The following is a 132,851-nucleotide window of genomic DNA, read 5'->3' as shown; positions in this document are numbered from 1 at the left end:
TGTTAGTGTAGCATCTAATGTTGAAAGTGCGGGGAACCCATACTACCTTTATAGATGTTACAGGAAAACAGCATATCGTGTTAGTAGGGCAAGGCAAACAATAAGGATCATGAGGAAGATTTATTCAATATAATAAACAGTATATAGCAAATATTGAGTATATATGGGCAAAAATAGAAAAATCTCACCAGCAAACCGTCGCGTGAAATACAATTGCGTCATTTGAATTTCCATCAGTGCATATAACATCCAATAATTAACTAAATTTTTTCTTCTGATATCCATGTGTATTATTTAAATTTGTTACGGCCGAAGTTTTAATTGTACAATAGGGGGTACTTGATGGGCTAAAACGAAACAAATAATTAATATAACATATTAGGCTTACCTGCTACCAAGGCCGGGTGGCTCAGCCTTCTGCGCAAAATCTCAGTTTTGAGGTCTGGCATCTGGGAACCACGCTGCATCGCACCCCCTAGCTTAGCTATTCAATAGAGTATTACCGGGTATGACCGCGTGGAGGCGCTAGGTACGAGCTCGGGCTGGCAAAAGCTATATTGGTCGCTTTCTCGTTTGCCTTCCCCATTTCATACCCAGTAATCGAACATTTGAAAGCAATTCATAAACTTTCAAATGTTGGTCCTTAGTTGCGCGAGCCCCCATGAAATCCGCCTGTTAGTTCTCTACGAAACTTTGTGCCATCAGTGCAGCCAGTGTAATGGAAACTGGGAGAGTACCTTGTACGCGGCCTTAACAAGCGCCGTTTTTCTGTCTACCGCTTGTTTGCATTCCTAATCAAACCAATCATTTTGCATACTCCGGAGCTCTTTATCTAGTGCTCTCCGATGTCTGAGCGTATTAGGCCCCAACCGTCTTCGAGGATTGAAGCACCTAACTTTTCAGAAGAAGGTAGTGTCTTATCCAGTATTCACGCGTAGCTCTCGGCAGATTGCGGGCTATCTAGCTGCCGAGGAGAATGGCTTTGACTTATTCGATTGACAATTTGGAACAAGTCAGAGTCAATATCCGCGTCCCGTAGAATTAGTGTTAAAGAAGAACCGGTCATCAATGAGAACGTGGTCAATCTGGTTTATCATACGTTATTCAGGGGATCATCAGGTGGTTTTGTGGATATGTTTGCGTGGGAAAAACGTGCTTCGGACCACCAGACCTCAGGAAGCTACGAAGTTTATACATCGTTGGCCGTTATCATTCGTGTTTGTGTGTAGACTGTCAATACATTTCTTCTCTGCCGACATACGCGTTCATATCCCCGAAGACAACCTTCATGAGTTTTCCTCCGATGTTTGTTATAAAACATAGCACATTTAACACATTAACATAATTTTACTTCTACCAGCAGCATAGATCTCGGGTGGCTCTTACCGTATCAAGAATGCTACCACACTCAAGTCGGCTTCAACCTGGTCGTGCTATCTTGCACGTTGGGAACCTCTATTCCTGGTGCCGGAGGAATTCTCGAAAAGAACGGACTTCGCTGCACAATCGTTCGACATCCTTGCGAAGTGGCCGACCCATCATAGTCTTGCAACTTTCGCCAGGTGTACGATGGGAATCTCTTCAAGCAGTGACTGCAGCTCATGGCTCATACACCTACACCTTTCTCCACTTTCCGTTTGTACTCCTCCAAAAATAGCCCACAAAACCTTTCGTTCGTACAGCAAGTGGACGTATATCTTTAGTAAGCCAAGGTATTCCACTTCTGTTGGGTACTCTTCCCACTGCGTACAGTATTTTGAACTATTGTGGTATGCCCCGTTTATTACCGTTAGTGTACCCTTCAAGCTGACCTATCACTTATTTAGGAAATAGGGTAATAGCTGGAGCGAGACAGGTGCCAATCAGAGGTGACTTGGTTTATGAACCTTGTTACCCTGATCGGCGTCGCAGCTCCCCTTTTTGAGATATTGTAGTCTGCGTGCTATTTGTGCTGCACAATTGCAGAGCTAGTGTCCCGAGGTTAAATATCATCTTGTACGAAACCGAGTTTCCGAACATGATATTTACTGGGACAATGTCCTGCCACACGACCGGTAAACGTGCTGAGAACTTTCTTGAGATTCAGCCACTTTTGAGTAACCTTAATACTCGACGTTATAGATTTTCAGATTGTTTGAGCGATTGTACGGCGATCCAATTGGCCATGACTGTTCGGCTCTCCCATTGTTTCAGCTCACTCTTCAGAATTGGAGCCACCTCGTCTGTCGACTCACTACGAATCGGCGTGTTGAGAATAGACGAGGAACAGGGCTAGGGTTCCTCTCCTATTCTCCTCTGCACCTCCTTCGTTTCTTTGTTTTTTGGCAGAGAGAGCATGCTCGGTAAGAAATGGTCCACTACATCAGTGACCGGCTTGGTGCAGCAAGGGCAAATTACTGTGGAGGGCGCCGGTGGTACTGGTACAGGCTCCATTGCGGTAGAGAATTTATATCACCCCTTCAACCATTCATCCCTCGGCACGGGTCGCGTCACACCTTGGATTAGGGGTTTATCTATTCCCCAAGTAGCACTTGTAACTAATCATAAAAATAAAAAAATACAAAAAGGTTGCACAGCAGTTACATTTAGGATACTTGTAACGAGTTCGGTTACATAAAATTAAAAATAGTTACTTTTTAGTTTTCTAGTGACAAAAATCTCAAAAAGTTACCAGGTAGTTACCAAATGACCAAATTGAAACCTTTTTTTCGAACTGTCAACAACTTGGTCGTCGCAAAACAGTCACCTTTCAGTTACGAGTTACCAAATAGTTATCAAGTGACACAAATGAAACCTTTTTCCAAACTGTCATCAACGTGCTGGTCGCAAAACAGTTAATTTTCCGTTACGAGCGGTTACGAAGTCAAAAAAAGTCGGCTAGTAACATTTTCGCAACAATTTGTTCACTGTTCCTTGTAAACACAACGGATTAAGGAAAAACTAGACCTGAAGAATATTGCTAATGGTAAAGATAGACAATTGGTACACGGGTTGTGAGATGCTCTTGTAAATGCGTTTATTTACTTAACTGATGGTACTTGGAATCTTCTCCGCCCAGACATTGGTATTAAGTAAACAAATGATGATTATTCTCAAACGTCAAAACGATCAAGTTACATCGAAACGAAACCGGCAATGAAAATAGGTTACAGTGTAACTTAGAAATGACGACATAAGAAATAAGTGACTACAACAGATTTAATATTGGTTACCGTATAACCGATACCGTAACCAGGTCGAAGGCTAAGGTTACGTACAACTAGAATGTAACTGAAATGTAACCTTCTATGATTAACACTGGTGGTAACTGTTTTATTCAAACTGAAACTATTCTTTGATATTAAATTAACACTTTCTTTTCACAACAATCACTAAAAAATACCTTTTCCCGAACAATGTGAACAATGAACAATGGCTGCTTAAAATCATTTCATGCAATATGCCGAAAACGATACAAAACTTCAAGGACGACGGTGTAGTAGTTAGAACCAAAGGCAAAATGGCTATGAATTTTACTGTGATAGAAGTGATAGCGAAAACAACTTGATTTTTAATGGTTTCTAGGTGAATGCTCCACTAATTCATTATTGCTAAGAATAAATTTAAAAAATCAAAGCATTAAAATTTAAATTTTTATATTTGATTTACAAAACATCAATTTTTCAAAGAAGTAAGTAACGAAAAGCTATATTAAATAAGAGCGCGTGAATGTTTCAAAGCTAGAATCATGCATTTCACCATAAATTTGAAACTGCATTAAAATTTGTGTTGAAATAATAATTTATACACTCTTCTATATTCAACAGTTAAATTTACTGCTTGACGTTGACAGCCATAGATTGAAATAATAAACCTGCTACATTTTCGCTATGCAATAAAAGTTACAAGATAACTAATTTGCCACCAATTGAAAGTCAATTTACAGTTTATGTGTAACTTCAATAGTAACCATTTTGTAACTATACATGTTACATATTGGTTATTGAGTAACTGTTAATGCAACCAGATTTAGTTACATAAGTTGCGCTATTTCGGTTACACAACTGTTATATTTTAGGTTACTGTAACCGAAGTTTTACATTTAAATTTGTCGCATATCAGCCGCTGCGACTCAATTGTGACAACGTGTGCTACTTGGGTCAAGTCTTTACGTAATAGCCATGGATAATGGCTATTTAAATCATCCTCCTTTTAGGGGCTTTGGACCCTCTGTTTTGATTCTAAGTAGTCATACCTTCTACAGAGAACCGTCATTGTAGGCAGAGAGTTCACACTCAGCATTTGCATGAGTGCCTCCTTCCCTGTCCGTATACGACCCTAGTTTCCACCAGTTGTCCGATTTCCACTAAGAAACGTATCCCGATGGTACCACGAGGAGGTAGGGATAGGAGTTGCTGAATAAGAGGCTGTGGACCTCCATGAAATCTATTTTACAGCTGCATGTATAAAATAGACTGCGTGCTTTTGGAACGCATTATTCAACCATTTACCACCCCAAGGTATAGTCTCAAGTCTGTAGAGAACTATCATCAGGTTGTACATCGTCAACTATGTGCGACGCTATGCTCCTAGATCATACCATCTCACGAAAGGTAAAAACAGGCTCGACTTCCAACTTGAATGCGCCATTGAATCACCTTACTAGTATTACTGTCGGCGATGACCGGAGATCCCAAATATAAAAACACATCAACCATTTCCAGTTTATCACCGTCAATAGTCACTGTCCGTGGAACGCGAACATTGGAGCCTCTTTCTACCATACATTTGGTTTGCGATACATTGATTAGTAACCCAATCATCCTACTTAGCCTCTGTTTTTAGTCTAGCGTAGATTGCCTCCGCCGTCCCAAGGTTTCTAGTAATGATATCGAAGATGTCTGCGAAGACTATCTACTTTGGCCGAAGATCGTTCTTCTCGTTTCGATGCTCTCCCGCCGGATCACACCTTCAATAGCAATGTTGAATAACATGCAGGACGGTCCATATCCGCATCGCAACCCTCTGCGCAATTCTAAGAAACTCGAGAGCGCCCCCGAAATTCGCACGTAGTACATCACCCGTTTCAGGATAGCTTTAATCAGCCGCGAAAAGTTTCTCCGGAAAACCGTTCTTTTGCATTATCTGCCATAGCTGTTCGCGCTCGATTGTATCTTATGCTGTCCTGAAGTCCACGAAAATATGGTGCGTATGCACGTTGTACTCCAGATATTTCTGAAGGATTTCTGGAGAGATGAAGGATTTGATCCGTAGTAGCACGGGCCCCACAACGCCCGCCTGATGCTGCCCTACATCGAGTTGTTTCATATCGAGGTTGTTTTATGTCGAAATTGTCTTATATCGAGGAATCCTTGTATTATCTACAATTTTGCTATATGTAATAAAGTTTTTATATCTTTTGTAGTTACGGTGCTACAACGCTGCTACCTCATTGCTACCAGCATTGTAGCACACAGTAAAAAAGGTTTTGATATCGTGGTTTACCACAACGGGTCAACCTACTTCTCAAGGGTTAACCTCAAACCGTTACCAAGGGTTGCATTGCTCTGGGACCACTTCTTGAAGACGAGTTCGTTTCGTCTTTGTTCGTTTTTGTGCAGGGTTTTAGCTACTGAATTCAGAACCCGTGTTTTATAACACAATCAAAATTCACCGGTCACAGAAATAAGATTCACAATGTTTGTACATAGATGACACGGGCTGCTAAAACTGAAAAATCGTGATGGTCCCACCCTGATAGTGGCCCTGTCCCGACTCTAACTACGTTACCCTACCTTTGTGTTACATCATTTTTCAAGTACTTTCCGTAGTCGGATCGTAACAACATTAGTATCAACACAATCAGAAAAGTCTGTATCGAAACCTGAAATAAAACAATTTAGATTTTTGTTTTAAAATATTTAGTCCTCAGCCGATCTGAGTTCATTACATTGACATCAGCATTAGGTATAACAAGTGAATACGAGTACAAATATGTACTTAACCTTTAGAAGCATCTTTGTCGTCATAAATTAACAAGAAAGCAAAACTTTCCTTTTTCATTATCAATCCCGATCCAAGCACAATAGTTTTGTTATCAGTTTCCTCGTCAGTCATTATTCATTATGCATTTCTTTCTTATTCGTTTGTCCTTCTTATTTCAACTGGCTCTCTGTCCAGTAGAATGCAAGTTTCTAGTGCGTTGGCAACATTTGTGCCTAACACGTGGAAACTTCATCGGTCGAACATGTCTTTTCTCCGAATACTACCAACTTGGCGTCTCCCTTCATTGATGCATTCTTCGTAGTTGTCAGTCGGTCATTCGGTAAGGTTTTTTATAGTGTTGGTATACTTTCCATTTTTCGAAAGCTCCGCGGAAGCTTTTCCCAACACTGAATCACTTTCTAGGAATGGGCGTGCGCACTGGAAGAACTTTTGGGCTATGCGCCGATGGAAGTGTGGCGTAGATGGAAAACGAAGCACAGGACCACTGTCTTAGACGAACGGCAACCAACGAGGCCAGCAGACACGTATCCTTTCGATCGAAAATCTGCTTTCAGTGAAAAGGAATACCAAGAAAATAAGTATCTGAGAGAAGAAGAAACGAGAAAAGTTTTTCGATCTGAATATTCCACAATAAAAGTTTTAAAAAGTAAGGATTACAAGAGTAAAGTTTTGCATTTGGTGTTAACTTCTCAATATTGAAGTTTGGGGTAACGATTATTTGTTCAAAAGGGGTAGAAATTGCGACAATATTCATCGGACTGCGGATAAGTAAAATGGTGTAATAGTGTATTGCCGATGAAAAAATATTTATGAAGGGCCTGTGTTGCAGTGGTGAAAAAGAGTCCCCGTAACTTCACTGTGATTGATTTTCAGCCAGAACTAACAAATTTTGAGTTAATAATTTACATATGAGTGTGCAACGTCAACTGCAGTAACTTATTTATGATAACTATATTTAGTGATGTCATAGGATCTCAAACGTCCAAAGCAGGTCTGAGATTTAAATACCCGAGTGTGACGTGAATCAGAGGCAGATGAGCTTGATTCTTCTTTTGTTCGGTATATTTATGAAAAAAAATAGACTGGTTCGTTCGCCATACCTAACCAAATGCATTTAGTTTAATGCATACGAGCTGTTCGGTCCATCTACATATGACTTAATAATGGTTATTCGGGAATTTTACTTACATTTTACTATGACCGTAGCAGAATCGAAATTATCTTGGTTTTAGTTTATAAAACAAATGCTCTGAAGATATTTAGTCGTCTATTACGGAGAAATTTCTGTGGTGTTATTGCCAAAAATATAAAATATATATTTGAAAAATAATTTTCACAAAATCGAGCTGTTAATGCAAAACTGCCTCGCCTCCTGTATTACTTTTCCTTAAAATCATCAAGAACAGAATCCCACAAGGAAAGAACCTATTGAAGAACCAAAGGGTAAGGACTAAATTTTACGTGTCTTGACAATTTGTAATTTTTGATAGCCGTTGTGACAAATTATGAACCATTATGAAGACATACGCCAGTTGAAATTCTGAAATATTAGTTCTTAAAATTTTTTGGATCTTCATGGATAAATGACTGTTTACGAAAATACCTGAACATACAATTTTCGGAATAAACTCACAAGATTAAAACACACAGTTTAAAACATAAATAATTTATTATCGTTACTCAATTGGGTTTCATAAAAAATTGACAAGCAAAGCAAACAGTTAGCGTTACATTCCGTTTTCGGAATTTGGCCTTCTGTTCCAATTGTTGTTAGTGAACAGGTCAATTGCTGGGTTAGTTCTACAATCCTAATGATTCTAATAGACTCTCCCAAACCAAATTTTTTTAAAACCAATTGCTCTCATGTGTCCAAGATTATCATTTTTTCTTATTGTTAATTTTGTAAGAGCTCTCTCTTTACACCAGAACCCCATGACGCCTGACAGTTAGGGAAATTTGCTCTCTTTGGCCGTAGTTAATTGCATCATTTTTGAACTTTACCTTGGTATAACTTTCGAAGTGTACAGAAATAATGAGATTTTTTTGAATGAGCAAAAAATATTAAGCGTTTTAGGCAACTTTACTCAAAGTTTAAACGAGACTGACAACCAAATCTGTTCTTGCTTTTCATATATACATTATTATTTTCCATGCAAAAACCTACTAAAGGAGAGATAAAATCAAAAGAAACTTCCACTTCTGTTTCAAGCCTTTTTGCCGCCCTCTAGAATGTCCCTCTAGAGCCCAGGCTTGATATGCTCTTTTCACTTCGATTTTGCTCTTTTGATTATTCCACCTCAGTCAAGCAGAATTTGAAACAGTAGTGTATGAACTATGGAGTATTTGTAGAGCTAGTAATTATTTACAATTTTGTTGAAGGAAGTAAAGTTTAACTTTAATATTTACGCAACTGTAGGGTTGCAATGGCGTTGATAGCAAAAAGAGCGCTGTTTTTGCTACCAAAGGGGTAGCAGCAATATAGCGTCATAAATACAAAAGACATAGCAATGCTTAGTTCAGCAATATTGTAGACAATAACTAACTGTATGTATGCCTCATACATTTTTTTTAATTCTGCTTGGCTGATGCGGAACAATCAAAAACGCAAAATCGAAGCGAAAACAGCGTACCAAGCCTGGTGGGGGTCACTCTGGCCACGCTACGGCACTGACTGGGGTACATGTAATATTTTCTTTTTTATATTGATATCAATCATTACAGATGAAGCAGATCAGCTGTCCAGTATTTATTTGTCTGTCCGTCCCTTTAATAATTTTAAGATAAACGATGTGGTGCTTGGTGTTCCATTTTTTGGGACCGAATATGCAAAGTAGGGTATTGTCGTTATCGTCGGGCCACTGTTATGGTCGGGCCATCACGATTTTACAGTTTTAGTAACTCATGATATCTATGATACAACCATTGTAAAACTTCTTACTGTGATAGCTAACTTTTCACAATATTGTGAGTTTCAATCACGTATTCAAAACACCCGTACTGAATTCAGTGACTAAATCATACAAAAAAGTTTTCCAGGTGCAATGAACTTTTCTTCAAGAAATGATTCAGGAAATGCAATTATCGAAGTAAATTTTAAAAATGTATGAAGTGTGTTGTGCTGCACACGAAGACTATAGAAAAATCCCTTCCAGTAAGGTGTTTGGGAAGGCTAAGGTGAAATAGTAGAAAAGCGCTATTTGTAAAGGTCGGGCCACTTGAGTAGTCATGGTTGGGCCACCATAATTTCAAGCGCAATAATCGCTAGTGAATGTCAGTCACGTAAAATGTGATGAAATAAAACACAATTAATACGATAAAAACCTAGATTTTTGTTGTTTTTTTCATTGTAGTTGTACACTTCGGAAAAGGCGATTGTAGGAATATTAATTTTGCAAGATCGCCAAATTTCGCTAAAATGCAATTAAAAATAGAGTATGTGTACCTATATGAACCGTTGTTCACGGAATTCATTCTTTTCATGTCTCTATACAGAATTTCAATACGTATGTCTTAGATTTTCTGCGGTGACCCAACCTGTACAACATGGCCCGACTATGGCAACATTTTTTATCTTCACGAAAATGCCTATAACTTTTTAGTTTTTCAAGCAATCAGTTCAAAACTTTCCGGAAATATACCTTATTCTTGGACCTTTGCAACGATGTATTTAGATTTCCAAAATTCCTTACGAAATGAAAGTTACGGGCGACTTTCAAAACGTGGCCCAACCACGGCGACACTCCCCTACTGTTTCCAATGTAGGCAATTTTCCTCCGTGGTAGAAAACTCTAAAAAATGGCGGATTTTTTTTTGTATGCCAGAATGGCATTGGGTTAAAAAAAAATGGCGGATAAACTATGTGTTACCACATAGAAAATTTTATTTTTGTTTTCTCATTTTTCAATTTAAAATAAACGGATAAAAATTTCACGATTACTTATTTTGTTGTTCCTGAGTTATGACCGACAAAACCGATTTTCCTAAACATTAGATACCTACCAAGCATTGTAAAGTAAATATTTTTGCATGACAATGTAAAATAATTTTCCGAACTCCATACTGTAGCTCAAAACTGTACGATAATTTTGCGTTTTACTGAAATAAAATTAAATTGGCATTGAGAAGAAAATGATATTAAAAATAAGAATAAATAGACAACATAATAAGGGGGGTCGCAGAGAACATTGAGAGTTTAATTATCAAAACACTTGGGCGCAAAGTGAGTTAGGGTCCCACTTAGCAATTGAACTACGCAATATATTTTTGGTCTCACATCGAAGTTTCGCAGTATCATCCAGTCTACAATTCTTCCTCACCAAACGCTTCTCCACCTTTAATAAACAATGATTTACGTTGGACCGCGACAGAATCAAAGATAAGCAGAGGTTGGAAAACTCGCAAAATGAATAGATACGCCGAGCATCGGCAAACGGTTTTTATCATGATAAAACAGCTACGCGAGTGGTTCAATTCGCCTATAACAATGAGCAACATACACTCACGCTTTGTAGCATCGCTGAATATACGAATATCGTATATTCAACGAATATCGTAATTCAACGCAAAAGTGCGATTTACCGTCTTCTGCTGCTTGTTAAGCCACTAACACTACTTTAAACTATTCCCTTTTCGTGGTAATATTATTTTGAATACTTTCCGGCGTCCCCGGGCATTCTATATCCGATAAATCGAACACACTCAATGTTCAATATTCAATTTTTGAACGAATTCTGATGTTCACATTGAGGTTCTGTTCGTGATAAAATTCAAAGCTGATGCGTGCAGTATCGGCGAGGCAGGCGAATAGTGTATGCTCATGAGGGATGTTCATCGATTCAAATGATCACTTTTTTGCGAATTCTGCAACCACTGAAGATAAGTCTGCAGAATCAAAATCTGGAATAAAAAAATTATGTTTTTTTTTTTCAAAAAAAATAGTTGTTTATGTCCCCTTAAACACAGAATAATCTGTGCATGTGGTAACCCCGGATTATATAACATTAGCCCGAATACCACTACACACTTAAACGATTCGGTAAAATTTACCGAAATCTAAACAGCTGAACGTTCGGTAAAATTTTTTATTGCACCAAACATTACTAATGATCTGTAAACGTCGATTGGCACTATCGAAATTTTTACCGAACGTTCAGCTGTTTAGATTTCGGTAAAATTTTACCGAATTCGGTGCTTTTTGTTAAGTGTGTAGCCCGAATGTAACACATGCCCGAATGTAACAGTAGCCCGAATGTAACATAAGCCCGAATGTAACACAAGCCCGAATGCAGTACGAGCCCGAATGTAATACCAGCACGAGTGTAACACAAGCCCGAATGTAACATTAGGAGCTCCGTAACCGAAAGGTTGCAGAATCGGCTGGCTGCGAAGTCTGTTAAAAACTGTATAAAAACAGAAGGTGTACGGAGTGTAGCACCCAAACTTTGCTTTCGGATCAGTGTTGCGAAGCCCACACTCGTGTGGTCTAATATCCTCATAGAAGCGTACTCATTCTTTCAGACACTCCTTCTTATTTATTCATGCACTGCAACGAATTTTTGCGAGTGTGTGTTTAACTAACAGCTACGCCCCATGAGTAGAATCGAGGGCGAAGATGACGAAGAAAAGAAAAAGTATTGCAAAATTTGTATCACAGTTCTTCATTGGCTTCACGGGCAGCTGATTGATCATGAGTTTTTCGACTCGCGAATAAGCTACGCAGAAAGACGATGTGAGACTGTGCGTCCGCGAGTGTGTGGGTAGCAGAATATCTGCACACAGCAAGGTTTCTTTTATAAGCGTAAGTGTAAGCGTTGAATGCTATGCTTCTCATACTCTCTCGCGTGTGAGTAGGCATCATTGATTTCTCGCTCAATTTGCAACATTGCTTTTGGTTTTATTGAATCCTAAGAGTACTCAAGAACAAGACACACAAAAATAGTAATTTAACTGCTGTTATTAATTGTTATGTAAACTTTATTTGAAAACTAGCCACGCTCTAACATAACTTATAAATACTGAACAAAAGACTGCCGCCTATTCAGTTTGAAAGTCGCAAAAAGCGGCTTCACCGCTTTATATTTTCCACAAGTTAATTCGATGCGAGAACTAGGGAAAACTAACTAGAGGTCAGTAGACCTAGGAAAACGAAACGACCTAGACAGATGCGATTTCTGCCGGGGGGGGGGGGGGGGTTGGTTCACCGCGAACACTCGCCGTTGCCTACGACCGGCTCGCCCTGAATCATCTAGGAAACGTTTGCTACTAACCTGGTAAAATGGTCCCATATCTTACCATAAGCCTAACTCATATCTCGCTTAACCAAAATCAAAAATTCAAAAATTGCTGAGCTCGAAAATTAGCTAACTCTAGTCAAGTGATTGAAATATTACAGTGTAATAACGATAAAGCAGAAATAATTCGTTACTATATGGAGTTAATATCAACTTAATTTTTATTATTGGTGACAAATTATATTAAAGTTATAATAAGTAAATTGTAAACACCGCTTGTTGAGAGCAAAAGCTAAAAAAGCGCTTTTGCCGCTTTTTATTTTCTTAAAAAAAGCAAAGCCGATTTATACCATCTTTATACATTATCCTTCTTTATCGACAGACTTCGCAGCCGGCTATTAGAACACCGGAAAATTACGGGGCCAGTGCACCGATCATATTGACTCTATCTAGCAAGCACCGACTAGGCGAGATTCGAACATACGACGACTGGCTTGTTAGACCAGCATCGTACCTCGAAGCTAACTGGGCGGCTTTATTTTATAAAGGTAACTTAATGCGAGGACTAGGGAAAAATAACTAGAGGTCAACTAGATCTAGGAAAACGAATAGCCCTAGACGCCTAGATAGATGTGATTTCTGCGGGGCTTTCCGTGTTCTAGTGTTACATTCGGGCTAATGTGACATTCGGGCTACTGTTACATTCGGGCTAGTGCCCTTCGGGCATGTGGTATTCGGGCTAGCGTTATAAAACCCCAATTCATACCTTTTTATTGAATAGGCATTCCGACAAAATTCGTCTTTTCATGTTGAGTCTTTCAAGACTCAGCCAAATAGGGGTTCAGTCATTCGTGATTGGGCCAATTACAAATTCAGCCATTCCAATTGCGACTATTTGTTATTCGGCCATTTAATGCTAGCTTCTATAATTTCATTACTTTCATCTACTACCTAAGTAACATTTTTGTTGCATAATAGCTTATCAAGCACTTATACCACAGGAATTAGCTGTATACTAGTTTAATAAGCTATTATACAGCAAAAATGTTACTTAGGTATTTTTTCGTCTATTGTTACCTGTCGTTAAAAAATCGTATCGATCGCCTTTCAAAGACAATTCTATGAAAAAAGTTTTAAGCAATTTTTTCTTTTCAGAGTATTTTAGACCCATATTTTTTGGCGTTTGAGGTGCTCCTTTATGAGTCAAAGTGGTTCCAAAAATTATCATTTTCCAACCTTTATTTCTTTAGAAATTCATAATTCGTGAAGTTCAAAACTGATTTAAAATATTTTGATACCATACAAAAAGTATTTAAACGAACATTTTAAGAAATACATCTACTGTATTGAAGCCCAAAGTTTTGTATGGGTTTAAAAACATTGACAATATATTTTTTTAGAGTGGTTTCAACCCAAAGGGTCATTCACCACTGAAAATATTTGTTTTTTGATGTTTTCGTGGGGTAAAGACAATGGAGGTTTTTATGTTCTACAATTTTTGGAAAGTTTTTCTTTTTGCAAAACATATCAAAAATTCTGTAAGGCATAATTTTTGTTTCTGTATTATAAAATCTCGGTAATGCAATAAAGACGCATTTCCTTTCAACTTCATCGAATTCTTGTATGTATGTATATGTATGTATGAGGGTAGCCACCATCACCTTAAAGATTTCCCATTCTATGCAAATAGAATTACTGCAGAATCGAATTTATCTACCCAGCAACTTTCATGCCAATGCTGTTCGTGAACGACTAAAAGGGCTTGAGTGCTCCGTCCAGCATAGACTTCCAGTTTCTAGATACATAACTTCGCCGTGCAAACTTATCTTGCGTGATGATTTGTGTACTAGAAGGGCGCGTCAAAATCCTCTCCGACCTTATATGACATAGGCTGGTTACCACATCCCTCATCCAGGATTCGATTCATTCGATACCCTGATGCTCCTTCCCCTTTACGATAATGATGCTATATGGTAATGTTATAAAAAATGTGCTATATGAATATACATTATATAAAGATATATGGACAAAAATAGAACAATCTCACCAGCAGTTCTTCGAAAGGAATAGAGTTGCATCACAAACTATACAGACAACACGCGAACGATTTTTCCAGGTACCAGAAGGGACGTGAGAAAGTCACTCACGGTCCCTTCACAAACATTCATTTGTCTCACTTTTGAATGGAGACATTAGTTCATTATCAGGTTCTATAGCAACGCAAAACACCATCTAAAACAAAAACAGTCCCGAATTTTTTCACCCGTTTACGTTAAATTTTACTGAATACAGAATTTGATCTAAGTTATTGGCAGCCGTGGAGCTATGTGTCGTGCCAGATGCTGGAATATCGCTGGCGGAATAGTGGAAAGCTCCCCAAAATTTGAAACGGTTAGATCAACAGTGAACAGGTCATTGCCGCCTACATCAATCGCTGCCGCCAGGTTAATCCTATTTTAAATGCAATCGTGCAAGACCGCTTCCAGCAAACTCTAGAAGGCGGCAGACGAATAGATCAGGAAATTGGGTGGTGAAGCAGCTCTAATAAGCTCAGCCGCATCGCTGATGGGGGTTACTACGGATATAGCAGAATTTTCTCGACTACTTGCCGATATGCTGAAGATCTTCTGTTCCTCTTACAAGCAATGAGAGACCCCGAGGGAACCACCTACCTTAGGCACAGAGGTGAACCTCACGAGCTGAAATATTACTACATAGAAAACATCATCCAAGCTTAAAACGTTGGTCAGACGTTTCTGGTTCAACAGGTTCAACAGTGTTCATTACCACTATAGTTTGTGGTTGCATCATTCGAGTATCCATGAGTGCTTCCATTATTAATTCAATTTTTTCTTCTGGTATCCATGAGCATTATTTAAACTTTTTTTTGGCCAGAGTTTTTACTGTACAGTAGGAGGTGCTTCATGAGCTAAAACAAAATAAATAATTAAAATCACTTATATTAAGCTTACCTACTAACAAGTTCGTGTGGCTCAGCCGTCATCCAAACTCGCAGATCTTTGAGATCACGCTTCCTCATTTGCCTTCCCCATTTCATACACTTTCAACAATATTGAATTCTTCGCCAGAAACATCAATTTCGATGCAGTTAAAAGCGGTACACCATGCGCCTCCCTTGCAGTAAATCACACCGAACCAAGTCGCAAAATTTAAAAAAATAAATTAATGACAGCAAACAACCAAGAATTTTCTAAGCTGCATTTAACTCTAATCAGACTACATAAATGTTGCAAACAGACAGACGATTGATAGCTATAAACCATGCAGAGAAGTAAACTTTTCACGCGTTTTTGTCGAAATCAGAGTTTTGTTACTTGGTTCGGTCTGACTTAACATCGACCATTTGTTTCAAAAGTTATATCCCAGAAATGAAAGATTACACCTTCCAGAATTTCAAGCGCCAAAAAAGAAATGTGGGTCTAAAATTTTTCGAAAAGGAACAAGGGTTAAACATTTGAACAAAATCGAAACGCGAAATTTAAAACTATTAACGGGTTTTCACTGACGTAGACGTAAGCGAGGTGAATCAATTCTAGTTATGATTTTGAAAATTGCTTGTTGCATGACAATAAAAAGGTATTATGTTTGTTGCTATAAATAAGTCCCCATCGAAAAGGTAATATGTTTGTTGATATAAATAAGTTAATAAATTATACAATTTACAACAATACAATATAATTCGACAGAGTTGGAGTCTAAAATTGGTTTCTTTTTGGTTTTATAAAGCATTTTGTATATGCATTTTGACAACCTGCATGTCAATATCTGCCATAGTTGCTATTCATTTATAATAAACAATGAGGACATGCTGATGATCCCTTGTTAATTAGATACCTTAAAAATTACTGGTAGTTCTCTCGCAAAGTCTGGTGCTATGATGTTGTATGCTACAAACTCTAACATAGAACATATAGCACATTATTGTTCTAAAATATATTTACGGTTTAGAATTTTTGTTACATTTCTAAATGTTTGCAGCATCTGGTGCCTGAACTGTTAGATCTTTAAAGAACTATCGTTTTTTTGGAAATTAGTTTGCAAGGATTTCGGTAAAGTTATTTCAATAATACAAATTGCCTATGGCGCTAAGATGAGTAAAATCTATTCACAACGTGATTCAAACCGAGTCGATTGTGAATTCAGATTTAAGTAACATCTCAGTGGTTAGGTAAATACAACGATTTTATGAATTTCTTTAAAACCTGCACACGTCCACTATGATGAGTGAACATATTGTCACATTCGTTATCACATCACATACACTAAACTTTCTTTTTTTCTCTGTCTTTCTCGATCCTTTCTGAATACACTGAACACTGTTTTCGTTTTGTAACAAAACCCCTTGTTATAAGGATGAGCGCTGAACCAGGAAAAGAGTAAGTTCCATTCAGTTTTCATCAGTCAGCATTCACTATTCTCAGATTTTTGTATTTGCTATACTTTTCGATTTTTGATTCATGCTAATATTCCCAACAAATAAAGTTTGAAAGTCATTGACATGTTGCTTGTTCGTTTTGTAATCACATGATTAGAAAACGCATCCAGAATTATAAAAAATATCAAAGGACAAGCCGTCAAAGACATTCCAAAAGCCTTACACCAATGACCAATTTTCACTGCCAAGGTGAGAAAATCATTCTTTCAGTACTCAGCCGGTATAGTGAACCCTTTCGAAGAATAATACCACAAAAATGAGAAAAATCATTATTACAACAAAGTGTCATAGTTAGCAAGTTCACTAAAGCGGGCGTGTATTGTATTTGTTGGGCATTCTACATAAGTGAGAACTTCAACCACTAAAATTTATTGTAAACTTAGTCATATATATTAAATTTCATAGTTGTTTGTTCTAAGATTGTAAAAAATAAAACAATTCATAAAATTTAGCTTGCTCAAAATGCACCCCAACGTTTTCTTTCCAAAAGGATTTTGTTTTCAATCCGTTTTTGACACTATTTGCTATTGTGTTTTCTTTTTTAATTCTTATGTCATCAAAAACAAATGAATTGCACAACAGTGGAGCTCCAGATGGTCTTGCGCCTCCAGCAGGGGAACCGAATGCTGATGGAATCGTCGGAGGACCTCGAACTCCTCAGCAGATTGCTGCACAGCGACGATTGCAGCAGACTCAGTGCCAGGTCGATGAGGTGAGTTCGAAATGAAAGAAAAGTATTGAAATGTTCAATAGTTTTAAAACTAGTAACACCTGCCAACTGTACAGTTGTTTAATGTTATATATGTCACTTTCACGCTATAAAATAATCTTTATCTAAAAAAACGATTTTGCCTGTAGAAAAATAATTAGAATTTTTTTTTTTTGGTATATAATAATAACACTGCCATTATATTTGATTCTTCGCTTCTTGCCCCACTTACCTCTTTCAGGTCGTGGATATCATGAAAACCAACGTAGAAAAGGTACTAGAACGAGATCAGAAATTGTCGGAACTAGACGACCGTGCTGATGCTTTGCAACAAGGAGCCTCACAATTTGAGCAACAAGCTGGCAAGCTAAAAAATAAATTCTGGCTGCAAAATCTTAAGGTTCGTAATATTGTGGATCCCACGTCGCCCAACCGATTTGTGAATTGAATTATGCATGATTTCTAAAAACCAATTTTTTCCAGATGATGATAATTATGGGAGTTATTGGATTGGCCGTACTTGGACTGCTCGTGTGTGAGTATATTTCGAAACTCATTGCTTATGTTTTGTCAATTTTGTATGAAAAATCCAACATTTCTCCCCAAAAAGTTTATCGAAAATTATATGAAAAAGAAATGGTTCATACTAATTTGGAAGATGGTAAAACTGATACTTGTATTTGGTTTTTCCCTCTTCAGTGAAATTTATGCCAGCTGAGCAACCACAGCAGCCGATGATGATGGCACCACAGATTCCGATGCAACAGATGCCAATGCAGGTACAAGGCGGTCAGGGCGCAGCGGCAGCTCCAGCAGGGCTTGTACAAGACGTTGCATCGTTAGTATCCAGTTCGCGCCGGCTTGTGAATTAATAGAACGGAGCCAATTGCCCCCGCGGGGTTCACAGTTGTTTAGATAAAAAGTAAATGCAAATAACTACAACTACAGAACAATTTTAATTAAAACATAAACATGTAATGCTCTAGAACAGAAAACAATTTTTCCTTCATGATATTACAAATATTTACAAACAATAAAATATCAAGTTAAAACTAGCAGCTTTTCAACGTTTTAAGCGGTGACACCAAGTTTGAATGATTAATTTTGAGTGGAAATAATTATTTAGTTGAAATTTGCATCTATATATAGCACAAAGTTAAGTAAGACACTTTAAACATGTTATTTTCGACAATTATTCTATGTCACCTTGTTACATGATATCATACATAAGACATTGGCCAACACAAACCTCGGTTGTATAATTATTGAATCATCAAGCAACAGTATGTTTACAGTAGTATCAGTAATTTTAAAGCCACAGTTTGACTATTGCTGCAAACATAACAAGAGCTGACGGTAAACGGTTATGCATCAATAAGAAAACAAACATCAAAATGGCATGTTTTTTGTTGATGAGGTAAAGAAATAGTAAAAAGCCAATTAGTGCTAACAAAATACTGTAAAATTTCAACGAAATAAGCAAACACAATTTCCATACTATAACACGTTGCTTTGTTTGTTGAGGAACAGTATAAAGAATATACTTAAAAATCGTAAAAATGTTCTAGATTTGAAGTTCATGGAAACACAACTCTACCATAGGATACATTAAATAAAAAAATGCAAGAAAATTACGAAGATATTAGTGCGATGTACTCATTAGCGAATGAATCCAAGGTTCAATTTGGTAGTTCTAGTTTGTTTGACAAATTCAGCACTTTCATACAGTGTACAATAAAAAAATATTAACAGAACTATGGGCACTAACAAATAGCACTCAAAACGCTTCTTAGCATACCATCTTGGTGAACGATGTGATTTTTTATTGGATTTCAAATTGGAGCGGGATGATTTTCCGAACATATAAAATTACAATACCGAATCAATTGGATTGATCCAACACGAACCATACCGAAAATAATAACAATCCCTTTGAAACATTAGAAAGTATTTTTGCCATCGAATTGGCACAGGACAACGGAACATTTTGTTAATTGAACAATATTGGTCTGATTTCAACGTATAAACATTTTCTAATCTATTGAAATGCATGTATGTGAACACTACTAGGTTAACTGAGGAGTAACAAGTTTTTTTCGCTGAAATAAAACCATTTTATACGTTAAATGAACTGTTTTTCTAAGTGTTAGGAGTTTTGTTCAGCTACTTCGAGTCATGTTTTGGATAGTTAGAGAATGTTTGTATCATAAATATGCTTGGGTTTAGGCAGTTGATCGTGTACGTCGACTGCAAGCAAATCACTGGAACTTCTCGGATAACCTAATAGTAAATTCTAGTTCTATGAATCATAATAAAAGAACACAATTAATGATATTATTTTATTACTATTTGATATCACACATAACCGCCTCAGCCAAAGAGATTTAGCAAAAGTTGTGTGTGGAACAATTGTAGAGTTAATTATAATCTACAATAATGCTGTACTAAGCATCATTTACCTCTTATACCTAGAATTTTTTTGTTCTACCTAGGTTCTAGCAAGGTTAGGACTTACTGGAGTACTACTTTTTTGTGTGTTGGTATTTCGCTTTGAACGAAACGAGTAACTGGAACACGTAGTCTGCCCCATCTACAAAAAGGGCGACCGGCTAGACTGCTGTAACTATCGCGGCATCACGCCGGTCAACGCCGCCTACAAGGTGCTCTCTCAGATTTCATAGCGTCGTCTATCCCCAATAGCAAGAGATCTCGTAGGGCAGTATCAGGCGGGCTTTATGGGGGCCCGTGTTACTACGGATCAAATTTTTTCTCTCCGACAAATCCTCCAGAAATGTCGAGAGTACAACGTGCCCACGCTTCATATTTTCGTGGATTTCAGAGCAGCATATGATACCGTTGAACGCGAACAGCTATGGCAGATAATGCACGAGTACGATTTTCCGGGTTGATCAAAGCTACTCTGGAACGAGTGATGTGCTACGTGCGCGTTTCAGGGACACTCCCAAATCCTTTCGAATCGCGCAGGGGGTTACGGCAAGGGGATGGATTGTCCTGTATGTTATTCAACATCGCTATTGAAGGTGTGATCCGGCGAGCGGGCATCGAAACGAGAGGAACAATCTTCAGCAAGAGTAGCCAACTCCTAGCCTTTGCAGACGACCTCGACATCATTACTAGGAACCGTGGGACGGCGGAGGCAATCTACGCCAGACTAAAAACGGAGCCTAGGAAGATAGGGTTACAAATTAATGCGTCGAAAACCACATATATGGTAGGAAGAGGCTTCCGAGAAAGTAACGTTTGCCTCCCACGGACAGTGACTATTGACGGCGATGAACTGGAAGTGGTTGATGAGTTCGTATATTTGGGATCTCTGGTCATCGCCGACAATAATACGAGTAAGGAGATCTAACGACGCATTCAAGCTGGAAATCGAGCCAACTTTTCCCTTCGCAAGACATTTCGATCTAGGAGTATACGCTGCCACACAAAGCTGACGATGTAAAAAACGCTAATAAGACCGGTAGTCCTCTACGGACTTGAGACAGTAACTTTGCTTACAGAAGACTTACGTGCACTTGCCGTTTTTGTATGAAACGTGTTGCGGGCTATTTTTGGCGGAGTACAAACGGAAAGCGGAGAGCGGAGACGTCCCAACAAACATTTTTGTTGAAGAACAGCTTATTAAGCGATTGTTGCCCGCTAATTGGCTATACAATGGTTGAATAAGCGATTATTCAAAAAAAATGTTTGTTAGGGTATGAATCACGAGCTACAGGCACTGCTTGCAGAGATTCCCATCGTACACCTGGCGAAAGTTGGGAGCTTCGAACAATTGGACACTCAGCTCCTTTGAACCTATGAAGTCTTCAGGTCCGGATGGCATACTACCCATCTTTTTACAAAAAGCGGACGAGATTATAATGTCCGAGCTCATCAACCTCTTTTGTGCAAGCTTTACGTCAGGACATGTCCCGGTGGCGTACATACCTAAGGCTTCAACGCTTCTCAAGTTGATGGAAAACATCATGAATAATTACATCCGCAATGAGTTCTTAAAAAACTTCTCACTGTATGGCAATCAACATGCTTACCAACGCGGTAAATCTACCGAAACCGTACTTCACTGCCTAGTGACGCTGATTGAAAAGTCGTTCCAATACCAAGAGACGGCGCTTTGTGCTTTTCTTGACATTAAAGGCGCTTTCTCCTTAATAAAGGAACTGATCAGCCGACAATGAGGTGGATTCAAGCAATGCTGTCAAGCAGGGAAATCACAGCCTCATTGGGAGATACGTCGGTCACAACAATCTCAGCGATCAAAGGATGTCCTCAAGGAGGAGTTCTCTCCCCCTTGCTTTGGTCATTGGTGGTTGACGCACTCTTGCACAAGCTACCACAGCATGGTTGTGAGGTGATTGCGTTTGCCGACGACGTAGTAGGGTATTGTCGTTATCGTCGGGCCACTGTTATGGTCGGGCCATCACGATTTTACAGTTTTAGTAACTCATGATATCTATGATACAATCATTGTAAAACTTCTTACTGTGATAGCTAACTTTTCACAATATTGTGAGTTTCAATCACGTATTCGAAACACCCGTACTGAATTCAGTGACTAAATCTTACAAAAAAAGTTTTCCAGGTGCAATGAACTTTTCTTCAAGAAATGATTCATGAAATGCAATTATCGAGGTAAATTTTAAAAATGTATGAAGTGTGTTGTGCTGCACACGCAGACTATAGAAAAATCCCTTCCAGTAAGGTGTTTGGGAAGGCTAAGGTGAAATACTAGAAAAGCGCTATTTGTAAAGGTCGGGCCACTTGAGTAGTCATGGTTGGGCCACCATAATTTCAAACACAGAAGCGCAATAATCGCTAGAGAATGTCAGTCACGTAAAATGTGATGAAATAAAACACAATTAATACAATAAAAACCTAGATTTTTGTTGTTTTTTTCATTGTAGTTGTACACTTCGGAAAAGGCGATTGAAGCAATATTGATTTTACAAGATCGCCGAAATTTCGCAAAAATGCAATTAAAAATAGGGTATGTGTACCTATATGAACCGTTGTTCACGGAATTCATTCTTTTCATGTCTCTATATAGAATTTCAATACGTATGTCTTAGATTTTCTGCGGTGACCCAACCTGTACAACATGGCCCGACTATGGCAACATTTTTTATCTTAACGAAAATGCCTATAACTTTTTAGTTTTTCAAGCAATCAGTTCAAAACTTTCCGGAAATATACCTTATTCTTAGACCTTTGCAACGATGTATTTAGATTTCCAAAATTCCTTTTGAAACGAAAGTTATGGGCGACTTCCAAAACGTGGCCCAACCACGACGACACTCCCCTACTTATTGTCAGAGGTAAATTAACGCAGTGCTGTCTAGTCGTATGCAAGGAGCTCTAAGCATCACTATTTTGTGGTGTTTACGTAAGGGGCTTAATATAAACCCCTCCAAGACAGTCATGATACCATTTATTAGGCGAAGGAGACATACTCTTCAGCAATAAAGTTAAACATCTGGATATTATCCTGGATCATAAACTGAACTGGACTGCTCACCTAGATTATTTTTTTGTCGGAATGTTTGACCACTGCGACCATTATTTTGATCTATTGTGGTATTTACCTAGACTATGCTGTCAAGAAAGCAACTACAGCCATCTGGGTATGCAGTTCACTGTTTGGCAAACCGTGGGGACTGAAACCTCAACTAGCCCTTTGGTCATACACTACCATTGCACGGTCTAGACTAACTTATGCCGCTCTTGTATGATGACCAAAGGTGAATGAGGTGACAGCGCAGGCCTGGCATGTTTGTCAGAGACCAGCGCTATGCGCACAACACCAACTGCAGCCATGGAGGCAATGTTATGCTTGCTGCCTTTACACCCTCATGTGAAGAAGGAAGCCGAACTTGGTGCAAAGGCCGAAGGTTGCAAAGGTGTCGTAACATACTTAATAGGGACCAAATTGGTCACCTTCGCGTACTAAGGGAGTTCAAACTATCACCCCTAGTAACGAGAATGTCTGACTGGATGGAGGCCAAACATGGATGTTCCGTACAGTGTAATTGATACAGATCGCACTGTATGGAGCAATGGCGGGCCTGTTCTTTCATCTGGTACCGTCTGCTTTTTTACAGATGGATCAAAAATTGGGATCTACACACGTTGCGGAGTCTACGGACACGGAATAAAGAAAGCTTTTCCACTGGGCAAATGGCCCACCGTTTTCCAAGCGGAAGTATATGCAATATACATCTTTGCCAAGATATGTCTAAAACGAAAGTATAGGGATGCGATAATCGAAATGTTTACAGTCAGGCTGCACTACTGGCTCTCAAGTCCATTAAATGTGCATCCAAATTAGTTTAGGAGTGCAGCACAACTTTAAGGAAGCTTTCCCACGAGAACAAAGTTTCATTATTCTGGGTGCCTGGACACTGCGGAATCGAGGACAATAAGCTTGCGGACAGCCTACCGAGACAAGAATCTGCTCATCAGTTCATTGGTCCCGAACCGTTTCTGGGCACCTTCATATCAGCTGTCAAAAGCAAATTACTGACCTGCGAAAAGCTAAAAATAGCAGCCAGTTGGTATCAACCGCAGGGTTGTAGACAAGCTAAACAGTTTATCTGCCCAGACCCTGCAGTAGTTAAAAAATACATACCTTATCGTGTAGTGAACTGCGCCCAATCACGGGACTGCTCACCGGACATTGTGTCACTCTTTACCATTTAAAGAGAATTGGCAAGGTCTTAGCCAACATTAACCGCTGTTGTAATTTAGAACTAGAAAGTTCAGCGCACTTGCTCTGCTCCTGTGTAGCTCTTGCGTCTTTCAGGTACAGCTTCTTTGAAAACTCCCTGTTAACTCCATACTCTGTATGGAAACTCCATCCCAAGAAGGTTATTGGTTTTATTACCCATGTAGTACCTAATTGAGGCACAGTCTCACAATCTAGCTCAACTCCATCAATGAGTATGAGAAATTCGTAAACTGTGTCCCCTATTGCTGGCCAGCTACAAAAGACAATCTTAGTAACTGTCGCAGTGACTGAACCCAGTGCCCTTCTGGTATACAAAAAAAATATTTCCAGAAATGAAACATTGTTCATATATTTCGGACTGCCGAAAAGATTCAGATTACTCAGATTTTGTTTTCAATTTTATTACATAATATTACCACTTTTTGATAATAACGAAACTTTAGATTATAGAAAAAAAAGTGCATTAAGGATTCTAACACTACTTACTTTAGCAGCCGAGAAGCGGGATGGCTCTTGCCGTATCAAGAATTCCTCTCTATCGTACTCGGTCCTGGGCTGCTCGTCGCCAATTCGTTGCGCGTCTCGAAACACGCTAGTCGGCTTGAACCTGGTTGAGCCATCTAGCACGTTGGGCCCCTCTATCCTAGATGCCGGTGGGGTTATTGAAGAGAACGGATTTCACGGCACAGTCGTCCGCCATCCTTGCGACGTGGCCGGCCCACCGTAGTCTTCAAACTTTCGCCTCGTGTACGATGGAAATCTCTCCAAGCAGTGCCTTTAGCTCGTGATTCTTACACCTCCGCCACTCGCCGCTTTCCGTTTGTACTCCGCCAAAAATAGTCCGCAACACCTTTCGTTCAAATACGGCCAGTGCACGTATGTCTTCCGTAAGCAAAGTTACTGTCTCAAGTCCGTAGAGGACTACCGGTCTGATTAGTGTTTTGTACATCGTCAGCTTTGTGCGGCGGTGTATGCTCCTAAATCGAAGCGTCTTGCGGAGGGAAAAGTAGGCTCGATTTCCAGCTTAAATGCGTCGTAGAATGGTACTAGCACACGTCATTGATTTCTGGGATGTCAAAGGAAACTGCCTTTGCTCAAAACAAAAGGATGGTTAAAATTACTAAATCGCAAACGTGTGTGGGAGACGCAGAAAATAATCACGCTAATAATTTTCGCGTGGGAGTCTAAAAAGATGGAATCTCCGCAATAGTAGAAAGGTGGTGATTCTTGTGAGCAGCTGAAAACTGTAAATCTTTTCACAATAATTTTAAATTCATCATAGGTATTTCTTATCAAAACTGAAGTGATCATTTCCCCCTGGACCTGATAAAATTCCGGCCGCAATTTTTTGTCGCTGCGCATTAGAGTTATCTGTACCACTTTGTTGTATTTTCAACTATTTCCTTACACAAGGCAAATTTCTTAGTATGGGGAAACGATTCTTTATGGCTCCCGTTCATAAGAGTGGCAATTGTCGGAATGTTAGGAACTACAGAGTTATTACCAGCTTGTCTGCAGTTTCCAAACTTTTTGAAATTAATGTTGACATTCCAATTCTCAACCTTACCAAGAGTTATATAGCAGCTTACCAGCACGAGTTCATGCTAGGCCGATTGGTTTTCACCAACCTACTCGATTTCAGCTCCATTTTCATCAAGCAACTTGAAGAAAAATACGTTTTTGGCTGAAACGATCATCGCGTGCTTCTATGGAAACTGTTAGAATCTATTGTTTCATCTGTGTTTACAAAAAAAATCTGGAGTTCCACAGGGAAGCAATATTGGACCCTTGCAGTTCATATAATTCTTCAACAATGTTGTTACGCTACTAGAAGCCGAATGCACACTTATCTTATCTACGCTGACGATTTTAAATTGTTCCTCACCGTACGTTCTATGGACGATTGTCGTCGGCTCTAAGGATTGTTAGATGCCTTTGTGAACTGATGCATGTTCAACTACTTGATAGTAAGTACAGCAACACGCGAGTTAATTACGTTCCATCGCTCCCAGAACCCTATCATCTTTAATTACAATATAAATGGAAATACTCTCCGGATGGTAGATTAAGTCAGCGACCTTGGCATCTTACTCGTCTCTAAAGTTATGTTTAACGCTCAGCCTTATGTTTATTTGCAATGCATTCTGACAGCTAGGATTTATCGCTAACATCGGAAGAGATATTAAGAACTCACTGCCTGAAATCCTTATACTGTGCCATTAGTCCGTGCTTTGCTTGCAAACACCTGTGTAATTTTGCAACCACATCAGCTCATCTGGATTCTAAGAATTGAACGCATCTAAAGACGATTTATCCGTATCGCCCTTAGAGGTTTGCCTTGAAAAGACCCAGAGAATCTTCCTCCTTATCGTGAACATTGTCTTCTGCTTATTTTGGATACATAGGAACGGCGCTAAAAAGTTCGGCGAGCAACGCTTGTAGCAAAAATTATAGCGTTTTTGCACACGGAATTCAACCAAACCACGTTTGAGTACCACGAACCAATGACAGCATATACATCCGAATATTCCCTCTGATTGAAAAACTGTTCAAGTTGGAAGACCCTACTCAAATTTTTGTTCAAAGAATGCAGTGCTATTTTGCTATTTCCGGAACGTCACCAATGACTGCTAGTTAACCGTCAAGAGAAATACGGACAATACTTTCGGATATCCCATGTACAAACCGCAAAATAGGCGTCACAATGAGCCTTTCCTTGCTTTTGCATTTTTTGTTCTGATGGCTGTAGTTTCTATCCTGGGTTATCGAACGATACCGAATTTCACCACATTCACATCTCTCTCTATACCCTTATTTTATCTAACACCTTCCAGTTGGTACTTTCCAGCACTTGCGCAGAAAGCACGGAGCTTCGGGCAAAACCTCCGCACGTACCACCCACCATAGCGCAGTGACAAACACATGCAACTTCATTCACTAACTGGTTGTATGCTTCGTGCTTCGATACCTGTCAGTCGTTCGTTTTTATGAAACTGCTTTTCCGAACCACCCTTCCAACCGCCGAGGCCGATTGATCAGAATTGAAGTCCAGACCGACTGGAAAATGCGAATGAGCTTTCGTTGCGCTTCTGGAAGTGTACTGTGACGAGGAAACGAAACCAGAGTGTGTCCCTTTTCGCAAACGATCATTGACAAACCTAGAAGACGGACACGTACCACTTTCGATCCGAAACGGACAACCAGTGGAAGAACAGGATAATAAGGAGAAGTCTTTATCAGAACAACGACGACTGCGGAAAAGCGAAAAAAATCTCTATTATTCGCAGCTCAATTGTGAAAATTTTGCCAGCATATAACGTAACACGTAAGGATTACCAGTGTAATATGTTTTCGACTATCGCTACTGAGTTAAAATGATTTTCATTGAATTTTCATTAGTATATCTGATTTTTAAATGGTGAATTTGGAATTGATGTAACGAGTGATATCATCGAATGATAGTTACATTTATGTCGCGATGAAAATAGGAATAAAATGTGAATTTTCGATTTGATTAAAAATTTACTACTCAATGTCGTAGGTGTAAAAAGTGCTGCCTCTGAGAGTGTGCAAGTGATGTGGAAAGGAAAAACAAAAGCTCTTCCATTACCGATTTTGCAAAATAGTAAAAAACCTTGAAAAATTGCTGTTTTAAATGTGCAAATGAGTTATATCGAGTTTTGATAGGTGAAAAATTAAATTTTCAGCCTCCACAACTGGATTACACCAAAGCGGAACCGAGGAAAGACAGAGCGGTAGAAAAGCAAGGTAGCGAAAATTAGCTGCACAATCGCAACCAAGGATTACGGCTTTTCGTACATCTGCTCCAGTTAAAACACATACAGCGAAATGTAAGTCAAGTAGAACAATTTCTTATCACAGTTGAAAGAGCCTCTTTCCATGCAATCTGCTTTTGCGCTTTGTTTGCCCTCCCACACTCAACAAAATGGTTTCATTCATTCATTCGACAGGAGTGCAATAGAATATGGAACATTGCATTTATCAAAATCCAAAGACTAACATTTAGGAGGGGTAAATTAATTATTTTCGTTTGTGTAACAAAGCCTAATTTCCAACATTTTCACATTGCTTACGCTTTCCTTCATTTCTCATATTCGTTGGTACTCATTATCTCGTTTTCCGTGAATTGAAAATGTGTTAGTGGGTCCCGAAGAGAAAAAAGGGATTTTCTCACTCGGCTCTAGGTGTGATTTGCCACTCTCACGTGTTCCATTCGAAAACAAATGTCACTGCGAACTCGTAGGCTCACGTTCTTGAGAGGGCATCTGCGTCGTGATGCTTGGTTAGAGCAAACTGCTCTTAAACTAATCTCAAGCAACACAATACGATAAGCCTTTAACTGAAAGTACTGAATGCGAAAATTTGTTACACCACCGAGATGTTTACATTTCAATCACACCGAAACGGATATTAGCATTCACGGTTAGGAGGCACTCTCAAATTGTTTTACATGTTTATTATCTTGAGTATATTTCTTATCTTGTGGCACTCAACTTTTTTTAATGCAGACATCTTTAACAGTACCTAAACGTATAGAATTAATTCTAAAGTCACTACTTTTCGCGTTTTTTGAAAAAGCAAAAAATGGTTTTATTTGAAAAAGCAAAAAAATGGTTTTTTAAATTAAAGTACTAATGTGCTTTTCAATAGTTTGATAGTTTATTTATAGATCACATTATGATCGGACAACTAAGTTTTAAATTAATTTTTTTCGATTATTTAAATTTATGGTCAACATTTTTGAATGTGGCTGGTGGCTCCCATTAAAAAATACGCTGGAGAAATAAATCTAAAAAAATTGAAACTTAGTAATGCAGTTCTGCTGGGTTACAGGCAACATATGTACATTTTTTTATTATTAATTTTTATACATCATTCACTCAAATGCATAACAAAATGCTTATCACATACTCTACACCCATAAGCGTAGGTAAGAAAGGTAACAGGTTGTACATAGCATGTCGCGTCAATCGAGCATTTCTTATAATTAAACCGCAACAGAGAGCAGCTCAGCGAATGACACAGAACAAACTCTAATCTATAAACTTTTTGTCTGTTTTCTACCTTCTTACTCTGTCCCTTGTTTTTCCGAATACACCGAACACTGTTTTCTGTTCGTAAAACAATACACGCGCACCCAAGAAGAGCGCCGATCCTGCGGCCGAGTAAGTGTCCAGCCATTGTGGTCGCCAGTGATTAACAGAGAGTGCCATATTATTAAACGTTAGTAACATTGTTGTATTAATTTCTCTTTAATTACTTTCTACTGCAACTTTTTGAATGCATGCGCTACCTTTTGATTTCTATTCACTAAAAAGTTACTCTAGTTCTTCAGTATCGATACATCAGTTAACACGTTACAGTTTTGTTGTTGCAATTAACAGTCCTATTGTTTACCATGGATTAAACTGTTTACGGAAGAAACAGCTCGCATTTTTTTTCTTCTAAATTTGTATTATAACATATAATTTGTTTGTTTATACATTTCTAGAATTGGTTTTGCGAAGCATACAACTTATTGTTGTAGTCTTACAGTTGATAAATAATACTCAAACCCACTTTTCAACCACACCGTAAATACTCATGTAGTATTCATGTAGACACTGCTCACTTGCAACAATTAGATTAGTAGCTTTAAGTGAAAATGCTATTTTTAATTTAATGTTTCAGCTGTTTTTGATAATTGAAAATCAACCACGGAGACTACGGAAACGTTAAACTGAGTGCACACTGTTTACATTGTTATTTATATGATCAAACTATATTTTTTTGAAGTTAAATGATTAACACAAGAAAATTATTTGATTTGGATTCTTATTTTTCAAATGCCAACTGTCGGACTTAAGCTTCACACCTTCAATTAGACTTTGTAGCACTACCATCCACTTTATTTGATGCAAAATGTTAACTTGCCCTAAACTGTTGCTTATTTCCAACTGTTTTCGGAGTTTTCATGAGTCCATTTAATCCAATATTTTTTAATTGGTCACACCTTGAGCGAATTTGGAGAGTTTTATCTTTGGATACGACATGCACGTTGTAAGCAGTATACCATTGCTGAAAAATTTTCCCCTAGTAATAGGTAGCAAGATCTGGCCAAAACAGCATGGAGCAGCTGTGTTTCTATTGGTCACTCTTCTAGTGATTGCTGAGGAATCCTAGTTTCGACAAAATGAGGCAACATTTCGTGTACGTACACAAAATTATGGGTGTTCAAGTTTCGTGAATTTAGCACGATTTGAAAAATATTCTACCAATTTAGAAACTGGAAGCCAAATCATATATTTTCCATATTTTCTAGTCTTTCACTTCGAAACGAAATAAAGAATGATCATTTATGTAATAATATAATCAGTGTGCACGTAATCATATTTGACCATTTTATCCTATATTCGCCGGAAGCTGCTTTTCTAGACATAGACAAAGCAGACGCCAGTTGCCAAACATCAAGGTTTGCTTTCGAAATGGTTTTCTAATTTACATTGTCTAATTTTCACAGAATCTAATCTATCTAATCCAATTTTACACGCTGTCCATCAGAGTTCTAAAATCTGATGGATTTGCTGCTAGAGCAGATGTGCCTCGAGAATCGATGTTAGGACAAATTTTTATAAGGTACCCCTGGGCAAATGGGACCTAAAATTGCGTTGTTAGGGTTTATTCGACTGTGTAATCTACATCTATGATTAATTTGAAATTCTTGCAGCACAAAAACACTCTTCAATGGTATCACTTTGAAGGTTTAATTACAAAAGTGGACTATCGGTTGAAGTAAATCATGGCGGTTTTCAAAATCATGGCGATTGATCCCTCTTGCCCTATTCGAATTTGATTAAAATCCATAGCACAACACAAACTTGTGTAAGTCAACATATAGCAGCGCTAAAGCATTGAAAAAAGCACCCAAGGACAATATTTCTCCTAATGGTTCATGCAAAAGCGTCGTAACAAAAACTACTATTAAAGCGCACTCAACAAACATTTTTGATGAATAACAGCTTGTCAAACGCTTGTTACTTAAGAATTAGCTGTACAATGGTTGAACAAGCTACTATTCAAAATCATTGTTTGTTGGGCAACGGGCCGACTAATTATTATTATTACAACCAATTTGTGAGCAATTATGCAGTAACGTAGAATTGTAACGCAATGTAGCTGTATATAACTATTGAGGGACGTGGTTTATGATTAACCATTCTTTAATAGCTCGAAAATACGATTATGATCTTTTTGTTCTATCATGCGCAATGCAATAGAGCTAATAGTAAAACTATCATGAGAAATAGTTACGCTATAACAGCCATAACGCTATATTGTCTCAATTCCTGCTGCAGATTAGCTTCATTATATCAACTTTACCTTCCCGGATTCAATTAACATCATTTATGTGTCACCAGAATGCGACCAAATTGTTTGCTCCCTCATGAGCCATGTTAATGGATTTGTTTTTTGGCTCCTCTTGGTTTAGTCCGTTTTGGTTTTATTTTAAAGCTTTACCGATATGAACATTATATAATTGAACTGAATATGATCGGTACTACATCTAAAAAATATATTAGGATAGAAAGTTTTGTGCTGAAACATGTTATTTTTAAAAGGTTCCACTAGCGCCGGCGGCTCTGAAGTGCCGCCTCCACATCTCATCCACATTCACATCCCATATATTTAATGCCATTTGTCAAATTATACAAGTAGTTTTCATAAGTAATTTGTTAATACACTAATTATGTTTATCAGAAAAGCATGTACCTTTACCAAAGCCTACGAATAAAATATCATTTATGGAAAGGTGTGTCTAACTTACAACGCAAATTGAAAATGACGCTCAAATTCAAAGTTCGATAATTTTAAGATATGCGTTGGAGTTGTATTTTTCATTTCTAGGAAGGTTCAGATGGCGAAAATGAGGTTGAAGCGAGTCCTAAAAGTAGTATTTAAACGGAGATAGTGCAAGTGAATCATAAGTTATACATAAAAGTGTATGCCAATGGAGAAGCGTGGTACTCTGCAATATGCTAAAGAAAACTGAATAATGGTGTAAAATGAATAAGATACAGATTAACATTGTGCATTCTGCGGGTTTACGGCGCAATTGGCCGGAAACTTAGCCATTGCCCATGCAAAGATGGATGTCGGCACGTTCTTTAGATCTCTCGTGGCTTTCGCGATCAAATGCTTCCCTGTTTTGGCCATGAAATTAGTGGATAGGATCCACCGTTTCTTCTATCGGCTCAGCTTTCGGTTACGGCTGGAGGACGTTGAGATGGTTGATAATACAACGTTTAACTTCAGCCGGTCCATCTACTCCAGTGATTTCTAAGCATAATGGGCCGAGGCTAAGTCCAGCCAAAAACCACACCTTCCTTCGCGTTTTTGAAGAAGGCAACAACTTCCGGCAGGCACTTCGTGCTGTCATATCTCCTCGTTCACCGTAAGCCCCGAAGGAAAGAACAGCGGTTTTGACATTCCTTTCTCGCTAATCTTCAGCCACAGAAAGACCTTCTTCGGGAACTTTCTATTAGAGATATATTTGACGTGATCGCTTACCTCCTTGATGGATAACGTAAAGTACCCGGTCCGGTGCCAATCGTTGCCGTCCAGTGTCAAGTAGGTCTCGCCATACATTATGACACGATGTAGTGTTTCGCCTTCCCAGGTAACCAATAAGCATTAAAATAAGCAGTAAATCAGTCGATTATTAGCATCCCTGGCGTTTTATTCTGCAGGTTGTTGTTTATCAGCTTTTTGACTGCATAACTGTTGTAAATTGGCATCCACAATTCTATTTTAAATTCTTCTTGTTGGTAACTAGCTGCAAATAAGCATTGTCAGCACTATAAGAGGGCTAGCAGTAAAGTAGCCGCATATTTTGCCAAAATAGCATTTAAGTAGCATTTAAGGCAACTTAAATGCTTTTTGGCTTGCTTTTAAATTGCATTGGAAATGCTTATTGGTTACCTGGGTTCTGCCGCTCCTTCTGAGTGATTGTTTGCTACTCAGACACGGCCGGCCTCAACTGACGCTTTTGCATAATAATGTTAATTTTAGCCAGGCACTTTTTCACCGTTTTGCCGGTTACTGCGCCCAAGGCGCGAAATGATGAGGCCACCCTACGCTCGATCTTCAGTTTCTGTTACACTTTACGGTTAGAGAGCACCATCTGGCGGCCGGAACCAGGCTTTCGTTAGACGCTCCCGCGTTACACCAGAAGGGAAAGGATACTGTAAACGCCTGATCGGCTATATCTGGCGGACACAAAGTGCCTCACGATATCCAATAATTCTTCGCTCGGGGGAGGATTGACAACACGAACAAAATATCGAGCGTAGTTGCTTGACAGTTTTTGCCAAGGTTGCTATGATTGGCGATGCATAGGTGAATTCACTATCAGTAGGCTGCGTAATCACGAACATTTTTCAATGCATACATTGATGACAATGTTTATCCAGCAGAGGTGGGCACCGCTAATCAGCTAACCGCTAACATTTTAGCTAGCGAGTAGCACGTTCGCAAAGTTTTAAATGTGCTAACGCTTCTATTAGCCTTCGATAAATATAAGCACTACTAAATAAACTACCAGCCAGTAATTTTTGGAAATAATATTTGGAAATAGTACAACTAGCCATGAATGAACTATATTTGCTCGCGTCGCGAACAGCAGCGAGCAATTTTATCAATTTGCAAGAAATCGCCATCTTATTTTTGGTATTATTTTCAAAAATTAGCGGCTAGTAGTTTATTTAGTGGCACTTGAACTTTTCGGAAGCTAATGAAAGCGCTAACACATTCAAAACCTAGCAAACGCACTACTCGCTGGCAAAAAGGTTAGCGGTTAGCTGATTAGCGGTGCCCACCTCTGTTATCCAGCTTTCCACGAGCGATAACGATGGCTATTGGGCACAATCGTTTGTCATTCATTGCAGGTGCGTCCTGAAGGACTATGGAAATATCCATGATTGTTCACTGTTCAAGCGTGAAAATGTAAAAATGCCGGCTTTAGAGTTGGGATTCCTCGGTTAATTTTATTAATAAAATTTTTCCCGAAATGCACATATATTAAAAGCAAAGTTTAACGTACACAACATTATTATCAATTATTAACAATATGGAATACAAAAGAAGCCGTGAGAAAACTTCGATCAACTTCTCGGTACAATAGAGTAAGCAAGCATTTAATTATTTTAATTTCGCTTTGCAATACTATGCGTCCCCATGGAAACACGTTTCTATTGATGAAATTTAAACCACAATCACAATCTTTGTGCAACTTGGTAGAAAGCTTCAGAACAATAATTAGCATTTATTTACTGGAATGTGTAAATCGGTCTTTGAGAAACTTCAGTTTATTATTTTTTTCAAGTTTATTTTCAAGTTAGTTTTTCTCAGAAAGGTTTGCCAGGCTGCGTCTATATGAGTACCGTGGACCCCCGCTGGAATGACCTTCCTTAATCTGAACATTTTTAATCTGAACCCCATTGGTATGAATGCGTTCACATTAAAAACTGATCAAGCGTCATACACAATTGACGGTTCAATTGACCGGGCAAATTGAAAAAAAAACCCGATTTAATCCACCTAGTGGCGAAAGGAACCTTTGTTATACGGTCTTACTTGCTATTTGAGATAGAAATCGACACGCCTTCGGAACATAATTCATCTATTGGTTATCGTTGCGTAGTGCGTTGATTTACATAAAATTTTTGAAAATTGAATAAGTTTACAAAATTTTAACAAAATAGGAACACTTTTAAATTTTGATAGATGAAATTGCCGAGTAGGGATAAGTAAGTTGTTATTAATCTGAGTAAGTGCAAATAAAAGTAAGTTGTAAGTGGAAATCTTATCCTTTAGCATATACATTGTCTAGTAAAGGTCTAGTTTATAGGTTTTTAAACTATGCATATTTTCCTGTAATGCCATTCTATTTGACTCACATCAATAGAGTTTTCTTGAATAATTTTGATCAATTTTTATTAACTCACGCTGTTATATTTTATACAACACGTGTAGGTTTTTCAACGCCATATTGTTATAAAGTTACAAATCGTTATTTAACTAACGTATATTCTTCAACAAACTTATTGTGAGCAAAATATCATAATAATTCAATGCATTAATAATTTAAATTGTTGGGAAAATTTATGCAGCAAAACTATCAGCAAATGTAAAATGTTTAAAATGTATCCGTCTGCTGGTAGTCGAGTAATGCGGAGTCAAAATTAGGGTATTTTTTATAATCAAAGTTCCACAGATCCTAAACAAGCAAACATAAAGGTATAGTATTTTCAACGAAGTTGTGTATTTTTACTATTTGTACAATTTTGTAGTACATAAAATAGTCATACAACAATTACAAAAAGAGCAAAAATAGAAAAAATGATTTTACAAATTCATGTACAATAAATAAGATATTTCTATTCGCTGCAGAGATAGAAGGTTACTGTCTTTAGCAAAATTTCTTGTAATAATATGCTCTATAACTTTGCAGAACGCATCAATGTATTATATTGACACTGAAGAAAAATAATTTTTTTATTTCACTTTTAGGGGGATTAATCAAAATTTAAATTCCACCAGACGATAGAGCTTTCAATTTCAAGAAACTCTTCCAAAGGTTCGATAAACCTAAAATCAAGTTTTCCCAGTCAAAACTCTAGTGCACACGTTTTCTTTGGTTTGGGGCTATTGTAACACGGTTACAAAAGTTGGCGCGATTGTTCGAGGGTTAATATCTTTTGACCGGTAAAACCAATTCTTATGCAATTTTGCATATATATTCGTACTGTCAAAACCTCTCGTTTGATATTAAAATAATTGAAATTAGGTAAATTATCTTGGTTAAAATCATTATAAATTATTGTTAATTTTGGTGTGGTGCATACGGTTGCTCATAACTTTCAAATTAAAAGTCCAATCAAAAAACCATTCAATAGTGATCTATTAGGATATATTATCTTTCAAATGAGACTAGTAGCGCATAAATCGGTTTGGCCATCTCTAAGAAACAGGCGATAATTATTACCTTGTCAAAACAGGTTTTTTAAGCATAACTTTTAAACTACTTGTTTGTTTTCAATTAAAAATTCCTGAACAATTTAGCTTTAATCAGGGCTTTCATTTGATAGTAAGATCGTTGAAATCGGTCATGTAGTTCCGGAGAAACCCGTGTCACGTATTTTTCACGTTTTTGCTTATAACTTTTAAACGAAACGTCGTATCACGAAACAACTCAATAGTGATCTACTAGACAATAACACCTTTCAAACAAAAGTAATAGCGAACCATTCGGTTCAGCCATCTCTGAGAAACAGGCGATAGAAAAAATCATTACATACATACACACACACACACACAGACATTGCTCAAATCGTCGAACCCTATCGATTGGTATATGTGACTTGGCCCTCCGGGCCTCGGATCAATTTCGTGTTTTTCGACCAATTTTTAAACCTTTGTTATAGTATAACAAAGGTAAAAAGCAAAAAAAGACTTAATACGTTTCCTCTTGCTCAGCAGCTTTGGCAATATAGCTCATATGCAACTTATTTCTCTCCTGCACTCAAAATAGACCATTTTAGTTGATACTGTCGAGCCAGTTTCCTCTTCTACAATCTAGATCAGTGATGGCCAAACTGCCACAACAAAAATTACGCTCTATATGTCAAGTAATGATTTCTTTAATTCGTTAAGCCAGTTTCACATCAATCTCCCTAATTCCCCGTAAGTTCGACCAATTGATTTGATTTTGGGCATTGACGATTTTGGGAACATCATAGAAAACATGTCTCCCCAGCAGAAACAATTCTACTATATGAATAAAGTTGGAAAAACTTGTGCAAAGACTAAGTGTGTCGCAAACACTACACGAAGTAATCTGTACTTTTCAAAATCTACAAAATGCATCTGCAAAATGTAAACAAACTGAGTGAGGGTATTTTCTGCTGGACTAGCATAGGGAAAGCAACCCCCACTCGGTTTGTTTACATTTTGCAGATTGGCCCTTTTGAAAATTTGGTGCTGAATTGGTCTTATCTCACTCGAATTCGTCTCACGCGCTAATTTTTCATTATTTCACATAACAATTGTAAACCACTTTCTACGTTCACCGTTTGAAAACAAAAAAAGTAAAAAAATAAAACAAAATATACGCCTTAGACATTCCAGACTATCAGGAATCTTAGTCATACCTACTACTGTCATTATTATTCGTATGTTTTTGTTTGTAATAACAAGCTACTATTATAGACCAACGAAATCAAACTTCTTACAATTTAGTACGCAAGAGCATATTGAAAAGGCATTTAATTTTATAAAGAAATGATTTAGTGCAGTTAAAAATTAGGCGAAAAATTAGCATTAGTATACTGAAAATCTGATCACTCAAATTAATAGCATAATAAGAATTCTCAGCATAATATCATGTTAAACTTGTCTATTACTGATAACCAGAGATAAATTTCAATTAGTCAATATAGAATCTGATTTCTTCGAACAATCGAAAACTACTAAGCGCCTCCTCATCACATTAAGTTATTTTCATCATCTCCAGAATCGTAATTATCGTGATTATCGTAAATGCAGCATTTATCCACAGTAGATATATAATGCTGCACTAGGGTTAAATCTATTGGTTTGCCGATATGGCCTATTATTCTTGTCTGTTCGATATGGGAACGGATCGGCAACCTATTCTTCTTTTTCAATCCCGTACAAAGTTTACCCGAACACGAACTAGTGTTGTGCATACTTTTTTTATTTTAATTTTCCGACATTCTCTCATTTCTCTTAATCTTTGATTTTGATACGTTTCAATAAATAAATAGGTCAGCAGATGGACTTGCACCGGGCGGCGCCGGGGAGCCAGGAGCGGATGGAATTGTCGGCGGACCGAGGACTCCCCAGCAAATTGCGGCACAGAAACGACTGCAGCAGACGCAGGCACAAGTCGATGAGGTTGGTAAAAAATATTGGCCAGCTTTTTTGGGTTTTTTAAAGATTTCGTTATCGATATCTAGGTGGTGGATATTATGAAAACAAACGTAGAAAAAGTACTGGAGAGAGATCAAAAACTTTCCGAGCTGGATGACCGAGCCGATGCACTGCAGCAGGGGGCTTCACAGTTTGAACAGCAAGCCGGCAAACTGAAGAGGAAATTCTGGCTTCAAAATCTTAAAGTGAGTAGAGCTAATTGTTAGTTGGTTAGTTTAGTGCCAAATAATGTACCTACGTAACTATTGATATCAAATAATATTTTTTATTGTCGTAACCATTGCATTGGGCCATTGGTTTGAAATATTGAAGGAGTTATTGTCTAAAATACTACAGTACTAACGCAGTACCACTCTTATATAACTTACCATGGCAAGAGGCTTCCTTGTTAGTAAATGCAGAATTCAGCAGGAAGGATGTTTTTTTTTTTTTTTTTTTTTTTTTTTTTTTTTTTTTTTTTTTTTTTTTTCTATGATGGCCCCGACCTTTCTTGGTCATTGCCTCCACCCCATACGCATCTTTGGAGTGGGAGGGACGGTTTATCTCTCGGATATTTGAAACTGATTTCTTCACATTTTCCACATCTTTGTTTATCTAATCAGTGTGACTTGTTGCATCACTCTCCCGCGTATGTCCATCATAGTATTAGTTCTTTTGACTACTAATTGGCTAAAGACTGCCGATACTGTTTTGCATGTCTTGCCTTTGCAAGCAACATAGTAAGCTCTCCTATCCAAGCAATTCTACCTTAGTAGACATCAGACTACACGAATCAATTTAATTTCAGCATCACGACGTGTTCATATGCATGTGTTGTCTTTAATTTAAAACTGACTTTTTACTGCCACAATTGCCCTTCGCTTAAACTGCGTTATATTTCTTGCAGACTTCACGTCCAACGGTAAACTGTTATATATTTGAAGACCTTTGTAAAAAAGCGACCTCTGAGTCGTATGTTTCAAAAATCGAGGTAATCTGAAATCAGAAGCTCCTCTAGTATTGTGTCTATGTACATCTCTGCCAAACTGGACTTCATGTGTTAGATACTCAGGCAAAATCCCTAGTTTCATTTTTTGTACGAACATTACGCTATTATAGATTATTCGTTGTTTCACTGACATCCATTGGAGCATATCCAACATAAGAGTTGTTGGTGTCAGCCGTTCACATCTAAGTAATGTTCTCATAATCTTATTTTGCAACCTTTGAAGCCTTTGCACCTGAGTATCTGACGCCAACAATAGCACCGTTGCGCAATAATCAAAATGGGGTAATATGACTGATTTTACATATGTTAGCTTGGACCAGAACGTTAAATATCTGCTTATTCGACACAATACTCCATACTTTATAGCTATGTTTTTTACGGAAATTGTTTCTAAAGCGAGCAAGCAACTTGGGTTCATTGCAAAAATAGGCCGGGATTTCAAAGATCCTCATTGTTTGAAAGCTTTGTACTGCTCCCTTGTACGTCCTCTACTTGAAAACGCATGCGTGGTCTGGACTCCACACCAGCTTTCATGGAACTTGCGCATCGAGCGTGTGCAGAGAAGATTTCTACGCCTGGCATTGAGGGACTTACCCTGGCGAGATCCAAATAACCTTCCGCCTTATCCGGATCGCTGTCGTCTGCTTGGATTGGATACCCTTGAACGGCGTCGCAAACTTCAACAAGTATTACTCGTGGCCAAAGTGCTGAACGGCGACATTGACTCGCCGAAGCTCCTGTCCATGATGAACTTCCGTGCATCGCAACGTGTATTAAGACCATCTTCCATGCTAGTAAACGATTTTCACCGTACAAACTTCGGCTTTTTCGAACCCGTAGCGTTCAGTGTGAGGTTATTCACTACTATTGAGCATCTGTTCGAGTTCGGCGAACCTTCGCACTTGTTTAAAAGCAAAATTACTAGGTCCAGTGCAATTTGATTGTTATGTTAGTTCATTAAGACAAATTTTGTCAGATGATATAAAATAAAAATAAATAAATAAATAAATAAATAAATTACGTAATCCACGTGTTCTGAAAAATTGAGCTTTTCGTCTACCTGCACTCCGAGATACTTGGTAACTTTCACTCTCTCAATTACGTTTCCATCTATTCTGAGTTCCACATTATCAGCATATTTCCTATTTCCTATTATCATCCATTTAGTTTTCGATAAATTTAAACTCAGTTTTTTCAGTTTCAGATACTCAGCGATTTGTTTCAGATCGTTTTCAGCTTCTTTAATCGCTGTTTCTAAGCAGTCACTTGTCCAATAGATTGTGGCATCATCAGCAAATAGTTTTAACTTTCCGCTTCCGCCCAAATAGCGTTTCAAGTCATTGATGTAAAGAATAAAGAGTAGCGGTCCTAAAACACTTCCTTGTGGTACTCCTAAGTTATTCTCGCGCGAATCGGAGACAGTGTTACCGTATTTAGTCCTTTGACATCTATTAGAGAGATAACTATTGAACCAATTCCATACCGTCTCACGAATTCCTATGTTATACAAAACATGAAGCAGTTGTGATCTATCAACTGTTTCGAATGCCCTTTTAAAATCCAGAAAAACAGCCACAGTATATTTTCCCCTTTCAATATTAGACTTCCAATTATGTAGTATCAAGTTTATAGCTGTCTCCGTGGAATGATTTGTCCTAAATCCTGACTGCTCTGGTATAATAATATCTTGTGAATTTATGAAAGTCATTAATTGTCCTTTGACAACGATTTCAAGAGTTTTTTCTTGGAGCTCTAACATATTAATAGGTCTGTATTCTGTTGCATTCTTTGTGTTACTAATTTTCGGGATTGGAACTATAGTTGATTCTTTCCATGATCTTGGGATGTGGAACGGCCTGAGAATTAACCCATGCTAAAGTCACTTAACATCGAATGGCCTGATTCTAGTAAGATTCGAACCCACGACCACTTGATCAGGCAGACTCGGTAACCTTGCGGCTACAGGCCCCCGTAGAATTATGCATTAATTTATCAATTGCATTTACGGTGCTATGATGCAGATATCCCAAGCAACATTGAGGGTTTGATCACACTCTTATGAAGTCTTCATGACCAAAACTGGTCACAAATACCATCATAAGAGAGCAATAATTGTCGAATTGTTGCTTGGGATTTTCCCATTGCATCCCTTTTCATTTTGTTCCTGTCGACTCGTAATTGACGAGAATCGAATAACATTCTACCGACCTGTCCACACTCAAAATAATTTTTACGTATAAAAAGTTAAGTGAATATTTTCCATCCAACTTTTCAAAACAGTTGACACGTAAACTGATGCGTTTACGTGAAAATCAGATTTTTTCAATAACAGTCAACTGAAATACATAATGGGTTCTCAAAGATAAAGCTACAATTTTCATGGTTTATTCGCGTCCTGCACTCCACCGTAGTTGGTGTACAACTTCTTCCTTGCAAAGACATTAAAAGCGCGCTGGTCCTCGGCGAGGATAACCTGTGTCTCGTGGCCGTAGAGGATTAACAGTGCTTTGTAGATAGATGTAGATATGCGGTGAATTGTAGTTTAATTTGACCGGAACATCTCTCGGAACCCAAAATAGGCACGATTTTTGCCATAATGCTCCATGCCATAATTCATTGTATGTGCAGAGCAGATACAGATCACAAAGATTCCATGCTCGTGCAGTGTGGTTTCAGTTGCCTCTACATCTGGTAATGATACTAAAGGAGATTGTTAATTAGATGACTAGTGTAGTAGCACTTTCTTGGCCCGTTTGTTTTATGGAAATGAACTTTTTTACCGCTCCATTCGTACGTTTACTTCAGCGTTTATTTCATTCGGAATACATTCTGATGTTGTTCCTTCAAACTTGCCATTTGCACGTAGAGTAGTGCAACTCGTGGAACACCATTCTTTTGCATTCTTTTATCACGACTAGTGAGGAAAGCTTTGGCAAAGTGTGCAGTGGGCGGAGGAAGTAGATGTCGGATGTAACTTGGAGGATGATCGATGAGTGGAGAGGCGAAAGCCGGCAATGAGCGAAGACGATCCAGAGCGGCTAAGACAGGTGCCCATCAACGATGCGCCGAACTGGAGAGTGCTGTAAACAAGCTTGAAGGCAGGACAAGGGAGCCTAGACTAACTACCTAGCCGACAACAACAACAACAACAAGGAGAAACCGCTGTCGCCAATGGTGATATTCGTTTGCTGTACGATAGTTCTACCCCCTTAGTGGCACCAGGATGAATGCTAAAAAGCTGAGCTGGTCAGTTACTGACTGACCATATAGAGCAGCTTAAGCGATGGACTGACCATTTGGAATAACTTTTCGAGTTTCAAATATCAGCGACCAGTAAAACTAGCAACGCATGACGCAAACGTCGCATTAATTGCTTAACCTCTGATACGCCATCACTAGATGAAACTCAGGAGCCATCAAAAGTATTAAATCCAACAAAGCGTCAGGCCAGGGATAGGCTGTAATTCAGCCAAAATGTTCAAAGTTGATCCATCTTTGTCAGCTCAGACGATGCATCAACTATACAACAGTAAATCGCAACTTTTCTGGTGGACTGGATAATGTACATGGACCGGGGCATAACGTATGCATTGAAAATAAGACTTTTTTCGGATGGTGATAAAAAAATCTAAGATAGCTAATTGAGTTTGATAAATTTCCCATGGAAGGTAATTATATTAGCTTACTCGCAAAAAAAATTCTAGGCCTTTGCGAGCGGCCTTTTGGTAGTAAATCTCATCGAGGCTCAGTACGAGGTGTTGTCGTGCGAAGTGTTACATAATGGCGTCTTGCCCGACTCTATAAGAGTTGCTGCTGGTGTGAGACAGGGCTACATATTATCACGGCTGCTGTTCCCATCATTATAGCTGAGACACTAGTTGGAGCTATTGAGAGCAAACCAAATCGAGGATTACCTTGGAATCCTGTCACCATAGAGCAGATAAAGCCACACGGATCAAGAAGGCCAGGGGTATCTTTGCACGTTTGCGAAACATTTGGAGCTCAAACCAAATCACTCTACATATCAAAATCCGAATTTCCTACTCAGATGTTAAATCCTGATTATTCTACACCTGCTAAACGTAGTCCGTCTCAGCGGACACAACCCAAAAACTGCAGCGCTTCGAGAAAACGAGCGAACGAGATATGTAGAGAAGGACTCGACTGAAGAAGACTCGAAAAAGAGGCAAAGGCTTATGGTGACGCAGCTTAGCCAACGACATCCGGGCTGTTAACGAAAGCCTGTCCTAGCGATAAATGAAAGCCATAATGAGTAACCGTCGGCAGTGATTTCATCGCATTGTTCTGCCCGACCGGCAGACATGGACCAATAAATAAGTACATAAGATGTGAAAGTCTTCTGCGAAGCCATAAAGAAGTACTGACTTTTAGCAAATCGTGCCATTCGTGTATCGTGTCTGCCCCCGCTCTTCTGAACACACCTTCTAGCGCAATATTTAATCAGAAGGTTCGAAAGCCCATCACTTTGTGTAACCCTCTTTAAGATTCAAATGGACTCAAGAGTGTTCACGATACTCATCTTAGAAACGTTCCTGGTCCGTCGTTGCTTTGACCATTGCATCAGTCGCGATTAGAAAAACTTCCGTGCATTCTTTGCGCGGGGCAGTTTTTCCATCGCTTAGATCGAACTTTCAGAATGCGTTTCTTCCTGCAGAAGATCAAGCTTTGCCACGTCAGCAACTGAGCAAAGCCGGAAGTGTATCGGACACGCCTTGAGGAAAGGAGCGAACGAGATCTGCGGAGCAGCAATCGATTGAAATCCGCTAGGACTACATAGAAGAGGTAGACCCAGAGCCTCATGGCGACGCAGCTCAAGCATTTCTATGCTGCACTAATTGTTTACGTTCGCCGTAACGACACTACTCAGGCCCTTGCGACTTACAAGGTACTGCGTGTGAACGCTGTTCGTCTGTCAGCGTGTAAGCCGCGATTCTCAGCGCGGGGTTTCTGGGGACCGTCCCTTCATCATTTGTAGAACCATCGTTTCAAAAAATATTAATATATGCCTGACCTCATTTCAAGATCATGATTAAAATCACGAGGTTTGGTCTATTTTCACAGGAACGGGGCCTTCCCCCGAAACCCTGCGCTGTAAGTCGCATGGGCCTGCGTAGTGTCGTCGTCCCGCCAGTAAACACAAAGTTAGATTAAACTTCCTGGTCGGTGGTTTCACCCCAAGTAACAATTTGGGTTTTATTACACTCTTATGATGGCATTCAAGACCGAAATTGGTCTGGAAGACCACCATTAGAGTACAATAAAACTCAGATTGTTGCTTGGGTACAGTAGGTGGAGGAAGAGGCACAATTTGTGTCTAAAAATAGCCCAACCCAAGTCGCTTCATTAATAAGGGGGGTTGTGCAGTCTCCGTTTGTCCAGCGCCTTTGTGGTTCCTAGGTACACGGGTACCAGCGAGCCGCATGCTCTGGCGAGTGTTGTGGGTTCGATTCCGGTTATAATCTCAAATTATAGCTTGGTTCGACCCATGCACCTTCCAGCATTGGACAAAAGGTAGGAGTCACAACGACAACTTGTTAAGCGTAGCTACCTATTACCTCCCCCCCTCCACTCTTTCCCATCCATTCCCAAAAAATCCTTCTTCATTACTTTCCCTTACAGTCCCTTCATCAAGTGTAGAACCACCGTTTCAAAAAATATTAAGAATTAGGTGCTTTATGAAACTTTATGAAAGAAAATACACATTTATCGCCTAACTTTTGACAAATACTAAAAAATTAATATGGTATCTTACTCTTTTATAGATGATGATAATAATGGGTGTAATCGGCCTCGTTATACTTGCAATCATTGTAGGTAAGTAAAACATCATCCTCTTCTGGTTTGAGTCTTCAATGTACCAAGCGTTTGTTAGTACATTCAGCAAACGAACACAAACAGGATAAAACAAACGTTATCGTCGCGATACTTTTCACTTATACTCCGCAACATACTGAACATTATACATTACATTATTGATTTTCCAGCTACTTTCTAGAGTCCACTAAAGAGATTTTTAGATTCTACCCGTAAGCTAGATCATTTACGATGCTTTCTTTACTCAATAAATATGTGCAATAAATTTTCCCGGTCAGCACTGAGTATAATTTTGCTGCTATGTAACAAAGGGGCAACGAATGGTGCAATATTAACTTTAAATTATGTAAAACATTGCGTGAGACGTAACGAATTTTCTTCTTGCATATTTTCCATAGTTTACTTCAATATTAAGCTAATATGTTGTTAACATCATCAGGAATTAAAGTACAAATGTTACAAAACCGTTGTTGACCGGGTAAAGTTTATTCACATATTTGGTGGTACACAAAAATCAAAGAAAAGCATTCATAAGACCTTTAACAAGTAGAAATAATCGCACTAATAGATATATTCCTACAAACCCTTTTTATTCGTAGCTAACTTCATGTAGACGGCTAGCTCATTTCCGATTAAAAGAAAACCAAATAAATGAAAACGCAGGAGATACGATAGACAACAGGAAAAAATACAATAAATACTTAGGAGCTAGATATCAATTAAATGAAAAACTCGACAAATCTGCAACTAGCCAAACTAGGAACTAAGTTATCATGTTTATCTTCTCATCACGAATCATACATTTTGGAGTGGATCGGGAAAGCTAAGCTTTCAGACATTTAACCATAGTTTTCGAGCAGGGACACAGTGTTGTGAACAATATGAATCGCGCTCTATTTGTAATGCTTCGCTTTAAATCTAAAGATAAACGGTAGGATGAACAGAGCATCGAAGTATGAAATGTAATTTTTGACCAATATTTATAGGATTCCCAATCAGGTTCGACTTTTTTTTAATAATCAGCCTTTTTAAATCTTTGCAATTGTTTTTCATATTTTTATTTATCTCTTTTTAATTTATAAAATCGTCGTTCTGTCCTATGCGAACCTAGCTTATTCATTCAGCTACGGAATATATATTAGGTGTCGTGTTACGAACTTACTGTCTAACTATTATACAATAAAACTAACTGCCATTGGTATTTTATAATGAATGACCATTTCTTCTAATATCGTGATTATAGTTTAGTTTATTTGAGAAAGTAGTTGTTATTTAATAATCACATTTTCAAACTGAGATTCACATCAAAATTTACAAAGCTATCAATTAAGTATTTCACAATTACAATACATTTTCCATATATACCTAATGCCGTAACAGGAGAGCCCATCAAAATAATGCACAACTTGACGATAAAATAAATTTACAGGGTTACAGTTTTGACATGTGTTACTTAAAAATTTAAATTAAAATATTACATTTCCATTCATCGCAGTTGAAATTTTCCTACTAAGTTTAACCTTTGATATCACGGTACTTTTCTTTCTTTTCTCTTTTTTCTCCGTTTCCAAATTGCAGCCAGAAACTAAAAACGGCATATCGCGGCCAACCACAAAGAAATTAAGCAAGAGCGTTCCCTTCATTCTTTAAAGAAAATAACCACAACCAAATTAATGCCAGACCTAACTGTGCACTAGCAAGTTTGTTCTATTCGGAAGTATTCCCGTTGAATTTGGCGGATAGACAACCCTTTAATAATCAACCAACCGAGCAAACAGAATAAAAGGCTATTGGTCTACTGTACCAACCTCAACTGCTACAACTCATTAAAATCATAAACAGTATGGAAGATTTTCTGATATTATTACCTCTTACCTAGCCTCAGCCAAATTGCGTAAATTTAGAGATATTTTGTTCTAACTCGGACAACGAGTTACGTTGTGTCTTTCTGAAGTGATTGGTAGAAGTATACTCTTCTGTTTTATGTTTAGTTTTCTACTCTTGGATCCGGTTCATTTCATTTGTACATAAAAATAGCGCAACAAAAGCCCACACTTCTGTATTGATTAGATAGTAACTGCACCACGTGACTGCCATGAGTGTGAATTTAAGAAACACATCAAATGTTTAGGTTTAATCACTTGGTTTGGACAGATAAACGCTTTTTTCACGTTAACCTCTTTAATGACGATTTCACGTCAGGCTCGTAGTCTGACAGATGAATTGATTAGTTTCCCGATTTCCCCAAGCTGCCCTAAATCCTTAATTTTATTAATGCCTCAATTTAGTAAAACGCCTACAATATGAAACTTTTGGAAGAAACATACCTTTTGGATTACTAACATAATACAGTCAAAAAAGGAGTCTCTGATGTCTTCTTGTCAATGAATAGTTTTTAATTTTGTTTTTTTTTCTTGGGTCAGTGACCTCCTTTGCAAGTGTTTCTGCGTTAGTAGTTTAGTTTAGTTCATAACCTCGTAAACCAACCGCTTACACAATCTGTCGACAGCCAGTTGCATTGAGTTACATAACGTTCACCCTCATGTAAATGAAGTACACATCGGAGGGAAATGACAAAACGAACGCAACTGGTCGCACTGATTGCGTAATTGAAACGAAAAGCTAACCCCCTTCCTGCATGTATCGATTTATTTTGCTACATTTTTATTTGCTGCACGAAAAACACGTGTTGAGTATGTAGTGCAATTCTAGAGTACTATAGAGTGTAGTGTAGATGGCAAGTGTTGAATGTAGGCTGTAGTATTTGCAGTTAAAGATTCGGACAAAACTTTGACCGATTTTTTTTCTTGAATAAAAATATCTTGTTGGGTGCTATATAAAAATATTTAACATGGGGAATGACATTGTACCGGAGAGGCAATTTTAGGTCGAAAATTTTTGGGCAATGAAGGCTGATATGCCTATCACTAAGTAAAACTTTTTACAACCTAATTTGGCCTCGCATTAAAAATATGATTTTTTAAAGTTTTTGTCTTCTATCAAAGCACCTAGATTTGTTGTAATTTTACCAAAGGATTTTTTAAATTTCCGGTTCCGACAAGGTATTAGCTCCATTAGAATACATTTAACGGAATTTAACGGAGACGCATGATAATTTTCAACTTGCAGTATCGCAACAACATTTTCAACATTTTCATGAAATTTTGTATAGAATCAACCGTCCTAGGAAAGGCAATAAATGTTTCGAAATCAAAGTACTTTTCAACATCCGATTAGGAGAATTATACTACAGTACTAGAGTAAAAGTGTACAGAATTTTAAAAAATGTCATTGCTTTTTGTTTAGCCGGTTATGTCATCCTCCTGCTTTTGTAAGATTGACAAATAGTTTTAAAATACATAAAAAATGGTTATAAATCATGTACTTACACGCTAGTTTTTATACATTTAATAACATAAAATATACGTTTTATTAAACTTTCACTTATTGTAACGTCTGTTACATACACTCTTAAATATTTATATTCATCACCACGAACAACTCAATTATCAGTAGTAAGTAGCAAAATAGGACAAATGTTCTAGTAAAAATCTGAATTTGCACTGTTTAAGTTCAACCAAGTTTTAGGCAAACTGAACCAATTTGTAGGAAAAAAAATATTTAAGGGTGTAGTCTGTTTATTTATTTTCTTTTTTACTATTATATTGAACCCACATTATTCACAAGGAAGACACCAGATATAGCATATCAAATGTTATTCAAAATTACACCTTTGTATACCCTTACAACTGTTGTTATAACAAAGTACCCAATATCCTAATATTTTTCAGTTATTTAATTCTTAACCCTTCGTCTGTACATTGGGGTCAGTTTGACCCCAGGCCACTTTGAGAAGCTGTAACCACAGACAAACAGACGAGACACTCGCGATAATTCCATCGTCCAATCAAAAACCACTCAATTTTCAAAAAAAGAATGTTTCGCAACATGGCCACACCGCGGCGCGCAAGTGTTACTTTGAGTTTGCAGTTTAAAATCATTCAAATGTACAAACCCCTACAGCATAAAACCCTGCAAATGCAAGCTACTCCGCAACATGCATAACAGAGGGTGCTAGTGTGCAAGCAAAATGTGCAGGACGATGGTTTTTAGAGGATTTTCTTCTAAGTGTCATGTCAGTTCGTCAGTGCTGTAACTTTTTTATTTTTCAATAAATTAATCTACTTTTTTCGCGACTAGATGTGTCTGCCGAAATCTTTTATTATAGAAGTTATTTGATCAAAAAAATTCAAAAACTAACGTTTTGCGACAATTTTATTAAAAAACTTACGATGTCTGTACATTGGGGTCAATTTGATCCCAAAATTCAAACTGCTATATCTCAGCATAAAGTAGACGGATTTCCATCTACTCGTGTTCTCGTGTTCGCGTATATTTTTGTAGAAGAAAGCATCGTTGTATCCGAAAAAAAAATTCCGATTTGTTTTACTAAAATCTTACTTACTTACTTATGTGTCCATGTCCGCCGGTTCGGCAGAACAAAGGGATGAAATCAGAGATCTCCACTGCTGACGGTTACCCGCCATGGCTTTTACCTGTCGCCAGGACAGGTTCTCGTCTACAGCCCGGATGTCGTTGGCTAAGCTCCGTCGCCATGAGCCTCTGGGTCTGCCTCTTCTACGCTGTCCTTGTGGATTCCAGTCGAGTGCTGCTCTGCAAACCTCGTTCGTTCCTTTCCTCAAGGTGTGTCCGATTCAATTCCACCTACGTTCACGAATTTCTGTGGCTAACGGCCGTTGATGACACCGACGATGGAGTTCCTCATTGGATATCCAGTTATCAGGCCACCAGGCACGAATGATGTATCGCAGGCACCGGTTAATAAATACCTGCAGTTTTTGCGTTGTCTCCGCTGAGACGCACCACGTTTCGCAGGCATACAGCAGTACGGATTTAACGTTTGAATTAAAGATTCGGGTTTTCGTGCGTAGAGTGATCTGGTTTGAGCGCCAAATGTTTCGCAGACCTGCAAAGGCACCCCTGGCCTTCCTGATCCGTGTGGCTATATCAGTCTTGGTACCACCATCGGGCGTTGTTTGGCTACCAAGATATTGAAAGGCGGCTACCGGCTCAACTTGTTGTCCCGCTACTGTGAAGTTGGTGGCATTGTCAGTGTTCACTACCATAGACTTAGTTTTCGCTACATTGATTGTGAGACCTGCTGCTTGGGAGCTCTCGGAGAGGTCATCTAACTTGCTCTGCATATCGTTTCGGCGTTGTGCGAGCAAGACAATGTCGTCGGCTAGGTCGAGGTCATTTAGCTGCTCCATCGTTAGAGGATTCCAAGGCAATCCTCGATTTGGTCTACTGTCAATTGCTCCAACTAATATCTCATCCATAACGATGAGAAACAGAAGCGGTGATAAAATGCAGCCCTGTCTCACGCCAGCAGTAACCCTTATGGGGTCGGACAAGACGCCGTCGTGCAAAACCTTGCACGAGAACGCCTCGTACTGAGCCTCGATAAGATGGACTAGCTTATCTGGAACTCCTCTACGCCTAAGTGCGCCCCAGATGTTTTCGTGATTGAGTCGGTCGAACGCCTTTTCGAAGTCAACGAACACCAGCAGAAGAGAGTCCTGGAATTCGTTGATCTGCTCCAATATGATGCGGAGCGTTGTGATATGATCTACACATGATCGGCCAGCACGGAATCCAGCTTGCTGCCGCCGGAGAGTAGCGTCGATCTTCTCCTGGATCCGGTTGAGGATTACCTTACAGAGTACTTTGAGAGTAATACAGAGCAACATGATGCCACGCCAGTTACCGCATTCCGTTAGGTCTCCTTTCTTAGGGACTTTGACCAACCGGAAAAGTTGCGGTTTCCCAAATATTACTGAAAAGCTGATGCATCATCTGGGCTGACAAAGATGGGTCAGCTTTGAGCATTTCGGCTGAAATACGATCTATCCCTGGCGCTCTATTGGATTTCATACTCTTGATGGCTGCTACAATTTCATCCAGCGATGGCGCCTCCGAGTTCACGCGATTTATTCGATGAACTGTAGGCGTCGTACGCTGCTGGTTTTGTTGGTCTCTGATATTTGAAACTCGGAAGAGTTATTCAAAATGTTCAGTCCATCGCTTAAGCTGTTCTGTACGGTCAGTCAATAGCTGACCAGCTCTGTTCTTTAGCGGCATCTTTGTATTCATCCTGGCACCACTAAGGCGGCGAGAAATATCGTACAACAAACGGATATCACCATTGGCGGCGGCGGTTTCTCCTTGTTCGGCTAGGGAGTTAGTCCAGGCTCTCTTGTCCCGCCTACAGGCACGTTTAACAGCCCTCTCCAGTTCGGCGTATCGTTGACGGGCAGCTGTCTTAGCCGATCTGGTCCGCGCTCGCTCAATGCCGGCTTTCGCCTCTCTCCGCTCGTCGATCTTCCTCCAAGTTTCATCCGAAATCCACTCCCTCCGCCCACTGCGCGCTTTGCCGAGGGTTTCATCACTGGTCGTGATGAAGGCGTTCTTGATGCCGGTCCAATGCTCTTCGACGGTTCCACCAGGTGGCAACTCCGAGGCTTGAGGTTCAAGTTGTTCAACAAAGGCCCTTTTTACCTCAGGATTCTCCAATCGGCGGACGTCGTAGCGGCACCCAATTTCTCCTCTCGTCGTTGGACACGTGCGACGCGCAGACGTATCTCAGCGATAACAAGATGATGGTCGGATGCAATGTCAGCGCTGCGTTTGTTGCGTACATCAAGAAGGCTCCTTCTCCATTTCCGGCTGATGCAGATGTGGTCGATTTGGTTTTCTGTTCGGCCGTCGCGGGAAATCCACGTGACTTTATGTACTGGTCTATGGGGGAAGAGCGATCCACCAATGACCATGTCGTTATTGCCACAGAATTCTGTAAACAGCTCCCCGTTTTCGCTCATCTCTCCTAGGCCATGGCGTCCCATGACGCGTTCAAGGTCCGCGTTGTTTGAGCCAATCTTCGCGTTGAAGTCGCCAATGTGAATTCGGATGTCCCCCTTCGGGATTTTCTCAACCACGCTGTTCAGCTGGCTGTAAAAGCTCTCTTTCTCCTGCAGGTCGGCAGCATCTGTTGGCGCATAGCACTGGATTGCCGTAAGGTTCCTAACCCGTGTTCTGAATCTGGCAACGATTATTCGCTCATTTATTGGTTCCCACTTCACCAGGGCCGCATGTGCCCCTGGGCTCAGTAGGAATCCAACTCCTCTTTCTCGAGTAGCATTTTCACCTCGTATGCCAGAGTAGAGCAAGACTTGTCCGGATGATGTCCTGTGTTCGCCAGTACCCGGCCAGCGGACCTCGCTCAGCCCCAGGATTTCCCGCTTCAGGCGGCTAGCTTCCCTTGCAAGTTGAGCCAGCTTGCCCTGCTGGGCAAGGGTCAGTATATTCCATGTTCCGATTCGTGTCCGTGTTTTCATGCTAAAGGTCGTTGACAATAATCCGGAGAGATTTCTTCTTTCATTTTCGGTAACTTTTTGTATGTTCTGGTACAGTAGGCTGTTAACCTAAGGTCCTTATCCCGCAGATGGGGCTGCCATCTTAATGCCCCCTTTCCTGTTAGCATACGACAACCGAAGTTGCGTACCCCGGCCGGCACCTCGTGGAGGTAGGAATAGGAGTTAATGAACAGAGGTTATGGAATGCACATGTTCACCCTTTGCCAGCCTTTTACTAAAATCGCTCCTTGTAAAAGATTCCTCCCGCCAAGTCGCCATTCATAATTTTATGAATGTTAATAGTTAATTAAATTGCCTTTCTAAACCACTTGAAAATTTGGAACTCCACCTACTTTTGCCTGAGATATAACAGTTTTAATTTTGGGTTGAAATTGACCCCAATGTACAAACAACGTAAGATTTTTTGATTTGGTCTTGGCTAACGAAGCCGCAACACCCGTCAGCACCGTTTCGAAATAAATCGAGCCTTTGATCACTCTCGACGCAGACCCTCCTGCTTTGGACGTTCTATTGAATCTCCAAACGCCGATCATTTTTGAGGATGCATTCGGGAATATTAGTCTGCGGACTTTCGACGAGCTGATTATGATGGAATCAGATCCGCTATCTCTCGCGTTGACTGGCATATAATAAACTCTGCTTCATGTATTGACGACGCCGTAGATTATTTCCAGCGAACAATCTTGAACGCGATAACTGAATTTGTACTCGACGCCCTCCCGCCGTCAAAGCCTCTTTAGTCGAATAATCACCTACGCAGACTAAAACGGCTGAGGGCTAGAGGTCTACGAAGATACTGCCGGAATCGTTATCACCTTACAAAACAGGAATTCAACCGTGCGAGTAACGCGACTACAAGAAACTCAAAAGATTTCTGTACTGTAGATTTCTGAATCCAAACCGATTTTGGAGTTTCGTAAATTAAAAATTCCAAGGTCTGCCAATGACAGTCCCCTTGAGGAACAAGTTGCCAACTCTGAACTTGAGAAGTACGATCTTTTCGTTCAATACTTTAGGAAATGGTTCGATGAACGCTCTACCTCACCTGATCAAGTCTCCATTGCCATCGACGACTGTCCTAGTGACGCTGGTCCCGATGGCATCCAGCGTCCATTCTGAAGTTGTGCACGGATGAGTTACTTGCTCCACTTATGTAACTATTTAACAGGTCACGGCAAAAGAGCAAATTTCGTGAACTGTGGAGATCTTCTGCTCATCTAAGAATTACATTTCAACTGCTCAGCATGAATTCTATCCCAAGCGGTCTGTTGCGACAAATTCAACCGAATTTACATCACTATACGTTCGCACAATGGACAACGGTGAGCAGGTTGATGCTGTCTACACTGATGTCAAGGCAGCATTTGATCGAGTTGATCACGAAATTCGGTTTAAAACTAGAGAAACTTGGAGTCTACAGATCCTTAATCGCCTTGTTCAGATCCTATTTGATAAACCGATCGCTTTGCGTTAAGATCGGAGCTTCTTGCTTTGAAGCGTTTTCGGACGTTTTGAACATCCCACAGGGGAGTAATCTCGGACTCTCTTGTTTTCGCTATTTTCAACGAACTTTCTGTCATACTGCCATCTGTATGCCGCCTGTTGTACGCCGACGAGGTTAAAATATATAACATCATCATCAGTACTAGTGATTGCGACTACTTGCAACAACTATGTGATAAATAGCATTTGTCTCTTTTCAGCTTCTTCCTTTCATGCATTTGGTATTCGACGCATTTATGTTTAGTCCAATCCTCCTAGACTCCTCTTTTAGTCTGACGTAGATTGCCTCTACCGCCGCAAAATTCCTGGCTATGGTATCAAAGTCATTTACGAATGATCTCGCAAATGACTATGATACCATATCTCGTATCTCGTATCGTACGTATCTGGGTGGCCACGGCCCCACTACCAGAGAATCCTTCTATTGCGAAACAATTTCAAATTCTTGGCGATTGGGGGAAGATGTAAATAATCACACATTGCTAATTGGCGCTTACAATACCGGACAGCAAAAACTAGAAACAGTGAAATCGATAAAGCATTTCTTGAAGCAAATAGTCCCTGAGTTGATAAGCATTTCCTTCTACCAACGTATTATGAAGATGTAAATAATCACACATTGCTAATTGGCGCTTACAATACCGGACAGCAAAAACTAGAAACAGTGAAATCGATAAAGCATTTCTTGAAGCAAATAGTCCCTGAGGTGATAAGCATTTCCTTCTACCAACGTAAATATGTAGAGATATAGCGCCATACACGTGCGTAGACCGTCTAAAAAGTCTAAATATAAGGCCCCGTACAGAGTAAACGCGACAGCGACGCGACGCGATTTCGCTCACATTCGTTTAAATACGCAGCTCTTTTTCGCCGGAAGCAGGGCTACGCATTTAAAACAATGTGGAAGAAGTCGCGTCGCTGTCGCGTGCACTCTGTACAGGGCATAAGACTGCTTTTTTCCGCTTGTCCACCGACCGCCCTTAGGGGACGATCGCTAAGTTAAGATTAATTCTTTATTGATAGCCAACATACTATTGCCCTTACGTACTAAGCTTGAGTGCCCTACGGAACTCCTCTCCTCCTATTCTGTCTCATAGCAGACCTCACGCCATCCGTCGAGCCTCACAATTGCGTATTCATTTTCGGCCCCCAGGTCCGCACCTGGGCTTTGTGTTTTACAAAAACCGACAAACATTAATGAGAGGGTCTGCCTCTGGCACGCTCCGAGCATGTTACCGTTACCTACACTCTAAAAAATCGATACGTCACATCCACATGGAAAATCATGTAAACTTCTGTACACCCGTAAAAATCAAATCAAATTTCAAATTTTGTAGTAGAAACAATGCGTTTACAACAATTTTTATTGTGGACATTGAAATTTATGGTAAATTTATTGTAAAAGTGTCTCAAATTCAATTTTTTCATATTTTTGTTTCCTATTTTATACAGTAGAATTGGCCATATTTCATCCCAAATTTACTGCTTTTTTCAATTATATTTTATTTTCTTGCCTAAAAAAATTATTATAAACGGGCGATAACTTTCACTGTAAATGAAAATTTTTGTATGCGAAAAAATAGATTGTTTTATTGTTAAGATACTTAAAAACCCGTCATTTTTATGGTAGAATCTCTCAAAACCAGAACCTTGAATGTAATGGTGGGCTACAATAAGTTTGATGATAATTTGATTTGATAATTTTCGTGCTATGGTTATTTTTTCCGGGCAGCAACTTACATGAACTTCATGTACTAGTTAATAGGAAAGATGATAAAATTTACTAATAAAGTATGAGTATTAGTTACTAATAATTCACGAGAATTGGACATGAAAAGTGTGTGAATGAGAACTACCAATGTTTTCACGTAAACTTGACGTGCCGATTTTTTTGAGTGTAATGCTTCACTATAAATCTATAAAGATTATTGCAAAACAAAGCTAAGCCGAATGTAGCACCAATCGGTTTTCGAAACTCGACTTTCTGTTATTTTTATTCGACAGAATTCGCGGCCGGCTGTTAACAGTATAGCGTTATCGCAAGGTTAGTGCTACGATGCTATTGACTCTAACAGCTTTTTGCAACTGATATTCGGATGTCACCTGGATGTTAATTGAGAGGCCACTAATATTGCACAGATATCTAAGAAAAAAGAGTCTCCCAAATATTCACTTAACGTAAAATGAATTGTAAAGGAATTCCAAGCCAAAATAACTTCCGATTCGAACAGTTCGTTGACTTACTGAAAACCTTGAAATGTACAAGCGACAATCATATTCTCTTCTTAACGATTACTCTGAAAACAACTCTTCATAGCTCTTCCAGCTTTCAACAACCCCGTCTGATACAATCCACTGAACCTGGCCAACACAAAAACAATAATCTAACTAATAGGGATAATTTCACTTATCAAAAATTTTCAATCTACAACCCTACCTATCATAGTCTATAACTTTTTTCCTAAAACCAATTTTAAATCCAGTAAAACGTTTTCAACACACTCACTTTTTTCAATTTTACATTCAATCTTTCAAAAACGAAAAATGATTTATCATGCAACACTATTATTTTGTTTGAAACAACGCATTTCGGTTTGTTGCAATAATTTTTTTAATAGATGGTATGGAAAACCAAACAAAACTTTTTATTTTCAGTCACTAATGAATTAATTCTGTTTCATTATTTTGTGTTCAGTCCAACCGATAAGAAGATCGACTTGACAGTATTTAGTATAATACACATAAAAACACACGTATCGTATCTGTCACCCAAATCGTTGCTGCAGTGATCTCTCCAAGTAACCATGAAGCTTTCTGTTAGACTTCAATACATGATTTATAATAATATTAGCATTAGATGACTAATGCGTGTGCCAATCGTAAAGGGTGCCACAACTGTCAAGTTAATGCGATGTTGCTGGCAACTTAAACAAGTATGAGTATAATAATACGTCAAGACATCACGGCATTGATGTAAAGTTGAATCGCATGGAAATTTCTAATAATGTTGCATTTGCTTGTACTCAGTTCAATTAGTGCTTTGATATAATGCTTGTGGTTACTTGGGTCTTGCTTCCGTTTGTCGAAGCTGCGTCTTGCTGATAACAATTTTATTCTTCGGACGGTAATATCGTAATGTTGTAAATATTCAATCCTCTGGTTATCCAGGCCTATGCAAGAAACATTTGCGTGTATGTGTCTGTAGGCTACCTGCTGTATGTCCTTAAAGATCTGTCTCTGTGTGCGAGTCAGCTCTGACAGTACGTGCTCAACGTTTCGATTCTTTTCTAGGAATCATTCTCGTACTGTCAAAGCAATCCACGCTTTAACACTGAATATTGTAAGCTCCCACTATGTTGTAAAAACTAGCAATATTGATTTGTACTAGCTGCCAATGTTGAATGTAATAATTAGACAAGAATCTGTACTAAAACTATGAGCAAATTCCTCCACCCTCACTATGTAGAGCCAGGGCCTAAGCGTCCAAAATGTGACCGCTAATACATTTTTTGACTTTTCTTCAATCAAATCACGTTTCACAGCGAAATTCATGCCAGCTGAACAACCCCAACAACAAATGATAATGACACCGCAGATTCCGATGCAGCAAATGTCGATGGGCGGCCAACCCGCACACGCAGCGGCTCTCGTGCTAGACATCTCATCTGTAGTTTCTGAGCAACAACACCGGTTTACTAAATAAATCAACGGACACAATCGATTCTGAGTGCTATCCGAAGTATTTCGACTAAAAACGACATTTCAAGGGATATACAAGCCATGCATACAACTCACTTAAATAGTTTCAAATAATCTGAAAGATAAGTAGTTTACGCCATACAGTGAGGCAATGCGAAACACATTTACTATATACATTTATCGAACGAAAATCCAAACCAAAAAAAAGAGTACGAAGATTATTTTCTATACAGTTTGCAGTAACTAACACCTGGCTGAATATATTTATGAGTGTTGTTACTGTTCTCATTTATAAAACGATCATGGAACGAAATGTAAACTATCCATACAAATGATCTTCATTCTGTGGCACGAAAGAAAATCCGAAGTTTTCCAATAAAATTTTCCCTCCGAACGATTAACTATTCTTTTTTGGAATTGCACTGAAACCGAACCTATTTTTGTTGCTACAAGTTAAGAAGAGATCCGAGCAAATCATCATCTTTACACGCCCGGGTGTCGCAAAAACACCAAAGAAAGGGAACCATTGAAGTAAAGGGAAACTACGAGTAAAATATACAATTTAAAAATAACAGACAAAAAGTGAAAAATCTCAATCTACTATGTTTACGTTGACAGAATGCAATTATTAATAGCAAAGGGAAAACCCAATATATTGTTAAGTTCCCACAAGACTAGAACACGTAAAAAGCCGAACTGCAGCGCTTTGCTTGGTTTGCTACCATAAAAAGTAAGAGCAAAAGTTGTTATGAATTTGATCTTTAGGGAAACACAAAATTATTATAATAGGACACAATTAACCAAGATAGTGAAAAACTACTTAGCTGATGTACCCATTAGCCAGAACAGAAAATAGTGCACGTGCCGTTCTTTCACTATTCTTAGCAAAATGTTTATTTCAAATATTCCTTACCAGCACAGGTATAAAAAAATAATTGCGAACTGTAAGCACTTAAAACGAGCACGCTTTAATTTGACAGTCATGACGGCAAATAAAGCCTTCAATTTGCTAATCGCCTAAGAAATTTTGTTGTTGTTGGATTATTTGGTTTCTCCGTTCAAATGTTTTCATCTATGTTACAAAAAAATGTAATTTTATGTACCAGTTTCAAAAGTGATTACCAACAGGGAAAAGTTTCGAAAAAGCGGTGTCCTCTTACAATGAAAATGTTTAGGGAAATCAATCGTTCCTTCTATTAATGTCTTTCATATCATGAGAAAAAACACAACCAATGTTGAAAGAACAAGAATCATGTCACAATCAAAATACCCAAAGTTCGGCAGCGACCATCAAATAGCCAGTACCTATTGGATTTTCTTTTTCTCTATAATATTATAACTTTTACACTCGTTCAAAGATCCAATTCGAAATTATCTATATCAAATCAATTAGACTCCCATAGAAACTGGAGATAGTAGTGCAACAGAATATAATGGAAAATTGCAGCTGATTTCTTACAATTGTACTATTAAAGTAAAAATGAGAACCGATATCAGAAAAGATTGCAGAAAACTAAAAACTCAACTCAACGATAGGTAACATAGTAGAATCTTTTGTTTCAAGGGCGTAATTTACAAACATAACAAATACACATAAAGCGAATATAATACATTACATTAGAGAAACCCGAATCAAAAGCAAAATACATAAAAAACTAACCATAAAATCATAATCTGCTAAAGTATATTGTCTACAAAGAAACATTCACATGAACACCGTCACACATTATCATACACACGAAACAAAGGGAATTACATTTAAAACAAAACAAAACAAAAAACATATGAAGGAAAACATGTGCTAAGTCGTAATATTTACTAAAGGAAATATTTCAACAAACCTTTGTTTAGAATTTTGTTTATGAAATCAATATCAGAAATGAACTTATATACCGAGCAAAACAAATAATACTAATTATTATAATAATAAAGAAAATGGAAAAAACATAAAAATACATATATACACATAGATTTGGAAATTGTAAAAAATCCCAATTATTATCTATACTTTGCAAATTGGCTAGAAAGGGATAAACCATACAAAAATTAAAATTTGCGTTCGGTCATCCGAAGTGCAAGGATCCGAGCAAAGAAAAAATAATCTGGAATCAATGCGTTGAAAAGTATAGAAAATAATGAATAACAAGTATATAATTAACGATTAAATAAAGACAATTAACTAGTGTCTGTACATAAAACAAAGTTGTTTTTATTTTCTCGACGATATGACCTATTTTATTATGGCCATAATAATCATTTTTATTTCACACTTCGATCAAAATAACTTTGATTGAAAACAACCATAAAAAATTGGTTCAGGTGAAAATAGCTAAAATCAATGGAACAAGCACTTGACCCTGAATGACCCTTTGGGTTAAAACCACTCTAAATAAAAATCTCTAACTCGTTTTACTGACGGGACGACGCAATAATTCCTTTCATCATCATCAGCAAATCTGGCTGTCCTGTAACTTGTACTATATAGACACTCCTCAACAAATATTTTATTTGAACAGTAGATTATTCAACCGTTATACAGCGCCTAATAAGCATTTATACAGCAAAAATGTTTGTTGGGTCGTGTAGACCTGAATCACGTCTGCTCACGAACGCGGCCGAATCCAGACTAGACTCTTTTAGCTTTCGTCCGTGTTATACTCTTCTATGTGGCCTTCACCCCATCGACATCTCTATATCGAACTGCAGTAAACGTCAGCGACATCATGTCCGGGGCTCAAAATTTGACAGCGGGCCCAAATCAGACTGCTGGCAGTTGAGTGAAACGTAGTGCTGACATGCTATCTCATTTTTGCACACACGAGATGTTGGCGGCGAAAACATGGTTGTCTGCCGATGGGGTGGTGGCCTTCGATTATTACACCGCTTTATCCGTCTTTACACCTCTGTACAACGGTACACTGGCCTTATTTTTCAGAAGGTCGTATAAACCGTATGCAAAGGACTTGATTATGCGACCTTCTAAAAACTAAAGCTAGATACACGACTCAAGTCGCTTTTTACGCAAAGGATACGTCCCGCGTAGATCAAAATCGTGTAAAAAAACCGCGTAAATTCCGAAATTCGCGTAAAAAAACCGCATAAATTCTGAAATTCGCGTAAAAAACCAAATTTTGGCGTAAAAAAAACTTTGTGGATTTCAACACTACGCGAAAAAATAGACGTTTTGAGCACATCCGCGTAAATTCCGAAATTCGCGAAAAAAACCGCGTAAATTCTAAATTCGCGTAAAAAACCGCGTAAATTCCGAAATTCGCGTAAAAATAGTCGCGTAAAAAGCGACTTCACTGTATATCCTATCTTCTACAATTAGGACGTCTAAAATTCGCGCACATTACGTTTTCAGAACGTTTGTTTTCATTTGATCAAAACAAAGTTATAGGATAGGCGCATTGCGCGTCGCACGTATTTAAAAATAAATAGTTATCTAAAATTAAATAAAAAGAAGAAAACTTATCCAATTTAATTCTACTATGTATATTTCATTCACGACAGATACGTATTTCACCTACGACTTGCAGGCTTCCTCACAGACACCGAGGAAGCCTGCAAGTTGTAGGCGAAATACGTATCTGTCGTGAATGAAATATACCTACATAGTAGAATTAAACTGGATAAGTTTTCTTCTTTTGACGTAGGACTACGTCTTACGGCAAGTTTTGAGATAGGGTGTCATTCCAAAAAATCGAAAAATGCGAGCGTCACGAAAAATGAAAGGTTTTGAGCGCTAATAGCTCTGCGGTTTTCCGATCGATTTTTAATATCCTTACACCAATCGATCGGAAAATCTTCTAAGAATTGACCCAAATGAAGAAAAGTATGGATTCTTGATGACGAACTATTGAAAAATTGAAAATAATGAACCTATGTTTTACCAGAATTCTCGCTTCGTGATTGGTTGGAAGATTCTTTACGATGATCTAAACTTATACCAATTTGACATCTGTGCTTGGGAAGAAAGCCAAAGCAAGTGACCAAGTTCCCTCATTTCAACAAGATTTCTAAACACCGCGGTTCAACCTAGACCATTTTGATGTCCTTGCTTGGGAAGTACGCCAGAGAGAGTGACAAAGCCCCCTCGTGCCAACAGATTTCTTACGAACGCTATTAAACCTAGTCCAATTTGATGTCTGTGTTAGTGAAGTGTGACAGAAAAAATGACACAAGTTCGTCGTTACAACAGATCGCAAATTCTTTACTGCGAGACGATTAAACCTCGGCGAACTTGATATCTGTGTTGGAAAAATGTGCCACAGCTGTAGTGTTCAGTTATAATACGACTCTGTATGAATACGCATGCTTGCCGTTTCATTACAAGTGTAGTGAAAAGATGTGCTGTTGATAAAATAGGATTAAATTGGTAAAATCCCTTCAACGTGGGAAACCATGGATAATAAAAACCATCTTTAATTTCAGTAAGGTAGCAGGAAAGCAATAGTTTGGGTTCTTGATTTTGTTAAGTGGTTTTCAAATGCACAATCTTTTGAGAATTGAACGTATGCAATGTTACTACTTTGATAAATGTTACATACAACGCATGTAGCATGTATATATGTTGCATATAGCATGTATACATGAAGAATCGAATGATTTCAAGCATGATTTCATGCCACTATCACTACAAAGAGACTTACGTAGTCCTGCGTCACCTATATATGCGGTCGTGTCTTGTACACAACCCGTCTGATTTTTATTTAATTTTAGGTTTCGTATTCTACTAAGACGCTCCAAAAACTTCAGTAGAGTTATTTACCAAACCTTCAGATTAAAAATAAACTCGCTTAACCTGAACGAGGTGTCAATTATATTAGTGGGGATCTAACGATATAGCTGTAAAAGTTGCGCATTACAGGTATTGGTGGAAGTGTATAAGGTGGTATAAGGAACCATTATTATCAGAGGTATTGCGTTTTGGCGTTATGTAATATTTTAAGGGACCTTGGCGTTTCATTCAGTTTTTTACAATTTTACCCAAGCTTTTGCCAGTGATAAAAACTGAGTAAATCATACTCAGATTGAAGCAAAAATACAGTAACGTGTATGGCAGCTGGTAATTTCTTTTTAACAGCGGGTCTGTATGTCATGGCCTGAATGAAAAGTAAACAAACAGTGCTCGTCGTATCTCGGATCCCGGTGTCGGTTCATATTATCCATATCCTATTACCTATTTCTTTGCGGTCATAAATTATTGCTTTCAGATTGTCTCCCTTTTGATCAAAAGCTTCTAACATAAAACAAATTCGCATTGGTTGAATGTAGTAAGTATGTCCTATCCATTTTTGCGTGCTGCAACCCAACTTAGTGTTTTGCGGCGGTATTCTACTAGTCGGGCATGTCCCAGTCATGCCAAACTCCCCAGTTCCAAGGAAATTCGGCAGAGATTCTTAGATTTCTTTATCGGTGAAAATGGTCATCAGTTTGTACGATCCAGCTCGGTGGTCCCGTTCAGCGATCCCACCATTGCCTTCGTGAATGCCGGAATGAATCAATTCAAGAATGTATTTCTCGGGACAGCCGATGCGCCATACCCGCGAGTAGCGAACTCGCAAAAGTGTGTTCGCGTGGGTGGTAAGCATAACGATATCGGGGTTGTCGGCACTGATGGATACCATCATACATTTTTCGAGATGCTGGGAAATTGGTCGTTTGGAGATTACTTCAAAGCGGAAGCATGTGATATGGCTTGGCGATTGCTGAGAGATGGATACGGGATTGATACCAGGCGATTATATGTGACGTATTTTGGGGGTGACGAAGCGATGGGATTACCTGCTGACATAGAATGTCGTGATATCTGGGCTAGTTTGGGGTGAGGTTTCCAAATTTATTGGTAAAATTAATACCGTAAATGTCTTTTTGTTTGTAGAGTGTCGCCGGAACGAATTATCCCATTTGGCGCCAGCGATAATTTCTGGGAGATGGGCAATTCAGGTCCCTGTGGACCATGTAGCGAGATCCATATTGACCATTCTGATCATTTCCTAGATACAGAACATCGGAGGCATTTTGTCAATGCTGGAAGGCCGGACTTGACAGAAGTGTGGAACTTGGTGTTTGTTCAGCACAGTAGAAGTTTAGATAATGGTAAAATATGCAATCTACCTCAACAGCACGTAGATACAGGATTGGGGCTAGAAAGATTGGTATCACATCTTCAAGGCAAAAGCAGTAATTACGACACGGACTTATTTATGCCGTTAATACAACATATTCACAAGGTATTGAATTGATTTTTAAAAACAATTCTTTTATAAAATGTTTCTGTACATGTTAAAAATTACAGGTTACCGGTAAATTTGAGTATAGCGGAGTATACGACATTAGAAACGAAAAGTTTGAATTAGACACCGCATATCGCTTGTTAGCTGATCATTCCAGAATGATTACAGCCTGTTTATCAGATGGAATGTTTCCTTCTCAAAAGTGAGAGCATTATCTTATTTGAACTTCAATTATAGTTTTCAATCTATTTTTAACATTTCAGTCACAAACTACGTCGGGTGCTGCGCCGATCTCTTTCACTTTCGGAACGTATCTTCGATTGTCCAACTTTAGTACGTCAATTGATTCCACTAGTTGTGGAGAGTTTAGGTGAAACCTATCCTGAAATGGAGAAAAAGCTTTCTGACACTACATTAATCATTCAGCACGAGGAAGAATCCTATCGAAAGCTATGTTCTAATTTACGCAGTGAATCCCGAACGCTACTGGGAAAGTTTTCCTACCTCGACGAGGCCGACCTGGTTAATCATCCTGGTTTAGCACATGCATTAACAGAGATTCAAAGACTGAAAACAAAAGAGCATGTCATAGAACTTAGTGGGAATTTAATTCATAAAATGTACGATACCTATGGGTTGGATGAAGATTTGCTTATCAGAATAGCAGAAAACGAAAATTTACAGCTCGATCTGAATGGGTATGAAAGCTATTCCAAACATCTTAAAGATGGTGCAAAACTCGAGCTTGCATTACGACTGCAGGAAAGTCTTAACTCTTCCTTTGATCTTAAGCAAGATTTAAATCATATTAACGTATGCCCTACGCGAAACGAGTACAAGTATAACTATACGTTTAACTTAGAAAGGGGTATGTACGACATACCACAATTAAACACCAAAATCACCTCAATAGTACCTATAGGAAACTCGCTTTGCCACGTGGTCACTGAAAAAAGTAACTTTTATTTTGAGTCAGGCGGGCAACAAAGCGATAAAGGACGTCTTCGGTTAGCAAAGGATACCTCTAAAGAATACGAAATCAAGCAAGTGGTGGAGCATGATGGATTCATTCTACATACAATTGAAAATAATGCACCAACAACCGAACTATCAATCGGAAATGAGATTATTTTAACAGTCGATGCTAACAGACGAAGTTCCAACATTATGCATCACACTGCGACACATTTGCTAAATTCCGTAGCACGAAAGGTACTTCAAGTTCCCATCTGCCAAAGAAGCAGTTTTGTTGGCGAGAAAGGTCTTAAATTAGAACTGGCAGTATGCAGTCCCTCTATCGAAATTAGTCATGTAGAACAAATTGAGCTGGAAATTCGAAAGCTTATTCAGCAAAATGCACCAATTAGAACTCGAATTTGCAACGCTCGGGACCTAAATTTTGATCAAGTAAGTCAGTATTTTATCTGAGTTCAAATTATTAATTTCATACTTTTGTTTTCAGATTATAACCATTCCCGGTGAAGTATACCCAGAACGCAACCTTAGGGTTATTGAAATCGGGAATAATTTATCCACGGAGCTGTGCTGTGGAACACATGCTCAATCAACTGCTGAGTTGCAAGACTTTTGCATCACCAACCTAGTTCAGACCAAACCTGGATGCTATGCTTTTCACGCTATTGCTGGATTGTCTGCCGTTAAAGCCACTTTGCTGGGCAAGCAAATCAGTAACGACGTAAATCAGTTAAAAGACGACATGGACAAACAACTGATTCAAAACATGGCTAATATCGAGACACGCATGCAACGACTAAAAAATGTACTCCTCGTCGGTTCGGAAAACAACATCAACCTACCGTACGTTACACGACAACGCTGTCTAGAGATCATCCATGACCTTTACAAGCGACTGAAAGAACACACTCGTGAATCGCTGCGGAAATTTATCGACATGGAAATGGGAAATCTACAACAGGAAAAGCCACTGCAGAGCCACCCGTTTATCGTCCACTTTCTGGAAAGTTCTTTCATACTGGAAGAGGTTCAATTGATAAAAGCAACTCGCCACTTTACTGATCGACCTATTCTGGTGATCAGTATTACGGATGATCAGGTTAAAGCCCGTGCCACCGTACCGGAGGCTAATGTAAACCAGCATTTTGATGCTCAGAAATGGACCGCAGTGGTTGCTAACGTGTTTAAATCGAAAGTTTTCGCCCCAAAAGGACAAAATGCTGCCCATGTATGTAACATGCGAAGCAGAAAAGTGCAAACGCTGCAATTTGAAGGACTACTTGAACGTGCACTCAAAGAGGCGTCCGAGTTTGCTCGGAAAAATATGCAATAAGAGCGTCTGTATGTTTTATTTTAACTGCCTGTTGTCTAGGTTCATAATGGATATTAAAGTTACTTAACTTTAAAATAAGCTTTTGGACTTTGTTTGTTTATGGGCCCTATTCTCACAGTCACATCACCTCACCTTACAGGTCCCATTTGATTTGTACAGTCACCCAGGTGACTCAGAAACGCAAATTGTCACCACCTAAAAAATTTAGGTGAGGTGACTGTAAGAATAGGGCCCTATATGTAGTAGACTCCTTCATTGCTTGATATGTCAGCATCTGGGTGATACCGTAATGATTTTTAAAGTCACCCATAAACAACTGAGGTCAAATCCGGTTATAATTGGCTCCCATTATAGCTTGGTTCGATAATCGGATCCTCTTCTTGAGTAAAGACGAACAGTACACCTACTTAATAAGCGTTGCTTCAATGACACACCCTAACCTAATTTTCTCCTTCACATTTTGTTCCACTCTATTTGGATGCTATGAATGCCTTTGTTTCATAACTTTCTTCTACCGTGCCCTCTATCGATTGTGACAACTTCCGTTATAAAAAATAATTAAATGCCTGACCTCATTAAAATTGTCAACACAAAAAACACAAGGTTGATCTAAGATGGCAGTGCTGTCATGAGACTCGGCAGCGTCAAACTACTTAAACCAAACTTCTATGCTCAGGGGGGCTCTGGTCGTGGGTTCGAATCTTAGTAGAATCAGGCCATTCGATGTCAAAGTGACTTTAGCATGGGTTTATTCTCTGGCCCCTCATCACCCTTTCTTCATACTGAGTTCTACATTATCCCGAAGACGCTTCTTATGGTTAGTATACTGGTATGAGCACCTAATGAGGTAATGGTTTTGAACCTCAGGAGGACTCACCAGTGCTAACTATAACGAGGTGAAACAGGTTTGGTATAGTAGGACATGCATCGAAGCATGGGTAAAACCCTCAACACATAAGCACGCATAAAAAAAATATAAGCTTATCGTTTACTCAATAACGATAAAGCACAGAAATGCAGTGCAGAATACAGCATACACCCGGGCAACATTACAATAGATCAATAATATTGTGATCAAAGTGATAAGCCCATACAAAAAAAAAAAACTTCTATGCTAAATCAAGAAAATACGACTCGGAACATTCGGAATGGACAAAAGCGATGAAATAAGGACATGGGATATGCTTGATTCCCAGAAGCTGCAGAACGCTAAATTTCGTGAGAAGCCACAGAGTGCTGCTGGATCTGTTGGTACCTCGAAAGTTTGGTATCCTGACACTGCAGGATATCTGCCGCAAAGATGCGGAGGATCCGTGGCGGCAAGGTCCAACTATACCAGAATGGAGTAAGTTTTCTGTAGCAAGATATACCATTATATGACAATTGTAAACCTTGATACAGATAATTAATCGTTTCGTTTAGTTAATGCCGCTACGCATCTAATTTGATGAATGTTTCTTGTAGCATATTGTAGCTTGCCGATGGTGGTTGAAATCGGTGATTAAAATCGGTTGGGGGGATAATGGCGAAAACGGCGATTGATTTATAAAATCCAACATGGCGGCCAAATCCAAGATGGCCACGAATTTTTTTTTTCACTTCGTTTATAAGCCCTATTTCTCCTCTTTACAAAACCGTGTCGTTTGTAGTTTGTTTCATAACAAATTTTAGAAATATCACAATATTTATATCAAGATTGTGAACCTTGCTACAGATAACTGGTTGTTTTATTCAGTTAACCCACCCAGTTAGCACCGCAAAATTCACTAAAATGGCAGTAACTTTTTTATCTTTCAATATTTTTTCACCAAATTTGGGAATTTTGCCGAAAATATTTTCTATTTTCATAATATCTGTAGATAATGGCCATACGTCATATGGTCCCGGAGTTATTCCGGAGTTCCTTGGGGGACCGAGATATGACTTTTTTAGATAAAGTTGCCAAATATCTAAAATTTGTATGAAATCTGTTGATTTTTGTAAACATATCATCGACTGTGGACATATCAGTTACTTTGCCGCAGTTAGGAGCCATGGTGCGCGCCATCCGGATCCGGGGGACACTATAAATCCGGAACCGGTTCCCGTAGCGGGACATTTCAGCATCAGTAAAGCATGTCGTGTCGCATATCAAAAAACATCATCATTCGACAAAATAGCGATTGGTGATCATCTTATGTCTCTCAGAGGCCATATGGCCGATTCCAGGTCCCGGACAAGTTCCTCCGAAATCCGTTCCGTGCTCGAATCAGAAAAGAAACCCTCCCCGAACCCGGAACCTCTGTAATCCCGAACGTCTCCCTATCACATTTCTTGTGAACAGGGAACATTAATAAGAATTTCCACAGTTCAGGAAATTTGCACACTTGCAGTGACTTTAACAGTGACAGTTTTGTAAGTGGAGCAATTGACACCTCCGAGTACAACTTTAGAATGGACGCTGGAATGCCATCGAAACCAGCAGCGAAACCAGTGAAATGGACGGAACTCAAGAGCATCACAACATAGAACAGTCGTTGATGGCAATTGAGACTTGATTAGGTGAGGAAGAGCGTTCGTTGAACGAATTCCTAAAGTGTTGGACGAAAAGATCGCACTTCTCAAGTTGAGAGTTGGCAACTTGTTCTCCAAGGTGAACTGACATTGACAGACCAGCCTCTTTCTTCTTGGAATTTACGAAATGCCAAAATCGTTTTGGATTCTTGCACAGAGATGCCTGCGTACGGAGAACATATCGTTGGTACATACATCTGTTGAGCTTTTTGTAATCGTTACTCGCACGGTTAAATTCCTGTTTTGTAAAGTGAGAACGATTCCGGCAGTATTTTCATAGACCTCTTTAGCCCTCATTTGACTTACACCACCGAACCTGAGGTTGAGGGATTCAACAGGAAATTCAAAGCAGGATGGTCTGTGTCGAGTGTAAAGGCTCAATTGCCTTCGAAACGGTGCAGACTGGTGTTGCGGCTTCGTTAGTCAAGACCAAATCAAGAAATCTAGCGTTTTTATTGGCTATATCATTGACTTGCATCAACCCAGGGCAAAACCGAAGCTAATTGTAGAACTGGCAGCAGATATAGCCATTAGGGAGTTGACCTGGAATGACCCGTCATTTGACTTACACCACCGAAGCTGAGGTTGATTATAATCCCCAAACTGCAGAGCATAATCACTGACTTACAAGTTGGAGACAACAGCATCGATAGAGTCCACGTGATCATGAATGCTGCTAGTGCCGTTACGACGATTCGGGGGCACCCACACGCACTCGACTCGACGACGCAACTCGACGAGGCGTATCGATTCTAACACATAGCTGCTCTACAGCATTGGAAACATGCGTAGGATCGATATAGCTGTTCCAGCAAATTGAAACAGCAATCAGGACATCCCCGCCACGGGTTTTTCAACCGTTCGAGGGGTTACGATAGGTGCGATGGACAGCAAATCCATTGCCTAACAGTTACGCATTATATAAACATTCGTCCAGCCATGTCTTAGTCAACACAATAATATCGTAGTCGCATTCGCTTGCAGCCTAAAACAATGTATCTACCTTTGTCCGTAATCCTCGCACGTTCTGGTAGTAACAGCGCATGGGGTAGTTATCTTCCACATCGTAGCAACAGCTTCATTGCTCAACTCTAACGTTGAAGTTCCAGTTCTGCATCGTCCATGGAAGGCAGGAGTGTTGGCGTCTAATGACCTAGAAGCGCATAGCGGGTGAGTGGTGCGAAGCGGGCTTGAAATTTTGTTGTACTTGCCATGAAATGAAATGTTGAAGACCCCGTTCCCCGTAATCGCACAGGCAGAAAAGGCGCGACTACGGCGGGGGGGGGGGAGGGGGGGGCAAGCACTTCCCACAATGCTAAAATCGGTGCAAGGCAAGGGCGGAAACTGCATTAACATTTCTATCTAGATGGATCCCATTGATACCAGAATTCCAGTGATGGCGCGTCTAAGTTGACACGATTAATGCGATGAACTATGCGTCATGCGCTGCTGGTTTTGTTGATCTTTGACATTTGAAACACGAAGGAGTTGTTCAAAATGTTCAGTTCATCGCTTAAATTGTTCTGTACGGTCAGTCAGTTATTGATCAGCTTTATCCTTTAGCGGCGTATTAGTACTCATACTGACACCACAAAAGCGGCAGAAAATATAGTACAATAAACGGTTATCACCATTGGTGGCGACGGTTTCTCATTCTTCGCGTAGGGAGTTACTCTAGACTCTAGGGAGGCGTATCATTGACGGGCAGCTTTCTTGACCGCTCTGGTTTGCGCTCCTTCAATGCCTACTTTCGCCTCTCTACGCTCGTCGATTGTCTACCAAGTTTTATCCGAAATCCATTCCCTTCGTCCGCTGGGAACTTTGTCAAAGGCTTTATCACTGGTCGTGATGAAGGCATTTTTGATGCCGGTCCATTAGCTGGCAGCTCCGAGGTTCGGAATTCAAGTTGATCGACAAAGGCCCTTTTCACCTCGGAATTCTCCAATTGGAAGAAATCGTAAACACTCAACTCTATCCTCCCATCGCTGGACACGTGCGACGTGCAAGCGTGTTTCAGCGATAACAAGGTGATGGTCAGATGCAATATCGGTGCTGTGCTCGTTGCGTAAATCTAGAAGCCTTCTTCTCCACTGTCAGCTGATGCAGATGTGGTCTTCTGTTTGGCCGTCGCGGAAAATCCACGTGACCTTATGTGCTGATCTATGCGGAAAGACCGATCTACTAATGACCATGTTTTTATTACCACAAACCTATGTAAATAGCTCTTCAATTTCTCTCATCTCGTCTGGGCCATGGCATCCCATGACACGTTCGTTGTCTCCCTTCGGTATCTTCTCAACGATACTATTCAGCTGGCTGTAGAAACTCTCTTCAGGTATCAGCATCTTTGGCTCGAGCAGCACGTTCCTCACAATCATGTGGAAGATTTGTGCCTAGAAACTCTCTTACTCCTACAGGTCCGCAGTATCTATTAGCGCATAGCACTGAATTGCAGTAAGGGTACTAAGTCGTGTTCTAAATCTAGCCTCGATTATACTTTCATTTGTCGATTTTTAATTTTTGTTTTTCGGGAAAGGTAAATGCTTAATGTGAGAGATGAAATTCTGTAGTCCAACATCAAGTTTTGTTACGTTTTTCCAATTCCGTCATTCCTCACACATTTGCATTTGCCAATAACCTGGCTATTGATAGTTTCGGAAAGTTTATTGCATCGTATATGTAAATTTAGAATTGGATTACCGCTTACACCTCTCTGGTGGTGATCGAAATGCTTTTATTTTCTTGATAAAAAAGTGACTTACGTCAACTTTTTGTCAACAATCAACTTTTCAAACACCTAGGTATATACTCTCTACGAGTATATTGATTGCATTAGTTCAGACACAGAAAACGTCAGAAGCATAAAGTGCGTTTTTATTTATGGCGTCTGATTCCTGACGTCCACGATTTTTACCGAGAAGCTCTATTAACTAAAATGTTTAAATAATAATTATAATTATTTCTTAATTATATTTATGAGAATGTTATATAGTAAAAAAGAAATACCATTTCTCCCGACCATGCTTACGCAACATAATCCTGATCATCCTCATCGTCGTGCTCTTCATCGTCGTCGTGATCATAATCCTTCTTTCTACGAGAGTATGCGCGTTTCGATGTTACCGGCAGCTGGTCGGTTTCGCCGTGCAGTAGTGAGTTTTTGTACGTCATTAAGGGTTGCCAATCCTCTGAGCGGCTCGAAGGAATTCCGGCATTTAATCGACGTTCCATGAAGCTGAGACTAAAAAAAATATTGAACTTGTAGTTAAAACTGACTATAATTAAATGAAATATTTAACTCACATAAGCTTCTTATCCTGTTTGATTAACTTGTTTGTCAATTCGGCCAGTACCTCGAGAAACGCGATACAGGGAGGCGGTGCCGACGGATCTTCATATGCTTCATTTGGAATCGTAACGGCGAATAAAATTCCAGCTCGATGAAAGACTGTGATCGCTTCACGATTCTTTACAGCATCCAACCCGAAGGAAAGGGCAAACCGTTTGGCTAATTCCTTGAGATCCTGAAATTCCTGAGAATTTCTCGAGACACGCCCACCAGGTGAAGCATCCTGAATATCTTTAAAGATGTTGATTAAACTCAAGCACATGGTTAGTGCACAGTTGACCTTGTTAATTTCTCTAGTCTTCCCGAGCGTAGTTTTAATTATGTCACCATATTCATTATAACACTAGAATAATAAAGAAAACCGTTACAATCGATTTCTAACCGAAAAAACTGAGCTGGAATTTACCCTCAAATAGTGCTTGAAAATTTCCGATGCCGACTTCATCGGTAGTACATTATATACGATCAACTTACAATAAGCAGCCAAAAAGTTTCGCCTTTTATGCAGTTCTTCAATTCTGGTTTCGTCATGTCCTTCTTCTTGTTCCGGTGAAAATACGTTGGTCTGCACGAAATCATTCAACAGTGCCTGCTGTTCGGGACTGGGAATGTACACCAGTTGGCGTATTGGTTCATTTGGATGACTGACCAGTTGATCACTAAACACTACGAGTAAGTCACAAATCGACATATACGCAGCCTCGACAATTGAGGCCACCTCGTAAGTCATCAGATTATTGCAAGCATCCATGTACTTTTTCAAATTTTCGCGCAATTCATCAACCTCTTTAGCTGCCGATCTGTCCATCGTATTTTCCAAATAGTACAACCCCCATTTGATCGAGAAAAAGCACGCTTCAATGCAATAAACCAGAGCCTCGTGAGGAATTCCGTTGTCGCCGGCATTTTCCGAAAGGCTTTCTTCAATATCTTGATAGAGTGAATCGAATAAATTCCACGGATTTAAGTTGTGACAAGAGTACAAAATGGCGACCTTCTTCAGACTGATGTTAACGTTGTAAATTTCGTCCTCATTTGGAGTTTCCTCGCCGGCTATTAAATTACGATAGTCATCGATGGCTTCCTTGTATCGGTTAACACATTCATCAATAACATTTGATCGAGCGACATCACATCGTGTGTAGATGGCGCTTCCCTCGGTACAGAGAAACTCAAATGTTTTCGAGCACGTGTCCAGCACATCACGATCCACGTGAATCGACATTATATGGGTCATTTTGTCCAGTAACGTTTGCAGATTGGCTTCCTGTCTAGTAGTTGTGTACAATTCCAGGTCGAAATACTGAGGAATCGCTAACAAGTTCGTTAATTTTTCACTGTCCGCACTGTATTTGTTTAACAACAGTGGAAGCGTATGAATGAAATGTTCCGTCAGCTTTTGCTTATCATCCTGCACCTGTTTAATTTCTTTAGCGCTCAGTGTCATTTTACGACTGCTACCACGTCCTACCGGAGGCTCTCCGGTCGCTGCTTGTCTCACCGCGCTCACCATAATTTCGATCAATGTTGATTCCTGCTTATTATCCAACGTTTCTTCCATCTGGCCTGGCTCCTCTAGTAACAGATCAGTCATACATTCCCAGTCCTTAACCATCGGATTACTATCAATAAAAGAATCGACTAAATAAGCTCCATGCTCGTGAAGCTCCGATTCAATGAAGAACTGAACTAAATCGCGTAACAGTGGTGTATTTGGTAAACGCTTTTTGCCGCGTTTAGTGTACGTAACCTGTGCGTCGGCATCCAGGCAGAACAGACGAACGTTCAGAAACTCGGCTGCAGCCTGAGCAACACCGCGGTGGGACGAATATACTAACTCGTACACTATTTCACAGTCCTTATCGGTTAGAATGTCCTGATGGCTTCTATCGGAACAAATAATATATATATATATATATATATTGTTAGTATCTTCATCTATGAAAATAAAATTTATGGAATGTAATACTTACTTCAAAATATTAATGACAAGTTTTACAGCGTGAACCGCAGCTTCGAATTCTTTGTCCAATGTCATCGCCACTATTCGGTCTTTGAATTTTGAAGTAAACAGTTCCAGTTTTCCTTTAAGCTCTTCATTTTCGTACAACGGCAAGAGCGCTTGCAGACAGCGTAGACGAACCTCACCAACCTTGTCGTGCAATGTCCAGCCGATATACTTCAAATAGGAATCATCCAAAAAGTTCTGCGAAAACTTTTGCATCCAAATACCAATCTCCGACATACAAATGGCTCTTATTTCCGGCAAAGTATCTCGATAGCGATGAACAAAAACTGATTTGAACATGTATGTCAGCATGTTTTTAATTTCGTCCATGTTTTCCTCCAGCTCCGTCCGTTTGGACATCAGTGATTCTAGACGATCCGGAGCCCGTTTATCTCTGGGCTTCAATCTTTCCGCGTCGTACTGCCGCGCGGCATTGTCGAAATTGACTGATACCAATAATGCCACATCAACCAACGCAGTCATTAATTTCATCGCCGCCAGCGTTGCTGTATGACGAAACGCGCGTACTTGAGAATCGGACAATCCGGTAAGAAGAGAGATTACATTGTCCATTAGAAACTGATCGTAAATGATAGAATACTGGCATTGCTTAACTAAAGTTTGAACAAAGTCACAAAAATTCATTTTGAATTTCTTCCATTGTTGACCGGGCATGATAAGTGGATATTCGTGGCTATCTTCATCAAACTCTTCCGTCATTTTACGAATGATGGCTGTATGTTCCATGGTTTGTTGCATTTCTGGTGTAATTTTCCCTTTACAACCACTAGCGTGAACAAAGAAATTCATAAGAGCAATCAGAGCGGAATCTTTATCCAACTTGTAGCTCTCGATCCAATCGTCAACGATTCCAGTGATAGCCGATTTCGAGTGTCGCAATATAAAATACAAGCTGCTTTCATCGGTAGTACTTTCCCGATCCGTGACCACTACTCTCTCCTCATGATCGTGATGATAGATTCGTTCCTTTTTCTCGCGTGGTTCTTTCGGAACTCCCTCACCGCGGGGCTTTCGAGGAGCTTTACGTTTTTTCTGTTGCTCGAACCGAGATCCAAAGAAAATATCATCATCATCCTCGTCGATGATCGGGGCCTTCAGTGGCACTCCACCACGAGCCCTAAGACGAGTCATTCGTCCACCACGACCTCCTCCACGGCCGGTGGGCTCTTCTTCTGGATGAGTCTCTTCGGAAGGACCTTCTCCAGCACCACCAGACGACCAACTTTCGTTATGTGGTTCGCTAAAGGAAATGCAATTGGTTAGTTCATTGATTTTTCTAGAAAATAGAAATTCTACCTCTGATATGGTGGCTCCTGCGGTTCATCAAAATCTGGCGGAGGTTCATCCATACGAATTCTTTTTCCTCCACGACGATGCATTGTTTTTCTAAATTAATAACAGGAATTAATAACAGCACGTAAACAAACTTAATAAAAGGAAGACTTAGTTTCTTTTTCAAATGTTGATCTCAAGTGTACCATAAATCTTTGATAGCTACTTACCCTTATCCTTCACAGTTTTTGTTTAATTATTTAAAATTGCAGCTGCGAGTTATCAAAAACTCAAAAAATACATAAACAAAATTGAGACAATGTTACATTCGAGTGAAGATGAAGGTGAAAACTTCGGCATCTTTGGCTTGGGTTGCCATCAGAGCTGCCAAATGTACAGAATCATCAATTTGCTCAACTTATCGTTTATGTCTGGCGGTTTGTATTTATAAAAATTTTTCAGAGCAATCCAGATCTTGGTATATAATAGTAACCTTAAAGAGAATTGATTAGCCGCTCTGCAGATTTTTCAAACTATACATAGAAATACAAATTTACGAAAAATCTCAATACGTAAAGAAACGTTTATTGCTTACGCTTACCGTCACTTGCGTGTTGCGTCACACCACGGAAAACTTTAATAGAGCGTTACATGCGTTACATGGAAACAAGTAATTTTTTAAAAAATCTGGCAGCTTTGGCAGAGTTGTCCAAAAGATTGTTCCATATTAGAGTGACTATATACAGAGTGGCGACAAGTCATCCCAAATGTATGCAATGCGGCTTTTCCAAGGTTTTTCTTTTCTTTCCTGCATACGCGTTGGATAGGTCGTCTGCTCGATTGGAATGACACTGACAGATAATTATCATTCCAATTTTGACATTGTCGCCACTCTGTATATAGTCACTCTATTCCATATTACGAACACAATATATAGCGGCCATCATTATAGCGCGTAAAAAGCTGGATATTTAGTGTGTATAGTCAATGAGGTTTAAAAAGGTGTCTGTTGGTGCTTGAAAATGAGGCAAACAAGCATCAGCTCTTCCCCAAAATGAGGCAAATAGCATGTATGGTAACCAACTTATTTTGGACCCCATCAGCAGCTATACAAAATTTGGACACTTGCATTTGATTTTGCTGTAAATGTCCAAATTATGTACAGCTGCTAAGGGGGTCCAAAATACGTTGGTTACCCTATATTGGCCTTGCCAGCGTTGAAAGAGATTTCGTAGGCTGCTCACACTTACAAGAAATCTCGTGCCGAACTGTCAACGCGTGAGTGTTGACAAAAGCAAAAATACTTCCCTTTCTTTTTTTCTCACGCAAAACCCTGAACAATATCAGCAACGCTGGCAAGGCCAATACATCACGCGTATTTCGTGTTCGCTAGTGTGGGTGCTTGAGCTGTCAGAAAGCTCTTAGTATTTTTTACACCATATTTTTTGCCTCATTTCAAATATTTTTTTCTCGATAATGCGTAAGACAATTCGATTTGGGTTTTTTGCATCCTAAACATTGTACTTTATACAATTATGAACAATTTTGTTTTCATATGGAAATCTCTTCCTCTCTCCTCTCCTCCTAAAGTTATCTAACTATAGTTTTTTCTTAAATTTAAAAATCCAGCTTAATTTTTCTAGGGGGGCTTAATGTCTCCTAGGGGGGGCAAAAACAAGAAAAAGAAGCAATTTTCAATTTTTGGTAATTGAAAAAGTACTATGTCCCCTTAAATTGAGAATTTATAAGTATTTTGCTGATTATTACATTAATGTTACTGAGAGTAAACAAATTCTCTTGTTTCCGTCTAAATCTAGAATATTTCTGAAACCATTCAAGCTTAGATCTAAACAAGACTGTACCTAGTGATGTCCGTTAATCGTTCGATTAATTCAACTAATCGAATAACTATAAAAATATTCGAATAATTTTTAATCGAATACTGCTAGCACGAGTAGTTGAATTAATCGAATAGTTCAAAGGAAATATTGCTGATTGCAAGGAAAATTGTACCATCCAAAGTGCGATATCGCTCATAAAAGTGCTATTTTGCATTAAATCGTTTCGGTATCTTCGGCGCACTTTTTCGTTATATTTCAAGCAATAAGTGCGCCGTAGAGACCGAAACGATTTAATGCATAATAGCACTTTTATGAGCGATATCGCACTTTGGATGGTGCAATTTTCCTTGCAATTGACAATAATATGAATGCGAATAATCCCCGAATATTGGCCGCTAATCGTTCGATTAATCGAATTAATGAAAAAAGTATTCGAATATTTCTAATCGAATAACGCTAGTATACACGGAGCGAAAAAGCTCCAGTTTGTTTCAAACAAAATGATTGTTGTTTTAAGCCTCAATAAAATATTTTTATAACAACCTGAAAATATTTTTGTTTCCAAACGATATTCTGTTTGAATCAAGTAAATAACAGTTTTGAATTAAAAGTAAAGTATTTTCAAATTTGAAGTTGACATTGATGTAACAATAAATAATTTCATTTCAATCATACATTTCAGTTTGAAACAAAACGAAATTTTTGTTTGTGCGTAAAACAATCATAAATATGGTTGAAACTACATTTTTATTCTCCGTGTATACGAATAGTTGAATTAATCGATTAGTGCAGACTAGAGTGACTATATACAGAGTGGCGCCAAGTCATCCCAAATGTATGCAATGCGGTTTATCCTAGGTTTTTCTTTCTCTTTCCTGCATACGCGTTGGATAGGTTGTCTGCTCTAGAGTGACTATATACAGAGTGGCGACAATGTCAAAATTGGAATGATAATTATCTGTCAGTGTCATTCCAATCGAGCAGACGACGTATCCAACGCGTATGCAGGAAAGAGAAAGAAAAACCTTGGATTGACCGCATTGCATACATTTGGGATGACTTGTCGCCACTCTGTATATAGTCACTCTAGTCTGCTCGATTGGAATGACACTGACAGATAATTATCATTCCAATTTTGACATTGTCGCCACTCTGTATATAGTCACTCTAGTGCAGACAACGCTCGCCGATTAATCGGTAATCGAATAATTCTAGATAGAATTAACAAAAGGGCGAAAGTCGCAAATGTAAACAAAACGAGTGAGAGTTATTTTTTGCTGGACCAGCATAGGAAAATCAACCCTCACTCGGTTTGTTTACGCTTGCGACATTCGCCCTTTTGTTAATTCTATCTTCAATTGAAAATTTCGGACATCACTAACTGTACCTAGAGAGCCTTAGAGAGTCGCCATCTTAAACCGAAAATTCCAATCGAACAGAATCAGTTGTCAAAAGTAAGTCCAATCGAACATGAGACTTGTCAAAACACCGATTAGAGAGCCTTAAAAAGAGTAACGACTAGAGAGCCTGTTATAGATAGAGAGACGCTTTCTCAAATCAAGAATAATTTTTAAGCAGATTTTTCTAACTTTTTAGCATCTTTATATGAATTATTCAAAATAAAAGCCTCAGAGAAAGATTTCTTGAGTATGTTATTATTATATATAGCATCGAGAAACTCGAAATCTTCAATTTAAATCGCTGGTTCTCAAAAGAATTAGCGATAACAGACAACAGCAGCATAACTATTTACGGTACGACCATTAACTGTGGTAAAATTATCATAAAAAGGAATTACATATCCAGATTTTATAAAAGTTATTTATTCCAAATGATTGTTGATCACAGAATAATCTGTGCGTGCGGCAACACTGACATACGCAGCTGCATTGTTGCTAGATTATTTGTTTCAGATGGCGACTCTCTAAGGCTCTCTAACTGTACCATAAACCCCCGCTACTGTGTTACCTGACTCACTGCGAAATGCGTTGTATTCGCGGGATCGTGTTGGTTCGAAAGGTTTCGAAAAATATCGCCCTTGTATCGAAAAAATCGTTATTTTTGATCACTAAAAATAACGTACTTAAACATTATATTTCATGTGCCAGTAGTACGCAATAATTGTATTGTGAAACTGAATTGTTATTTATGCAACTTTTTACAAATTAAATGCAATAACAAAAGCACAACTTATAAAAAATCGTTTGTTATCGATATTAACTGAATATGCGTTATAAACGAATAAAACGCATGGTTACGTTTTATTTCAATAATACGCATATTCGCAGTGAGTCAGGTAAAACAGTAGTAGTAATTTCTTTAATTGGAACATTTTTAATCTCTAATATGAATGCCCACCAAAAGCTTTTTTGTACAAATAGGAGCTATTGAAACTTACTACTTACTTTACCAGCCGAAAGCCGGGGTTCTTGCCGTATCAAGAATTCCTCTCCATTGCACTCGTCCTGGGTTACTCGTCGCCTATTTGTTGCGCGCTCCGACACATGCAAGTCGGCTTCAACCTGGGGTGACATTGCGATTCTCGTTTCGAGTGATTTTGGTTCGTTTCGACCACGTTAAACGAATGGGCGAAACGAACCAAAATCACTCGAAACGAGAATCGCAATGTCACCTCTGGTCGAGCAATCTAGCACGTTGGACTCCTCTATTCCTGGTGCCGGTGGGGTTCTTGAAGAGAACGGATTTCATCCTTGCGATGTGGCCGGCTCACCATAGTCTTCCAACTTTTGCCAGGTGCACGATGGGAATCTCTCCAAGCAGTGCCTGTAGTTAGTGATTCATTATGCCTCCGCCACTCTGCACTTTACGTTTATACTCCATAAAAAATAGTCTGCAAAACCTTTCGTTCAAATACGGCAAGTGCACGTATGTCTTCCGTAAGCAAAGTTACTGTCTCATGTCCGTAGAGGACTACCGGTCTGATTAGCGTTTTGTACATCGTCAGATTTGTGCAGCGGCGTATGCATGCTCCTTGATGATGATCGAAGTGTCTTGGGGAGGGAAAAGTAGGCTCGATTTCCAGCTTAAATGCGTCGTTGGATCTACTAGAGCTATTGAAACTTATGTTTATTAATTAAGGCTTATCTAAAAAATTGGGAATGTAATTTTAAGCTAATATTGAAAAAGGGGCTAATTAAAATAATTCATTTATCAAACAGATGCCCATCTTGCCCTGTGGGGTGCTCGTCTTGCCACAGTATGTTTCAGACCGGTGAAAAAAAACTATTTTCACATTTAAAGTTAGATGCATCTATAATAAAATAACTGTTTAGCAACGGTTAGCTGAAGAAAACTCGAACCTTGTATGAAAAAAACTTAAGGCTTGTTGAGTATAGGGTGTTCATCTAGCCCAGGATTCCCTTACCTAAAAAAGCAAAGCCTTGGGCTTGAACGTCTTTAGAGTACAGGACAGTTACGGGGCTAGTGCAAAAACCCTACTGACTCTATCTAACAACACCGCCTAGCCGAGATTCGTGCATACGACGACTGCCTTATTAGACCAGCATCGTACCTCGCAACCAACCCGCTAATCCCGTATCTAAATATCTTTCAAATTGGGTGAGAATTTTTGCATATGGATGTTACATTTACACCCATGGCCATACCTTTACTATCCACCTCTTCGCGCGCTTAATGGCGGCTAGTGGGCACACTTTTCGACAATGTTTATTTGCTTTTGGGAACTCCGCTCTACAGTTCTACAACAACAATCAAGGCTGGAAATATCAGCTTGACGTGAACAAAGTTGCCAAAGGCATGCTAACGTTTTCCGAAAGTTGTACCTACTAGCCGCCATTACGCACGCGAAAAGGTGAATACTATATACTCCTATGACGTACGGTAGTCCTGCATCAAACTCGCATTTTTGTGTGCAAGAAAGCTTAATGCACTAAAGTAAGACAAAGCAAAACCTTGGTGCTGCATATTCCATTATTAGAACCAGGTCTTCCGATTTCAATCCTGCAAACTTTGGCAGAAGACTGTTGGAGTACAGGACAATTCACGGGTACTTTTTCATTTCGACGTATCTGACAATGAGAGATTCTCTTCGTGTCTCCTCTCTTCCGCTTTTTGCGGCGAAACTAAAGCATTGAAAAGAAAATTTTCAAAACATTTAGTGATAGTGATCACATAGCTAGTGATTCCGACAACCGATTCGTGCAAAGCTGATGCGCTAAAACTAAAATGGATTAGTATCGCCGTAAAAAGCGGAAGAGAGGAAACACAAAGAGAATCTCTCATTGTCAGATACGTCGAAATGAAAAACTACCCGAGAATTGCGAAGCTAAGTAGTGCTACAATTATATTGACTTTTGCAGTATCTCTCAGTCGAGATTCGAACAGACGATGACTGACTTGCTAGACCAGCGTCATATCTCGAGGCCTACTAAGAGGTTTAGCAGTAAAATTATCTTGCACGAATTGATGCGAGCTAAAAACTTGAATTTTTTTTTCAATCACATAAACAAGTAGATATCACTGTGTTTAAAGGTTTAAATAAATGGGGATTAATTTTCCAATAAATGTCAAAACTCGTCTTGATTTTTAGTAATATGTATTATTCCAACTCTAGGCTACTAACATGAATCGGGACTTATCAAATAAGAATTATATTATGATGACGACTCAAACAGAATGCATACGATTGTTGCAACATTTTGGAAACTTAACAGAAAATCCATGGAAAAACTATCAAATTTCCAGAACGTAACTTGAAACGTAGGTATACATTATGTTTGGGCCTTTAAAAGCATGAGCACGTCTATGCCTTTCCGCTGGCAGCCTTCTCTCGTGCCTTCTTACCTTCAACCAGAGACATCCGTTCTTTCTCAGTCAAAGGATTCAGAACTTTAGTAACAACACCAGTTCCTAGGGTAATATGGCCGTCTCTTAGTGTAAAACGTTGACCATGTTCTAACACCATTGGCCTCATTAGGCGTAGATGTAATTTGGCGTCTTCACCGGGCATTACCATTTCCTTGTCTGGAATTCGCACCTGAGTTGCACAGTCCCATGTGCGTGAGAACATTTGCAGCTGGATGAAGCTTGTGAATGGTTTGTGACGACCGCCTTCCTCCTTGCTCAGAATGTACACCTGCGCTTCAAAGTTGTCGTTAGCCTTCACCGACCCTGGCTTACACATTACCATTCCTCGCTTTATATCGTCGCGCTTGATACCTCGAACTAGAGCACCTAACTGATCGCCGGCATGTGCTTCTTCAAGGATTTTGTGAAACATTTCAATACCAGTAATGGTTGATTTAATAACCTGTGAAGAGATAAAGTGAAGAAATTCTTTATGTGTATGTACATCAGAAAGATCTCTACGCGTTTTGATCTATAGAATAACTACTACATTATATAAAGCATTCAAAAGTATTTTACCTTATTATATCCCACAAACTCGCACTCTTGTCCTTTTTTCAAAGTTCCGCGTTCCAAACGTCCAGTAACAACGGTACCACGTCCAGGTATGCTATGAACTGACTCTACTGGCAGCAAGAAAGGCTTATCTAAGTCACGTATCGGTGTCGGTACATATTTATCCACTTCATCCAGTAATTTCATCACAGCATCAGCACCAATCTCCGGATTCTTTCCTTCCAGGGCACTTAACGCAGATCCCCTAATCACCGGCACATTATCGCCATCGAAACCCATTTCACTCATTAACTCGCGAATTTCCATCTCTACAAGATCAACCATTTCCTGATCTGCCGCATCAACTTTGTTGATAAACACAACAATATGATTGACACCAATTTGCTTCGCCAGTAGCAAGTGCTCTCTGGTTTGTGGCATAGCTCCGTCAGTGGCAGCCACAACCAGGATAGCCCCGTCCATCTGGGCTGTGCCGGTAATCATGTTCTTGATGTAATCAGCGTGACCAGGACAATCTGTGTGGCCATAATGCCGGTTCTCCGTTTGATACTCAATGTGGGCAACGTTTATCGTAATTCCTCTAGCTTTTTCTTCCGGAGCATTGTCGATGTCAGTGTATTTCTTACTTTCTGCCAAATCTTTGTCAGCTAAAACCTTTGTAATGGCAGCCGTCAAGGTAGTTTTGCCGTGGTCAACATGTCCGATCGTTCCAACATTGCAATGCGGTTTGTCACGCTTAAAAACTATCTTCTCAGCGTAGAATCTCTTTTGGAATGCTTGCTGGTTAAAGATTGTATCAGAACGAGACACATTGACAGTAACACCGCTACTGCACAGAAACTGGGAAAATGTTTTGCGAGCTCCTGAAAAACACGATCTTAACCTTACTTATCTCATATAAATGCATAGTTTGTGTACATAAAACAAAACATCAAAACTAATAAAATATTTAGTAATTAAAACGTACCAGGACTCAAGATAGCACGCAGCGTAATGTAACCTGCCATTTTTAGCGTACTCCTACTTTAAAACACAAAAATCACTGGAAGATTGAAGAGAACTTGAAACAGCCGTCAGTAAAAAATTTTCCGACTTTTCTTGCGTAAGACCAAAGACCTCACCTCGCCTTTATCTGTCAGTTTTTCGCCTGTAACCAATGAATATTGATACACAGGTAAGAAACTACGATTTCATTTGGAGTTACACTGAGAAAACTTTTCATATTGTTTCTAAATACGTCATACTTGACCTTGCACAAATCAGGACCGACTACCTACAATGGAAAGAAATTTTTGATACGGCAAGAGCCACCCAGATCCCTGTCACGACAGCTGTCAGCTGAAGCCGCCTCCGATTCTTCTTCTTCTTCAGCAGCATAGAGCCGGGGTGGCTCGTGCTGTTTCAAGCACTCGCCTCCATTCAACTCGGTCTTGGGCCACTCGTCGCCAATTTCCTAGTCGTCTCAGAAGTCGCAAATCGCTCTCGACCTGGTCGAGCCATCGTGCACGTTGGGCCCCCCTGTTCCTGGTGCCGGTGGGGTTGTTGAAGAGGACTATTTTCGTCGCACTGTCGTCCGGCATCCTTACGACGTGTCCGGCCCACCGTAGCCTGCTAACTTTCGCTAGATGTACGATGGGAGTCTCCCCAAGCAGTGCCTGTAGCTCGTGATTCATACGCCTCCGCCACTCTCCGCTTTCAGTTTGTACTCCGCCAAATATCGTCCGCAGCACTTTCCGCTCAAACACGGCAAGGGCGCGTATGTCCTCCGTAAGCAGCGTCACGGCTTCAAGTCCATAAAGAACTACCGGTCTAATAATGGTTTTGTACATTGTTAGCTTCGTGCGGCGGCGTATGCTTCCTGATCGTAGCGTTCTACGAAGGGCAAAGTAGGCCCGATTTCCCGCTTGGATGCGCCGCTGGATCTCCTTACTAGTGTTGTTGTCCGCGGTCACCAGCGATCCCAAATACACGAACTCTTCTACCACTTCTAGTTCGTCGCCGTCAACGGTTACCGTCCGTGGGAGGCGCACATTTGTTTCCTTTGAGCCTCTTCCTTTCATGTATTTGGTCTTCGACGCATTTATTTTTAGCCCAATTCTCCTAGACTCCGCTTTCAGTCTGGCGTAGATTGCCTCCGCCGTCGCAAAGTTCCTGGCAATGATATCGAAGTCATCTGCAAAGCCTAGAAGTTGGCTACTCTTGGTAAAAATCGTGCCTCTCGTTTCGATACCCGCTCGTCGGATCACCCCCTCAAGAGCGATGTTGAACAGCATGCAGGATAGACCGTCACCTTGTCTCAACCCTCGTCGCGTCTCGAAGGGACTCGAGAGTGTCCCAGCGATGCGTACAAAACACATCACTCGATCCAATGTAGCTCTGATCAGTCGCGTCAGTTTGTCCGGAAAACCGTATTCGTGCATTATCTGCCATAGCTTGTCTCGATCGACTGTATCGTATGCTGCTTTGAAATCAATAAAGATGTGATGCGTGGGCACGTTGTACTCCCGACATTTCTGCAAGATCTGTCGGATAGTAAAAATTTGGTCCGTAGTTGCGCGAGCCCCCATGAAACCCGCCTGATAATTCCCTACGAAACCTTGTGCTATCGGTGACAGCCGGCGTAACAGGATCTGGGAGAGTACCTTGTAGGCGGCATTTACCAGCGTAATACCGCGATAGTTGCAGCAGTCTAGCCGATCACCCTTTTTGTAGATGGGACAAACCACTCCTTCCATCCATTCCTCCGGTAGCTTTTCCTCCTCCCAAATCCTCGAAATAACCCAGTGTAGAGCCCTTGCTAGCGTTTCTCCACCATGTTTATAAAGCTCTGCCGGTAGGCGGTCCTTCCCAGCGGCTTTATTGGTCTTCAGCAATCTGATTTCTCGTTTGACTTCTTGGAGATCAGGTGCTAGGCCGCCTCCGATAATGGTTGTAATAGAAGTAGACAGTAAATTTTGAAACAACGCGTGTATTTAATGCTGCGCAGTGTGACGAATGCAGCGTTTCCGCTCTTTTGTTTATCGTAAAAAATAAGACTATCAAAAGTCAGAATTTTTCCTATCTTACGTTGCCGATAACACAAAAAACGAACATCTTTCACTATCTACATCCTACATGCAACAAATTTTCTGAAGCATAAAACCCACGGGGTAAATCACTTCCTGCATAAATATTCAATATGTATTGTACCTTGCAGCAATTTTACAAGTTCTACGCAAATTTGTTTTTAATAATAATTATCCTGTACTTACTAAATACTCTGAAAGTATGCTTGTTAAGCAAGGAGGGGTGCAGTGGGGAGGCAATAACGAAAAACTGATGGTTCAAATTGCTAAATTACAAGCATTTGTGGTAAACGCAGAAAATAACCACGCTAATAATTTTCGCGTGGGACTCTAAATAGGTGGAAACTCCGCAATAATAAATATTGATAAATATATTTACTATTTTAAGTAGTATCCACCTCATCATAACAACTCTTTCCACATACTGTTATGAGACTTGACAGCTCAAGATCGTATATGAAAAAGGTGGTATTGCGATTATTATCTAAAATTTTTCTTTCGTCGGTTTAGTTGTGCGCCTAACAGTTGCGCGGAGCTCTGTTCTGGTTGCTCGCAGTCAAAGTATCTCTTTTACACTCTTACGAAATCTCGTAAGAAACTGTCAACGCAAGAGTGATGAGAAAAACAACAATATTTCTCTCTCGCTCATCAGCTGAATGCTAGGGTAGCTTGCTTCGTGTTTGCCCGTTCAAACATGGACAAATTTTTCACAAACGCAATCAGCATTTAAATTTTATCATTTTCGGTTAACGTAAGACATTGTAACTGTGTTGTTTGTAAGTCTGTACGTAATAGGACAAAACAAATGTTATCTAAGCAAAGAATAAGAGCATAAACATAAAAAACTTACACGTGCTTACACTGTCAATAATATATGATTTACCTTTGCGCACAACTATATTAAACTGGAAAACGAAATATTTTCTCGGGAAGCACAATAACTTTCGTAAAATATTCATCAATACCGGTAAATATATTTAGCACCCGGGTAAAAGTATGTTAATATGCATAGATATATTTAATATATTTATTAATTTTGAAGTGATTCGCCCCGTGATAAAACCCTATGATTGCGTAATTCTTCCAGCTGCTGTCAAATTTGACATATAATCGAGCCAGCAAGACTGGCTCAAACGGCTTCAAAAAAAATGTATGAGAATGACGTTCGTGCCAGGGATGTGGAGCCACCCCGGTTCTCGGCTATTAAAGGCGTTTTACAAATCAGCCCACTCCAAAAGTCTGATGAACAAGCAATCCAGCTTTCCACGAGCGATAATGGCGGCTTTTGAGCACAAGTGGGCACAATCTTTTGACATTCATTGTAGGAGCGTCGAGTTCGCCCTGAAGGAGTTACCACAGACAAACAGACGAGACACTCGCGTAAATTCCATCGTCCAATCAAAAACCACTCATTTTTCAAAAAAGCATGTTTCGCAACATGACCACACCGCAGCGCGCGAGTGTTGCTTCGAGATTTCAGTAGAAAACCATACAAATGTAAAAACCCCACAGCATAAAACCGTGCAAATGCAAGCTACTCCGCGACATGCATAACAGAGGGTGCTAGTGTGCAAGCAAAATGTGTAGGACGATGGTTTTTAAAGGATTTTCTTCTATGTGTCATGTCAGTTCGTCAGTGGAGTTACTATGGAAACATCCATGATTGTTTGTTGTTCGAGTGTAAAAATGTAACATGAACAGTTACTATTGCTCATAAAATTCATTTATAATACTCACCGTTTCATCAATAGTTTTTGATTATGCGGGAAAACCTTAAGGAATAAAAAAATCAACCCATCGACATCTCTATAACCAGCTGCAGTGAACGTCAGCGACAACATGCCCTGGGCTCAAAATTTGACAGCGGGCCCAAATCAGACTGCTGGCTTGAGTGAAACGCCGTGCTGACATGCTATCTCATTTTCGCACGCACAAGATGTAGGCAGCGAAAACATGGTTGCCTGCCGATGGGGTGAAAAAAATAGTCTGCTTTGACCTAAAGCACAGACAAACAGACGTAACACTCGTTTTCCATTCTTCGCATCAATGAAACCGTCTTTTCAAATTTGGGCTTAGTAGGGAATGTCTCCGTTTTGGTCAAATTGGCACTTTTTAACGAAACAAGGGGAATACCGCATGAAAAATTCTTTCTAGTTCGAGGGATACTCTTGTTGCTATTTGATATTTGCGAATGTCGTTCATAGATGGTACTAGTGTTCAGGCAAAATGTGTGGTACGATCATTCTTGTTGATGTTTCTTCCAAGTGTTACTGCCGTCAATGGCGATACAAACGGGTGCATTTTGTTTAGATCTTAACGTTTCGTTCCATTGACGTTGGCGGATGGACGTTTTAAATCGGCTTTAAACCTTATTCGGCCGATTCGACCTAAGGATATTCGACCAAAAAGAATAATCCCCCTTTTGACAGCTGATTGTTTATTTTTATGTATATGCACATCACATTTTTTATTGTGTCCTGCGTCCTGCGTGTTTTGTTGATTGTGGTGGCCTCAGTACGGCAGCTATTGTAGTGTGGCACGGATTTCAAGGAAAATTTTCTCTCGCTTTCGTACTCGCGTAGCGCTCCAGCGCGCATTCGTTTTCCAAGTTTCCCGTGAATGTGTCTGCTATCGGTTTGCTCCCACCTGTCTGTCCTCTCTGCTTCTGCTCAATAAAACTTTTGCGAAAGACGAGTCTGTATTCAGAGCCGGACGGCGGACGGTAGCTAGCAAGCGCAAGCACTCAAGCAGTCGAATTGAAACAGCAGAACGTATTCTGCAATCGAACGGTCCGGGCGTGTGTGTTGATTTATGTGAGTGCCTCAGCATCGTCGGTTTGTTTTTTAGTTGCAAGCTGGTTATGGCAGATCGCTAAATAGGAAGAAAATGTATACAGTTAATCTTTGGTCCAGCAATCGTATATTATAACTTTCATACCTGCTAGTTCTATGTTTTGTTCAATAACTGTCTCGATTAAGACACTGCTTTGCAGCAATTGTGACTCTGTGCTGTACAATAGTGATTGTGATTCCAGTTCATCAACTGTGCGTGAAAATGATAAAAGTGATATAATTATTTATTAAGCAGAAAAACATTCTGTGGTGATGAAAAATATATAATTGTATGAGCCACGTTTTGTTTACTAGACATTTGTACCGCTGTCTCGCTGTAAGGGTTATTGCAGCTGATAAGAACGATCACGAGAAACAGACTACCAATGAAAATCCCGGACAGGCGTGTGCGTAAAAAAAATCCGGGACGTATGGCTAAATTCTTGGATTCTGCTGCTGCATTTGGCTTGCTTTTTCGCTCCACATGTAAACTTATCTCGTGCCAGTGAGAAAACGTCTGGACGCACGCAATCGCTGCTTAAGATTTTCCTTAATCATTTCTTAATTTATTCGCATTATTTTCTGTGGCTACGCTTTGGTAAACCTGTTCGTCCAACGTATAATTCAGCGCTAAAAGCGGAGGGTGTATGTATTATTTGCAGTACAGGCTGGTTAGTTTTCGTTTATGTAACCTGGCGTCTGCTTCCTGCACACCTATTCCGATGTGCTGTTTTTATACGGTGTGGCACAGGAAATGTTTGTGGTTTGGATTTGTTGCAAACGAACGATGTGCAATGGTTTTTCGCTTAGACTAGACTCTGTTATAGAGAGCGGTAAAGTATACTGATTGCGGTAAGATTGTGAAAATTCATCTAGAACGGGTAATGTTTTAAATTACCTCAGAACATAATGGAACAGGTAGGGATGTACCAGAGGGGTGATGTAGCTGTCAAACTATCATACATTGCCCATGTCCCACTCATTGGTTTTTGGTACCTTTGGTTCTGGTACCTACAAATGAAACTAAGCAGAAAACAGTTAAACACAGCCTTTAAGCTCTAATTTAACTATTATTAGTTGTTATTTTTGATATGTAGGCTACTTTAAAGTTGTCGCCATCCGTGGATCCCCCTGGGATGTACCAGCGTGCCCTGACCCTAACAGATGCTGGGGCACCTTGCTTATGCCAATGCCATTTGTACATTTTATTAGATTTTCTTGTGTGACAAAACTCAGATGACTATTGTAACGAGTTCTGGTCCCGTGGGTAATATTCTCGGGGTACCCCAAGAGAGTCGCTCAACGTCCAAGTTTTATGTACTTCCAAGGTAGTACTTGAAGCTGCAATTCATCGTTGCAGTCCACATCATTGTCACAACATATCGCTGACTTACCCAGATATTTGAATTACTCGATCATTTCAAATCGTTCCCCATTTAATTCCACTAACACAGGCCGTTCTATGGTCGATCCGATAATATCGATATAATTCGCAAAACAGGACATATGTGCGATTTCGTGATAATGGCACCGTGTCTTTAAGTATTTGCTTTTGTTGTGTTGAATCGTAAGTTTGTCCCTTTTTGTATACGAAAAAACAATAAAAAATCAAAAAAAGTCATTGTGACAGTCATGGAGATTGTCTTTTGTAGCTGGTCCCGATTGCTGTTGCTGCACACAGTTTACGAATAGCTCAGACCTATTGAAGGAGTTAAGCTAGATTGTTGTAAGACTGTGCTCCAATTAGGTACTACATGGTTAATAAAACTAATGACCTTCTTGAGATTGAGTTACATACTAAGTATGGAGTTATTACCCGTAAATTCACTTGCAGTTGGGGCTGGCACCTCTTCCCCGCCTGGGCGCCATTCAGGTGTTTATCGAAGTGTTACTTCTTTCCACGTTCTGACGTGTGGCACTGCGTACCTTGGCCGCCCGCGCAGCGTTCGCCTCATTCATCACCCTCCTATATTCATCGTTAAACAAATCGTTCCCGACATGCCCGATGGAGCTCTCCGCTGTTGTGATGGTGTTCCAACAGTCCTCGAGAGGGGCTTTGTCCAGCTCGTCCTCTTCCGGCAGCGCAGCTTCGAGTGCAGCGCGTAGTTTGCGGCAACGTCTGGCTGCTTCAGCCGCGCGATATCTAATCGATCGCTAACGTCGGTACCGAATGTAGTTCCCAACAGAGAGTTTTGGGCTCATTTTAACCATCACTAGGCGGTGGTCCGATTCAATGTCAGCGCTTCGATAGTATCTGACGTCGATAATGTCTGAGAAGTGCCGACAGCCGTTTAAACCGTGGTCAATCTGTCACCGCTATTTTATATTTCGAACGGATTGGTATTTCGAACGAAATTTCCGCCTGCAAAATCAAATGGGCAAAACATGTCGTTCGAAACGAGTCGAACGAAATGAAGATTCGTTCGAAATACAGAATAGGGGTGTGGGATTCGTTCTAATTTGGTGACCTCCAGGTGTATTTGTGTGGGAATCTGTGCTGGAAGAAGGTATTACGTACGACCATGTTCTTGGAGGCGGCAAAATCGATAAGTCTTAAGCTCATTCCATTGGTCAGCTGGTGTGCACTGAACCCTCCAATCACCGATTTGTGTTCCTCCTCCTGGCCGACCTGAGCATTGAAATCTCCGATGACGATCTTGATACCATGTTTTGGGCAGCGGTCGTATTCACTCTCCAAATGCACGTAGAATTCATCCTTGTCATCGCTACTTCTGAGGTGAGGGCTATGCACGTTGATGATGCTTAAGTTGAGGAGCCAGCCCTTGATTCTCAACCTGCACATTCGAGGATTGATTGGCCACCACCCTATCCCCCGTTTCCGCATCTCGCCCGTCACTATGAAGGCTGAACCCAGCTCGTGTGTCCACAGCTCTGGTAGATGGTATGTCCATCTTTGAACAAACGTACCGTTGAGCACTTCCAGCACACGTCCTGCAGCGATACGATGTCGACCTTTCGGCTTTTAAATACGTCGGAGAGCACTCGAGTGCTTTCTTGGAAGTTGAGTGTTCTACGTCTCGAGTTTCCAATCTATAGTCCTTTTTTGTCGCATGGGTCTATTCCGATTGTTACAGTCAGAATTTTTTCGTGTTGGTGACAAGCAAAGTCTGCTGCATTAACCCCCTGTTTCGCCGGAGGATCAACGTAGCTCGAAAAAGTCTTTCATCCGTTGACCTTCCACTGGGGTTGGTTACCCGATCTCCACCAAGGTTGCTCGTATCTCGGCTGGTATCACGAGGAGGTAGAGAGAGAGATAGGAGTTGCTGAATAAGAGCTGTGAACCAATGCAGGGTCTATTTTTCAGCCGTTTACTCAAAAAGCTTAATTATTCCCTCGCTGCTAGACCAGACGAAATCCCTTCATGTGTTCTGAAAAAATGTACCACAGCTGTTGTTCGTCCGCTAGCAATATTATTTGACTTTTCGTTGGTGCAGAATGTATTTTCCACATTGTGGAAAAAATCCATTATGTTTCCCGTGCATAAAAAGGGAGATAAGAGAAATATGGAAAATTACCGCGGCATCACGTCACTTTGTGCCTGCTCGAAAGTCTTGGAAATAATTGTACATAACGCACTTCTCAGCAGTAGCTTACATTACATATCTCTCAATCAGCACGGTTTTATTCTTAAAGGATCTGCTGCCACGAATCTTACGCAATTTGTTTCGTTCTGTTTAAATAGCCTAGAGAAAGGCGCGCAAGTAGACGCGATATACACAGATTTAAAAGCTGCATTCGACCGTGTCGACCACGAAATATTACTGAATCGGATGGAGAAGCTTGGAATATCTGCTGCATTTACAAGATGGATGAGGTTTTACCTTACCGGCCGTAGTTTATGCGTCAAAATCGGTCAAGAAGAGTCGGAATTGTTTTGCAATCTTTCGGGAGTTCCTCAAGGAAGCAATTTAGGCCCATTGCGTTTTAGTTTATTCATCAACGAGCTCTCTATAGTCTTACCAACTGAATGCCGCTTGTTTTATGCTGACGAGTCAGTCAAGATATACCTGATTATAAAAACCGTACTTGATTGCTTGAGACTACAACAGATGATCGAGTCATTTGAAGGCTGGTGCACGAAAAATTTGCTGACAATTAGTGTCCTCAAATGCAATGTCATCACGTTCCACCGCAATCAGAGCCCGATTATTTTCAATTACTGCATTCTGGGTCATGCACTGCAACGAGTTGACCACGTTCGTGACTTATGCGTAAATCTCTATTATGCACTTACCTTTCACCTGCATCTTGAGGAGATTGTCTCTAGGTCTAATAGGCAGCTTGGCTTTATATTTAAAATTGCTGATGAGTTCAAGGATCCTTACTGTCTCCGTTCGCTTTACTGCGCCTTAGTACGCTCAATACTCGAGTCCTGCTCAGTTGTCTGGTGTCCGTTTCAAGCTAACTGGATTGCAAGGATTGAGTCGGTACAAAAAAAGTTTATACGTTACGCTCTTCGCATGCTGCCATGGAGTAACGCGTCGGACCTACCCCCATATGTCGCACGGTCTCAAACATCGCCCAAGTTGTGTTGGTTGCTAAGCTCTTGAACGGACAAATTGATTGCCCAACTTTATTGGAACAGCTCAATCTCTACGCCCCAGAACGAGCTCTTCGAACGAGGAACTTTCTCTATCTCGAAGCAAGGAGAGTCAACTACGGTCTATTTAGCCCAACAAGGTACATGGCAGCCCAGTTCAACACAGTCTACGAATTATTTGACTTCGACATCTCCATCGATACTTTTAGAAGATGACTCTCCCAAAGACAATAGTTATGTGTTTCTTCATGTGTAGAGTAATTGTATTTAAGTTTTTGTTCTACTATTATTATTATTAACTTTATGTTTATTATTATTAGTATTCATTAAGACCGCATTGTGTCCAATGAATTTTTAAATAAATGACAATGACTTGCCTCCCAGGTCTGTAATTCACCTTTTATGGTGGAGGTGCCCAGAAACAATTTGGGACCAATGAACTGCTGAGCGGATCCCTGTCTCGTTAGACTGTTAGACTGTTCCTTGGTTCAGTTCGTGCAACGTCACGAAAGTGCCTGAGGTTTCCCGGTATTCATAAGTATAATTTTGACCCCTCCTGTGTCATTCGAATAAGTTTAATCAGTTTTGTGGGAAACCTACATTCAAATGTCCATTATCCTTCTTCCGCTGCTTGCCTTTCATCAGAACCCAAAAGTTATCATTGGGTCTAATTTCTGGAGGATTTGGTGAAAAGGTTGTTCCTAATCGGGTCAGTTCAGGTCCTGAACACCAGCTTGCCAATCTTGTGTTAATATGAAATCCGTGATGTCGCGCACTTTGACGGATGGTTTCAATCCTTTTCGCAAGAAACGTATCTCGTTGAAGCCATCGTTACTACCTACCAAAGCATTACAGATGCATCTTTCTCAACTCGCAAACTTCTCGTGTTGATCGAACGTATACGCGATCGTTTTATTTATCGAAAGAATCTTCGAATGTGAGGCTTTTCTCATCAGTAAGGAAGATTTGTCCGCAGGCGTTCTTTGTGTAACACTTTTACAATTAATATAATTTCAATTGAGGTTTTAGCTTCTGTACAGCTATAAGCAGATATCAAATGTGCCGATTGTACGCACTTAGTTCCAGAGCTTTTTTTATCACGCGAGTCCTGAATTTCTATGAAATTTTCATTTCTCGTATCAAGATATGGGAAAGCCGGCTTCTACTATTTCCTTCAAGTCCTAGGACAACTCAATCAAAATTGCTTTCCCTTATTTTTGGTCAAAGTCGCAAGCCACGTGTAGCCTTCAACATGTGCCACATTCGTGGCATATTGCCAGAGTTTCTTGGAAATAAGTTAGGAACAAGTTTGGCCAATTGGAAATTCGGTTTACAAAATTATGGATTTTAAATTATAGCACATGTTGGTATGTATAAGGTAAGAACGGGAACGAAATCAATTAGTTTGAAACGTCTGTGGTATTATTCAAGGCAAAATTAAAGTTAGGTACATGTTGCGCTGATTTATAATTTCCAGTGCTATGAAACTAAATACAGCTTGTATGTGAACGTATCAATTTCTTAATCTTAATCAAACGCATTTTTCTCTTTGTGTACGACTATCGACTAGCCAAGTATGTCATTATTAATGGCTTTGTTTTTGAACTTCGTGCGATAACAAAGATTAAACCGCTTGGTTTGAGAATATGAATGTATTCATAATACTGCTGTCACGGTGTACTTGCAGCAATGAACAAAAGATTACATAGTAAAATTGCGACTGACGAAAAATGTCTTTTTTGAACATATTTCTTTAATGAGCATTTATCTTACAATGCTCGAAAAAACTTTATTAACATTTACCATGCTTTAACTACAAACATGTCCACTATCAAAGGCACACTTGTATCATCTGTTTTGAAAGCCGAGCTTACATTTTTCAGTAAGAGCGACCACTAAGTAATGAGTGACAGTCGACCAGAATAAAATCTGTCATCACTGAGAGTCTGAGATGATGTGGTTAACTTCTAATATTTTCCCCACCGCCGTACTACCGCTTGTTACTCAGTGACTATTATTTGTAATCGTGGAAGTGGAAGAGAATTTTCCGCTTCGCCTTCACAATGCTTTTCGTATACATATTACCATTGCATTGTAGCTTTTTGTGTCACAGAGCGGCGGCAGAGCAACGGTAACGCCTATGTGTCTGTTAAGTTGTGTGGCACAGGAAACTTTTCCTCGCGCAGAAGGAAGAATGAAAAACTACCGGCGGAAACTAAGCCTTTGATTGCATACTTAGCAAAACAGGTGCATTAGGTCAGTGGGTTGTTTGGTTCGGAAACAGGAATTCCACTGAATTGCGGCATTTGATACATCAACAACGGGCTGAAGGTCTTAGGGTGCAAAAAGGTCGGGTATAAATATTGTGGGAGTGTAAACCGTTGTGTACGGCTGTTGGTCACGCAACATTCTCGTCTGCACGGACGTTTGTAACTACGCGAAAGGCTTCGAAAAAAGATTCATGTTTTATTCTAGAAATTATAGCACGTGCTCAAAATTTTTCGCCTCCCCAGGCAAACTCAGTTATCGTGTTAGAATAATTTTGGTTTACGGTAATTGAAATCTGAGAGGATCGAGGAGAAAAATTTCAGTTTAGCTTTCAATCTTAAGCTGCTTTATTACTATTCATATGTACGTTAATGTTCAGTACGTGCTTGCTTTATTATCATTTATCATCACAATCTGTTGACTTGGTCGGAGCTAACTGCCAATGCCTTTTATCGAATCATCAACAGATTATTCTATACTTCAACAGAGACTTTAGTTCGCTGGTGCAATCAAGTGAATTATGTTTTACTAAGGTCGAGCAAAAAGCAAGTCACGTGCCTCCGATAATGCAGCAAATCTCGCTCTTTACAGCTGTAAATCAGTATCAACTAAATCACAAAGAGCGAACGTGTGAATAAAAGTGTTTCTATTCGCAATTGCTGCGCTATACTGCAAATCATATCTGTTTAAAGCTTAATGCGTCGCCCGGTGGAAGTGACGCACTGTACTAAGCTGGAAACGGTTTCGACGGCGGCGGAAATATGGTTGACAAGCCAAAAGCGAACCACGCTGGCGAAGAGATAGTCAATCCATCCCCAGCTAACAGCAAGGGAACCGAATGTGGGAGTCCACCGAACGTGGTCTACTTAACGGAAACATTCTACATTAGCTCCAAAAAGAATACTGTTTTCGAAGTTCGATTAACCGACAGAGGACTTAGCTTGAAGAAACAAACCAATGGATCGACGAAAGAACAGACGATCCTTCTGAAGGATATCATTGGTTGTCGCTGTTTACGTAGCAAGCGGAAAACCAAAGGGGGGTCTGCTTGTGCTTGTACTTCCATATCCGGAACCGCTCAACTGAAGGTGGTCGAGGATAATTCTGGAGAACAGGATGAGTCGGATGTCAGCGCCTATCTGTACATCTATGCTTACATCCTCAAACGAAATCGTCGCGGAGGATTCCGAGAACGCACAACCATAACACTTCGGTTCCGATCGTTCGACAAGTACGAGGACAATAATAAGGAAGCTCAAAAATGGCGTGCCGCGATCAAGTACCTAATCAGTGGCGAAACATCTCTCAAGAGTATGTACCAGCCAAAAGATACACGCAAAACGCTGGTTATCCTCAATCCAAAGTCTGGTTCTGGAAAGGCGAGAGAAATGTTTCAGCAACGAGTGGCACCGGTTTTCGCGGAAGCGGAAATTTCCTACGATCTGCACATTACGAAGAAATCCGACTGGGCGAGGGAGTTTGTCCGCAGTCGAGACATTTACCTGTGGCGCGGCATCGTGGTTGTCGGTGGCGATGGCATATTCTATGAAGCATTGAACGGATTGTTCGAACGGGAAGACTGGCAGACGGCGATCGACGAAACTCCGATCGGGATTATTCCATGTGGTTCCGGAAACGGGCTGGCCAAAACTATCGCACACTTATATGAGTAAGTATGATCAATAACTTGATACTGTTTCCTGTAGTTTAAGGTGAAATTAGTCGTCATCGATTCTGCCAATTTCAAAAGCAGTTTTTTTGTTTGAAACAAAAATTCTTTTCATGAAAATATATTTGAAGTATTCAGATTCGCAAGAAGAATGCAGTATTTACAATTTTACGAACAAAACTCCGCTTTTGGGCCCAAAAACTGCTTCCAAAATTGGGCTCTTCGACGAAAAGTTGATGACTGCTAATTTCCCGTTAAGTTTCATTTCTAGAAAATATTTTCCAAGCTTTTTTGACTTTTCTTAGTTAAAATTTTACCGAAAGACAAAACTTGACTTAATCTGCGGTGCGCTGCGGATGGTGACTATAAAATGAAAGAATCAATAATTGTCACCTAAATGTCTATTTTAGCGTATAAGATCTCAGACCAGTTCAACGTGATGGAACCTGTACGTTTTAATGAAGCAAAAGAGAATAACAGTAAACCAACGGTAATCCGTTTGGCTGATTGCTGTGAGTCTAGATTTTTGACTCACGGTAAGCCGGTTCACATGAGTCATGTAGCTTAACGACCGCGGGGCAGACGTGCGCCTTCCATGTGTTTGGGAAAATCCCCGGTTTATCTTAGGCGCTGACCTGACGATATATCGTATTGACTAAAGGTTTATCATACCTTCGCATACCTGTCAGGAAGAGGGAAGACATAACGAAGTTAAAATTCTTTTGAAATTTCGGGAGGCGTTAACTAATAACAGTCTGTATTCGTTGCCAGTGTTGCCGGACGGACATCCTCTCGACGGCCCTGTATTTTGCTTCGGCAAGTAAAAGACAAAATCTTTTTTTACGCCTGCGTTACTATGGAACACCGAGCGACAGAGCTGTTCGTAAACAAACGTAAAACGACCTTCGCAAATCCTCCGGTAAAAGATAAAGATCGGCAAAATATATACTAGTCTAGAATATAGATTATGGCGGATTTATATTTGAGCGGTGAAATCAATTCAATGAGACCTTTATCATTTCAAAAAAATAGCTACGAAACGAACATTTACACATTGTTGAAAATAGCATTTTGATTCAATGCGTGTCAAGTGAAATATGTGTTATATCTAATTTCAAATAATTTTGAGTGGCTCAACCATTCTCCCAACTGGGACCATTCTCCCAACTATTACACCTACCGCCCATTTTGCTGTTAAGGCTGTTAAGGTTGTTCATTTATTTCGGAATTTGTATAAAACAAATGTCGCTTGGTCATACAATAATCCAATAAAATTATTAGTAATCAATTTGTAGTAGATGTGGCGAAAGCGTGTAGGTACTCGTTTTTTATTGTTCCTCATTAGGTTTTGAACAACTGTTCCATCCATGATTTTCCCAACACTTCTCTAGTCCTTTCTGAATTTCTCGAGATCGTGGTTCCATTATCTTTTTCTGCATATTTCCTTTCTTCAGATTCCAACATTTTTCAATGGGTCTGATTTCCAGACAATTTGGTGGAATCATTGCCTTTTTTTTACAAACTCGACGTCGTTTTCAGAAAGCAGTACAATTTGGAACGCGCATAATGGCATGACGCCAAATCAGACAAAACGGTGTATTTCCTATGTGCTTCCGGATAAGTGGGAAAACAAGTTTTTATAGACATTTCCTCCGGTAGATTTCAGCATTCATGTTAGAGGTTATGAAATAAGGTGGCAAATTGTTCACAAAAGATCGGTTTCTCCGAGTTTGGGACATCCGATCCTTGTTTGACGGCATAGCTTAACACATGTTTTGTCATCCGTAATGATGCACATTTCTGTTTTGCTTAGAACTTTATCATTTGGCTTACTGTCTCGAGTTTCTACCGAATCGGATTAGATTTGGCTGCGTTTAGGTAATTTTAGTTTCTTGTAGGTCTTGAGTTAGTTAGTTCCTATTAATGTTCCACGGTTTTTAGAGCAATCCATAACTGAAACCGCCCTTAACGGGTGGCAACTAAAATTTTGGAATTTTTTCGCGGCACTTATGCTCAACAACAAACGAGAAATGAGAGTATGTATGTGTTAGCTCTCTCTCTCTCTCTCTCCCTGTTTTGTTAATATTCAAGCAAGCTGGTGAAAGACCAGCCAAAATTATGGACGCAGAAGGACATCGTTCTCCTTCTCGTTTCTTCAACAACAAGCCTTTTGGTTTGGCTATCAATTAAGATGCATCAGACGAATGTTTGAGGAAATTTTTGATCCCGTTTCTTCAAAAACATCATGCAGATGCACAATACGTGTTTTGGCCGGATAGAGCATCACCGCATTACGCCAAAAACAAAACACAATATCGTTCCTGAATACCCATTCAATCCCATTTGTACCTAAAAACCATGACCCCAAAAATCTGTTTCAGGGCGCCCAATCGCAGGTTTCTTCGAGATTTTGAGTTCCTTGGTGTACAAAAATAACTAGAGAGCCACGAATTGCAAACAGTTGATTGGTAGAATCAAGAGATGCATTCGCAAAGTTGACATACCGGCCGTAGAACGCTCCTGTTTCGACGTCAAACGAAAGCTTCGCCGAACAGCCGATTCCGGACCGTATTCAAATGTACACTTTTTTTTTCAACAATGGATAATGTATCTTTAATTTCGGTAAATCAGATCTTCTTCATGTATCTTTGCCTTTTTTGACAGCTTGAGAAAAAAATTCTAAAATTTTAGTTGCCACCCGTTATTCTTTCAAACAACTTACAAATCGTTTTACCAACATTTGGATTGAACGGACCTGCTTTTCGGTCCTCACCTAGTAAATCCTTCGATGTGTAATGTGTCCTTCTCGCTTTGCAAATTTTCTTATCGATAATACAGTTTCAGTACTTGGTTGCATTAGATTTACGTTTTGATTCTGTAGGCTTTCTCATTGTTGTACTTGGAACGAAAATTATGTCGGAACAATTTGGTTACTTATGAGCAGGGATGCCACATATAATTCTGTGTTTTTTGTTGAAAAAATCTGACAATCTGTACGGCGAAGAAAAATATCTGTGCAAAAATCTGTCTAATGCAAAACAATGAGAATGAAAGAGATAGAGAGTCATTTTGCTGACTATTTCCGTCTCTTTCACTCTCATGTAAAAGCTCAAAAATCTGTTTAATCTGTGTAATTTGGCGAAAATCTGTATTCTATGCATACAGATTCTGTACAGGCGATTTCTTTCAATTATCTGTTAAACACAGAATAATCTGTGCATGTGGCAACCCTGCTTATGACAGCCTTTTTCGTATATCGATATAAAGGACCATCTATAATAAACGACGTGGTCCTTAAAATTTTGTTTAAACATTCATCGCCTTTAAAACATTAAACATTAAATTTGATTAGGCCCAGCTTTTTATGTTTTCCTAAAAAATAAGATTCTTGTACATATATTAAAAATTTAGAAAGGTGTAATTTTTTTTTGTTTTTGAGTTGTAATTTTCCAAAGAAATTAAGTTTTGATAATCGAAGTTCGGCTGTCATTTGTAGATAGAGACAGGCAAAACGTGTGTCCAAGGAAGCTCCTCTGGAAATGAAAAACTGATGTGTAACCGTTGTAATCAGTGTTACCAGGTCGATTGCCCATTTTCCCGCTGCCCAGAGGTTGATTTCCCGCTGAAATCCCGCTGTCTAGAGTCTATTTCCCACTAGAAATCCCGCTGAATCAAAAGTCATATTATTCTTTCGTTTCTGGTGCAGAATTAAAATTAAAAAATATTCATTTCAGTAAGGCTTGCATTTGAAATTAAGATGATCTGCTGAAATTAAGAGGTTGCAATTAAATGAACATTATGCAAATTTGCTGCATTTCATGTTGACGAAGCTTCAGAAAACAGAAAAAGAAATATCTTGTTATCCCTCATATAGTAACAGTTTACTACGACATTTCGCAAGAATTATAAGATTAGGAAGTCTAAGAACACATGCGAAAATTTCGAAAGAAGATTTTAGCACAAATTCTCTTTCTATGTCTAGCTATGATGAAAATCATGTAAAATTTCAGCAACGCTGGCAAATGGTTATGGTTTTCGGTGACAATAGAAGATGTGTTTCAATCTTTACAAGCAGCCAAAATTCAAAAATATCTGAAAAGCGCATCGGCTCTTTGTTCTCGCTGATATTTTGTTTTAGCAAAAATGTACCGATTTGTCTTTTAGACTTAGGTTTTATCGGCTCATCAGCCGATTTGTTTTGATTTTGTTATCATACAAATGCTGCGGTATATAGCAAATTATGATGTACAGTGGACCCCCGTTCGTTTGAACGATTCCTCATGCAAACTAACGGGGTTAGCTTTTAATTTGAACAACTGGTAACCCTAAATATATGCTGGAGCTTGTGTGAACTGGCTCCAGCATATATATATTTTTTTTGTTTTGGGGGTTTGAATCAGTTGGCAGTTGCAAGCAGCGAATATTTCATTCTCCGATCAGATTTCTACCATAATCGTTATGAAAACGCATTGTGAAACAGATTAAACACGCTAGATCAGTACAAACAAATCGTGTTTAGGTGCATTGTCTGCATAAGTAAATGATGTCATATTGAGAATGACATTTGAACCATTTTTAATTTGCACGTCGTGCAAACCAACGGGGTTCAAATTAAAAAGTGTTAAAAACTGTAAAAAAAGTTTAAAAACGGTCAAACAAACGGGGGTCCACGGTATATAGATACATAAGTTGTTTGTGTTGTTTTGTTTGCAATTCATGAATCAGTTGGATTTTGCCATTGGCAACGAATTAGTTTGTGGAAAAATTAGGAATACGCAAAACGGATTGGTTTGGTAGTCTTCTGCTTCTGTAAGTTCTAATGAGTATTTGTCAGAACTGATCCCATTCTAAGCAAAAACCACGGAGTTTTCTTATCAACAGAATATACTGAACCATCTGCCAATGCATGAGCAGACATTAGACTGTCAATAAACGAAGTTTTTTGCTCTCAACCTCTCTGTCAGCACTCTTCTTGCCTACCAAATATCGCAAAATCGAGATCCCGCTAAAATCCCGCTGAGTTATTTAAGAAAACCGTTAGATTCCCGCTAGCCGCTGTTTGGTTATTAAGTACCGCTATCTGGCTTGAAATCCCGCTAAATCTAGCGGGAAAACCGCTGATCTGGCATCGCTGGGTAATATCTCCAAGGATGAAACGGGGTATAATATCAGTACTTTAAATAGTCTAAATGTAATGCAATGTGGAAGACGTGTGCTCTGAGAGTTCGAAGTTTTGCGTAAATTTCATCATTCTTGAGTCTTGGTAGCACCGCTTACAGATATTCCAAAGCATCCAGATTAGTTTAAAATGCACTAGCATATCCTAGTAAAAATCATCTGAGAAGAACCTATGATTGGATGTCTCATTCGCAATATTTCATGAAAAAATCAAAAACGACCAATTTCGGCTCCCGGTATATACGTTAGCAGATATTTCAGGATGTCTAGATTGGCTTGAAATATGTACAAATCTCCATCCAAGAACTTGCCTTAGAAAATTTTTTAATTGGATATTTCAATAGCCATATTTCTAGAGATCATTGCACTATGGTCCAGAAAGCCAAATTAGGTGGAAAAAATTGTTTACTCAGTAGTCGTTGATTTTAGACTATTTACGTCTTAGCAACAAAATCTTGATTTAGGATGGCGCTTTTTTTGGCATGAGCTATTTCAGGGTGACCCTTAAATTAACCAAGATCCAGAAATTATCTTCAAAACGAAACAAGATAGAGCGATATTCACTGCAGTAATTTCATAGCTTGAAATATTTTGAGTAATATTGTAGAAGACGAAATCCTTCTATCTCGAACCGTTTCCATATTAGGGCGATTTTCCTGAGTCAAGTTAGGGTGACCCTGCTATTTTGCGATTTTTCTCCATAACTTTTTTATTTTGCATTTCTCGCAAAACACTTCTTCAGATGACTTTTGAAGCTCAATAAGACGCAACTTTTGGTGAAAAAAGAAATTGGCTATCTATTTTACTTTTACACTTATATTAAATTTTATGATAAAAATAGGCCGTTTTCAAATGTTAGTATCTCAGAAAGGTGCAAGCAAAATTGAAATCGGTTGATTGCGTTTAAAAGATCGTGATTTTTTGTGCATAATATCAAAAAATTGGAGAGTGGATTTTTTTCTATCTCAAATAAATCAACTTTGAATATGTGTGGTTTTAACATATTTAGGTATATAAAAGTGAACGAGTTGCGCCATAACTCCGGAAGGCCTTGACTGTTCTTGATTAAACTTAGCGTACATGTTTCTTGGCATAAGTAAATCAGCACAGGGGGTTGACAAAAGCGGGGTGGTCGCTGAAAATGGGAGCGGGAGGTACAAATAAGTAAAAGTGGCTGTAATTATATTGCATTTAAACCGTTATAAGTTGTGTGAGTGGTCCAAATCTAAAAGAGAATGTATAAACTTAACCTCATGTTTGTTGACTTGAACTTTATAATGAGGTTAGACATTAAAAACGGTAGACTTTCCAATAAACAGAGGGAATGGTAGACAAAGTAATGAAATCATATGTGTTTCATAGTATCATGGAGTGGAACTACCGAATGAGAAGTTTAAATAGTTTTCTACCCGCGACGGGGGTTTCCATGATTCCCACCTCCCCTTTCATCAGAGGCCACCATTCTTTTGTCTTTCAGCCACTTGTACATTTGTTTTCGATAAGGTTAAAAATCACAGGCGAGCGTGTGTGAAAAACATAGCATCCAAAGCGTACTCCACTGACGCAAGCCTACGCCAAACAACTGCTGGCACTGTGTGCATACATTCTGCGTTCGTTCGTTTTTTATTTGTTGACGGAGACTTTAAATCATTAGATTCATTCGTCTCCGATATACATTCTGCTACCTGCACACTCGCGAATGTACAGCCTCATATTAACTTTCTACACATCCCGCCCGCGAATCCAAAGCTCACGAGCTGTACATAGGTCGTGAGCACGAGCGGCACACTAGGATGTATGGATACGGATTTTACTTTTCTTCTTCATTTTACACCCTCGCTTACATAGGCGGATAAGTGTGCGGGCCAATGCGAGCGATGATAGGTATCAACTACTGGGTTGCAATGACGAGCGTAAGCAACGACCGTAGCTGATAACTAAATAGCAAAGCATTGCAAAGCCTAGGTGCTACATTCCGTTATCGAAACTTGACCTTCTGTTTTTTTATACGACAGACTTTGCAGCCAGCTGTTAGAGTGCAGGACAATTGCAGGGCCAGTTGCTACGATCCTATTGACTCTAACAGCCTCTCCCAGTCGGGATTCGAACATATGACGGCTGGCTTATTAGACCAGCATCATACCTCGAGGCCAACTGGGAGGTGATAACTAAATACACTATGGCAAAAACTTGTCGCAGTGCATGAGAATATCAGCAAAGAAATCCGAAAGAAACGCTCATGCATATGTGTTCGTTAGAAGAAAATAGTGAGAGAAATTGGACCACGCGAATGCGGTTTTCACAACACTACGTTTCAGTTTGCAAATTCTCATAATACAAAAAACAAAGCTTATTTCCTCATTTAGACATGTCTACCCCTTCCCTTGATTAGCTCTTCTCGGTCAGCGGCCCTTTTGTCTACAGCAACGTGTACGTCTCTCCGAAGATAATGAAAGAGACATAAAGTCTTCCTTATATTGTTCTACTTCCGTAGTTGTGACCCTCCCATCTTTTCACACGCTCTTCATCTTATCTCCCAGCCATTTGTACAACTTCTAACAGACCAAATGCAAGATATTATTATTATTATTATTATTCTTTATTTGAGAGGTTTTCAGCCTGTGGCTGGTTCGCCCCTTAATGCAAGATGATCGCAGCCACTTTTACTTATTTGTACCTCCCGCTCCCATTTTCAGCGACCACCCCGCTTTTGTCAACCCCCTGTACTGATTTACTTATGTCAAGAAACATGTACGCTAAGTTTAATCAAGAACAGTCAAGGCCTTCCGGAGTTATGGCGCAACTCGTTTACTTTTATATACTTAAATATGTTAAAACCACACATATTCAAAGTTGATTTATTTGAGATAGAAAAAAATCCACTCTCCAATTTTTTGATATTATGCACAAAAAATCACGATCTTTCAAACGCAATCAACCGATTTTAATTCTGCTTGCACCTTTCTGAGATACTAACATTTGAAAACGGCCTATTTTTATCATAAAATTTAATATAAGTGTAGAAGTAAAATAGATAGCCAATTTCTTTTTTCACCAAAAGTTGCGTCTTATTGAGTTTCAAAAGTCATCTAAAGAAGTGTTTTGCGAGAAATGCAAAATAAAAAAGTTATGGAGAAAAATCGCAAAATAGCAGGGTCACCCTAACTTGACTCAGGAAAATCGCCCTAATATGGAAACGGTTCGAGATAGAAGGATTTCGTCTTCTACAATATTACTCAAAATATTTCAAGCTATGAAATTACTGCAGTGAATATCGCTCTATCTTGTTTCGTTTTGAAGATCATTTCTGGATCTTGGTTAATTTAAGGGTCACCCTAAAATAGCTCATGCCAAAAAAAGCGCCATCCTAAATCAAGATTATGTTGCTAAGACGTAAATAGTCTAAAATCAACGACTACTGAGTAAACAATTTTTTCCACTTAATTTAGCTTTCTGGACCACAGTGCATTGGTAATAATCAGGTTTGGGTCTTAGTAGTTCCATTACCGGATGCTTCGTAGTGTCCAGCCTGCTCAAACGCTCTGCTGATTAGATGGGGATTCTATTATGCCGGAGATATTCCGAATCTCAGTGGAATTTTTGTGCGCCGCAAGTAGCAGACAAAGAGTGCTTATATGGAAAGTGCCCTCGAAATTTTTTTATGATTGGATTCTGTAGATTTGTTCGCTTATTTTGATATTAACTATGTAACGATGCGATAAAGGGAAGTGCCCTGACGTCTAAATATTCCATGTCGTCGTTGAACAAACTCCCCTCGACTAAAGTGTAATCGTAACAATCCAATATTATTGACCGGAAGACATGACATGGTTAACCGTTAACCTATTTCCTCCCAGCGTTACGAAAACGCAAGGCATTCTTCTCTACGAAAGGATGGGTTTGAAGTATCAAGACCAGTGATGGCCAAACTGCGACCTGCGAGCTCAAGTGGCTCTTTGAACTGATTCGTGTGTACCACTGACTGACTTGAGGGATGGTAAATTTTTTGATGATTTTTTGCTCAAAGTTTAGATATTACATACAACAAAAATACAACCGTGTAAAAATGATTGGTCTTGCCACTTCTCAGCCAGCTCAAACTAGTAACTTTGCACCAGAACTTTGTGAACGAATTGAGTGAAAGCGAGAATATCAATGACAGTATTTATGGATTTCAATTTTATTCTGTTCTAATTTTCCGAAACGATGAAGCTGCGCAAAAACTGTATGAATTTTCTCACCACGCTGTAATTCCCTGCGTTCATGTTTTCGCGCTGTACCGTTATGGGGCGTAAAGCTTTTGTATGAAACAGCTCTATCAATACCTCATACATGAGCTTTACAGATTTTGCTTCTGTAAGGCAATAAAGCCAAATGCCTAAACTCTCCTGCTTCCGTGGAAGTAGTCCGTTCACTGTTATGACGGAGTAAGACATCCAATCCCATTTTATCCTTTGCTCATGTCGAGAATTTAGCACATTGATATTATCCTGAATAATTGACCGCAACATAAGTTAGGTAAATGCTAAGAAAATTATCTTTGACGTACATGCATATCGCCTTAAGAGGGGTGCAAAAGAGTTTTTCAATGTTACGTACGTCTTTTAAAAAAGTAGCTGGGATTTATTTTATTAAAATGAAAATTGCTTCTAAAGTGAAAAAGTGATCTAAAGTGAAATAGTCATCGAATGACTGTGATTCGCAGTTTTGCACTTAATGCATGACTACTGTATATGTGTAAGTACTCACCGCCTTGGTTTTACTTTCAAATTATTTTTTATATCCAACTGCACAGTCCAATTATGAACTCGATTCCGTTTGAAACCACACAATGATGTAATGTACAGTCAGTCCACAATCATGGGTCACACACAGTTGTGGGTCATTTTAGCTCTAGCTACTGATTAGCGTTTAAATATCACCTAATTATTGATGACAAATTATTAGTGCTACTTATGAGTAACAATTTTAGCAATCACTTCGTATAATATTCACGTATTAATCAAAAGAAAAAGCTAAATAGACCCATAATTGTGTGTGACCCATGATTGCAGACTTGTTGTTTTTTTTCAGCAAACTAATGATACGTTTGCGTTTGTAGACGTTTACCTATTCTTCATTGAATTTACGGTCCTGTACTATGTCCGACAGAGCATTAATGAGTGAGTTTCACAAACCGTTGCTGCCCATAATCGAGGAAAGTGTTTGATGGTTTAAAAATTGATGTTGAGATTACCAACTTGAAAAAATGACGCTGAGTAAGCATTAAATTGAGATTAAATGCGTCCAGCGTATAGTTTTTTCCGTAAACTTTAAAGGTTTGCATTTATTAGGTTCAAAGGCTATTGAAATCCGTGGCCTTGGTTCTAAACACCAAGTTACATTTTAGAGCAATGTCTTCAGCAGTATCCAATCGCAGGATACCGACTTCACTTAAGTGATGCAGCATTCTGCGAGCTCAAGTCTATTTTACTATTTAAATAATGAAAATTTATTAACGGTTTATTCTTTCTATAGCTCTTTCGGGGACATTTTTTTTTAATTGGCGGTACGGTATGTTGAAGAAAACACCATCCGTCACCATTTTCTTTGTATTTTATGGAGCAACCTTGTTTAACAACGATCAATTATCTTTTAATGATTGTACAAATCATGAGCTAGTATTATAAAGTTTATCAACTAAGGAACCTATGGAATTCAAACAGGTTACTTAATATCCAACTGAAAGTCAGACAAATGATCAGATATCTTAAAATTAAAGTGAATTCACTAATCAAGTGCAAGGTTAATTTCTCGTAAGTTCTTCACCCAAGCGTTGACACATGGTCGATCGAAGGTACGCCGCAGGACTAGATGACATTCAAGTGGATCCCCAGCTGTGTAAGCGCGTGTTGTTTGGTTGCTTTACATGTTGTCACTTTTAGCCTTCCGATTTATGAAAATTTAAAGCGCTAAATCTGCGGTGCTAATGATCAGAATTCTCGTTGATGACTGTAGCGGTTAGCGTCTCACACGAGGAAGATTATTTTTTCACACTTTAGGGTTCACTTTAAGCGGACAACCAATGCCGCGTACTAAGCTACAAACAAAATTTTGCGTATATTGGATGAATTCTCCTGGGCTTTACTTGTGGAGATTTTCGGTATATACTAAATTGTATTTTATTTCTAACTTGCAATAATGTAAAATTGCTCAGATTATTGCAAAAAAAATGATTTCTTAGAAGTTCCGTTACGATTCCGAGACTCATGCTGACACTTCTCGATTCTTTGTTTGTCTGAAGAAGTTCAAACATCGTCGAGGTTGGTTGGCATGCAAAACGACACGTTGACAAAATAAGTGAATGATAATCTCATTAGATCCTCTGCTTATCGACGTCAGCATTCTTCGATCTTCGCCACCGGATGAAATATTTGATTTTGTAATTACGTAGTATTATTTCAAATAAAACGTCTAAAAATAACAGCTTTGTGTGATACTTATTTTGCGACAATGAAATCAAGCGCCTCCCATCAATTTCAAGTTCTGGCCACCAGATAGAAAATTTAAATTTTGATATTCGATTTCTATTCGGTTGCTTTTTGATGAATGATTAGATAAAATATCCTACGACCTGTACTGCATTGCGTTCTGCACAGTTCTTTGATTCTCACAGATATATATCCGAAATCAAGGCTCAAAATAGACGCCACAAATATTTAAAAACAGGATATTTATATTATAAAATTCCTAGCTAAAACCCTAACCAAATGTTTAATATTTTGCTTAAGCAGAATAATGTAATGTAAGTAATGATTTCAAAAGAAAAACACATGTTATGAATCATGATAACTTCTTCATTTTCACTGATACCCACTGATGTTTTGCCTGCGTGTAAAATAAATACTTAGTGGAGGCAAAATTGACTTTCATGAATAAATTTAAATTAGCATACAATAGGGGGCAACATTAACCTGTAATTGTCTTTCATCATAAGCAGTAAATATTCACGTAGGCTTTTGGATAAAAAATGTATAACATTGACATTAAATGTTTTCAAAGCTAAAGCAGTACTGTTTTCTTTCGGAGTTTGTATAAATAAATTTAGTAACCAATTTGCTTATGTAAAACATTTTACATACACCCATTACTCGACAGAAGAAATATCTCCACAAAGTTTTCATAAAGTGTCCTCGTAAAGCGTCCTCGTACAAAGATTGATTTTTGACCTGCTTCATTTTAATTTTTGGAATTCTTCAATAAAACTTATAGATTTCTTTGCTTCAGTAGACGATAGCTAACCGGATAATAAAGATTTCTCTGACTGTGATAAACTTTAGTTTGATTTTCATGTAACTAGTACTAGTCTCTAAAGAATCACATTAGATTGGTCTTTAAGAAAAATTGTAATTAGTAATCCGCTGACTGGCGCATCAGTTTTACCAGATTTAATATCCCATTTATCACGTTTCTTTCTTAAAAAGATTGTGCAGCTGCCTCCTTGATAGAAGCGTCTTGTGGAGGGAAAATATGCTCGACTTCTAACTTATATGCGTCATTTATTCTTTCTCTTGCTCTTACTCTTGTTATTGTCGACGCTAACTAGATATTCCAAATATATGAACTAATAAACCACTGCCAGTTCATCGCCGTCAATAGTCACTGACCGTGAGAGGCGCACGTTGTTTTCTCTCAAACCTCTTCCTACCATATATTTAGTTTTTGATGCATTGATTTGTAACCCAATCCTCTTAGCCTCGGTCTTTTATCTGATATAGATAGCCTCCGCTGCCCTAAGGTTTCTAGTAATGATGTTGAGGTCGTCTGCAAAGGTTAGGAGTTGGCTACTTTTATGGAAGATCGTTCTGCCGTACCACAACTTCAAGAGCGATGTTGAATAACCTACAGGATAGTCCAACCACTTGTCGCAAACCTCTGCGCGATTCGAAGGGACTCAAGAGTACCCCTGAAAGATGTAGGTAAAACATCACTCACTCTAGGGTAGCTTTGTCAGCCGTGTCAGTTTGTCCGGAAAACTGTTCGCGTGCCTTATCCGCCATAGCTGTTCGCGCTCGACTGTATCGTATGCTGCCTTGAAATACACGAAAATACGATGCGAAAGTACTATTTATGACTCCAGATGTGTCCCCATAGCTTTTTTATGAATGTATAAGTATCTCAATGATTATGGAAAAAATATTTAAGTACCTTGTTTCACCTACTTTAACACTTCTAATAATATTTTTTTGAATTTAGCAAAGCAAAGCAAAGCCTAGGTGCTACATACCATTATCGAAACTTGACCTTCTGTTTTTATACGACAGAAATCGCGACTGCGACTCCTAAATCGTGCGACTCCTAAATCGTGTCAACCAATGTTGATGCCATATAAAAGTTTTGTTATTACACCCTAAGCTATCATTTGAGGGGTGAGCCCCCGGGTTTTCTGACATAGTGCTATTTTTGCACACGTTGCACTTTCGACATTTCTGGAGGATTTGTAGGGGTAAAAATTATATCCGTAGTTGCACGGGCCCCCAGAAAATCCGGTTGATAATGCACGACGAATTTTCATACCATTGGGGTTAGATGACGATAGGTGACAACATCTAGGAGAGCACCTTGTAGACGGTGTTGAGCTACATCTGAGTTACAATAAAGTTGAAGGGAAATAATTACAGGAATATCGTGATATAAGACAATTTATAATTTCATAAAGGTATCTTATATCGAAATTGTCTTATATCGAAACATGACTTTTCCAAAAACTGCAAGGTATGCAGCCCTAAGGGTTGTACGAAAGGGTGACGTAGGACTATATCAGATTATTAGATCAAAGACTAATATAAACTGCATTTCTGGTATGTGTAAATATAAGAATAATGTAAATATAAGAATCTGTGAGTGCCATTGTGTAAATGAATGCTTAAAAGAGAAGAGCGAAATATTCAGATTCAATTCTTTATTGAATGCAATGATGGCTATGAAAATACGTGGACCGGGGTTCATAAGTACAACGCCTGCAACCATTGAGACATAGAGATTTCTTTTAAAAATCACTTGTGTGCATCATTAAGGTTGAAATAGTAATGAATGACCAGCCCGCAGATTATTGTATTAAATATGACTATGCGTAGCTTGACATGTTTCAATAATCTTACTTTACCGCGCTTGTGGCCTTTAAAAGGTTCGGTGGTTACAAATATCATTCAACCCAAAGCACGTTCATCGCAAATATGACGTTCCATTCGAATGTCCTTCCCTTTTGACATCAATGGCAACAGGCACGTAAGTTAGCGGCGTCGATTTACTGTCCCTTGCTCCGAGAAGGTTTTCTAATTTACTTTCACAGCTTACCGCTTGTTACATAGCAGAAAATATGGCACATCCGCAAAAATTTCTGTTTTATTTGTATGAGAGCCCTTATCCTACCACAGAACTGAGGGGTCTCAAACCATCATAAAATAAATTCATGCCTCCAAAAACCCCCACATGCCAAATTTGGTTCCATTTGCTTGATTAGTTCTCGAGTTATGAGGAAATTTGTATTTCATTTATATAGGAGCCCCACCTGTTAAAAGACGGATGGATCTTAGTACATCATAGAAAAAAATTCTGCCTTCTAAAACCCCCACATGCCCAATTTGATTCCATTTGCTTGATCAGTTCTAGAGTTATGAGGAAATTTGTATTTTATTACGGTCCTCCCAGTTGGCCTCGAGGTAAGCCCCTGATCTAATAAGCCAGTTATCGTATGTTCGAATCTCGGCTGGGAGAGGCTGTTAGAGTCAATAGGATCGTAGCACTGACCCCGCACTGTCCTATATTTTAACAGCTGGTTGCGAAGTCTGTCGTATAAAAACAGAAGGTCAAATTTCGATAACTGCTGGTCATTTTATCTATCCAACGACATATAAATAGTTCAGTTTCGTTCAGTGGTTTTGTAGTTATAACCATTTGAAATCTTTCATTCAAACGTTACACTTCTATTTTCGTTTCCACAAAGTGCTACCCAGTCCCAGTATAGTAAAGAAAGACGTAGTTCTACGTCAAAAAAATTGCATTAGCGGTCGCCAATTTTGCTCTGTTTTATGTGTTTTAGAACTATAGATTATTGTATAAGCTATTAGTTTTTTACAATTTTTAGGGTTATTTTGAAATAAGGAACATCTTCATAGCGCCAATTTTGGAATGGAAAATTAGCTCCGGTATCGTTACCTGCTATGTCAAAGGGATTTGTCTTATATCGAGGAAAAAACTGTCTTATATCGAATTGTCTTATATCGAGGTTGTTTTATAACGAGGTTGTCTTATAACGCGGCTGACTTATATCTAGGTATCCCTGTAGTGTAATTAGAAAAAAAAAACATTCATTAAATTCGCTTATACACAGTGGGGATTATGACCAATTATTGTTTTGTTATCTACTATATATGGTAGAGGATTCATATTTCGCCAGGAGCCATATTTCGCCAGTTGATGAATCCAAAGCCTTTTTGCATATTTTTGGTAGACTTAAAAGAAATGCAAAAAAGGCTTTGGATTCATCAACTGGCGAAATATGGATCTTCTACCTTATAAGAAAAATTACGAAACCGCAATGTTGAAATCAATTCTCTGTGAACTAATTCCATGGTTAGAAATACCTAAAAGGATACGGATAGATTCAGTCAGTCGAAAACGGAAGCCGGTTATTATTAATACAGTTTATATTCTGCAACACACTAATGAAAACCCCGTTTTCGTCGCATGTCTGCTATGCAATCTCTGACACTAAAGCAAATCGATGTTTTTGTGGGCCATATTTTATTATGTTGAGAGCCACTATACTGACACTCATGGGAGTTTTTTTTTCGATAGAAAAGGCTATTGATTCCTATTTGGTTTGGCCAAAACCGGGTGGTAGGCATAGTAAATCCTATATATTACATAGAGTAGAAATCACCCGAGAAGAGCACCATCAAAGCAGTGTTCGGCGGTATTTTTTTCTTGCTAGACAAACGGGTGTATTTGTAGAGCCGACACAACCTTGCTGTGGTTTATTCATTTAACGTGAATCACCATTGGTGCTGTTGCTGTTAGATCAATTTCCCATTGCTTATGCGTTGTAAAATAATCTAACGATGACAGTTTCATCTTCCCAGTCACTTAACTAACATGGCAACTATAGGACGGCAAATATTTACCCCCCTCATCGAGACCGGTAATGAAACTCATTAAAGGAGGTAAACTGTTGAATGCATTCACCGCCAAAGCTTACAAGGTAAGCATACATACTACAAAAAACGGCTAGTCGTTGAACGGTGAACACTGAAATCAAGCAGATTTTGATACCATGCGAAGGATGCGAATTTCACAGGTTGATGAAAATATTATTTATGTCACAATTTTAATTATTTAATGATTTTTTATCTCATATCACAAAAAAAATCAAAATACAAATCTTTCACTTATAACAAAAATAACTATCTATAGTTAAAAGAGCATTTTTGACAAACATACATCTCAACAATAAACCATAACGCTGGGGAAAAGACAGCCATAATGGTATTCATATTTATTAAACTATAGACACGCGAATAATGGTTCAAAGTCACCCGGATTGCGCATTCCCAGCAGCACATCCGACGATATAACAATCATTGTCAACCGTGTTAACAAAAGCCTTTTAATGATACGTTGACGTCGGCCGAAATGCTGTCGCATATAACGATGATGCATCTGCTTGATTGCTCCATAAGCTGGCAAGGCAAGGCAAGGCAACATTGCGACTTGGCGCTACCGAGCAGTACCGACAGGCCTACAATGTCTGCCACCGACCGCTGCTGTCGTTGTTTGAGTAGTTTTTGAAGGTCACGGCCAGCCCAACAAATAACGACGGCAAACCGCTTTCGACGGAAATATAGGGGAAATGAGAAACACTCTATTTTTGGTAATTTCTCGTTATTGCGATAAGTCATTCCGAATAGCGACAAAAGCAGTTGGAAAAAATATTGAAATAAAATAATAATACATTAATAGTGCCAGTGGCCTAGTGGCCCATCTTACCGTATCGACTGGTGAGGCCGCCTTACCATAAATCCAGCTTCTATTTTCTTGTTTTTCCTGTTGCGTGACCCTCTACAATCAAAGCCAAAGCTGGATCAACAATCTCTGAAAATAGTTTTGCTACACTATGTGAGAAAGTAATAATACTAAAACCTTCATAACAACGACATGATCGAATAGAGCACTCGTTACATTATTCAGCTAATCTGAAATCATCAAACTTCGCTATAACTCTGCAGTTGGCGACAGATATGGGGAAACGATAATCAATAGAAAACCCACTTCAGCTACGTCCCACCTCCGTCACAGTAAATACGTGTGTACAATTCTTATCAATCCAAACGGGTTTCGCAGGGGTTAAAATTGTTTGCACTTTAATCTGAAAACAGCCATAAATACCAGCTTTTTGCCACACAACAATGGATATGTTTATTCGCAACGCATTAGGCCACGATGAATGGGAGGCAAGCACTGCAGATGGATTGTTCGACTTCGTGATACGAAACGAAGAATGGTTAAATTATTATTATAATCAACTTACTGCAAATTCGGTTAACACTAAATATATCAAACCAGTCATTTTGACTGGTCCTGCAATTTTAACTCAAAATTCCTGCAACATATTACATTTACTTTCAGAAATAATGTTATGACTTTGGTAGCTTTAAGTAGAGAGAACATTTTATATACCCAATGTTACTTTATAATGATTAAAAACAAATATATTTTTATGTTATTGACATTTATACCGGTACCAGTCAGAATGACTAAACAGCTGGTATATCTAGTGTTAAAGATGGGCTTTTAAACTAGTTATGAGAGTTATTCACGATTGATTGCTTTCCGTGAAGAGCACTTGAAAATACTTACACTAGTAAACACACCTGGTATTATCTGGTCCATAAGTATTTGCTGTAGTGATACTATCATAAAAAATGAGTAGAAACTGTGTTTATATTCATTGATTGAGGCTTTTTACTAATATATGATGGCTTCAGTTCTACTTAACGACTGCACGTAAAAAATTTGCTGTCATGAAATTAGCGCTGTCTACATATCTTATTATATCTTATTATCACCGATGGTAAAGTTGAGTCAAAACACTTCGTAGGCATTTCAATATGTTTGAAAATGAAAAGAAGCCGAAAAAAGTTGAATGGACAATAAAATAAAGGAAGGGCGTCACACATCAAATTGCAGCACCGACAAAATGCTGTAGAAAATTACCTAGTTGATTAGTAAGCTTTTGGCATATTTATTTCATTCAACTTTAATACCATAACCGTATGCTCGCACCTTACGCTTAATTCTACTCATAAGGTTCTGTACAACATCTGTCTGCAGCTTCTTCTGTGTGGAAAGCCACTTTTTCTTCATGTCTTCCTCAGATTTGACCTCCTTGGGATGCTTCCGTAGTGCCTGCTTCACAATATCCCAGTATTTTTCGATGGGACTTAGTTCCGGTGCGTTGGGGGATTCATATCCTTGGGTAGCGACCCCGTTGGCTTCGTTCCTCTCCAGGATATCCTTTAAATAGATCCGACCAAAAGATCGGAGGACCCTAGTGTTGCTTCAACAAAGGAAGCAGACGCTTCTGTAGACACTCTTTTAGGTAGATCTGCCCGTGTACAACCCCGGTAGTCACGAACGGCGCACTCAATTTACCATGAATTTTTTTGACAAACTTTGAAAGTTTTTGCTTCCTTACTTCTTCCGGAACATTAAACTTGTGCTGGGCGGTGAAGGACAGTAGCCTCGGAAGCTGCCGGAAGTTCGCCTTGACGTAAATCTCATCATCCATAATGAGACAATGAGGCTTCGTCAGCATCTGGGTATACTCCGGACCCGTGACTTTCTCACCGTATTCCCCGTTCGCCGAGATTTGGAGCCTTCTGCACCTTGTATATGTGTAGTTCCGGTCCGTGGCTCTCTAAACAAAAGACTTGGACAGATTCAATTTTTTGGCCACATCTCTAACCGAAGCATTGCAATTCCGCTTAAACGCTTTCACAACATCCATTCTGACCGTATTTCTTCTTTCCTTCGATGCTCAGAGTTCGTAATTACGTTCAATCATACGACTGATGACTGCACGATTCCGAGTTGTTTTCCGATGTCCCGTTGAAAGAAAGAGTTGAAGATTTTCCAGGTGCTTGTGCGAAATCAGTTCGCGACGTTGCTTTTCGGGCTACGCCATTTTTTCTAATTTTCGAAAAACTGACAGCGTTAGAAATACAGTGTCAACAATACACTCAATTTTCAACAGAAAATACACGATGGGTAAGTTTCTACAGCGTTTTTTTCGTGACATAATTTGATGTTCCGACACCCCTTAGCGATACTAGGGAGCATTTTATTCATTTATTTTATTTAATTTAAGTGCATTTTATTTAAGTGTTTGAAGTTTGAAACTGTTTTAAGTTTGAATCAGAACGGTACTTCGTTCTGGAGGTATCAATGGCAAGTCTCACTTTTGCTGGTTCCCGTTTAAAAGGCCTCTTCTAATGATCTACGGTTGATTCAGAGGTTATCGACCTCATCCGCAAAACCAAGAAGCATGTGAGATTGCATGAAGATAGTCCCGTTCTTTTCCACGTTTGCTCTTGTTGATGAACAGGTTAGGGAGTACATCCGTTCGCTTCAGTCCATCGAACGTCAGGAAAGCGGGTGATGTCTCACCCGCTATTTTGACGCTTGTTTTTGATTCATCCAGCGTCACACGAATCAGCGTAACTAGTCGTTGTCGGAAAACCATGTTCTAAAATTATACACAGCTCATTTCGTTCGACTGAATCGTACACCGCTTTTATGTCCACACATCTGGTAAGTCTGCAAGTTGTATTTCCGGAACTTGTCTGCTAATTACTTGTCGTGATATTACTCAGACACAAATCTTCCAAATCTATACCTAAAAAATTGAATTTCTATCTGTCTGTCTGTCCGTATGTTCCCTATAGACTCGGAAACTACTGAACCCTACTAGCACAGTTGTTATAAACTAGATGTGGTAACCGATTAATGACTAATTTCAGTCATAAATAGGTTGCAGCAACCAGAAATGACAAAAGTGTGCTTTTTGGGCCAGGGAAGGTTCTTATGATAGTTAAGGACCCCTTCCACCTAAGAGAGGGAACTCCCTATAAATGAAACACAAATTTCTGCATAACTAGAGAACTAATCAAGCAAATGAAGCCAAATTTGGCATTTGGGTGTTTTTTGAGGTAAGAATTTTTTCTATGGTGAATTTAGACCCCTCCCTTCTTTAGGAGGGGAATTATGACCCCTTCTCTCTTTAAGAGGGCTCCCATACAAATGAAATACAAATTTCCTCCTATCTCATGAACTACCCAACCAAATAGAACCAAATTTGGCATGTGGGGGCTTTTGGAGGCAATTTTTTTTCTATGATGAATTGAGACCCCTTCTCCTTTTAGGAGGAGAATTATGACCACTCCCTCCTTCAAGAGGGGGTGCTCTCATACAAGTGAAATATAAATTTCCTCATAACTAGAGAACTAATCAAGCAAATGGAACCAAATTTAGCATGTGAGGGGTTTTGGAGGCCTGATTTTTTTATGATGGTTTGAGATCCCTCACCCCTGTTGGGGGGATGAGGATTCTCGCACAAATAAAACATAAATTTTTGCCTAACTTAAAAGCTATTTTAGACTCTTCTATAAGACATTAGTCGATAACAAGACCTTGATTCAGGGCGAGACGGTCGCAGGCCACGAGTGTTGCCGGCGACCCGCCGTCGAAAGCGCCCGCCACTGCGGAGGCAGCTCCCTTGCAGAGATCACATCTATCCAGGTCTATTAAGGAGTAAGGAGAGGATCACCCCTGCTAAATGGTACTTTCCATGAAAAGGTTTTCCGTGAAATGGTACATGGATCGCGTAAGGTTTTTCGCGAAATGGTATTCGGCAAAATGTTATACAAGCACTGCGAATATTTAAGTGCTATCCGCTTTATTTCATCTGGCTAAGCAACGGAGGGGTTGTTTACTACTTTACTGTATGGAAAAATTCCAAATTTGCATATTAAACTACCCATGCTTTCATAGTTACGTAACTGCTAAAATGAATCATCGAAGGTTGAACTCCTCAGAAACTTGCAAAACACGAGATACTAACAAAGGTCATCTTGGATTCACAATTTATGTACAACACAGTTTAATTTGTGGCAATACGAAGTTTGTCAGCTAGTATTGTATACAAGACCACAAAAACTATCCATAGTAACACTAGATCATTCAGGACGAGACGGTCGCGAGTGTTGCCGGTGACCCGCCGTCGGAAGCGCCGCCGACTGGGGGGCTTGCAAAACTCGAGATTGTGACAAAGATCATCCGAGATTCATGATTTATGTACAACACAGGTTAAATTGTGGCAATACGAAGTTTGTCGGGTCAGCTAGTATTGTATAAAATAGACTGCTTGAACCACAAATGCTAATATTTATGTAACTTACTTATAACTACTATATCGATGTAGTACAGTAAACATTAGCAGTAACTTAGCAACTGATCGCAGATTAGAGTTTTACATAGATTTTAGATATTTACAAATAGTTCCGGTATTTCACAGTCGAATAATGTAGAATCTCTGTTGTTTTCACTATTCATCAACGAGCTTTTTGCCTCTCTAATTTACCCCGCCACGGCCACGAAATTAATATAATTTATTAATAACCTCACTGATTGTGAAAAGTTGCAGTTATTTGTAGTCCCCATACTCTTGAATTTTTTCGATGCTTGGAATCAACAAATCACAAACAATAGCCGTAGATATTTATGAGTGGAAAAGATAATATTCCATTTCATTCAACTATAAATCACAAAATAATTCGCGGATACGCTGGTTGAAACCAACAAAAACTGGAAGCTGTTTGTAGGTTTTTAAATTTTAGTAGCATTCGGTTTTCGAAAATTATCAATGGTTTGGGGACGATTGTTGAAGGCAGGGTTGAATCTTTCGCAATCAGAAGATTGACCATGCTTTTATTGACAGACTTTGCAGTCCGTGTTTCTGTTAGTTTGCTGGACAACATTTGCGTCGATGACGAAACGATTCTATTGATGCTTAGTATTACCTCCCAGCAAAATCCGGTCTTTTATACCAGCGCCGCGCCGTACCTCGAATCCGGCCCAGAGGTTACCACTAAATAAATATTGAATTGCTCGGCCAAGGCAATCAGATTTGATCAGCGGAATAATGTATAATGACCCCGGCCTAACTAGGACACCAAAGAAAACATTATCACAATATAAATAAGAAAATTATGCTCTAGGTAGGAAACCAATATCTTAAACGATAAATTTGTGTATAAGTTTAAACTCTACAACTTATAGGTAATTTCCATTAAGTTTGCTATACAAACGAACTTGTTTCTTCAATATTGCTCCAGCTTTAATAACTAAGTGAATCAATAACAGAAACATGACCAAACTGGTCTTTACGATAGTTTGCTCGACGCTCTGGCGTGGCGACCGAAAGAAAGACAGCGGATAAATCTTTTCTGTCAGTTGTTCACCTTGGAATGTCGCAAGCCCTGCTCTGTGCAGAGATGCAACTGAAGGCATGTAGGCAGACTACGATTGGGTCGAACTTGGATTTGTACGGGGCGCACATTAAATTGTGCTTGTCGGAAATAATGTATATTTAATAGGGCGTTATTGTCCGAGATGAAACCGCATTATAAATTTTGCGCACTGCCACGCATTAAAGGTGCGAAATGGAAATGATTGTTACGTAATCTAAAATTAAACTGAAACATCAGATGTTTTCCGGAACGCGTTTCTCGCGTGACTCCCGGGACTATTTAGATGGCATCATGCAATACGACACAATGTATATGTGAAGTCACGCGTCAGGTGATGATAGTGATTTACTTCGAAGCTTCCATCATGAGCCGGCATGGTAGCAGTGTGGTAACGACATTTCTGCTGTAATGAACAGAAGATTCATGACGCTATAAAACAAAAATCATTTTTCGTTGTTCATTTTACATGTCGTTCTAAACTAAGCTTTGATTAAAGTTGAAAACTCGATTGTCAATGTTTTATTTTCTCTATGCTAAAACCATGCCTGTATATTGCATCTAATTTTAAATAGCTGAAATAACATTCGCGTCAAACTTCCTTTCGGTACATTTGGAGTAATGTTATCAGCAGCTTCGTGTCACGCGAATTCTCTACTAGCGAACGCTGTTAGGGTTCTTCTAAACACAGGTAACTTCATTTGCATACCCGCACAGCTTTCCTTTGTAGCGAGCGGCAGTAGTGAAGCTTTTGACTGGGTTCTGTATGCAGGCTCGGGGAAAAAACCGTGTCGACAAGCTGCTAATTGCTGTCTTGGGAAACATGAAAGAATAGATTTTTTTTACTGGTTTTGAATGACCGCTTTCGAAATCTTTACGATGCGTGAAAGGGATTTTGTTTTGCCAGAACGGCAGTTCGACATGCTACCGTTTTGAAGCATTCAGTTATATTTCAATTACTGCGCTGCAGTGAATTTTGCAAAGGTGGTGAAATATTAAGGCAATCACCGTAATGCAATGAAAAAATTAGAAAGATTTATGCTCCTTGCACGAAACAAAATCGTTTAAAGCATGTTTTATGATTGTACTTCTGAGCTTCTGAGTAACTCGCAGTACAGTATGAAATAGACGGACGGATCTGGAACTAGTTACTAGTGACAGGACTATGTATTTCCCGGTTGTACACAAACTCCCCTTAGAAGAAAGGCCCAAACAGCGTCTGTACTCCAAAGGAGCGACAGCGGCTGTAGAACGGATCGCGATCCCACCAGCTACACCAAAGTTGCGAAGAAACCATCACTTGGTAACTTACAAGAAAACAATACGTATGTACGAAACACGAACAATGCGGCAATGTCATGCATATTTTTTTTTCAAAATTTCGTTGAACCACGATAAGAGTGTGTAGAGCCACAGTGACATTCATTGTCAGGATAAGTTCATTTGTTTGTGAAGATGTCCGCGAAATCCCCGACTATCTATTCGTGAGTTGGCCAAACTATTGAGTTATCTCAAAAATCCGCAGTGTGTGATATTCTGAAACGATTTGTGGTGCGTGGGGTTATAAACGTCTTTAAGACTTAACCCTTCTTTATCGACAGACTTGGCAGCCGATTGGAGTACAGGACAATTACGAGGCTAGTGCAACGATCCTATTACTGGCTCTTCCAATTCTATGTCCAGAAAGCAAAGAAGAGGACTGAGACATTTTAGAGCACAAGATGTATCGGACCATGATGCAAAGCATAATCCGAAGGCAAATAAACGCTCAAAGAAGCTCTACGGAGATTTATTGACAAAATACGATTGTGTCGTTATGGATGCTGAAATGTACTGCAAGGCTGATTTCGGGCAAATTCTTGGACAATAAATGTATACCTCTTTCGATCGAAAGACAGCAAAGTAAACGAAAGTTCTTTGTTTGGATAGCAGTTTACAGTGGACTGAAATTTCTGGACCCAGGAAATTTATCAGAAGAGGTTGCTGCATCTTTTGAACCAGCACGATGTGGATTGCCTTTTCTGACCCAATTTGGTAAGCTGTCGTTATTCAAATTCTACGAAAGAGTGGTTCAATAACAACATGGCGTCACTGTGGAATCCAGCAAAGACACTGGAGGTAAGGCCGACTGGAAGTAAGGCCGACGAGAAGCAGTTAAAGCGATAGCCGCCAAACAAGTGCGTAAACCATTAGAAGATGAAAAATCTGTCCTGTGCCTATAATTTGCTAATATTCTACGATAAAGTTAATCAATAACGCAGAGATTATGTGCTGTAAGTCGTTATATGAAGTTTGTGGAAGATAACCTGATCACGAACGAAAGCAAGATGACTGACAGCTGAAAGCAGTACTTCGATGAACACTTGAATGTAACACGTACAGCTGACCATAATTGTTTTGTACTGGGTACAAATTAATTTGGCACCGCGTCTATTTGAAGTGTGATGTTTACATCCGAATTGCAATATTGCAATTGTTTCGGGCAAGATCGAAGCGAGTTAAGTGGAAAGTTTTGCACGCTCATGTAGAAAATTCGGAGCTATCCCATCGTGCTTTAGAAAAAAACTGAAGATCTATAATTCAACCGTCTCAAGAGTGTTAAAAAGGCTCAAGGATAGATTGACATTGGATCACAAACCAGCAGCAGCTTGCGAGAAGACGGAGAGAAAGGTCAATGCTAATTTCACCCGAACTCCCAATATTTCAACACGTGATTTTGTCAAGAAGGAATCATGTGAAGAAATCCTGCAGTGGATTCGCACAGAATGTCTTGCTTATAGAAACAGGATTCTTATATGAGAATCCAAGAGTTGAATCCTCGGGATACCTATAACTCGGTAAGGGTACAATGAAATATGAATCCTCCGGATTCTAAAAGCAGGAATCCTGGTATGTAAGTAAGGGAACTGTTGCTTAATCCCCCGTTAGAAAGCTCTACACGGAGATGTTGACAAGATATGCATGTTATGTGATGGAGACGTCAAAAGTGTTTTTCAACAAATTCCAGGATTGGAGTTTTATTCTGTCCACGGCAGCTGGTCTCCAGTTCCGCGGGCACCCAGTGCTTGCCAGATCTCGTTCCACCTGATCTTGCCACCTCGCTTGCTGTGCCCCTCTTCGTCTTGTTCCTACCGGATTCGATGCGAAAACCATTTTTGCAGGATAGTTGTTCGGCATTCTAGCAACACCTCAGACCCAATGTATCTCTCCAGCTTTAACCACTTTCTGAATACTGGGTTCGACGTAGAGACGCGCAAGCTCGTGGTTCATTCTTCGCCTCCATACACCGTCCTTTTGTACGCCGCCAAAACTGGTTCTTAGCACCCGCCGTTTGAAAACTCCGATTGGTCGTAGGTCCTTCTTCTGTTCACATTTCGTGCCCGCAGAGGACACGAGGGCTCAGATTGTTCGACCGCAAGAATTTTGTAGAGTCCGTGGTAGACTCGACTTCCACTGATAATACGCCATTTAATCTCACTACTGGTATTGTTGTCCTCTGTCGACTACCTCAAACTTTTCCCCATCGATTACAACGGTAGTGCCCCAGTACTGGTTCAACCCAGTACTGCCTCTATCGCCGGTCGTCTTACAACACCTTCAAGCGTAAGGGTACCGCCAGAGTGCAAGCGACATGCGACGCGACGCGACATTTCTTGCTGTAGTTATACGCGCAGCCCTTTTTCGCCCGAAGCAGAACTGTGCATTTAGCAACATGAGAGCGAAGTCGTGTCGCGTCGCTGTCGCGTTAACTCTGTACGGGGCCTAATGTTGAATAGCAGGCAGTAGAGACCATCTCCTTGTCGAAATCCACTGCGAGATTCGAATGGGTCCGACAATCCTGCCGAGATTCTCACACAGCACTGGATCCTATCTATCGTAGCCATGATAAGTCTAGTAAGGTTACCCAGAAAGCCCGTTTCGTCCAGAAATTTCCATAGCTCTTGTCGGTTTACACTATCATATGCGGCTTTGAAATCTATATACAGGTTATGCGTGGGGACTCGGAATTCGCGGCACTTCTGGAGGATCTGTCGCAGGGTCAAAGTTTGGTCCGTTGCAGACCGACCCTCCATGAAACCGGCCTGATAACTTCCCACAAATCTATTGGTTATTGACAATAGTCGATGGAAGATGACTTGAGACATCATTTTATAGGCGGTATTCAGGATAGTGATCGCTCGGTAGTTCTCACAGCCCAGCTCCGCCTTTCTTGTAGAAAGGTAAATAGATGTATAAAACCGTCTTACAATTTGAGTCTTGATCCCATAAATACAAGCGATTTGGTAATAGATTAACTGTGTTGCAATAATTCCTGTTCATCCTTTAGGAGAAGGAAATGATCTACGAGATTACGAAATGCATCGGGAGATTGGCAGGTTGAAGACAATAAAACCGCCCGCAAAGATGAGCTTCCGGGTAAATTCTGCAAGGTAGAACATTGTACTGGGTGATTTCTAAGATCTGGAAGTAGTAAAATCTTCCGAAAGAGTTATTGAATGGAGGGCGTCGTCTGCTCCATTTAGAAGAAGGGCGACAAGCTGAAGCACTGAAACTTTTATGGCAATATCAGTAGGAGAAGGGCGGTAAAGACGGACACCTTAAGGTAAAGACTCAATATCTACTCAAATATAACTGTATTGATCCCAATTTTCGTATAAACTGAACCTTTAAGTCTCTGTCTAATAAAGTTACAACGTGTGCTGGAAAATTTCTTCCAAAATTTATGCATTTTTTAATATTATAAACATCATGTATAAATCAGAGTTTCTGCGCATGGGCGGGAAAGACGGACATTTGATATGGGAAAGACGGACACTCGCAAAAAGGTGTCACGCGTCGTTGAATTATCAGTATTAAGAAAAATTAACATATTTCATAATGTATTTAGGAAAGAATTGGTTTGGGAAACCCCCTTCCCGATCCCCCCTTTGAGTGAGAAAATAGAATGGTTCCCTTCAATATTTTAATTGGTGACGAATTAATCGTTTCTAAAAGTTGGCTCATTCCAACTGTTATATGACTTCTGGTTACTTTTACATATATAATATGGAAGTATTTGCAATGTTAAATCGTTGTTGGGCGTTGTTGTGAACCCATTTTGTTCAAAATCTGTGTGTCCGTCTTTCCCTACCGTTGGGTGTCCGTCTTTCCCGACTTGGATACCATTTTTTCAAACTTCAATAACTTTTTACTGAATATTCAAAAATTCACTAGGTTTCCAGTGGATATTCAGTGAAAGATCAAACTAACGCAATGTCGTCGGTTTAGCGTGAATATGTTGTTTTTTTAACGATTTACCAGCTATTTTCTTCACGCACAAAATTACATCGGTTAGCGTATATACGCATTTTTTCTTTGTTTTGCTTATAAATTTGTCAGCTACGCTGCTAAAAATCGGCAGTTTATTTCAAAAGTGTTAATTCAATCTATAGAAACATTTCCCATCATTGATTTGCTTCAAAAAATTATTGTTTATGAAATATGACAAGTGTCCGTCTTTACCGCCCTTCCCCTACGCCAATCCATATCACCTGCAAAGGCCTCTCCCAAGGCATATTCTGACATTTATAATCGTTAACCAGGAGCTGCGTAGGCCAGTACTAGATGAAATTTATGGTATAATGAATCGAATCTTCCCACTGTCACTGGTTCTAGAGAAAGTTTGCGGCATCGTATCCATGGTGAGTATACACCATGATCGTATCCATACCACAATTTTATCGACTACAAAGCAGCGTACGATACGGTTGGTAGAGACTAGCTGTTACAGATCATGCACGAGAACGAAGGTATCTTCTCGGATAAACTTCGGAAAATTGTGCAGTATGCTGCGTATGTTTTTCGAAGATACTTTCGAGTTGTTACGAAAAATGATTGAGACAAGACGATGGAGTGTGATATTAGGTGCATCGTCGTTGTCCGTCGTTATCGAAGAGCCGGGGTGTCTCGTGCTGTTGTGCAGTTAGTCAGCCGTCTCCATTGAACTCGATCTTGGGCCATTCGTCTCCAATTTCGCTTTTTGACTGCACAGCTGTTGGAAATTAGCATTCAAAGTTCTATTAAAATACTTCTTGTCAGTAATCAGCTCCAAATAAGCATTTCAGCATCAGCACTGTAAGAGGGTTAGCAGTAAGTAGTCGTATTTTTCGCCAAACTAGTTTTTAAGTAGCATTTAAGGCGACTTAACTGCTTACTGACTTGCATTTGAATAGCATTGGTAATCGTTATTGGTTGCCTGGGTATAATTCTACCAATCTTCGGATATTTACATTTTTGTTTGTAATTGTAAACCAAGATGTCTGATGTTCGTTTTTCTTTTTTTACAGTGAACCCTTTGAGACGAAACCGATCCTAGCATCAGCTTTAATGGTAGTTAAAGGAAAACATTCCATGTTAGATATAGTAAGAGTGGAGACACGTTCCCAAGTAAGTGCGAAAGAATCATTGAGTGTGAAAGCTCAGTTTTACAGTACTTATTTACTCTTTGTACTCTTTGTAGATAATGTTCTCATTCCTGTCGGTTGGCTGGGGACTTATATCGGATATTGATATCGAGAGCGAACGACTGCGGGCCATCGGAGGTCAACGGTTCACCATATGGTCCGTCCATCGGCTAATCAGCCTACGTACCTATCAGGGCAAGGTATCCTACATTCCGGCACTAGTTAGTCTTAATCGGTCCAACTCACTGCCTCATGACGGCACTACAGGCGGCACCGGACTCGGCGGAGTTGGCCTCCTGAAACATAGTATTAGTTACAACACCACGCTGGATTGCAATGACTGCCAGGAGGGGAGAAACGATGATAGCCATAATAACTGTGATGCTTGCGATACGAACTTTAGCGATGTTCTCTCGTTGGAAACTAGTAGTAACTTGGACATGTTCCGGCCCCGTATCGACAGCTGGTATTCAGCCAATTCACGTAAAAGTACCTATTTCTCCACGGTGGACAGTGTTTATGAAAGCGACCGTGCTTCCAATGATGGCGCACAAGCCGGTGCTAATGTGGTTAGAATGTTTGGACCGCCTTCTCGCATTCCTGCTCTGACAGCACCTGTGCCGGACACTTGGAAGACTGTTTCCGGTGAGTTTGTAATGGCTCATGCCGCTTATCAGAGTCATTTAAGTACGGAATGCTTTTTCGCACCACGGTCAAAACTCAACGATGGAGTCATTTGGTTGTTGATAATTAGGGCAGGAGTAAGTCGATCCCAGTTACTCTCATTCATGCTAGGACTAGGAAGTGGGACCCACATTCCAGCTCAAGAAAATGAGTATATTAAAATGATACCAGTGACAGCATTTCGAATTGAGCCAAGCAGTGGTAGCACTGGCCATATGACTGTTGACGGTGAACGGGTAGAGTATGGTCCAATTCAGGCGGAAATTTTTCCTAGCTTAGCCAAAGTTATGGTACCCAAATGATGCGGAGGGTTTATAGTGCTACAGAAACAGAGCGCACATTTTGTTGTTATTAGTTTGAGAGTTGTAATGTCCTTAATATAAATGTCAAAACAAAGTTACGTAGTCTTGCTGCACAATTGACAGCAGATTTCATTAAAAGTTCAGTTGAGTTTAAGTGTATTTTCAAAAAATACCACTAAATAAACGATTCTGATTGTTTTTGTTTTTCAATTTGTTCTTATTTGACTGCTCGTAACTTAAAAAATATGAAAATAATTTATGAAATCCACGTGTCAACTAAAAACCTACCTATACGGTAACTATAAAAGCAATTATGTAATAAATAATACTGTAATTAAATCCATAACCAGTCCAGAATTGTTATCATCAACCTTTTATAATATTCATCTAACCAACGGCAAGTAAATTCTAGTGTTGGTAATAACTACCGCCACATAACTTCCCTCAAAATTAAACGAATAACTTTTGTAGAAAAATCGTAGTTTTCATTTTGCCAAATAAATAACTAGGATAGTGAATAAGTAGTGAAAATTTGGCATTTTACCGAGATGTAACTGTCGTGAAAGGACTACTGGCCGCGCATCTAGTTTGTGTGTAATACGCATCCTGAAGCATACAAGAAAGACTACAAAACATTATTAATACCGGTATTACCTGTTTAATCCGTAATTATCCTGTCTATATGTCAATTCAGGCTATTATGAAGCTCGAACACTATTTTTGTCCAGCATTTTAAACCCTGTAAAATGCATTTTTATTCGAAATGCTAGAATTAAACGCTTTATAATGCAAATCAGTGTTAAAGCAGGCTATAAAACTTTTTGTTTGTTATTCATTGTCTCTTTATTTGTTTTATCCACCAGTCTAACCAGCCAAGCCTAGCTAAGCCACCATGAATTTATTCGCATGCTAAAAATCCCCTCATCATTATTACTGTCCATTGCCGAATGAAAACAACACGCATTGCACTTGTCAATTTGCTTTAGCCATATTCAATGCGCTGCTACGGCTGCTACTGCAATTATAAAAAGTCCCATCTTCTAGGAAAATGTTAATATCAATTTAATAGCAGTTTTAAAGAAACATCATCTCTGAATGATGGTAACACGTAGTGGGCAACCACTAAGAACTGTGCGGTTATTGGTTCTTTCGCGGTACATAAAACAAATTCAAAAAGGTTGTAGATTTTAGCTCATATTTTGGGTTTCTTTTTAGACTTAATTAAAAATATCCAAATGTTGTAAAGTATTTCATTAGTAGGTATACCTAATAAAATATTTTCGATCTTGTTTTCATATTCTCGACGGATCTTTTTTCAACCCACTTATTATTATCTAGTCTATAATTTAGCACTCAATTTCACACACAATACGAATCACTACAGATTGTTCAAACTTCTACAAAATTGAGGAGTTCCATAAAACATTATTCGTTAGATACTAATACAATAGTTTAACCGTTGTTTGTACAGTTGAGTTAGAAAATTTAGCGAAAGTTATAAATTTTTCTGTTTATTGAACGTTTTGTCTGTGTAATGACGCAGAAAACGGCAGCTGGAATTGGAAATAAATGGCAAAAGATAAATACAATATGTTATCATCAGATTTCTAATGAAAACAGCGAGAGGCTCATGAATTTGTTTTTATGTTCTTAGGTAGAGAAATTCCCTCCCAATAGGGCCCTAATATATTATGTAAGTCACGTCGAGCAGCTCGACTCCGACGAATCCTACTGCAAACAGATTCCGCGAGGGCCACTCGTAGGATTCTATATGAACAATCAAAACCAAAATAACGTAACTTCAGTGAGCGCGGACGGATTAGATAATCCGTTCGCAAGAGGTGGTATCCAGAGATCTCCGCCGATGGATACGAGTAGAAGCGCCAGCGTAAGCGGAAGGGAAGCGGCACACCTGTCGCTCCAACTGCATCTACGCCGGACGCAACGATGAACGGTCCATCGCTAATAAAAGCAATGGTAGGAAAAAGAGACATGCTACGAAGAGTGGTAGCGGGGTCTCATCAGCTCGATGCCATTATCGAGTTCGTGGCAGGTCGCAGCACCCTGGCGAACGACCTGAAACAAAGTCTGCTCATGCTTCGGAGCACCATGCGTGCTGCGACGAAGGAACACAGTGAACTCGAAGCGCGAGTAAAAGTGGCAGAGAAAGAGACCGAGAAGGCGTTTGAATCGAGGTCTGTACAAACGGATGCCTGCCTGTCAACGAATGACCACACCGTGGCCCTTGAGACTGCGGAGCAGTCCAATGACAACAAGGTATCCACCAAACGTGAAGGCAGTCCCCAGGGGAAGAAACGCCCATGGGCCCGAAGAAGCGCTTGATCGCTGAGGGTTGCAAGCCAACTGAAAACCCCACCGAGGGTAACAAGACGCAGTTAGCGTCCGGCAGGCGGTGGGAATTAGTGAAAAAGAAGAATACCAGGAAGAAAGAGGAGGCCAGGAGGATCGAATTATACCGAAAGTGGTCAGAAAAAAGGAGCAAAGGCGATGCCCTTATCCTCAAAACTGAGGGGCTGAGATATTCAGAAGTTTCGAAGGCCTTGAGAGGGGACGATCAGCTGAAGGGTCTTGGCGCGAATGTGCGGAGTATCCGCCGCTCCCGCACGGGCGACATGATCCTTGAGCTCAAAAAGGATGGATGAAGTTTTTGGAGCATCTCAATAGAATACGAAACCTATAATTAAAAAAGAAGAAAACTTATCCAATTTAACTCTACTATGTATAGAATTACATAGTACGTAGTATAGTTACTATATATATAGTTCGGCGGATAGAAAACCAGGCGAATTGGCATCCCTGATTTATGAAATTAAATTTGAAATTATGGTGAAATGTGCAGGTTTTTACGAAAAATAATCACTGGCGGGTGTTGAAAATGACAAGTTCTATGAAAATAAAGTGTATTTTTTTAACATTACTCCTGCATTTTGGATTTTGAAAAGCTTTTGGCTCCGCTTTTGACGTTTATTTGGCTCCCGATTTTCTATCCGCCGAACTATATATATAGTAACTATAGTACGTAGTACAATTACATAGTAGAATTAAATTGGATAAGTTTTCTTCTTTGTTAATTTTAGGCTCAAAAACAGGGGCTTGCGATGGGTGCCATGTTTTTGTTGCCAACATCTCAGCACATCTCGACAAAGGTTGGCAGCAAATCTACCTGTCAGACGGGCGCTATTTCTTGCATTTTTTGCAACCCCCCGGCACGTCGCCATTTTTCTGTGACTGAATATGAAACGTCAAAAATACAGGGCGGGAAATCACTCCATAGAAAATCAATGCGACGCCATTGTTGTTTGGGGTACAATACTGAGGGGTCCAACTTAATGGGGGTACTGTCAAACTGTGTAGACCAAGATAGCGATGTCGTGGAGGTGATTTTTTGAAATAGCGCCCTTCGTTAAGTGGACTGTCAAACACCGTTCGTTAAGATACGGATAGCACCCCGCTGCTCAAAAAACATGCCATTGAGCAGGGTTCTGTCTACTAGAGTGACTATATACAGAGTGGCGACAATGTCAAAATTGGAATGATAATTATCTGTCAGTGTCATTCCAATCGAGCAGACGACCTATCCAACGCGCATGCAGGAAAGAGAAAGAAAAACCTTGGAAAACCCGCATTGCATACATTTGGGATGACTTGTCGCCACTCTGTATTAGTCACTCTACTGTCTACAAAGTAGGATTGGGCAAAATTCCCGAAAGTATCGATAATTGAATATCAACATCAAATTCGCCGCTATATCGATGCTGTCGATATATCGTTCGTGAAGCTTCGATATTAGATTTATCGATACTATTGCGGTTATTTACATAAATTTTCATCCTGTTGCGGCGGTAACCCGCATCGTCAATCACCGCAACGAGAACAAAGGAAAGGTGGCCAAATATTTTTTGGTTTATATGTGCAATTGTTACTGATGCTTTAGCAACTAAAACTACATAAAAAAATGTCTTTTAGCATCTTACATTCAAAAATATGTATTATATAAATTCATTGAATATCATAAGTATAAAAATATGTGTAAATATAGTAACAAAATTTAAGAAGTACGGAATGGGGTTGCAAGTATCTAAACAATAGAAATTAATCTATTTGTATGGCAGCTCTGGACAAAAGCACATCCTTCAATATTTGGCGAGGTCAGCATTGGGCGATAATGTATCGATATAACTGGTACCGATATTCGTGGACGAAATCTCGATAGTTTTTTTTCGAAATAGTTAATTGCGGCATGCATATAACAGCTTTGTAAATGCTAACACGTTATAAAACAAGTCAAACGGAGTGTTATAAAACAAATGTAAAATGCAGATCGTCACGTGATGCGAGCATTTTTGCTGATTAAGCTCTCAGCTGAGTATACGTATCGATATGTGAAAAATATCGATATTCAATTAACGAAAATTCGTCAGCTTCGCTCAATACAGAATTATTTTGACAGCTTGCTATGAACTTTCCGAGAATGAAAAGATTTCTTGCAAAGCACAATATTTAAGGCGGCATTCTGGAATTAGGAAATGCTACACAAAAAAGGGATTCAGAAAAATTAATCAATTCATGTTGAGCAAAGAGAGTGCCTCCAAAACACGCACGCAACACATCACTCGCTCCAGTGCAGCTCTATTTCGGACACGTCGCTTTGTACGGAAAACCGCACTACCTACTACAGCTGTTCGCGCCCGACTGAATCGTATGCTGCCCCAGAATCCACAAAAATATGATGGGTTGTACTCCCGACACATCTGGAAGACCTACCGAAGAGTAAAAATTTGATCCGTAGTAGCACGGGCCTCCATAAAGCCCACCGGGTACTACCCTACGCATTCTCCTACCACCGGGGATAGACGACGCAACAAAATTTGTTGGTGGCTTTGACCAGCGTTATGCTGCGGTAATTACAGCAATGTATCCGATCGCCCTTTCTGTAGATGGGACAAACCACACCCTTTTTCAGCTGCATATCCCGCTTTATCAAAACAGTATCGGGATGAAATTATCGATTTAGCATAATATCGACGTCGTAAGTATCGATGAAATATATCGAAATATCAGCCTTCGAGTATCGATATCGCGGGTATCGATACGGTATCGCCCAATATACTACAAAGTGCTGGCAGAAAAGGTCCTTGGTGATAGCGTAGAGATCCGTGCACTAACGGCTGAGATGACTCCAGCTTAAAAACCTAGACGAGATCACTGAAGCGGTCGAACTGGCACGAGCTCTCAAGGAGCAATGTAACGTGGTGGTAAATACCGAAGCAGTTCGTCTGCGCAAGGGACCGGCGGGATTCCAGGTAGCTACAATAAGCCTTCCATTGGTAGACGGAAATGCATCCCTGAAAGTGGCTAAGCTGAAGATGGGATGGTCCGTATGCCCACTGAGCGTGTTTCAACACGCACACAACAAGAGAATTAAAGGGTATAAAAAACTTTTTGTTTTTCTTCTTTACTGACAGTTCGTTAAAGAATTGCCGAACTTTTGACAGGTATGAAATGATCTCGCTGTGCGGATAGATATTGTGGCGCTTAAGAAAAATCCGCCTGCAGCGGCGGTGATAACGCGTTCAGGAGATAACCGCGAGATAAACGCAATATTAAAATTTAGGTTTTATGGTTTGCAGTTCTACAAAATAACAGTTTAGAAG

The 132,851-nt window shown here is 39.5% G+C and overlaps 6 protein-coding genes across 11 annotated transcripts; 4 read left to right on the top strand and 2 right to left on the bottom strand.

The window, feature by feature from the left end:
* The first annotated feature begins 16,589 nt into the window (after window positions 1-16,589).
* LOC128736285 (vesicle-associated membrane protein 2-like) lies at window positions 16,590-18,252 on the top strand. Its single transcript, XM_053830759.1, has 5 exons — window positions 16,590-16,612; window positions 17,254-17,383; window positions 17,622-17,780; window positions 17,864-17,915; window positions 18,080-18,252. Exons 1-5 carry the CDS (start codon window positions 16,590-16,592, stop codon window positions 18,250-18,252), a joined length of 537 nt encoding a protein of 178 aa, XP_053686734.1.
* A 14,451-nt stretch (window positions 18,253-32,703) lies between these two features.
* LOC128736284 (vesicle-associated membrane protein 2-like) lies at window positions 32,704-57,621 on the top strand. The gene is made up of 5 exons (XM_053830758.1): window positions 32,704-32,756; window positions 37,973-38,102; window positions 38,165-38,323; window positions 44,910-44,961; window positions 57,461-57,621. The coding sequence occupies exons 1-5, from the start codon at window positions 32,704-32,706 to the stop codon at window positions 57,619-57,621; spliced, it is 555 nt and encodes a 184-aa protein (XP_053686733.1).
* Window positions 57,622-62,779: 5,158 nt separating this feature from the next.
* LOC128734907 (alanine--tRNA ligase, mitochondrial) lies at window positions 62,780-66,197 on the top strand. 2 transcript variants are annotated; one of them, XM_053829310.1, is made up of 6 exons: window positions 62,818-62,893; window positions 62,962-63,444; window positions 63,502-63,853; window positions 63,919-64,058; window positions 64,120-65,263; window positions 65,319-66,197. In XM_053829310.1, exons 1-6 carry the CDS (start codon window positions 62,889-62,891, stop codon window positions 66,162-66,164), a joined length of 2,970 nt encoding a protein of 989 aa, XP_053685285.1. In that variant the 5' UTR covers window positions 62,818-62,888; the 3' UTR covers window positions 66,165-66,197. The 2 variants fall into 2 exon arrangements, with proteins under 2 accessions (XP_053685284.1, XP_053685285.1); XM_053829309.1 differs by having other exon boundaries at window positions 62,780-63,444.
* A 5,311-nt stretch (window positions 66,198-71,508) lies between these two features.
* Window positions 71,509-75,698, bottom strand: LOC128733960 (cohesin subunit SA-1). 2 transcript variants are annotated; one of them, XM_053827882.1, is made up of 7 exons: window positions 75,598-75,698; window positions 75,392-75,481; window positions 74,040-75,335; window positions 72,473-73,952; window positions 72,021-72,409; window positions 71,724-71,958; window positions 71,637-71,647 (listed from the first exon to the last, which is right to left on the bottom strand). In XM_053827882.1, the coding sequence occupies exons 2-6, from the start codon at window positions 75,472-75,474 to the stop codon at window positions 71,742-71,744; spliced, it is 3,465 nt and encodes a 1,154-aa protein (XP_053683857.1). In that variant the 5' UTR covers window positions 75,475-75,481; window positions 75,598-75,698; the 3' UTR covers window positions 71,637-71,647; window positions 71,724-71,741. The 2 variants fall into 2 exon arrangements, with proteins under 2 accessions (XP_053683856.1, XP_053683857.1); XM_053827881.1 differs by having other exon boundaries at window positions 71,509-71,958.
* Window positions 75,699-81,790: 6,092 nt separating this feature from the next.
* On the bottom strand, window positions 81,791-83,726 carry LOC128734883 (elongation factor Tu, mitochondrial). The gene is made up of 3 exons (XM_053829279.1): window positions 83,579-83,726; window positions 82,615-83,474; window positions 81,791-82,498 (listed from the first exon to the last, which is right to left on the bottom strand). The coding sequence occupies exons 1-3, from the start codon at window positions 83,616-83,618 to the stop codon at window positions 81,992-81,994; spliced, it is 1,407 nt and encodes a 468-aa protein (XP_053685254.1). The 5' UTR covers window positions 83,619-83,726; the 3' UTR covers window positions 81,791-81,991.
* A 4,527-nt stretch (window positions 83,727-88,253) lies between these two features.
* Window positions 88,254-128,794, top strand: LOC128736902 (sphingosine kinase 1-like). Of its 4 annotated transcripts, none has more exons than XM_053831405.1 (4): window positions 88,254-88,564; window positions 95,928-97,005; window positions 126,074-126,173; window positions 126,247-128,794. In XM_053831405.1, exons 2-4 carry the CDS (start codon window positions 96,098-96,100, stop codon window positions 127,174-127,176), a joined length of 1,938 nt encoding a protein of 645 aa, XP_053687380.1. In that variant the 5' UTR covers window positions 88,254-88,564; window positions 95,928-96,097; the 3' UTR covers window positions 127,177-128,794. The 4 variants fall into 4 exon arrangements, with proteins under 4 accessions (XP_053687380.1, XP_053687381.1, XP_053687382.1 ...); XM_053831406.1 differs by having other exon boundaries at window positions 88,254-88,582; XM_053831407.1 differs by having other exon boundaries at window positions 88,254-88,720.
* The last annotated feature ends 4,057 nt before the right edge of the window (window positions 128,795-132,851 follow it).

This window comes from Sabethes cyaneus, chromosome 2 (genome assembly GCF_943734655.1).
Source record: "Sabethes cyaneus chromosome 2, idSabCyanKW18_F2, whole genome shotgun sequence".
NCBI classification, from domain to species: domain Eukaryota; kingdom Metazoa; phylum Arthropoda; class Insecta; order Diptera; family Culicidae; genus Sabethes; species Sabethes cyaneus.
This window is presented reverse-complemented; position numbering and strand designations above follow the sequence as displayed.

Bases quoted from the DNA above. Each gene is read 5' to 3' on its own strand.
- LOC128734907 (XM_053829309.1), top strand. From the start codon at position 62,900: ATGTCCTATCCATTTTTGCGTGCTGCAACCCAACTTAGTGTTTTGCGG. The intron at 64,059-64,119 runs GTGAGAGCATTA...TTAACATTTCAG, and splicing joins GGAATGTTTCCTTCTCAAAA to TCACAAACTACGTCGGGTGC. The intron at 65,264-65,318 runs GTAAGTCAGTAT...TTTTGTTTTCAG, and splicing joins GGGACCTAAATTTTGATCAA to ATTATAACCATTCCCGGTGA.
- LOC128736902 (XM_053831405.1), top strand. From the start codon at position 96,098: ATGGTTGACAAGCCAAAAGCGAACCACGCTGGCGAAGAGATAGTCAAT. The intron at 97,006-126,073 runs GTAAGTATGATC...CTTTTTTTACAG, and splicing joins ACTATCGCACACTTATATGA to TGAACCCTTTGAGACGAAAC. The intron at 126,174-126,246 runs GTAAGTGCGAAA...TACTCTTTGTAG, and splicing joins GAGTGGAGACACGTTCCCAA to ATAATGTTCTCATTCCTGTC.
- LOC128734883 (XM_053829279.1), bottom strand. From the start codon at position 83,618: ATGGCAGGTTACATTACGCTGCGTGCTATCTTGAGTCCTG. The intron at 83,475-83,578 runs GTACGTTTTAAT...CGTGTTTTTCAG, and splicing joins GCGTGCTATCTTGAGTCCTG to GAGCTCGCAAAACATTTTCC. The intron at 82,499-82,614 runs GTAAAATACTTT...ATCTCTTCACAG, and splicing joins AGTTTGTGGGATATAATAAG to GTTATTAAATCAACCATTAC.
- LOC128736285 (XM_053830759.1), top strand. From the start codon at position 16,590: ATGAGCGCTGAACCAGGAAAAGA. The intron at 17,384-17,621 runs GTGAGTTCGAAA...TACCTCTTTCAG, and splicing joins CTCAGTGCCAGGTCGATGAG to GTCGTGGATATCATGAAAAC. The intron at 17,781-17,863 runs GTTCGTAATATT...AATTTTTTCCAG, and splicing joins TCTGGCTGCAAAATCTTAAG to ATGATGATAATTATGGGAGT.
- LOC128736284 (XM_053830758.1), top strand. From the start codon at position 32,704: ATGGATAACGTAAAGTACCCGGTCCGGTGCCAATCGTTGCCGTCCAGT. The intron at 32,757-37,972 runs GTAGGTCTCGCC...ATAAATAAATAG, and splicing joins TCGTTGCCGTCCAGTGTCAA to GTCAGCAGATGGACTTGCAC. The intron at 44,962-57,460 runs GTAAGTAAAACA...CACGTTTCACAG, and splicing joins TATACTTGCAATCATTGTAG to CGAAATTCATGCCAGCTGAA.
- LOC128733960 (XM_053827881.1), bottom strand. From the start codon at position 75,474: ATGCATCGTCGTGGAGGAAAAAGAATTCGTATGGATGAACCTCCGCCA. The intron at 73,953-74,039 runs GTAAGTATTACA...TTGTTCCGATAG, and splicing joins CTTGTCATTAATATTTTGAA to AAGCCATCAGGACATTCTAA. The intron at 71,959-72,020 runs GTGAGTTAAATA...TATTTTTTTTAG, and splicing joins AAACAGGATAAGAAGCTTAT to TCTCAGCTTCATGGAACGTC.